The sequence below is a fragment of the Amblyraja radiata genome, chromosome 6 (genome assembly GCF_010909765.2).
Source record: "Amblyraja radiata isolate CabotCenter1 chromosome 6, sAmbRad1.1.pri, whole genome shotgun sequence".
Classification (NCBI taxonomy): domain Eukaryota; kingdom Metazoa; phylum Chordata; class Chondrichthyes; order Rajiformes; family Rajidae; genus Amblyraja; species Amblyraja radiata.
The window spans coordinates 90,521,790-90,661,323 of record NC_045961.1 but is presented as its reverse complement, the minus strand read 5'-3'; the positions used below and the strand labels follow the sequence as shown (position 1 = coordinate 90,661,323).

Here is a 139,534-nt window from a genome sequence, read left to right as displayed (position 1 = left end):
GATTAAAGTGTGCGGAATTATCAAAGGCTATATGTAGTCCTTGTTTTGTGTGTTGAGAAAGGATTAAGTGATACATCTTACTTTAAAGGGCTTTTAGGAAGGAGTGAACATGATATAATAGAATTTCACAATGTTGAAACAGTTGTACTTCAATCTGAAACTAGGGCCTTGCATCTAATGTAAAGAGTCTTTAAGGGGTACAGACAAGATGGATGAATTTTTTAAAAATGGGTGTAAAATATAATAAATTGGTCAAAAAGATAAAAAATATCAATTTTTGTACAAAAAGGATAAATCAGTACATTTATCAAATGGTGATATTCAAAGGACATAAACGTCTTTGAACAGAAATCAATGAAAGCAAAAGGTAAATTGGCCTTTATAAGAGGATTTGAGATACTATCGTATGGTCAGATTGCAGCAATCTGCAGTTCTGGTGGATTTGACAATGAAAAACTGAAGATGCTGGAAATTGGAAATAAAAACTGAAATATTATCAACACTGCAGATAGCAACAGTGGAAAGAGAAGTGGAGATTCAGGTCTCTGTCTTTGCCAGGGGATTTTTCTGGTCCAGTTCCTTTAATTTCTCCAATATTGCCTCATATATGACATTAATGATTTCAATAAGTTCTTTATTATCATTAGATTTTTGGTTACCCTCCAGTTCTGCCGAATGCCCATGTCATTTATTTTCCATTATTAAGGAATTATTGATGGGATTCACATTGACATTAAATCTACATTGTAATCCTCTGAATCCATACTATCTTATTCAACTGCCTTGCCCAGAGCTGCTCAGATACCTCAGGTGTGTTAGACCATGGCTTTGTAATAGATCAATTCTGATATTGAATTTGATTGCTTAAAGCAAATGCGGAAATAATCGACAGAACTGCTACGAATGGGCAGCACAGCGGCAGAGTTGCTGCCTTACAGCGCCAGGGACCTGGGTTCGATCCCGACTACGGGTGCTGTCTGTGGAGTTTGCATGTTCTCCCTGTGACCATGGGGTTTTCTCCAATTGCTCCGGTTTCCCCCCCACATTCCAAAGACGTGCAGGTTTGTAGGTTAATCGACTTCTGTAAATTGTCGCGAATGTGTGAGATGGAACTGGTGTATCGCTGGCCAGCGCGGACTCGGTGGTTTCCAAGCTGTATCACAAAACTAAAATAAACGAAACTGAACGAAAGAGATTTGCTGCTCAATTGCAATGCTCAAATGTTTTATTAATCCTGAGTTATGATACAATAATTTATGCACAAAAATAGATCATTGATGTATCTTTTTTCAGGAAGTATGGGAAATATGAGCATACCCATGTGGTTTAATAGCAGATAATGTCGTGCAGTTATCTATTGTTGGGGAAGACACAATGAATGTCTGTCTGCCATATATCCAAGTGAACATCCTGGGCTTTCAATTGTCCAGAGGCAATTCAAATCTCAGTCATCACTGTACAAATTGTTATGCATTCAGTATTTGGTGCTGTAAATAAAGAGGCTGAAGGATGTTCAATCAAATTCTGGGACCTAAATGAAAATTACCCACTAGTTCAATCTTTACAACTTTACATGTTGTTATTTGAGCTGCCTCTAACTTTCCTTACTCATGGTTCCTGAATTGTTGGTGACTTTTTGTTTCATTTCTGCTTTTGTAGGACACTTGTAGTCTGGTAGTCTTCATAAACCTTCCATATACAACACGGCATAATATAGCTCTGAATCATGCAGCATAATAACAGAGTATTTGGTTCTTCTACTTCTTTACGCTAATCTTACATTAACCCATTTTATCTGCCCTGCATTCTCATCAACTCCCCTCACAGCCAACCATCATCTGTCTGCCTGGGTTTCAACAACTAAGTTACAGAGATAGGTTGAATAAGTTAGGTCTTTATTCTCTGGAGCGCAGAAGGTTAAGGGGGGACTTGATAGAGGTCTTTAAAATGATGAGAGGGATAGACAGAGTTGACGTGATCAAGCTTTTCCCTTTGAGAGTAGGGAAGATTCAAACAAGAGGACATGACTTCAGAATTAAGGGACAGAAGTTTAGGGGTAACATGAGGGGGAACTTCTTTACTCAGAGAGTGGTAGCGGTGTGGAATGAGCTTCCAGTGGAAGTGGTGGCGGCAGGTTCGTTGGTATAAATTGGATAGGCATATGGATGAGAAGGGAATGGAGGGTTATGGTATGAATGCAGGCAGGTGGGACTAAGGGAAAAAAGTTGTTCGGCACGGACTTGTAGGGCCGAGATGGCCTGTTTCCGTGCTGTAATTGTTATATGGTTATATGTTATATGGTTAATGTGAGGAGACATTTTAGATAAGAGCAGTATAGTTGAATCACTTTTTGCCCTATCAAAGGTGATCATTACTGACACCAATGAATTCAGAAGCGCAGTATCATGGGACATAAATCTTCGCATCTTCATCTGAAGTGGTCTTGTCAGAAATATACCCTCACTGACCGACAATGGTAGAATCTAGGTGGAGTAGATGGGAATGTGGGAAGAATAAAATGGATGGGCATAATATTAGTATAAAATGGGTCCTTGATGGTCGGTAAGCACTCACGGGCTGAAGGGCTTGTTCCCATGCTGTATGACTATGACAAGACAGGAGGACTTAACATTTCAAAATCAAGTTGGTTTTCCCGAGCGCCTACAGTGGGATTTCTGCAAAGATTTTGTATTTGCACAGACGAGACTTCCGCAGCCTTCTCCTTATTATGCTCTGCCTTTCAGATTCACCTGCTGCCTACATTTACTTTTCCAATGTGTATTTTATATTTTAGCACTTTAAATGCCAACTGTTGTTACCACAGAAAATGCAGGAAGTGCTGTGCAAGTCAGACAGGATCTGTGCTGGTTTAGATAAAATGTCACATTAGCTCCGTCCCTCTCCGAAGATGCTGCCTGACCTGCAGAATATTTCCAGCCCCTCTCCCCATCCTCAGCCAAGAAATACAATCAAAGCCCTGAAATTCTGACACTGCAATTTCTCCTATATATGCGTCAGTGATGCACCTTGTAATCCAAGGGCTGTGTGACATAGAAACATAGAAACATAGAAATTAAGTGCAGGAGTAGGCCATTCGGCCCTTCGAGCCTGCACCGCCATTCAATATGATCATGGCTGATCATCCAACTCAGTATCCTGTACCTGCCTTCTCTCCATACCCTCTGATCCCCTTAGCCACAAGGGCCACATCTAACTCCCTCTTAAATATAGCCAATGAACTGGCCTCGACTACCCTCTGTGGCAGAGAGTTCCAGAGATTCACCACTCTCTGTGTGAAAAAAGTTATTCTCATCTCGGTTTTAAAGGATTTCCCCCTTATCCTTAAGCTGTGACCCCTTGTCCTGGACTTCCCCAACATCGGGAGCAATCTTCCTGCATCTAGCCTGTCCAACCCCTTAAGAATTTTGTAAGTTTCTATAAGATCCCCTCTCAATCTCCTAAATTCTAGAGAGTATAAACCAAGTCTATCCAGTCTTTCTTCATAAGACAGTCCTGACATCCCAGGAATCAGTCTGGTGAACCTTCTCTGCACTCCCTCTATGGCAATAATGTCCTTCCTCAGATTTGGAGACCAAAACTGTACGCAATACTCCAGGTGTGGTCTCACCAAGACCCTGTACAACTGCAGTAGAACCTCCCTGCTCCTATACTCAAATCCTTTTGCTATGAAAGCTAACATACCATTCGCTTTCTTCACTGCCTGCTGCACCTGCATGCCCACTTTCAATGACTGATGTACCATGACACCCAGGTCTCGCTGCATCTCCCCTTTTCCTAGTCGGCCACCATTTAGATAATAGTCTGCTTTCCTGTTTTTGACGTTTCAGGCCGAGACCCTTCTTCAGACTGGAGTAAGGTCTTGACCCAAAACGTGAATCTAAAGAAAGATCTCAACCCGAAACGTGTCTGAAGAAGTGTCTCGACCCGAAACCTCACCGATTCATTCTATCCAGAGATGCTGCCTAACGCGCTGAGTTCCTCCAGCAGTTTTGACTACCTTCGATTTTCCAGCATCTGCAGTTCCTTCTTAAACATCGCTCAGTTCAGCATTTTGTGTCTATCTTTGGTGTAAACCAGCATCTGCAGTTTCTCGTTAGCTTTAGTCCTTATACATGGTCTCTGTCAAATTGTTAAAGGATAGTCAGAAACTCTGGCTGAGTTCTCTTCCTTATAGCAAGATAGATCAACTGCAACAGAGGAAGAAACTTACAAAGACCCAAAATTCACAGCAACATTGGAACAAATTATTAAGGCAGTAATGGCAGCATGTTTATAAAATCACATAACAATCAAGTAGCATCATCATGGTTTTATGAAAAGTGTCATATTTGATAAATTTGCCAGAATTCTTTGAGAATGTATTAAAAGGAGTGGATAACGGGGAACCAGTGGACGGGATGTATTTGAATTTTAAGAAAGTATATGCTAAGGTTTTCACATAAAGATTACTGCACAAGGTATGAGTGCATTTAGTGAGGGTTATATATTGACATGGATAGGTGATTGTAACCATTGATAAGTGGGTAATTTTTTGACGTCTTCAGTAGGTAAATAGATTGATACTGGGTCCTCTTCCCCTTACAATCTACAGAATATCTGGGAGTCTTCCTATGTCATCACAACTTGCTTTTCCATCAATTTTTGTGTCACCTGTGACACCTTATGTACTGATCAGAATGCACAATTTTTCAAACTGCATTCATATCAATGGTGTAAACCAAGAAGGTTTAGGTATCTTCAACAGAGGATCTTGAGGGGAGATGATCACAGGGCATTGATGACTGCTAAGAATGAAACAAAAAGCTGGAGTAACTCAGCGGGGCAGGCAGCATTCCCTGGAGAGAAGGAAAGGGTGACCTTTCGGGTCAAGATCCTTCTTCAGACTGGTATGGGGTAAGGGAAATGAGAGATATAGACGGTGATGTGGAGAGATAAAGAATAATGAATGCAAGATATGCAAAAAAGTAACGATAAAGGGAACAGGCCATTGTTAGCTGTTTGTAGGGTGAAAATGAGAAGCTAGTGCGACTTGGGTGGGGGAGGGATAGAGAGAGAGGAAATGCTGGGGCTACCTGAGGTGAGAAAAATCAATATTCATACCACTGGACTGCAAGTTGCCCAAGCGAAATATGAGATGCTCTTTCTCCAATTTGCGTTTATTCTCACTTTGAAAATGGAGGAGACCGAGGACAGAAAGGTCTGTGTAGGAATGGGAAAGAGAATTAAAGTGTCCAGCAACCAGGAGATCAGGTTGGTTCACGCGGGCTGAGCGAAGGTGTTCCATGAAACGATCACCCTGTCTGCGTTTGGTCTCGCCGATGTATAAGAGTCTACATCTTGAACAACGGATACAGTAGATGAGGTTGGAGGACATGCAAGTGAACCTCTGCCTAACCTGAAAGGACTGTCGGGGTCCCTGGACAGAGTCGAGGGAGGAGGTATAGCAACAGTTGCATCTTCTGCGGTTGCTGAGGAAGGTACCTGGGGAGGGGGTGTTTTGGGTGGGAATGGAAGAGTTAACCGGGGTGTTGCGGAGGGATCGGTCTCTGCGGGAAGGTGTGGGATCCTGTTGGAGGTGTCGGAAATTTCGGAGGATTATGTGTTGTATGTGACTGCTGATGGGGTGGAAGGCAAGGATTAGGGGAACTCTGTCTGTTGCGACTGGGGGGGGGGGGGAGCAAGGGCGGAGCTGCGAGGTACCGAGAAGACAGGAATGAGGGCCTCACCTATGATGGGAGAGGGGAACCCATATTCTCTGAAGAATGAGGATATCTCGGATGCCCTAGAATGGAACACCTCATCTTGGGCGCAGATGCGGCGTAGACGGAGGAATTGGGAGTAAGGATAGAGTCTTTGCAGGAAGCAGGGTGAGAAGAAGTGTAGTCGAGATAGTTGTGGGAGTCAGTGGGTTTCTAATAGTCGTCAGCCATTAGTCTATTTCCTGTGATGGAGACTGTGAGATCAAGAAAGGGGCGGGAGGTGTGGGAGATGGTCCAGGTAAATTTGGGTGCAGGATGAAAATTGGTGGTGAAGTTGATGAAGTCCATGAGTTCTGCATGGGTGCAGTAGGTAGCGCCGATACAGTCATTAGTGTAATGGAGATAGAGTTCGGGGATAGGGTCAGTGTAAGCCTGGAACAGGGATTGTTCAACGTACCTTACAAAGAGGCAGGCATAGCTGGGGCCCATGCAGGTGCCCATAGTTGGACTTGGAGGAAGTGGGGGGGGAGTCAAAGGCGGAGTCAAAGACCATTACCCAGGTTGCCATAAGAAAAACCTTTCTTCATTTTCAATGGGATCTGAGCTTCACTGGCAAGGCCGACATTTAATTCAGATGCAAAACACAAAGTACTAGCGTAACTCAGCGGGCCAGAAGAAATGTGGAAGAAACGGATAGGCGACGTTTCGGGTAGGGACCCTCTTCAGATTTAATTCAGATCCCTAATTCTGCTGTTGAAAGTGATTGACACCACTAAAGAGAGTTTCACACTCCTTTGATTTAGCGATATATTTCTGGCCCTTCATCATTACAGGGTCTAAGTTCAAGATCTCTTTCTCCAATAGTACTGTGGGAGGACATTCAGGGCAGTCTAAAACTAGAGTACCACCTCTGGCAGCTTGTTCCATATATCCACCACCCTCTGTGTGAAAACCTGCCTCTCAGATCTCCTTTCAATATTTCCCCTTTTGTCTTCATCTTATGTCTTCTAGTTTTAGAGACTCTTTTGAAGGTGCTTCCACAGTACTTTGGGGAGAGAGATCTTGGACATGCTCTGCAAGGATGAAGGGCCAGACATGTATCTTCAAATTAAAATGATGTGCAACTCTGTTTAGTGGTGTCAACAGGTTGAGAAGGATATTGGCTGCATGCGGGCAGGTGGGACTAGTGTAGATGGGGCACGGCACGTTGGTCGGTAAGGGCAGGTTGAACCAAGGGCTGTATCATTCGTGCTGTATCATTCTATGAACTCTGAGGGAAATTCCAAACTTTATGATGAGAAAAGTGATACATGACCTTGAAACAACAAAATGAAATGATATTTGACCTTATAGAAACATAGAAAATATGTGCAGGAGTAGGCCATTCGGCCCTTTGAGCCTGCACAGCCATTCAATATGATCATGGCTGATCATCCAACTCAGTATCCTGCACCTGCCTTCTCTCCATACCCCCTGATCCCTTTAGCCACAAGGGCCACATCTAACTCCCTCTTAAATATAGCCAATGAACTGGCCTCAACTACATTCTGTGGCAGAGAATTCCTGAGATTCACCACTCTCTGTGTAAAAAATGTTTTTCTCATCTCAGTCCTAAAAGATTTCCCCTTTATCCTTAAACCCCTTGTTCTGGACTTCCCCAACATCGGGAACAATCTTCCTGCATCTAGCCTGTCCAACCCCTTAAGAATTTTGTAAGTTTCTATAAGATCCCCCCTCAATCTTCTAAATTCTAGCGAGTACAAGCCGAGTCTATCCAGTCTTTCTTCATATGAAAGTCCTGCCATCTCAGGAATCAGTCTGGTGAACCTTCTCTGTACTCCCTCTATGGCAAGAATGTCTTCCTCAGATTAGGAGACCAAAACTGTACGCAATACTCCAGGTGTGGTCTCACCAAGACCTTGTACAACTACAGTAGAACCTCCCTGCTCCTATACTCAAATCCTTTTGCCAATAGCTTAATAGTGATGCTTGTGATTACTGCTTGTGTTAATCCTGATTTTCTAGTAGATCAGATGGCACTGTATGTATCAGTTTGGAATTGAGACGGACCATTGCGAGGTGAACTAAGAGGGTATGATGCTGTTATATAAGATTTCAGTTTGACGGATTCACTGGATGCATTGCAGACCCTCTCAGCTGTGAATATTTCAAAAACTAAAGAGAACATTTCATCAAGCAATAATTTAAAGTACGTAGAGAATAAATATTTTACCTTAATGGCACTTAGTCAATTGTTTTGTTCATTTTTGGATAGCTTTCTGATAAGCTTATTTGAAATATTTATTTCACGTAAATAAGGCTGTAAAAATATATGCTATTGTATAATACTTTCATAATGTCTCAAAGTGCTCTAAAATAATTAAAGTTTTTTTTAAAAGGCAGTCATTGGTGAATTAAAAAATAATGCCATTTTCCTTTGGAATATCAGATTTTAAATTATCACAAGGAGAACAATCACAGACATGAATAAGACTCACACAGCCGTACAGCATGGAAATAGACCATTTGGTTGGTCCAACATCCACGCTGTTCACAATGCCTATCTACATCAATCCCATTTTCTTCCATTTGGCCCATATCCCTCTATTCCTTTCCTATCCATTTACTAGTCCAAATGCTTTTTTAAATGCTGTGTTTATACATGCTACTACCGCTTCTGGCAGCTTGTTACATATATCCACCCCTTTCTGTGTAAAAACTTACCTTTTAGATCTTTAAATATTCCCCCTCTTACCTTAATCTTTCTCCTCTAGTTGTAGACTCCCCTGTCCTTGGAAAAAAATACTGTGACTATCTACCCTATCTATGGCCTTCATAATTTTATAAACCTCTGTAAAGTCTCCTGTGCTCCAGTGAGAACAATTTCAGCCTTTACATCTCTCGATGTAACTAAAACCATCCATTTCAGGCAACACAATGGCGAAGGTGGACACAAAATGCTGGAGTAACTCAGCGGGACAGGCAGCATCTCAGGAGAAAAGGAATGGGGGACGTGTCAGTTCGAGACCCTTCTTCAGACTCAACAAGTCAACAGACTTCTTCAGGCACACAAATCCAAAAGTAAAGGTGAATCTCTTGTGCGCCCTTTCTCGCATTACCCCATGTTTTCTATAATCTGGTGACTTCTTTCGTGTGGCGTGCACAGCCTAAAGTTGTTGGACAACTTGTTCTATTTGATCTTCCGTTTGTGCACATCGAGTTGATTGCATTAGTCGAACGTGAAGGTTGCAATCTTCCACCCCCATCCTGTGACCAGAAGTGCACACAATGTTCCCAATATAGCCTGACCATTGACTTGTACAGCTGTTACCCCAATTCCTAATTAAAAAAGACACAACAGTGCTGGAGCAACTCCGCGCTTCAGGCAGCATCTCTGGAGAAGTTCAAGTTCAAGTGAGTTTATTGTCATGTGTCCCTGATAGGACAATGAAATTCTTGCTTTGCTTCAGCACAACAGAACATAGTAGGCATTGACTACAAAACAGATCAGTGTGTCCACAGATAGGTGATGTTTCAGGTCAGGACCTTTGCGACTGATTGTGTGTGTGTGTGGAGGGAGGGGGAAGATAATGCTCGAAGAGAGGAGGGACAGGACAAAGCCTAGTAAATGTTAGGTAGATACAGGTAAGGGGGGGGGGGGGGTGATTGTCAGATAGTTGGACAAAGGCAAGAAATGAAATAACAAAAGGTGTGAGATAAGGATAGAAGTCATATCCTCAAGAGAGACTGAGTTACTACGGCACATTGAGTCCCTCTTTGTAAACCAGCATCTGCACTTGCTTGGATCTCCTCACACTCAATCTCCTGCCGGTGAAGACAATCTAACTGAATGCCTTTTTCTTTACACCCATTGCCATTTTAAGATTAAATATAATAATTTCTACTTAATTTCTTCAGTCATTTAGAAACATAGAAACATAGAAAATAGGTGCAAGAGTAGGCCATTCGGCCCTTCGAGCCTGCACCGCCATTCAATATGATCATGGCTGATCATCCAACTCAGTATCCTGTACCTGCCTTCTCTCCATACCCCCTGATCCCTTTAGCCACAAGGGCCACATCTAACTCCCTCTTAAATATAGCCAATGAACTGGCCTCAACTACCTTCTGTGGCAGAGAATTCCACAGATTCACCACTCTCTGTGTGAAAAATGTGATGGTTTCATGAGTTCCATTTTGAGTCAAAGACTGAAACGTTTGAACTGTACTTAAAATCCTTCTCACATGGGTTCCTAGTGAAAAATCTTACTCTGTAAAATACATTTTTAAAATACTGCCCACTACAGATAATCTTTATGAAATTTTAATGCAGCATCAACTCTGGAAAGACAAATATGCCTGGTGTGTAGAGCACCTTTGGGGTTCAATGGCATGATTTTTTTATATATCTTTGAGGTATCTGGTACAATTCGTATTTCTCACTACTTGGCTCAAATATGATGTGATAATCTGTTAATTTGTGTCACTAAGGATCTGCTGTAATTGTCACCTATTTTCCATTGTTATATTTTTTTAAATGGTGCATATGCCGAGGTTTTCACTTCAGTTCAACACACAAATTCAGCCTTCATTATGTAAAGGATGGTACCTGCCGACGTTGGACTGAGTTGAAAGTCTGCACCATTAGTTCCTGCACGGAGGTGTTATCAACTGCTGCCAGGTTATTAATGGAGGTCACAGTAGGCCGCCCCTGGATGAAGGCACCATAGCTGCACCCTGGCTATCTTTAATTATCTGGCTGTGGTCACAAACTAGCTGTACTTTAGGGAAGTAAATCGTATTCCAGCTGACAGACATGTTCACTTCCTTCAAAGTAATGCAGTTGTAGATGGTGGTTGCTTGTGTGTAATCCCACAGACCTGGAATATTTGCAGCCTGGTGCATTTTCTTTTTGATAGCAAATGAGAAGAATTAGCTTTCTGCAGCAGAGAGTTTCCATTCAGTGATACGCAGTGCTCTCTGAGGCTGAGATATTCTGGAGTGTCATGACCATGGCCACCGTGGGTAAGAGGTTTCTGGCCCTGCCCTATGATAGCAGTTATAGAAACATAGAAACATAGAAAATAGGTGCAGGAGTAGGCCATTCGGACATTCAATATGATCATGGCTGATCATCTAACTCAGTATCCTGTACCTGCCTTCTCTCCATACCCCCTGATCCCTTTGGCCACAAGGGCCACATCTAACTCACTCTTAAATATAGCCAATGAACTGGCCTCAACTACATTCTGTGGAAGAGAAATCCAGAGATTCACCACTCTGTGTAAAAAATGTTTTTCGCATCTCAGCCCTAAAAGATTTCCCCTTTATCCTTAAACTGTGACCCCTTGTTCTGGACTTCCCCAACATCGGGAACAATCTTCCTGCATCTAGCCTGTCCAACCCCTTAAGAATTTTGTAAGTTTCTATAAGATCCCCCCTCAATCTTCTAAATTCTAGCGAGTACAAGCCGAGTCTATCCAGTCTTTCTTCATATGAAAGTCCTGACATCCCAGGAATCGGTCTTGGTGAGCCTTCTCTGTACTCCCTCCATGGCAAGAATGTTCTTCTTCAGATTAGGAGACCAAACCTGTACGCAATACTCCAGGTGTGGTCTCACCAAGACCTTGTACAACTACAGTAGAACCTCCCTGCTCCTATACTCAAATCTTTTTGCTATGAACAGTTGTGGCTATATTCTTCCTGAGGGTGCTCAGGAAGAATAACATCATTCAGAGACTGCTGCTGTCCTTTTATCGGTGCTCCATTGAGAGCATCCTAACATACTGTGTATGCGTATGGTACACCACCTGCACAGCGGCTCAGAGGAAAGCGCTCCAGAGAGCCATTGACAACGCCCAGAGGATTGTCGGCTGCCCTCTCCTTACCTTGGAGGACTTACACAGTTCCCGCTGCATCAAAAAATCCCAGAGTATTATAAAGGACATTTCCCACCCCGGGCACTCCCTGTTTGAACTGTTGCCGTTAGGCAGACGGTACAGATCTACAAGGACAAGGACAAACAGACTTAAAAACAGTTTTTACCCCACTGCTATAAAGGCACTAAATGTAGCCGCCAAGGAACGCAGGGGCGATACATACTAAGGGACTGTGGTACACTGTGAAATCCACAGAAGGATGTAGGGTTGGGTGTTTATGCGTGCTATTTTCATGATATTTATTTTAGTTGTTTATCTTTTTTTAATATTTTACCTTGTATGTATCGTTAGCTTTTAGAAATGTTTGAATGGTGCACTGACTGGCTGACATTTTAACATTTTGTTGTACATGGTTCATGTTACAATGACAATAAAGAAACTATTCTATTCTATATCTCGATTCACAACATGCAATAGCCAGGATTATTGATACATGGGCAGGTTCAAAGCCACTTTGCCTGTGGCAGTCAAAGTCGCAGTGCCCTATGTAGCTCAGTTTCCTGAGATGCTGCTTCTAACAAGGTGGACACACGAGAACAGGTCCCTGGATAGAGACGTGTAGGAAGGAACTGCAGATGCTGGTTTAAACCAAAGATAGACACAAAATGCTGGCGTAACTCAGCGGGAGAAAATAAATTTCGGGTCGAGAAGTCTGAAGGGTCTCGACCCAAGATGTCACCCATTCCTTCTCTCCAGAGATGCTGCCTGTCCCGCTGAGTTACTCCAGCGTTTTGTGTCTATTCATGGATAGAGCTCCTGGCTAAGAACCCTTCCCTCTTGCTCTGGCTCCCTCGCCCGTTGGGTTGGTCATCCCTGCTGGCTCCCTCATCCTCTCTGTCTGCCATCAACAACAGCAGAAATGCACGGCATCTCAATCCGCAATGGCAGGACCTGCCACATGCCTGACTCTACCATTGCTATCCAGCCAGCTGATTGACCCTGGTTCAGAGAGGACGGCAGGAGGGTGAGGCAGGAGCAACACCTGGGGTAAGCCTGGGGTAACAGCCCAGTTGTGTGCTAACCTGTAAAGGGTGGGCAGAGCTAAGCAATATTATAACTAACGATCAGATCATAGATAGACACAAAAAGCTGGAGTAACTCAGCGGGTCGGACAGCATCTCTGGAGAAAAGGAATAGGTAACGTTTCGGGTCGAGAAACGTCTTCAGACTACAGTGCTGATTTGGAAATATTTTGCCAACCCTTCTTCATTGCTGGGTTTAAATTCTGGAACTTCCTACTCCACTGTAGCGTGAGAGTATCTTCACCAGAAGGAGTGAAGTGGTACAAGGTAACGGCTCATTATGACCTTCTCAAAAGGGATGGAGAGCAAATGTCTTGTTAATGATGCTTGAATCCCAAAATTGAATATATAACTTTGTCGACATCAATGTGCCCACTGACAGAAGGCCATGGAAAAATGCTGGTCAATTGAATTAACATAGATCAGTACTTATGGTCAATATGAATATGATGGACCTTAAGGCCTGATTCTGTGCTGTACATCTACCTCCAACCTATTTTCAAAACAGATTTCAGGCTTAGTGGTGGCTCTCTGAATGATTTGTGCCCAGGGTTGATGTGTTTGATGATTCTAAAGGGCCTGTCCCACGAGCATGCGACAGCATGCGGCAAGCGTGGCCAAATTGGAAGCGGGGGCCGCGCGGAGGTCGAGTGATCCCCGTACAGGGCCTGTCCCACCAGCATGCGACTGCATGCGGCGAGCGCGACCAAACCGGAAGCGGGGGCCGCGCGGAGGTCGAGTGATCCTGTACGAGTTGACGTGAAGTTCGAGCGAAGTCCACGGGAAGTTTGCGCTAGGCGTACGCCCTCAAGACGCTGCGTACAGCGTTGAAACGCTGCGCACGCCCGTCGAGGCGGTGCGTACGGCCTCAATGCGGCTGCGGGCCGGCAGGCCATTGCCGAGCAGAATTTTTGAAGTGTCAGTTTTCCGGAGCCCTGCGCAATGTCGGGAACCGCTCCGCACAACTCCATACGGCTCAGGCGATCGAAGTGGGACCGGCCCCACGAGGCTGTATGGCTCAAGCGACCACGTTAGGTCATGCTTGCCGCATGCAGTCGCGTGCTCGTGGGACAGGCCCTTTATTCATTCACAAATTGCCTTCTACTAGACAAAGATAGCCAACTCGACCTCCGTGCCTCGTATTCCCTTGCGTCTGTTACTCCTGGAGTGAGACCCTGTCATCAATTTACAGCCTGCATGTCAAACGCTGTTAAGCGCTTGCAGCAATCTAAGCGCTCAGCATGACGTTGCTGTGGCTGATCATTCTGGGAACAGTGGGAGCCAAGCCTTCAAGTGGAACAATCAAAATACCGGGGATGGAGAGAAAGATACCCCCAACCTGTGCTAGTTAAAAGTCCACAGATACGAGATGGTTGCACTTTGACACCAGTCTGATTACAAGGAGCTGCTTGACTGGTTGGTAAATGAAAAAATAATCGTTGAAAAATGGCAAAATGGAACGTGTTTGAAGGATCTACTCCGCATAGAGGAGTTATTGCAGAGCACGAACACCTCACATGACAGGATTTTGACATTTGAAAATGATTAAATCAACTTTGCTCGGACAGCTAGCACACTGAAAAATCAACCTGTGCTGGGATATCTCTTCCTGATGCTGAAACATTTCTGGAATATTAAACCGAGCATGTTGGTTGTACAGCAGGAATCTAAAATGCTCCAGTCCACTGACCTAGTCTTTAATGCCCCTCCATTATTAAGTGTTCACTTCGATGGTCTCAATAAATCCTGACGTTCGCTCAAATCTCACTTCATTTCTTTGCCCCAACTCCCTCCATTCTTTGTTTAAGAAGGAACTGCAGATGCTGGAAGATCGAAGGTAGACAAAAGTGCTGGAGAAACTCAGCGGGTGCAGCATCTATTGAGCGAAGGAAATAGGCAACGTTTCGGCACGAAACGTTGCCTATTTCCTTCGCTCCATAGATGCTGCTGCACCCGCTGAGTTTCTCCAGCACTTTTGTCTACCCTCTCTCCATTCTTTATTCAGAAGGAGACCCCAACACCTAACATCCTTTACCCTGTCAGGTCAATGACCTCCATAGACATCAATAGCTAATATAATAACAATTTCTTCAACCTTTTGCCTTAATTCCCCCTCCAACCCACGCAGTCAATATTACCTTGTTTTGTCATGCATGAGATTGTGGGAACTCTCTGGGTTTGAGATGGAATAGCTGGCAAGTAATAAAACCTGATGGGTCTCTGGCATTTTTGGGTCATGAACTCGAGTCTTTAATGCTCCTGGATTCAGACTCCAGTTCACATGTCTACACTTAGTGTATTACTAGCCCTACCATGATCCCTGTCTTGAAAGGCCCCTCTACCAGGCCCTGTAAAAGATTCCAGGTGGATGTGACTGAGAAACACAGTTGCTGTTGGGAATTGTTCGTAAGAAAATACTAAATTCGAACATAAAACATTCATTGTGATAAAGTTCAGATAGATAATAATACTACTAAAAATAATGAATATGAAGCATAAAGTCAGGAGAAGTCAAGCTTTTGCGTCATAGTAATGCACCACGGCAACAGGTCCTTCAACCCGTTGTGTAGGAAGGAACTGCAGATGCTGGTTTATACCAGGTCTCCTAATTTGATGAAAGACATTCTGATCATTGAGGGAGTGCAGCATAGGTTCACCATGTTAATTGCCGGGATGGCAGGACTGACATATGATGAAAGAATGGGTCGACTGGGCTTTAGAAGGATGAGAGGGTATCTTATAGAAACATAAAATTCAAAGGATTGGACAGGCTAGTTGCAGGTTAAATATTCCCAATGTTGGGGGAGTCCAGAACCAGGGGTCACAGTTTAAGAATAATGGTTAGACCATTTAGGACTGAGATGAGTAAAAACTTTTTCACCCAGAGAGTTGTGAATCTGTGGAATTCTCTGCCACAGAAGGCAGTGGAGGCCAATTTACTGGATGTATTCAAGACAGAGTTAAATATAGCTCTTAGGGCTAATGGTATCAAGGGATAGGGGGGAAAACAGGAACGGGTTACTGATTCTGGATGATCAGCCATGATCACATTGAATGGTGGTGCAGGCTCGAATGGCTGAATGGCCTACTCCTGCACCTATTTTCTATGTTTCTTTAGACACAAAATGCTGATGAAAGGTTCTGACCCAAAACATGACCTATTCCTTCTCTCCAGAGATGCTGCCTGACCCGCTAAGTTACTCCAACATTTTGTGTCTACCTTCAGCCCATTGATTCCATGCATACCGTTACCCACCCATGAATCCCATTTTATTCTTGCCACGTTGTCATCAGTCCCCCTAGACACTGCCATACACCCACACACTAAATGCAATGTTCATGTTGGAGTAAACTGAAGCATCTGGAGGAAATCCACACAGGGAGAACATGCAACCTCCACACAGACAGCTCCCACACTGTAAAGGGCCTGTCCCACTTGGGCGTCATTTGCGCATCATTTACGTGACATAATTTACGCGTCACGACGCACGCACGGTGCGTGGTGACGTAGGCAGTGACGCACAGTTACGTCCGGCGCCCCAGGATTTTGGGATTCACAAAATCTTTGCACGCCACCTACGTTACGCGCAAATGATGTCCAAGTGGGACAAGCCCTTAAAGCAGCTCTTTACTCTGCTCTTCCACGCTTCCTTCCTAAATAAACTGTATATTGTCCCACATTATACTTAATTTGTCAACGTTTTTCCCACTCATGGACACTAGGTACCCACCTTGAGATTTGCTTCCCTATCAGTTTTTATGTTGTTCACATATTTCGCTATTGCACATTCGCTTGCTTCTCCCAAATCATTATTTAGCCTAAAATCAATTTTCTAATGACAGTAATGTTAGTTAATTCCTCCCCAGCATGATTCAGTATTAATGAGATGTTCATTGTAATTGTTATAAATATTTGTTTAACTACTTTCCAATTTCCTGTTCCCAGACTCATTCCCCAGACTAAAAGGCCTGTCCCACGAGCATGCGACTCCAAGCGGCAAGCGCGACCCCATACGGCCTCGCGGGGCTGGTCCCACTTCGATCGCCGGAGCCGTATGGAGTTGTGCAGAGCTGGTCCCGACATCGCGCGGGGCTCCGAAAAACTGACCGTGTTCAAAACTTCCGCACGGCAACCGCCTGCCGGCCCGCAGCCGCCTCAACGCCGTACGCACCGCCTCGACGGGCGTGCGCAGCATCTTGATGCTGTACGCAGCGTCTTGACGCCGTACGTCATGCGCGAAATACCCGCGGACTTCCCTCGAACTTCACGTCACTCACTCGACCTCCGCGCGGCCCCCGCTTCCGGTTTGGTCGCGCTTGCCGCATGCAGGTCGCATGCTCGTGGGACAGGCCCTGTACTGTATTTCCTAAGAGGCTTACATTCACTTGGATCCCCCTCTTCCTTTATATACACATAAATAAACTCTTATTGTTTATTTTTACTTTCATTGCTAGTTTAGCCTCATAGCTTTTTTTCCTTCTTTGGAATATTTTGGTTCTTTGAAAGATTTTGAATAGAAACATATAAAGTAGGTGCAGGAGCAGCCAGCACCGCCATTCAATATGATCATGGCTGATCATCCAGAATCACTATTTTCCCCATATTCCTTGATTCCGTTTGCCCTAAGAGCTATATCTAACTCTTTCTTGAATACATCCAGTGAATTGGACTCCATTGCCTTCTGTAGCAGAGAATTCCACAGATTCACTACTGTCTGGGTGAAAAATGTATCTAGAATGTATCTAGTCGTCTAGTATAATACTGACTTGTGCCTCTTTATAGTTTTTTTTTAATTCAACTTAACACCCCCTTTAACTTTGAAGACTAACTTTGAAGAAGTTAGCATCTGCAGTTCCTTCTTACCCCCTATAACTTCCTTGCTTGGTATTGGGTTGATTTAGCCCCCCCCCCCTACAGTCATTCCTCCAGGCAGGGTTCTATTTTTACTGTGTGATGTGAATCACCTCCTTAAATGCCTGTCACTGCTTGCCTGCCGTCTGTGCTGTTGATGCATTCCCTCTTGTGCAGAAAAGTCCTCCGTGTTGCCACAAACCTGTCTTTTGCTGCGTTCCCCTAATAAGTCGTCACCCCTCCACAATTGTATCCATAATGCTATTTCTTATGGAGAGGGCATAGGCTAGAGTGGATGCGTTCCTCTGCTTTGTCTGATGGTTAACCACTTCCTTCGTTGCCTGCAGTGTTACTGCCTCTCTCGGCATGCTATCCATTGCTCCACAGTGAATCCATCCTTAGCTCCAGCTCCATAGTACAGTTTCCTGGTAGCTACAGCTGAATACATGGAATATAAAACATAGAACAGTAGAAGTGGGGGAGGGAGGTCAAGTATAGAAGTTGTGAGGTCATATTGCAGTTATATAAGATATTGGTGAGGCCACACTTAAAGTATTGTGTTCAGTTTTAGGCACCAAGTCATAGGAAAGATGTTAAGCTGGAACGGTGCAGAGAAGATTTATGAGGATGTTGCCAGGACTCGAGGGCCTGAGGTATAGGGGGGAGGTTTGTACTCGCTAGAATTTAGAAGATTGAGGGGGGATCTTATAGAAACTTACAGAATTCTTAAGGGGTTGGACAGGCTAGATGCAGGAAGATTGTTCCCGATGTTGGGGAAGTCCAGAACAAGGGGTCACAATTTAAGGATAAAGGGGAAATCTTTTAGGACTGAGATGAGAAAAACATTTTTTACACAGAGAGTGGTGAATCTCTGGAATTCTCTGCCACAGAAGGTAGTTGAGGCCAGTTCATTGGCTATATTTAAGAGGGAGTTAAATGTGGCCCTTGTGGCTAAAGGGATCAGGGGGTATGGAGAGAAAGCAGGTACAGGATACTGAGTTGGATGATCAGCCATGATCATATTGAATGGCGGTGCAGGCTCAAAGGGCCGAATGGCCTACTCCTGCACCTATTTTCTATGTTTCTATGTTGAGCAGGCTAGGATTCTATTCCTTGGAGCGCAGGAGGATGAGGGGTAATCTTATAGAATGTACAAAACCATGAGAGGAATAGATTGTGTAAATGCACAGTCTCTTGCCCAGAATAGGGGAATTGAGAACTAGAGGACATAAGTTTAAGGTGAGGGGGGGAGATTTGATAGGAACCGGAGGGGTACGTTTTTTACCCAAAGGAGTATGGAACCATCTTCCAAAGGAGGTAGTCGAGGCAGGTATCATTGCAACATTTAAGCTGCATTTAGACAGAATAGGTTTAGAGGGATATGGGTCAAACAAAGACAGGTTGAACTAGTGTAGATGCAACATGTTGGTTGGTGTGGGCAAGTTGGGCCGAAGGGCCCGTTTCCACACTGTATGACTTTAATAAAGCACTAGAATAGGCCCTTCAGTCCACAATATCTTGTGTTGAACACGATGTCAAGCCGAACTCTTATCTGTCTGCACATAATCCATCTCCGCCCGTTCCCAGCATATCCATTTGCCTATCAAAAAGTCTCTTAAATGCCACTATCATACACTTGCTGCACACATGTCAGCACAGACTGGAAGTGGCTCTGACTTACCACATAGTAAAGGAGGAGCATTCCGTAGGTCTTAGCTCTCAAGGCAAGGATTAAGCTTAAATTAAGATCCTCAGTTACTCCCCTTACTTAAAGAATGCTAATTACACTAGAGGTCTTATTTCATGCCAACATGACTTACTTTAATGCTAATCCTTTCCATTTAAGTTAATAAACTGCTAAAAGCAGTAAGAATAGTTGAAATACTTACTGGCTTGTATTTACCAATTAGCAGTTCCCCCTGTGAATTGTCACTTTGTGACTGCTGATGTCAGCTCTGGAGTTCTAGCGAATGCTTTGTGGCTCAGGTTAGCTTTCAACTCGTTATGTTCTGTCAATCCCAATCCCATCAAATTACTCCATTTTGGCCTTACGTCGAGCCATCAATTTCTGGCACCTTTCTCTGTACCTATTCTGATCATCCTCTCTGTCATTTTATCATCCTTTGCTCCTGGGGAACTTCTAATTCTAATTCTAATTGTTTGTTATTCCAAATCTTACTCGCCCATCCTGTTTTGGGGGGATTTTGATTAGTTTAGAGGGGCCAATGACTCTAATTTAAAATCCTCAACATGAAAAACTTCCATCGGCCTAAAATCGCAACCTCATCTCTTCAAATTTACTTTAGTTTAGAGACACAACATGGAAACAGGCCCATTGGCTGACTAACAATCACTCCGTACACTAGTTCTATCCCACACACTGGGGACAATTTACAGAAGATAATTAACCTACAAACCTGCACATGTCTGGAATGTGGGCTGATTCCTGGGATGGCAGGACTTTCATATGAAGAAAGACTGGATAGACTTGGCTTGTACTCTTTTTAAACAGAGAGTGGTGAATCTCTGGAATTCTCTGCCACAGAAGGTAGTTGAGGCCAGTTCATTGGCTATATTTAAGAGGGAGTTAGATGTGGCCCTTGTGGCTAAAGGGATCAGGGGGTATGGAGAGAAGGCAGGTACAGGATATAGAGTTGGATGATCAGCCATGATCATATTGAATGGCGGTGCAGGCTCGAAGGGCCGAACGGCCTACTCCTGCACCTATTTTCTATGTTTCTATGTTTCTATGAAACTGGAGCACTTAGAGAAAACCCACGCAGTCACAGGGAGAACATACAAACTCTGTACAGCAGCCGTAGTCAGGATTGAACCGGGTTCTCTGGCGCTGTAAGGCAGCAACTCTAATGCTGCGCTATGTTGCTGCGTTGATGTTTTGATTATTTTGCTCTTTTTTTTTGCATCTGTCCCATCCTTGGCAGCCATGGGTCTCTCCGAACCCTCTTCACAGAACTCCATTCTAAACACCCCTGTTACAATCCTGCTTCAATCATCTTGATCAAGCTTTGGGTCACCCATGCATAGGGTGTACCTGGCTTTTTTACAGTTTGTTTCTATCTATGTATAATGCTTTTTGAAATCTTTTAATGCTTACTGGTGTTATGTAAATGCAAGTTGTAGTTTAAAAAAAATGTAGTTTAGAGATCCAGCGCGGAAACAGGTCCTTCGGCCCACCAAGTCCACGCCGACCAGCGATCCCCGGACACTAACACTATCTACACACACTGAGGACAATTTGCAATTTACAAACCTGTGAGAAGAAACCGGAGCTCCCGGAGAAAACCCACGCGGTCACGGGGAGAACGTACAAACTCCGTATAGACAAGAACCCATAGTCAGGATCAAAAATGTTTCTTTGGTGCTGTAAGCAACTCTACTGCTGCGCCACTATACCGCCCCTGTTGCAAGCTGTTGTAAAAGTAGCTCAATTAGTTTGCTTTCTATTTTGTCTTCTGTAAAACAAAAAAAAACAAACAAAAAAAAAAATATATATATATATATAAAAGGGTATGACCAGCAAAGTTAAGATTGTATGGTCTAAACCAGTGATTCCCAACCTGGGGCCATGGCAAATTTCAGGGGGGCCACAGAAGAATTTTGGGATTTAGGGGGCCACAGGTTCAATGAAGGGGGCCACAGAGCTACCACCCTGTTGCCTCCTAACTTTCAGTTCTAATAAATTTAAATCTATGTAGTTGAAATATTTTTGATGTTTGTGGAATAGAATAATAGAGAATATATGTGCAATTAATAGACACTGATATTTTTATGGAAGGTATTATAATATTGAAGTATTTTTTTTCCGCTAATAATGTCAGGGGGGGGGTGGGCACAGAAAAATTAAAAGATCCCAAGAGGGCCATGAGCTAAAAAAGGTTGGGAACCACTGGTCTAAACTGTATAACACCATGCTCACTCTGCTAAAGGTGCTCAGTGGAGAGGGGACTCCATGCTGAGTAAAGCATCAGCCTTCCTGCTTTTGTTAATATTCCTGGCAAACTAAGACTTGTTCCTTGACAGGCTTTCTGCAAACATCGATAGTGATTAGACGCAATGGGACGGAGTAACCACAGTGAATAATTTAACAATGCCCAGATAAAAGACTGTTAAAATTAAATATTTATATTACATGCCTTAAGCTGGGGTTGAAAGGCAACTCTGTCATGTTTTGTTCAAATGCCAGGAGCTTCCTTTCAACTGAGTTTTTACATTACTGTGCAGTCAAGAGTGACAATCTGCAACGTCCCAGAATGATTACTGAACTATTTTTTTATCGTTATTATTACCGGGGAGTTTTAGTGCCACTTATTAGCAATATATTTATTTACTTCTGATGAATGTTCAAAGAAAATAACTGCATTGGAAATTTGCCATTCCAGAATTCAATATGTTTTAAGCATCACAATACTGAAGATGTGGCTGCAAGAGATGATTGTTATTCCAAAAGCTTTATGTAAATACTGTTTGAGACAATCCACCATATTGAAGCACACCTCCCTTCTCTGTTTAGGAAATAGGACGATAGAGACAGAGGAAAGCTCATGAGTTGCCAAAAAAAGACTCAAAATGCTGGAGTAACTCAGCGGGTCAGGCAGTATTCCTGAAGAACATGGATAGATCACATTTAGGGTTGGGACCTGACCTGTCTGAAGTCCTGACCCAAAACGCCACCTATCGATATTTGCCTGGGATGCTGCCTGACCCGCTGAGTTACTACAGCAATTTGTGTCATTTTTTTGTAATCCAGCATCTGCAGTTCCTTGTTTCTATCTCTAGAGTTGCCACCTCATTTATTGAAATTATGGCTGATTCATTCATTCATTCATTCATTCATTCATTCATTCATTCATTCTGACGTCCTATCTCTCCAAATGTCTATAGTTACTACAAATCCATCAATCTCGGGTTCAAAATGAACAAAACTGATTCGGCAGCAACTTTCACTTGCTGAAGAGAATGTCAACTTTCTATCATTTGTTGCTTATAGAAATGTTGCCTATATTTGTTTTCTGAATGATCTGGCTCTGATATTTAAGCTCGACCCTCTAGATCCATACTCCTTCAGCTAACCAAGGTGAAGCCAGTAAAATTCATTGAAGCAAAAAACATTGATTTGGGGCTTGGGATGGTACGGTACGTGCAGGGATAATTTTTGCTCCTAGGTTTAGGTTTATTCTTGTCAAGCTTACTGAGGTACAGTTAAAAGCTATGTTTAGCATGCTATCCAAACAGTTCATATATACCATACATACAGTAAATACATTCCACCACTGCCACTCAGTGATTGCAGTGGATATCATCCACAATATGGACCGCACATTTACAGAGGTTATCTTGATCTCTGCACATAGAAGGTCAAATACCATTGCTCGGGTGCCCTCCAGGTCCCACACCACCCTCACTTGGATCGAAATCCTGGAATTCTCTACCCAACAACTCTTGAAAGGTGCAGGAAGCAACTGCAGATGCTGGTTTATACCGAAGATAGATAACAAAATGCTGGAGTAACTCAGTGGGTCAGGCAGCATTTTTGGAGAAAAGGAATAGGTGACATTTCAGGTCGGAACCCTTCTTCCTTCTCTGGAAATCCCTTCTCTGGAGTTTGCAACAGTTCAAGAAGGCAGCTCACCACCACTGTTTCAAGGGCAATTAGGGATGAACAATATATCTTGTTCCTGACAGCAATGCCCAGACCCTAAAAAAAGAATAAATAAAACATCTGTTTGGTGAGTTTAAGAAGATGCCTAACACCACAAAATATAGTCATTTTGAAATTAAGTTGGAAAACAGTGACCTCTTTGCAGCTGTTATTGATGACAATAGATTCTCGTGCTGAAAAGCTATTTTTGTTAAATACCACTTGTGTCCTGCAGATTTGTGGGAATGGGAAACTGTAGATTGGTTATTTCCTACTAGCCAATTGTCGTGCTTGTTAGTAGTGGCTTCGCCTAATATGCATTTTATATTAACAAGAGCTTGCCTGCACCATTCAGTATGAGTGGCTGCTAGGAACTGTAATGTCCTGCAGATCGATGCTGTAAGTAGATCTAATAAACATGTGTTGTATCTTGATTTGTGTTTGACTCCACTCATTACATGGTGTCAGAGAGTGAGTCTTACCTACTCCGTTCACGTTTATCGGGTTTTGTTTTTTTAATTAGTTTATGTGCCAGTTATCTCTATCATGGCAAATTCATCTCGCCGTCCTAGTCCTCTGATCTTTGACCCTGACATTGCTGAACGCTGGCATCTTTTCGAGCGTGACTACACTCACTATGTTCGCATCGTTCATCGCAACGACCCCCCCGATGTGCGTGCTTCTGTATTGCTCAACCTAGTGGGACCTGAGGTAATGAATCGTGCCGACAATGTTACATTTGAGCCTGCCGTTTTGGATGCTAATGGACAGGTCCTAGTGCCTGCAGAGACGATTGATGATCCTGCCGTTTTGCTTGCAAAGTTTGAGGGCAGTTGTGCGACCAGCCCTCGAACTACATTATTGAACGTACCAAGTTTTATGCTTATATGCAACAGATTGATGAACCGATCGAACGTTTTATTAGCGGCTTGAAACACATGGCTGCACGCTGTCAGTTTCGTAATCTGTGCGATAAATTCATCCGTGACAAGCTTGTTGGAGGTATGCTTGATAGCAAGTTAAGGAGTGAACTTCTTCGTCATACTGACCTAACCCTTAATCAAGCAGAGCATGCCTGTCGGATTGCTGAGATAACCTCTTCGCACACTGAGTCTGTGCCCTCCGGTCACCGTTCACAGTATAGTGTCAATATTACAGACACCTCCTCTCGTAACACCCATTCCCAGCCCTCTCCTGCCTGGCAGCCTGGAGAGGGTCTGTTCGATGTCAAAATTGCAACTATTTTCATGCTACGGGTCGGCAGTTCTGTGTTGCTTATGGTAAAACCACTTTGCTAGATGCTGCCGTTCCCGTGAGACTCGGCCTGCTCCAAGGACGAGCCTGCACCTGTTACAACATGAACTTGCTGATAACGAATGCTTAGAGCCTGGCTTGCCATTACCATTCCACTCTCAGAAAGTACAGATACCAGCTCTGCCATTAATTCTCTCCTCCCTTCGTCTAATGAGCAACTCGACCCTGAGGTAATCATGTTTGTGAATAACAGGCCTTTGATCGCTAAGGTTGATACGGGGGCAAAATGCGACGTCATCTCGTTACCAGAGTTTAAAAAAATTCATAATGCTGAACGTATTAAAAAGGCCTCGACCATGCTTCAGGCCTATGGGGGAGATGTTTTACACCCACTAGGGCAAACAAATTTAAAGTGCACCATAAATGAGCAACCCGATACCTTAAAGTTTTATATTGTCAAGGGGGATTCAGAGACTTTTCTCGGTATCAATGCATGCCACGATCTAGGCCTGGTATGCTTTGGCCGCGTAGTCCATCAACTCTTTCTCGCTGACTGGCCCACTCAACAAGTACTCTCTCAATACAAAGATCTGTTTAAGGACGAGCTTGGCAAGTTGCCCCTCAAATAGCACATTGTTGTCGATCCCAACGTCGCTCCTGTGGTCCGAGCAGCACATCGTGTTCCGCATGCCATGCGTGACAGAGTTCACAATTAACTCAAGCGGATGGTCTCCATGGGTGTCATTGCTGACGTTACAGACTCATCTGACTGGGTTTCCACCATGGTGGTCGCAACAAAGAAATACAAGGAGGAGATCCATATCTGCATAAACCCGAGAGATCTTAACACTGCTATCAAACGCCCGCACTACCCTATGCGAACAGTTGAGGAAGTTGCTGCTCAAATAGGCAACCCATCAGTATTCTCTGTTCTGGATGCCAAAAGCTCGTTTTGGCAGATTCCACTGGACCCAGACTCATCCAATCTTACTACGTTCAGCACCCCCTTTGGCCGATACAAATTTCTGAGAATGCCCTTTGGCTTCAACTCCGCCAGCGAAGTTTTCCAGTGCACGATGGAACAATTGTTTGCTGAGTATCCATGCGCCATCATTGTTGATGACATTCTCATCTACGGGCACGACTTGGCTGAGCACGACGCCAATCTGAAGAAAGTACTAGACCGTGCCAAAGACATTCAGCTCAAACTCAATCCTCTGAAGTGCAAGTTTCGAGTCCCAGAAGTTACTTACATCGGGCAGATTTTCACAAGTGATGGTCTCAGACCAGACCCATCAAAAACTGCAGCTATCAACGAAATGCTGGTTCCTATTGGCGTTGCGAGTCTACGAAGGTTCCTTGGAATGGTAACCACCTGGGGAAATGTATTCCCAACCTGAGCGACATATCTGCCTCCCTGCGAGAGCTGACACACAAGGACGCTGCATGGTCCTCGTATCCACAGCACCAAAGAGCTTTTGACACTCTCAAATTGCAGCTGGCTAGGGCACCTACTCTCGTCCACATTTCTTTGGAGTTACCAGTAATGCTCACTTGCGATGCGTCCCAGTACGGACTTGGTGCTGCTTGCCTGCAGACCACTACTGATGGCGACTGCAAGCTTGTTTCATATGCCTCTCGCACACTAACTGACACTGAACAACGTTATGCTCAGATCGAAAAATACTTGCTCGCAGTGGTTTTTGCCTGCACGAAATTCAAAGACTTTGTTTTTGGGAAGTCTGTGACTATAGAAAGTGGCCGTTGGTCACTATTTTGAACAAACCCATCCACGCTGCCCCAGCCCGTCTACAACGAATGATGATGCAGATGCAGCTACAGGGATTTGATTTCAACATGGTCTATAAGGAAGGCAAGGACATGCACATAGCTGACACGCTAGCAAGGGCCCCACACAAAACCAACGAACACCAACTCTCTGAACAGGACCAGTTCTCAGTAATGAAGGTATCATATGTTCCTACTGATTGCCTAAGCAGCCTGGCAGAGCATACAGCTGCTGATGAGACTTTACAATTGCTGTCCGCAGTCATCCGGCGTGGCTGGCGGGATAAACAACACAGCACCCCGCTCGCAATCCGCCCATACTTCCTGGTTCGTGACGAACTGGTGTTACAGGACGGGATTATAGTCAAGGGCCGCAAGGCAGTTGTCCCAGCTGTCCTCCGGGACAAGTACGTCGACACCGTCCGCAGGGGCCACCCCGGCGTGGAGGCAACTTTACAGCGGGCACAAAGCATGTTTTACTGACCTGGTATGATCAAATACATACGCGAAAAAAACAAAGTTTGCGCCGTCTGCAACCGCATCAGCAGAAGCAGCCTTTACTGCCGCACCTCCTCTCCCGTGGTCCACGTTATCCACTGACATTCGAATGGCATGGGAAACACTACCTGGTTCTTGTTGACTCTTACTCGGGTTGGTTCGACATCGACTTACTCCAAACCATTACTTCTGAAGCGGTTATCGAGAAGTTAACAATCGGCACGGTTCCCCTGCACGTCTTCTGTCTGACAACAGCAGACAGTTCACCAGCCAGTCTTTCAAAAACTTTGGGGACTTCCGACATATTACCAGCAGCCCTGTGTTCCCGCAGTCCAACGGACTCGCCGAACGCGCTGTCCGAAGCGCAAAACAACTAATGGAGCGGTCTTACCTGGCAAAATCGGACGTATACCTGGACCTGCTCAACTTAAGGAACATTGCAAGGGATCCCACACTGGGTTCCCCAGCCCAACGACAGATGTCACGCGTTTTGTTAACCCTCCCACTGCCGGTCCTGCTGCTTCACTATCAGCGACCGTTTCCACCACGGCGTTTGGCGCCTAGCTCGCCTATCTCACCACCTCCCCGCCCCGTCGGGCCCCCGGTCATTTCCCCCATTCTCTCCCCGGTATCTTCTCTGGTGAAGGGAGGTGAGGTGGATTCGTACCGCACACGCGCCGGACACACAGGCCACCCATTCGATACAGTGATTTTGTGTAACTATACAAACTCCCCCATATGCGTTATTAATGTTCCACCACCTATATCGCTTAGCCATGTTCCTAGGTACCGTTGCTTTCTTTTGTTTCAACAAGGAAAGATGTAGATTGGTTATTTCCTACTAGCCAATTGTAGTGCTTGTTAGTAGTAGCTCTGCCTAATATGCGATTTATATTACCAAGAGTAATTCAGTCTGAGTAGCTGTTAGGTACTGTAATGTCCTGCAGATCGATGCTGTAAGTAGATCTAATAAACATGTGTTGTATCTTGATATGTGTTTGATTCATTACAGAAACGTAATCATTTTCCAACGTTTTCCAGTCTAATAAGTATCAATGAAAATTTTAAATTAAAACAAATAAATTGGAATAAATACACAAATATACAATATAGGAGTAAGATAAGTCACTCTGTAACCTGCTCCACCAATCTGGCTACACAGAAAAGCTGGAGAAACTCAGCGGGTGCAGCAGCATCTATGGAGCGAAGGAAATAGGCCACCAATCTGGCTGATGTGTTTGTGACTTAACTCTGCATTCCCACCTACTCATGGTAACCTGTCATCTTAGAAACATAGAAACATAGAAAATAGGTGCAGGAGTAGGCCATTCGGCCCTTCGAGCCTGCACCGCCATTCAATATGATCATGGCTGATCATCCAACTCAGTATCCTCTACCTGCCTTCTCTCCATACCCCCTGATCCCTTTAGCCACAAGGGCCACATCTAACTCCCTCTTAAATATAGCCAATGAACTGGCCTCAACTACCTTCTGCGGCAGAGAATTCCAGAGATTCACCACTCTCTGTGTGAAAAAAGTTTTCCTCATCTCGGTCCTAAATGATTTCCCCCTTATCCTTAAACTGTGACCCCTTGTTCTGGACTTCCCCAACATCGGGAACAATCTTCCTGCATCTAGCCTGTCCAACCCCTTAAGAATTTTGTAAGTTTCTATAAGATCCCCCCTCAATCTTCTAAATTCTAGCGAGTACAAACCGAGTCTATCCAGTCTTTCTTCATATGAAAGTCCTGACATCCCAGGAATCAGTCTGGTGAACCTTCTCTGTACTCCCTCTATGGCAAGAATGTCTTTTCTCAGATTAGGAGACCAAAACTGTACGCAATACTCCAGGTGTGGTCTCACCAAGACCCTGTACAACTGCAGTAGAACCTCCCTGCTCCTATACTCAAATCCTTTTGCTATGAATGCTAACATACCATTCGACTTCTTCATTGCCTGCTGCACCTGCATGCCTACTTTTAATGACTGGTGTACCATGACACCCAGGTCTCGTTGCATCTCCTCCTTTCCTAATCGGCCACCATTCAGATAATAATCTACTTTCCTGTTTTTGCCACCAAAGTGGATAACCTCACATTTATCCACATTATACTGCATCTGCCATGCATTTGTCCACTCACCCAGCCTATCCAAGTCACCTTGCAGCCTCCTAGCATCCTCCTCACAGCTAATACTGCCCCCCAGCTTCGTGTCATCCGCAAACTTGGAGATGTTGCATTCAATTCCCTCGTCCAAATCATTAATATATATCGTAAATTGCTGGGGTCCCAGAACTGAGCCTTGCGGTACCCCACTAGTCACTGCCTGCTATTGTGAAAAGGACCCGTTTACTCCTACTCTTTGCTTCCTGTCTGCCAACCAGTTCTCTATCCACATCAATACTGAACCCCCAATACCGTGTGCTTTAAGTTTGTATACTAATCTCTTATGTGGGACCTTGTCGATAGCCTTCTGAAAGTCCAGATATAACACATCCACTGGTTCTCCCTTATCCACTCTACTAGTTACATCAATCTGCCTCATCTACTAGTTACACCAATCATGGCTGATCTATCTCTCCGTCCTAACCCCATTCTCCTGCCTTCTCCTCATGACCTCTTGACACCTGTACTCTCTGCCTCTCAGTCTGTTAGTTTAGAGATACAGCGCGGAAACAGGCCCTTCGGCCCACTGAGTCTGCGCCGACCAGCGATCCCCGCAAACTAACGCTATCCTACACACTAGGGACAATTTCCAATTATACTTAGCTAATTAACATACAAAGCTGAAGTGTGGAAGGAAACTGGAGCTTTCTGGAGAAACTTACACGGTCACAGGGAGAATGTACAAATTCCATACAGACAGCACCCATAGTCCACATCGAACCAGGACCTCTGGCGCTGTAATCAGCAACACCTGCTGCGCCATCATGCCGCCCTCCTTAGAAAGATTCACAGACTCCGCTTCCACCACGCTTTGCGGAAGTGCCAAAGAGCACAATCCTCTGAGATAGAAGGGTCCTAATCCTCCATTTAAATGGGCGATTCCTTGTTTTTAAACAGTGACCTCTTGAATTCTAGATTCTCTCAGAAAAAGAAGCTACTTCACATCCACCCTGTCAAGAACCCTCAGGAACGTGTATGTTTAAATTAAATCACTACTCACTGTTCTTAACTCCAGTAGATACAAGCCTAGACTGTCCAACCTTCCTCCAAACACAACTTGCTCACTCCAGTCTGGTAAATCTTTCCTTTAAATTATATGAATTTAAACCAATTCCTTTGTGTTTACATTTACAATAATTATATACGTGACATATATATATATATTGCCACTCAATCAGTGACAGTGACATCCCTTCAGGATAAGTGCATTTACAGATGTTGGGCAAGGTTGTATTTGGATATAATGTAGAAACAAAGAACTGCAGATATTGGTTTTTACCAAAGATAGGCTGCCTGACCCGCTGAGTCACTCCAGCACTGTGTGTCTATCTTTTGTGTTTGGACATAGTTGACATACTTGAAATGCTCCACCTCTCTGTGAAATTTCTTGCTGTTACTTAGTATGCACCAAAGATCTATGATCTTTGGTATGTACCATCCTGGGTCATTCATGAAAAACGATCAGCTATGTACCAGAATATTGCTGGCACTGATAGAAACATCCATCAGTAGAATCGTCTTCAGAGATTTAAATGTAGTTTGTGAACACAAGTTTGTAAGTGTCAATACAATGCAACCAGCATGCTTTTGGTTACTAGTTAATTTTAATAAATAAAAATATTTAATTTAGTTTGGTTGAAATATACAGCGTGGAAACAAGCCCTTTGGCCTACCACGTCCAGGCCAACCATCGATCACCCGATCACACTAGTTCTATGTGTTACCATTTTATTATCCACTAAGTGCACATTAGAGGTAAATTTACAGAGTCCAATTAACCTACAAACCCACACATCTTTGGATGTGTATTGAAACCGTGATGAGAAAAAAAATTTTCACACAGAGAGTGGTGAATCTCTGGAATTCTCTGCCACAGAAGGTAGTTGAGGCCAGTTCATTGGCTGTATTTAAGAGGGAGTTAGATGTGGCCCTTGTGGCTAAGGGGATCAGGGGGTATGGAGAGAAGGCAGGTACAGGATACTGAGTTGGATGATCAGCCATGATCATATTGAATGGCGGTGCAGGCTCGAAGGGCCGAATGGCCTACTCCTGCACCTATTTTTTTTACCATGTATGTGAGTTGACAGATTGGTCCCTAAATGCTTGTCCATAAATCCAAGTTACAGGCAGAAGGTAACATTCAACAGCGAGAAATGTCCAACTGAGAACTCCACAAGGAGTGTGAATAAAATTGGAGAGGAGAGCTAATCAAAATCTTCCCCATAATCTCAATTGTCATTTACCTTTGAACTGGGAGCTTGCCTGCCTCTTAGCTGAAATGTTAGGTTACAGAGAGGGAATGTAATGAGGTGAAAATGAAAAGGAAACCTTGGATTGATAATATATTTTATAAATCAGATGAAGAGATCAGTGCAGCCTTGAGCATCTGCCATTGATCATTACATTTTATGGTAATGAGAATGAGAAATTTAATTTGAGATGAACTGATATGAACCATCAGGCATGATGGCAGGCAATGGGTGGCGATGGGGCTGGAGCTGTGGATCTGGCTGTGAATATTGGCAAACCATTTATTGAAGTATTGATTGAAGACACCAAGTTTGCTCCTTCCATTATCCTTCCCACTAATTCTGTGGGTCATTCACCAATGGTAAAATTAAAAAATGCACGGGATTTATTTTTGCTGATATGATCTATATTCTAACACTTTGGCTGCACAAACATTAGTTTAGTGTAGTTTAGAGATTCAGCAGGGAAGCAGGCCCTTCGGCCCACCAGGTCCACACGGACCAACAATCACCCTGTACACCAGTTCTATCCTACACTGTAGAGACACTTTTCGGATGCCAATTAACCTACAAACCTTTACATCTTTAGTGTATGGGAGGAAACCGGAGCACCCGGAGAAAACGCACGCGATCACAGGGAGAACGTGCAAACTCCATACAGACAGCAGCCATAGTCAGGGTTGAACCTGAGTCTCTGGCGCTGTAAAGTAGCAACTAAACCGCTGCGCCACCGTGCCACCCTTGTCATCCCAAGACTTGTTGATGGTTGGTATAGACTATTTTGTTGTTGGACGAATAATTAGGTTGAGGCAGGTACAATGATCACAATACCTATGTGGAGGATTATGTGGATAATATGCAGATAAAATTTAATGGAGAAATAAATAATACATTTTGTAGAAGCTTCAATGTGGTCTGGTTGAGTCTCGTTGCCTGTACTCGTTTTCACCTGGAACACAGCTAACAATGGCCAACTTCCTTTATCATCATTACTTTAGCATATCTTTCATTCATTTGTTCTATATCTCACTATATCACCGTGTATATCTCTTGTTTCCCTTTCCCCGAACTCCCCGGTCTGAAGAAGGGTCTCGGCCCGAAACGTCACCTATTCCTTTTCTCCAGAGATGCTGCCTGACCCGCTGTGTTACTCCAGCTTATTGTGTTCAATGTATTGATCTGTGCACTGTTTGAAGAAGGGTCCCAACCCAAAATGCCGTCTATCCATGTCCTCTGGAGATGCTGTCTGACCTGTTGAGTTACTCCAGCATGTTGTGATCTGTGCAGTGTATTTAGCATCAGATGTTAAAAGATGATTGAGATTTAAAGTTATTTAACTTGACAGAGTCATGCGATCTACTGCACTTAGTTGTACTAATTATCTTCTGTGGAGGCCTGTTGAATCAGTTTGGATGCTCCTTGAAACAATAAGCAGTCTAAGGATAGAGGGGAAATCCTTTAGGACCGAGATGAGAAAAACATTTTTCACACAGAGAGTGGTGAATCTGTGGAATTCTCTGCCACAGAAGGTAGTTGAGGCCAGTTCATTGGCTATATTTAAGAGGGAGTTAAATGTGGCCCTTGTGGCTAAAGGGATCAGGGGGTATGGAGAGAAGGCAGGTACAGGATACTGAGTTGGATGATCAGCCATGATCATATTGAATGGCGGTGCAGGCTCGAAGGGCCGAATGGCCTACTCCTGCACCTATTTTCTATGTTTCTATGTTTCTATAATGTACTGAGCTCTGGAGTATGTGAGTATATTTCCTAGTTTACAAATTCCCAGGCACCTCAGTATGGAATCCATTGTCTGAAAAGGACTTCAACCATGGGGTAACAAAAAATAAACGGAAAAGTACTTGAAGAGGGACAAATAAATGCATATGCGAAGAGACTTTCTTCTGTCGACCAATAAAGCTGATGAGGATGTGGTGAGAATGTGGGTAATTGCCCAAGCAAAATTCCTCCTATTTTTTTTTTCTGAAGGTAAGACTTCTAAATAATCAGACACATGCAGGTGGAGCAGCTGTTTTTCTGGGTGCTTTAAATGTTTTGCCAGAAAAAAAACACTTAAAGCAGTTTCCATAATAACTTTTGAAAGTAAATTAATATTTCAATATTTGAGAAAGAAGGGGCTGAGGGGCATCAGAGTGGAACTAAGTGAACAGCTCTTAGTGGTTCCATGTAGGCAGAAGGAGCTGGACTGCTTCTTCCAAGCTGTACAATTATAAACAAGTTTTGTCTGTACCCTCTGCATGCCTTTGACGTCTTTACAAAGTAGGCCAACCAGGCTTCCAGCTTTTTTTTTACAGGTTCTGCATTAACTGTTACCAACTTGGGGTGTGCTATCAATGGAAGTAAATCAAATTCATCTTTGTTTTTTTTTGGAGAAAGTGCAGTGAAGAGCCAGGGTTAATAATTCAAGACAATACCAATGCTGAAAAAGTAGGGCACGAGACAAAATATAAGCAGTGGTTAGTGATATCAAGCTTTCACTTTTAAATCCCAAGAGATCTTAAGCAGTGAGCTGGTATGTTGAAGCTGGCTCTTCAATTATTAACCCTAGAACCATTAATGCATTTATATTTTGGTACTTTGACTTCACAGCTAAACTGTACAATTTAAGCAGGCGTCAGCCATTCTGAAAGAAATACATTTTATAACCATATAACCATATAAAACCATTATGGGTCCTGAAGACAATATATAAAATGACTAATTCTAAGGCATTGGGTGGTCGAAGATCCAGAATATAGAAAGTAGGATTGGAATTGAAAATGTTTTTCAGGATATCATTCATTTGAAAATGTATAGAATTTCAGAAAGGTGCAAAAGGAAGTCGGCTGGGAAATTAGTGCAGGATTACTCTGAGATGTATGAGCCAGAAGAATTTTGTTAACATGAGCCATGGAGGAATGTGATTGAGAGAGATTGACTGGTGCAACAGAGTGAATATATAAGATGGCAAACATTTCTATTCGTGGTACTGTATATTAAAAAAGGTCTTCGAGTGTAAAATTTCAGGTATGAGTGACAACGTTCTTTTTTGTATGTAGAGCTCACCTGTAACCTGTCAACAATAGTCCTTCAATTACCACAATGTACACTTTTTAAAGCAGGTCTGAAATGGTGCACATGCTTGGTTAAACATCAAAAAATATTTACTTCCCCGAATTACTTTCTGTTTTCACTTGGATGAATTATTGATTTGTTAGACAGTGAGATTAATGATGTTGTCACAGAAAAAGAACAGGATGGAACAGGATAACTCAGTCTGGATTTGCAAACATGCCACATTTTTTTAGTTTCCACTCACCCAGTTTCAAACACTTTCAATGCAGGCACAGTGCGGTCAATTGTAGAGACAATTTTATACATTGGAATAGAATGCACTGGATAATAAATCTCCAACGCACCACATAGTAATATGTGCTTAAATCTTGGAAGAACGTATTTTAATATTGCTTAAGGAATTCCTTTTCAACTCCGTGCAGTCAGTCTTCAAGGCAAGGATCCTTGCATTCTTTTTTGTTGTTGTAAGTGGGTCTGTGAGATAGAAGCACAGCATTCTAAAACATTGTGGCGTCTGAAAAAAGATCCCAACCAGAAATGTCACGTATCCATGTCTTCCAGAGCTGCAGCCTGAGCCGCTGATTTACTCCAGCACTTTGTGTTTTTTTTTTTTGGTGTCCTAGTTCTTGGTTTGGTACTTACAATAAGAAATAATGGTGTCAGCAATTTATGGATTTCAAATCAAAATGTAAAAACTGTAGACAATGTTTTCCTACTTCACCACAGGCTGCAGGTAAACTTCAAACTTTAGTGAATAGAGGAACATTTTGTTCTTCTACAAACCACTGAAATTGTTAAAAATTCCCCAAAAAGACAAGCTTTATTGCATGAAGTATCAGTGAGCATTAAATGGTTAATAACTCAGACTATTGCTTCAAAGATATTACTACCACAGAAGTAATGGTTTGTGTATGTCTGATAAAGGATCCCGACTGTTCTCCAGAGATGCTGCCTGACCCACTTAGTTATTCCAGCACTTTGTGACTTTTTAGTAAACCAGCATCTGCAATTCCTTGCTTCAACCTTATTATGGATTGTCATTTACCCGAAAAAATCTAATTTCCACACCCATTTATAGCTAGTCTTTCATTAACATTTGTTTATATACTTTTGTTTCCACTTTATTCTCTTTATTGTGCAGCATTTATTTTGCACTCTAAAATATTTTAGGTGCATTTAAAAAAAAGGTGTTTCCTCGTGACCTGTTGACTGCAGCAATGCCTCAGTATGTGGATGTGCAGTTTACCAGGGAACACAAATACCTTGGAGTGTACCTGGACAGTAAAGTGGGCTGGTCCAGGAAAGCTGAGGCCCTGTACAAGAAGGGACAGAGCCGGCTGTACATTTTGTGAAGGCTCCGCTCCTTCAACGTTTGCAGTGAGATGCTGCAGATGTTCTACCAATTGGTGGTAGCCAGTGCCATCTTCTTCACTGCCGTGTGCTGGGGTAGCAGGGCGAAGGCTGCGGACGCCAACAGGATTAACAAACACATCACGAAGTCTGGCTCCGTCCTGGGGGTGAAGTTGGATGCATGGGAGGTGGTCTTGGAGGGGAGGATGCTCCTCAAACTGCGGAGCATCCTGGACAATACAGCTCAGCCCCTCCACGACACACTGGCCAACCTGAGGAGCACCTTCAGCAACAAACTGGTTCCACCAAGATGCAGTACAGAACGGTCTGGGAGACCCTTCTTCCCTGTGGCTATCAAACTTTACATTTACACCTCAGTGATTCCCGGGTCTTTGTGGCTCAGTGTTGTTTTTAGCTCAACACTGAGCAGGTGAATCAAGTGGTCTGAGAATCAGGCAGGAAAGTTCTGGCTTAGGGTCAAGAATTTGATCGGGCATGTTCTTAGGGGGGTAGAGGGAACCCAGCCAACTTCTGGCCCTATTTACTACATGAGAACAAAAGCTATATCCAACCTACATGTCTGAGGTTGGTGCAATGCAAAATGTTGGCAAACTGAAAATAGAAAGGAAATTCGGTCAGCTCCTGAAGGACTGAAAATGCTTCAATGACCAATTTTGCGTCATGAAAATAATAATTTCACGTATGAACTTGAATTAGGTAATTCTATGGAAGCGTTTCTTAAAGTGGAAAATAAATGACAAAACTCTAAACTTTTGCTCCATCTGTCCTTTATTTAATAATAATCCCTCGTATTGTTACGTGACTCTAAGTCACGGGAGCATGGTATAAAGTAACATGGACCAACATGGGTCAGGAATTGAAAAACACTTACCCATTTTGTTGACATTAAGTTACATTTGTATTATACTAACTAAACTCAGTTAATGTAAAATCAGTGTACTTCCGCATAAACAACTGCAGCAAAAGGAACATGCTAAGTGTTTCACCTTTAGGCTAGTAATTTAAGATTACACTCATTCATTTATCATTCATGTGTGTCTGGAACAGCGCATTTGATAACTTGCTACTGGGGGAGCTTTATTAATTTTAATATGACATACTTAAACCATAAAAATCAATTCAAACAAACAGAAAATGCAGGGTAAGTGTCGGGGAGAAAGATTTTTTTTAAATATCCTGAATTATACCGAAATAATCATTTTCATTCCTACGAGTGCCTAAATATCTGCTTCCATTAATAAGCACCTGAACAAAAGCAACTGAAGGAGGGCTATTGGAACAGACTTAGATCTAAGCATTGTCGTGCTACCACTCTTGTGGCTGGAGATTTGTTTGGTCAAAGGGCTTTACAGTACGATCGATAGGACTGGATCATGGAAAATTAACTGATCGGGTTTCTGTGGTTGACTGCGAAGTAAAAATAACTAATCAATGTCATAAAAATAGTAATGAACGTATATGTACTTTCCACAGAAGATCTCACTTCACAATAACTTGTCTGGACAATCCTAATACTGAAGAGCATTAATTGATCAATGGCATTTAAGCTTTCTCCGATATACACTTTGGAAGGTAATAATGACATTGTGCTTTCATTTATATCATACCCAATTTTACCCAACATAGAAGAAGCGGAGACCACTTTCGACCATTAGGGAGACTGACGAAAACCTCCGGGAACCGCACGGAAACCTTGGGTGGGGCGCAAAGTCTCCAGAGGTTTCCGTTCAGGTTCCTCATGCCCCTGTCCCACTTAGGAAACCTGAACGGAAACCTCTGGAGACTTTGCGCACCACCCAAGGTTTCCGTGCGGTTCCCGGAAGTTCCCGGAGGTTTTTGTCAGTCTCCCTACCTGCTTCAACTACCTGCAACCTCCGGCAACCACCTGCAACCTCCAGGAAACGCACGGAAACCTTGGGTGGGGCACAAAGTCTCCAGAGGTTTCCGTTCATGTTTCCTAAGTGGGACAGGGGCATTAGTGGGACAGGGGCATTATTAGGGTAATTTTCAAGAACTTGGAAATAGATTTTAGCCAACATAAATGTTAAAGACCAGCCTAGTAACATGTGACATTGACACTAAACTGATTTCTCTAAATTCTCATTCTGCATAAATATTTCTAAAGAGATTTTCAACCATTCCCTTGTTTGTAGATCATCAAAAGAAAACAAAAAATCATCATTGTTCCATTATGGAAGGTGTCACTATCTTGTTCTGGAATAATTAGGAAATATTTTCCTTGATTTTGCCTGCAAGATTCCCAGGGCATAGGGAAGGAGAAGTTCATTCAGAACTCTGTGACCTTTCCTTAGGGCAGTATGGTGGTGCAGCGATAGAGTTGCTGCCTTACAGCGCCAGAGACCCAGGTTCAATCCTGGCTACAGGTGCTCAGCAAGTAAGAATTTCACTGTTCTATTTGGGACACATGATGATAAAACTCTCTTGACTCTTGTCTCTTGTCTGTATGGAGTCTGCACATTCTCCCCGTGACCTGCGTGGGTTTTCTCTGGGTGCTCTGTAGATCAGTGACTCATGTCATGAGCCATACTTTGTAGCTAGGCCCAGTAGTTTAACAGAAAGCCTCCCTGCCCTTTCTCTCTCACTTTTAGAGTAACGTGCTAAGATGAAGTTACCTATGCTGTAAAGTTAATAAAGTATTTGGATATTAATCATGATGTGTGACTTTGGTTATTCCAAGAGCAGAAGCTCAACAGCTCCGGTTTCCATCCACACTCCAAAGCCAGACAGGTTTGTAGGCTAGGTACACAAAATTGCTGGGAAAACTCAGCGGGTGCAGCAGCATCTATGGAGCGAAGGAAATAGGCGACGTTTCGGGCCGAAACCCTTCTTCAGACTGATGGGGGGTGGGGAAAGAAAGAAGGAAAAGGGGGGGAGGAGGAGGAGCCCGAGGGCGGGCGGATGGGAGGGTGGGAGGAGACAGCTAGAGGGTTAAGGAAGGGGAGGAGACAGAATGCTGTTCCTCCAATAGGCTAATTGGGTTGGTATTAATGTTAAATTGTCCCCAGTGTGTGTAGGATAGTGTTACTGTGCTGGGATCGCTGGTCGAAGGTTTCGGTAGGCCGAGGGGCACGTTTCCACATTGTATTTCTAAACTAAAGATGCAGAAGCATTTCAATGAACTACAAAGGAAAATCATACTTTCAAGCTTCAGGTTTTTCTGTCAATGACTTAGCACCCTTAGGAGGTGCAGCGCTAGAAATCTAGTGCCGACTGGGGCAAGATGAACTCTGGAGATTGGAGAGTGGCAATCAGCAAGCAGGCCAGAGATATTGCAGGCTTAAAACCCACCGCTCCTACAAATAGACAGGAGAATGGGGTTGAGAGGGAAAGATAGATCAGTCACGATTGAAAGGCGGAGTAGACGTGATGGGCCGAATGGCCTCATTCTTCTCCTATAACTTATGAACATAAACTAAAAGAAAGGTTGCATCGTGGCTTGGTTCGGCAACTTGAGCGCCCTGGAGAGGAAGAGATTACAAAAAGTAGTAAACACTGCCCAGTCCATCATCGGCTCTGACCTTCCTTCCATCGAGGGGATTTATCGCAGTCGCTGCCTTAAAAAGGCTGGCAGTATCATCAAGGACCCACACCATCCTGGCCACACACTCATCTCCCTGCTACCTTCAGGTAGATGCTACAGGAGCCTGAAGACTGCAACATCCAGGTTCAGGAATAGCTACTTCCCCACAGCCATCAGGCTATTAAACCTGGCTCGGACAAAACTCTGATCATTAATAACCCATTATCTGTTTTGCGCACTTTAACAGTCTATTTATTCATGTGTGTATATATTTATACAATGGTATATGGACACACTGATCTGTTTTGTAGTAAATGCCTACTATGTTCTGTGTGCTGAAGCAAAGCAAGAATTTCATTGTCCTATCAGGGACATATGGCAATAAACTCACTTGAACTTGAACTTGAACTATTGGGACAAATTCAAGTAATTCCCTACGTTTGAATGTCCAACTTGTCTTACTGGGTTTACATCTGTACTGGTGGACATCTGGTTTATGTCCAAACCGTTACGATTCAACTCTTGTGTGGAACAAGCAAAACAAAGCCTGAGTGCTGTACGTTCAAACATGGAGCTGGATGTGTTCCAACGGGAGCTCAGTAAGTAATAATGTAACTCTGGATGAGAGTCATACATTTATATCTGTGGCCACTCACAATGCTGAATTACCAAACTCAGCCATCCCAATATGGAGAATTGCTAGGCAGAGATCACACAGGCTTAGTAACAGGAACATCCAAGTGAAAATTCCCAAGCTCCTCAGTGTCAGGCTCAAATGCTGGAAGAAATCATTAAGTTTCTTGGTCAGAAGTTGGTTAGGCCACAGCCTTCACAAACTAAGAAGGTTTGAAATACATTGGTAAAACAATTTTACATAATGTGACACAAAGTATCTCAAGAAAATGACCGTATCTCAAGAAAAATGTCTTGGTTTAGGAGAAGGGGATGAAGTTGATTTTGTGTGTAGTGTAAAAAAAAGATTACCAGTCGCATGTGCTGTTCTAATCAGTAAAAATAGCGTTTTCTATTGTGGATCACAAATTTAGTTGTTACTTGACTAAGTGGGTCTGGTTGGGTCCCAGTCACAAGGGAGGCCTGGTCTCCCAACGCAACCCTTTCCACAATGTGTGAGTGTGTGTGGGCGGGGGTGTGTGTGTGTGTGTGGGCGGGGTGTGGGCAGGGGTGGCTTGTGGGATGGAGGGGTGTGTGGGTGGAGGGGTTGTGTCGGGGAGAGGGGTGTGTGGGCGGGGGGGGGGGGAATAGCTGTAGGGGGAGAGGGGTGTGTTGGGGGGGAGTGAGCTTGGAGAAAAGATGGGGGAAGAGCCATGGGGGAGAGGGGGGCATCACGGGGGAGGGGGGGGAGGAACCAGCGAGAGGGACCAGAGGGGTAGTGGCTAGAATTGGCAGTGCGATGGGGACTCACAGCAGGCGTTGGTCGTTCTCCTCCGCCGGGATCAGAGTCTTCACTTTCCATTTGGCGACATCTCCGACTCTGGGCTGGGATGGGTCTACAACTCTGGGCTGGGTTGGGTCACCGATTCAGGGCTGGGCTGGGTCTCTGACTCAGGGCTGGGCTGGGTCTCCCACGCTGGGCTGGCCTGGGTTGGGTTTCTGATGCCAGGCTGCTTGGGGCTGGATTGCTTGGGGCTGGGCTGCTTGGGGCTGGGCTGGCCTGGGTTGGGTTTCTGATGTCAGGCTGCTTGGGGCTGGGCTGCTTGGGGCTGGGCTGCTTGGGGCTGTGCTGCTTGGGGCTGTGCTGCTTGGGGCTGGGCTGCTTGGGGCCGGGCTGCTTGGGGCCGGGCCGCTTGGGGCCGGGCTGCTTGGGGCTGGGCTGGGCTGCTTCGGGTCCCTCCGAAAATTGTGGAAACCTCCGCCGGCCAACCTCAACTCCAGTAAAGACGCGATGGGGCGGACTGTCCCAGGGAGTGACAGGGGTAGAGACTATTCCGCGCGACGCTGACTGGCAGGAGAAGAGATCGATCTGTGCACGTACGGTTTTTAAGATTTTGAAACCTCGCTAACATTTATGACATTCAACCGATCGGAACAAAACTTGGTGCACTCGCAGCATAGGAGAACGGTGAGTGAACTGGTGAAAAATAATAGTGCTATCGCAAACCGTTTTTGCTCAAATAGAAAGACTGCCAAACCAGAAGATATAGTAAGATCAGAGTTTTAGTTATGTATAGAAGATAGATTTAGGTTTGAAACCAATTTGCTGCCTAATTATTTCATTTCTAATGATGCCAACAGCAGAGTGTTCGTATAACCAAAGTACTCTATGTTTATGCAGCAATGCACAGTTTCTTGCCTTGACAGTAACATTGTTTTAGAACCAGCACGGTGCCCACATGAGTGATCTCAGCAAAGAGCTTGTAACAGCCCCAACAAGCATCCCCAGTGCAATTTGTTCTCCTGTGTTGCAACTGGGTTCCTGATGGATCCACAAACGGGTTATCCTCGACCCTGAAAAAGAGGGCATGTGGTTTATAGACGTATAATTATAACATGCATACATTGCTTACAATTCGTCTCATTTAGTTCAGTTTAGAGATATAATGTAGAAACAGGTCCTTTGGCCCACCGAGTCCATGCTGACCAGCCATGATCCCTTACACTAGTTCTATCCTACACACCGGGGGCAATTTACAGAAGTTAATTGACCAACAGACTTAATGTGTGGGAAGGTACTGAAGATGCCGGTTTACTCTGAAGATAGAGACAAAGTGCTGGAGTAACTCAGCGGGACAGGCAGCATCTCTGGAGAGAAGGAATGGGTCAGGACCCTAAACGTCACCCATTCCTTCTCTCCAGAGATGCTGCCTGTCCAGCTGAGTTACTCCAGCATTTTTTGTCAACCTACAAATTTACACATCTTTGGAATATGGGAAGAAACAGGAGCACGTGCGGTCACAGGGAGAATGATCAAACACTGTACAGACAGTACCCGTAGTCAGGATCGAACCCAGTCTCTGGCGCTGTAAGGCAGCACCTTTACTGCTGCGCCACTCTGCCACCACTTGTACATCCTGATATAGTTGTTAGCCCAGAATTTCTTATAGAAATATTCATTCTGTAGGAGGTATTTGAGTATGAGGGTTTCTCCTTTTGAACTGCATGCGTCGCCTTTGCACCCCACCATTACCCAATAAATAAGACGGGCAGCATTGGATTGGCCTTTCCCGGTTAAGTAGATATCTTGTTTGAATATTAATTTCAGCATCCTTGTGTTCTCTCGTCCCAATCTGTTATTCATAATATTGTCCAGCACAGAAATGGCCCACCTAGTCCATGCCAACCACGGTGCCAATCTACAATAATCCCATTTGCCTGCATTGGAACCGTTTTCTTCTGTGCCTTTCCTATCCAAGTTTTATGGTGGCGCGAACAAGAGAAGCAAGGCAAGGCCCAACTTGCCCACATCAACCAACATGTCCCAGCTACACTAGTCCCACCTGCTTGCATTTGGTCCATATCCCTCCAAACCTGTCCTATCCATGTTCCTCTCCCTGGTGCGTACTGACGAGAAACATTTATTTAGGATCTCACACATATCCTCTGGCTTCACTCATAAATCACCCCCTCTGGGCCCTGAGGAGGCTTATACCTTCCTTAACCACTCAAGAATTGGCAGATGGTCCAATGCCTAAGCGAAATAGATATCCAAGATTGCTAAGTGATGCAAAGTATATGGAAAGTGAAGAGTCATATTTGAAATATGTGTAAACCAAATTTATCTCTTTCCCCCCCCCCCTGAATGTAAGGTTTTATAATTTTTTGTGTAAATTGTTCAATATTTTTTCCAGCACTGTTACTAGCATGAATGGATTTCTTAATGGGAATTCCTCTACCTGACAAATTTGAAGAGATCTGACTGGAGAGCAGGCAAAACATAGCTTTTCCTTGTACATTGGTACATATGACAATATCTATCTATCTGTCTATCTGTCTATCTATCTATCTATCTATCTATCTATCTATCTATCTATCTATCTATCTATCTATCTATCTATCTATCTATCTATCTATCTATCTATCTATCTACCTACCTACCTATCTATCTATCTATCTATCTATCTATCTATCTATCTATCTATCTATCCTATTACTAAAACTCGCATCTTGACCACTGCGTTGTAATTAAATGTGCACAAAAACGCTACCATATATCGCTAGGGTTTTTTCGCCACATTAATCACCGTTCTCCCCTGCTCCAAGCCACCAAGTTTTGTTCCGATCAATGAAATATGAGAAAAGTCATGAAGGTTTAAAAAAATCGTGAGATCAGCAGATTGGTCTTCTCGCCTGCCGTTCGCCATAAAGATAATGCCCATTCTGGCACCCGCTGGAGAATAAAATCCCGGAGGCGGGGCTGAGTAAACAAGCCGTGCTGATTGAGTCCGCAAGAGTGGAGTCAGCAAAGCCGCTATGTGAAGTCGGGAAAGCCGCTGTGTGGAGTCGGGAAAGCCGCTGTGTGGAGTCAGGAAAGTCGCTGCGTGGAGTCGGGAGGTGCTGTGTGGTCCCGCGGCCGGTGGCCGCTGAATGGAGTCCCCTTCCCCCCACACTTTTTTAACTTAAAAAGTTGGAACAAATACGATAAAATCGGACCAGTTGGCAGGTATGATATATACGAATTGCGTACAAAGAGCACCCGTAGTCAGGATCGAACTCGTGTCTGGCGCTGTTTGGTTGCAACTCTACCGCTGCGCCACCATGCTATCCTTGTCGAGGTTTACACTGAGCTGCTGCATAACAGAGGGTTCCCTGATCTATGGACTGTTCCCAGGGATGCATCACTGGACAAACATCAAGTGCTGCTGGAAGATCATCAACTGGGTGAAAGACACATTTTAGGCTGCCCAGAACCTGTTGATCTTCCAGTATAAAGAGATGCCTTTAGAATTTGGCAACTTGAACGCCTAAGAATGAAGAAGATTGCAAAAAGTGGCGAACACAGCCCAGACCACCACGGGTACTGATATCCCCACCATCGAAGGGAGGATCTACAGGAGTCGCTGCCTCAAAAAGGCTTTTGGACAGGTACATGGTTAGGATGGGCCAAACACAGGAAGGTTGGACAAGTGTAGCTGGGGCATCTTGGTTGGCATGTGCAAGTTGGGCCAAAGGGTCTGTTTCTGTGCTGTATGATTCTAACACCACAAGGTTTTGCATGGTCGAGGCAAAGAGCTTGATAAGATCAAGATATTAAAAATTATATCTAGTTTGAAACAAACCAATTAATTGAGCTTTGACATAAAATTATAGTCATGTTGCGTGACAGGACTTTAAATACTATACCTGGATGACCACAGTTCCTTGGACTGATGTAGACGGTGTTAAATGCATCTGGAGCAATGGTCTGGTAATGATCATCAGCAGGATCATACACGGATACCTCAGAAAACAGAACAATAGATTAAACATTATGGAAATTTACAATATTAAAGAGAGGTTTTATATTCTGTGACATATTACACCAGGCTCAAACTGATTTCCTGATGAAAACTTAGCATTGGCGCAAAGCATTTATTGATTTACTAGACCAAGGGGTCCCTCATAACTTACCTGTTTCTAGTATAAATACCAGGATTGTGAAGATTCCTGGTGCAGAGATACAAGAGATATGTTTAACTATAAGTACAGCAGAACGTGCAAGTATTTCCTGATGAAGAGTCCCAACCTGAAATATCACCCCTCCATTCCCTCCCCAGATGCTGCCAGACACGCTGAGTTCCTCCAGCTTCAGGGCCGGATTTACGTATAAACTTCACAAGCTTAAGCTGAGGGCCTCGAGATCTAGGGGGGGCCTCGGCAGGGCCAGATTTATCTATAGGCTTCATAGGCTGATTGGGAGGGGCCTTGCATTGGGGATTGTGAGGGGCCTAACAAGTGGAATAGCCTAGGGCCTCTACTCATCTAAATCCGGCCCTGTCCAGCATTGTGTGTTTTGCTTATGTATGTTCTCCATCTCTTGGAACACTAACGTAGATTCTGTTGACCCACGGTTTCCCTCTCTAAAAATGTGTTTTAGGGGGGAAAATAGTAAAATTTTGAATATTTTTTATCCTTTAGTTTATCCTTTATTGTTTCGAGGTACAGTGAAAAACTTTATGTTGCGTGCTAACCATTCAGTGGAAATTCTATACTTGATTACAATCAAACTGTTCACAGTTTACAGATACAGGATAAAGGGAATAACGTTTAGTGCAAGATAAAGTCAATTAAAGTCAAATTAAAGCCGGTACTTATGATTGATTATACTTCTACCAATCTTACAGTCACTTCATTTAAGGTTGTACTCTGCCTCATTCTTCCTCTAGATTTCTTGTATTATAAAAAGCCTCAGCTTGACAGAGAATATTCCTAGCTTCCATAGAAACATAGAAACATAGAAAATAGGTGCAGGAGTAGGCCATTCGGCCCTTCGAGCCTGCACCGCCATTCAATATGATCATGGCTGATCATCCAACTCAGTATCCCGTACCTGCCTTCTCACCATACCCTCTGATCCCCTTAGCCACAAGGGCCACATCTAACTCCCTCTTAAATATAGCCAATGAACTGGCCTCGACTACCCTCTGTGGCAGGGAGTTCCAGAGATTCACCACTCTCTGTGTGAAAAAAGTCCTTCTCATCTCGGTTTTAAAGGATTTCCCCCTTATCCTTAAGCTGTGACCCCTTGTCCTGGACTTCCCCAACATCGGGAGCAATCTTCCTGCATCTAGCCTGTCCAACCCCTTAAGAATTTTGTAAGTTTCTATAAGTTTCCCCCCTGTTTCAATAGAAATCTTTCAGACGTTGCTATTTCAGTGGATCTTCTCTGTGCTCAGTCTATGGGCACCATTCTTCCTGCACTGTGGTGCTTAGAAATGGCCTCAATGCTGCAGCTCAAATCCTGATGGATAGGCATGCTGTAAAAACGAGTGTTTTAAAACAGCTGTTGCAGTCACTGGCTCCTATGTTAATGTACTATATCACCTGGATTAACAATGGGTTGTGGTCGGTGAGAAAAGTTTCAGAAAGTAAACCAAGATGTGGATAAATGTGAGGTTATCCACTTTGGTGGCAAAAACAGGAAGGCAGACTATTATCTAAATGGTGGACGATTAAGAAAAGGGGAGATGCAACAAGACCTGGGTGTCATTGAAAGTAGGCATGCAGGTACAGCAGGCAGTGAAGAAAGCGAATGGTATGTTAGCATTCATAGCAAAAGGATTTGAGTATAGGAGCAGGGAGGTTCTACTGCAGCTGTACAGGGTCTTGGTGAGACCACACCTGGAGTATTGCGTACAGTTTTGGTCTCCAAATCTGAGGAAGGACATTATTGCCATAGAGGGAGTGCAGAGAAGGTTCACCAGACTGATTCCTGGGATGTCAGGACTTTCATATGAAGAAAGACTGGATAGACTCGGCTTGTACTCGCTAGAATTTAGGAGATTGAGGGGGGATCTTATAGAAACTTACAACATTCTTAAGGGGTTGGACAGGCTAGATGCAGGAAGATTGCTCCCGATGTTGGGGAAGTCCAGGACAAGGGGTCACAGCTTAAGGATAGAGGGGAAATCCTTTAGGACCGAGATGAGAAAAACATTTTTCACACAGAGTGGTGAATCTCTGGAATTCTCTGCCACAGAAGGTAGTTGAGGCCAGTTCATTGGCTATATTTAAGAGGGAGTTAGATGTGGCCCTTGTGGCTAAAGGGATCAGGGGGTATGGAGAGAAGGCAGGTACAGGATACTGAGTTGGATGATCAGCCATGATCATATTGAATGGCGGTGCAGGCTCGAAAGGCCGAATGGCCTACTCCTGCACCTATTTTCTATGTTTCTATGTTTCTATGTCTTGGGTAGCCTGCATGTCCTGGGATTTTAGACTGTGCATGGGGATGTTTCAGCCCTGATGGTCTAATTTAGAGTTTTAGCTTCCAGGCAACCACTTCAGTGCAGGCTTGTCCAATCCACATGTTCAAGGGATAAGAAGGAGCTGCAGGTCTCAAATTTGTGGTGATTCCATTCTCCAACCCTAATTCAATCACGAGAGGGGATCCCGTCCATCATTCTGTAGCTAGCAGAGTGTGGATTGCTGGAACAGTTTGGTGCAGTGTGAAGCTCTCTTAAGCGGCCTTTTCACGGGGCGACTTGACGCAAGAGTTAACCAGAGTTTAACATCGTGGGAACCTCGTGCGATAACAGTACGGCATTCGTGGACCACCGTGGACCACCGTAGCGCTAACGGCAGGTAATCGTGTATCTTGGTCACTCGGGAGAAAATTCAAGAAAGTTTGAATTTCTCCAAGATTGACTTGTACACTTGTGGTTGGGCATTGCAACATTATATGGACGTAGTGGCCAGTGCGATATCCGTAATAACTCTTGCGGGTACCGTGGGAACTCCTGCGAACGGTGAACCCGGAAGCTGGACAGAGGGGACAGAAGGTGAGTAAAAATTGTCTTCTGTGGGATTGAATTTAAAAAATAAATAAAAATAAAGATTTGCATCCGCATATGGACATCAACTTATTCATGAGTTATATTAATGAGATTCAAGAAAATAACTATAATCTTTAAAAGGGACTTTAAAAGGGACTTTACTGAAAGGTTACGCATTTCTATGGTCCGTGAGAAATTTTTCACATGTACTTCTTTGAGAGATACAGGTCGGAGTCCTCGCCGACTAGCGATCGATGCCTTTCCGAAGCAGGGTCCGGAACGCTACCAATCAATGTTGTACAGAGACCCGTGTAAGGAGTGAACTGCACATGCTGGTTTAAACTGAAGACAGACACAAAAAGCTGGAGTAACTCAGCGAGTCAAGCAGCATCTCTGGAGAAAAATAGCTGATGTTTCGGGACGAGACACATCTTCAGACTCAATTCCGATTAGGCTGTCTGAAGAAAAGTTCCGATTCGAATCGCCACCTATTCTTTTTCTCCAGAGATGCTGCCTGACCCGCTGACTTACTCCAGCTTTTTATGTTTTTCTTCCCAGATCTGACTTACCTGCTGAGTTACACCAACATTTTGTGTCCTTCTGTGCGTATTAACCAGCATTAACCAGCGTCTGCAGTTCCTTTAGACATTACCTAACTTCAGATTTTAGAGATATAGCGCGTGGGAACTCCTGCGAACGGTAAACCCGGAAGCTGGACAGAGGGGACAGAAGGTGAGTAAAAAAGGTGGTCTCAATATCGACAAGGGAACATGTGTCCTTCGAGGACGTCCCACCTAATTGTCATTGTTGGATAATCTTTTTAACAGGAACACTTGCAGAGATGGCTCCCAGAAAATCTCAAAGAAAGGCGGTAAAGCGTGTCAGAGATGTTTTTGCCATGTTGCTCTATTCAGTTTCTATATTGTTTCAGTTTCTATATCTATATTGTTGCTCTATTCAGTTTCCCAGGGGGTCGGGACGGGACTGGAGTTGGGAGGGAAAGGTGGGGGAGTCGAGGGAGAGGAGGGGGAGACAGATGGGGGTGTCTTCATTTACTGGCGGCGGGTGTCTGTCACTGAAACAGGCAGGTGAGATTTCACATCCACCTTGTGTGTGCCTCTCTCTCTCTCTCCCTCCCTCTTACACAGGCTGAGAGACTCTGCCTCTGTGAGTGTACGTCTCTTTCTCCCCCTCTCCCACACACAGTAAGACCGAGGTACTGTGCTCAGTCCATCTGTGTCTCCCACATACACAGTAAAACATGTCTCCAAATGAGCCAATTCAACCAAGGGAGGATATTTATAGTGTGTGAAAAAAAAAGTTACATCATTTGTGTCACGTGTAGTTCACGACGTTCATTCAAGATTTAACGCGAAAGCTCGGGAGACGGACAAGTCACTCGCACAAATAACAGAAATGCCGAGTACCGTGCGAACTCTTTATCTACCCCCCATTATATCGTGCGAGACTCGTGCTGGACCACGACCACTTCACTCTGGAGACATCTTGCGTCAACTCGCCCCGTGAAAAAGCCCCATTATTCTGCTGGGTTAGACAAGGTGCTCTACCTTCTTCCTGAAGATGAAGCTGTCCTACTTTAGTCCCCAGATTCCAGAGGCCAAGTGTTACCTCATCATTTGCAGTAACACTTACACGTTAAATCATACATCTCATTATTCTGACACATTTCTTTCATGTGGGTGAGCTGTGCCAACCCACCCATAACAGCGCCCAACTCTTGTCCCCACCTCCATATAATTGGGAGGTCAATAAGATGCACCTGGCTTCATGAAACACTAAGCATCCCCCCCACCCCCATTTAACACTTTCATCTCCACTATTTTCCATCTGCTTCTGGTCCCATATACTGACAAATGTTAAAATTCCCCCATGATTGTGGCTACAAAGCCAGTATTCATATACTTTGTGTTGCTGTTTCTCCCACTGATGTTTCCACTAGTAGGAGACGCCAGGACCAGAGGCCATAGCCTCAGAGTAAAAGGATGTATCTTTAGAAAGGAGATAAGGAAGACTTTCTTTAGTCAGAGGGTTGTGAATCTGTGGAGGTCGTCAATTAATATTCTTTAGGGGGAGATTGACAGATTCTTGATTAATACGGGTGTCAGGGGTTATGTGGCGAAGTGAGGAGAATGGGGTTGAGAGGGAAAGATAGATCAGCCATAATTGAGAGGCAGCGTAGACTTGATGGGCCGAATGGCCTAATTCTACTTATGAACGTATGAACATAATTTATTACCTGCTTGCTCATTTTGGCAGACACCTTCAAAGACACATGCATGTGAAGTCTAGTACTCCCTTTAAGGCTGCAGTGTTTTGAGAAGGGAAGCTGCTTTCATTTAGTGAAGAGGCCTATTATGCGATTGCCTCTCACTAATATGGTCCATTGTCAAGCATCTACTGGCTAACAAGGCCATGCTCAGCAGTGTGGAACTGGTGTGTTCACGACCAAATCAAGGAGAGAGAGGCATGAGCTATAAATAGCCTCATAGACAGCATACCCACAGAATTTTTATAGTTAATTTTCTTAAAAAATGAATTATTTTCCCATTATGTTAAGGTAAAGAAATTAATTTGGCGTTTTTACACCTAGCCTGTGCACACATGTACACAGTGCAAATAATGCAGCCAGCGCGGGCAGATCGTCTGAAAGGCCGGTTACCATGGTGATAGCTGCATGCTGCTTTTGGGCAGTGTGCCAAATTAGTGCAGAGAGAGAGCTGCTAAATTAAATTGAGTATGATATTATTCCAAATTTGGAAATGTCTTGGATATTGCAATAAATGAAACTTGCATCAGTTATCATGAACCTGTCTTTCCTATTCAAGTGTTACGCAGTGGTGTCAAGATTACAGACAAGAGACACCCACGCATAAAGGCTGAGTCTCCAAGGAAAATCTCTCTGAAATGCATTGTTTTCCCCAAGCTTGGGTACAATGCAGGTGTTTGCATCAAAACACCTTTCTTGTGCCTCAATATAAAGTCATTGCACTGCACCGACAACTACTTATTGTGACAGACAGGAGATTCAGCCCGTCATAAATTCATAGGTCATAGGAGCAGGATTAGGTCATTCGGCCCATCCGGTCTACGCTGCCATTCAATCATGGCTGATCTATCTTACCCTCTCAAGCCTATTCTCCTTCCTGCCTTCTCCCTGAAATCTTTTATACATTTACTATTCAAGAAGACGTCAATCTCTGCTTTAGAAATAGTCTTGGCCTCTACAGCCGTTTGTGGCAATGAATTCCACAGATTCACCACCCTCTGGCTACAGGAATTCCTCCTCATCTCCTTTCAAAAGACACATCATTTTATTCTGAGGCTGTGCCCTCCTGTCCTGGACTCTCCCACTACTGGAAACATTCTCCCCACATCCATTCTACCCAGGCCTTCAGTCCTTGCCAGCCCCAGCAGAGCTACCTCATAGAAACATAGAAACATAGAAACATAGAAATTAGGTGCAGGAGTAGGCCATTCGGCCCTTCGAGCCTGCACCGCCATTCAATATGATCATGGCTGATCATCCAACTCAGTATCCCGTACCTGCCTTCTCTCCATACCCTCTGATCCCCTTAGCCACAAGGGCCTCATCTAACTCCCTCTTAAATATAGCCAATGAACTGGCCTCGACTACCCTCTGTGGCAGAGAGTTCCAGAGATTCACCACTCTCTGTGTGAAGAAAGTTCTCCTCATCTCGGTTTTAAAGGATTTCCCCCTTATCCTTAAGCTGTGACCCCTTGTCCTGGACTTCCCCAACATCGGGAGCAATCTTCCTGCATCTAGCCTGTCCAACCCCTTAAGAATTTTGTAAGTTTCTATAAGATCCCCTCTCAATCTCCTAAATTCTAGAGAGTATAAACCAAGTCTATCCAGTCTTTCTTCATAAGACAGTCCTGACATCCCAGGAATCAGTCTGGTGAATCTTCTCTGCACTCCCTCTATGGCAATAATGTCCTTCCTCAGATTTGGAGACCAAAACTGTACGCAATACTCCAGGTGTGGTCTCACCAAGACCCTGTACAACTGCAGTAGAACCTCCCTGCTCCTATACTCAAATCCTTTTGCTATGAAAGCTAACATACCATTCGCTTTCTTCACTGCCTGCTGCACCTGCATGCCTACTTTCAATGACTGGTGTACCATGACACCCAGGTCTCGCTGCATCTCCCCTTTTCCTAGTCGGCCACCATTTAGATAATAGTCTGCTTTCCTGTTTTTGCCACCAAAATGGATAACCTCACATTTATCCACATTATACTGCATCTGCCAAACATTTGCCCACTCACCCAGCCTATCCAAGTCACCTTGCAGTCTCCTAGCATCCTCCTCACAGCTAACACTGCCCCCCAGCTTAGTGTCATCCGCAAACTTGGAGATATTGCCTTCAATTCCCTCATCCAGATCATTAATATATATTGTAAATAGCTGGGGTCCCAGCACTGAGCCTTGCGGTACCCCACTAGTCACTGCCTGCCATTGTGAAAAGGACCCGTTTACTCCTACTCTTTGCTTCCTGTTTGCCAGCCAGTTCTCTATCCACATCAATACTGAACCCCCAATGCCGTGTGCTTTACGTTTGTATACTAATCTCAATCCATCTCCCCTGTGGCCCTGCAGCCTATAAGGTGTTGGCTCGAAGGGCTGAATGGCCTACTCCTGCACCTATTGTCTATTGTCATAAGTGATAGGAGCAGAATTAGGCCATTTGGCCCATTAAGTCTACTCCACTATTCAATCATGGCTGATCTATCTCCCCCTCCTAACCGGATTCTCCTGACTGGTCCCCATAACTTCTGACACTCGTACTAATCAAGAATCTATCGCTCTCTGCCTTAAAAATATCCACTGACGGCCTCCACAGCCTTCTGTGGCAAAGGATTCCACAGATTCACCACCCTCTGACTAAAGAAATTCCTCCCCATCTCCTTCCTTAAAGGTCCTTTAATTCTGAGGCTGACCTCTAGTCCTAGACTCTCCCATTAGTGGAAACATCCTCTCCACATCCACTCTATCCAAGCCTTTCACTCTTCTGTATGTTTCAATGATGTTCCCCCCACCTCATTCTTCCAAACTCCAGTGAGTACAGGCCCAGTACTGGCAAACGCTCTATTCTCTCTTGCATGCCCACCAGCTTCTCCTTTTGATTATTTTATCAATCAGCTATGCTTGAGGCAATTTGCAGTGGTCAAGAGAAGCAGCCAGACTTTATAAATGCTTGATCATCAAGCACAGTTTAACAGCTTAACAGTCTACCCATTCATTTATCGTGGATTATTGTTGTGACAGGCTGATATTTGCATATGCTCACTGGCAGTGACTGGGGAGGGATTATTTTTGGTATCTCATTTTTCTTTTATTGTTGTTGTCTTGTTATATGTTAGCATAAGTTGTTTTTTATTTATTCTTTTCGTACACTCTGTCTGTAACAAATAGACAACTTTGCACTTTGTTATGTCCTGAAAACTAAATAAAAAAGATTTTGATTTAAAAAAAGTGAAGAAGCTTTGGAAAATGGGAGGAAACTATTGCACCCAGTCACAAGAAGAACTTGTAAACTCCTCGCAGATTTTTCAGGAGGACATAATTAAGCTTGGGTCTCTGGAACTGTGAGACAGTTGTGATAACCTCTGCACTTCCATAGTTAATGTCCCCTGAAAGAATAAATTAAAACATTTAAAAATACACATATGGTAGGAAAGTTACTAGAAAGCACAGTGAGCAGTAGGCCCTGGAGAGAGCTGTGGAGCAGAGGGATCTCGGAATACAAGGAAAATAATTCCCAAATGGCTTCACAGAGAGATAGGGCAGTGAAAGGGTCTTATGGCATGCTGGCTTTTATCAGTCAGGGGATGGAGTAGAGAAGCAGGGACATGATGTTACAGTTGTACAAGACACGTTGAGGCTATATTTGGAGTATTGTGTTCAGTTTTGGTCACCCTGCTATAGGAAAGATGTCATTAAGCTGCAGAAAGTGCAGAAGAGATTTATGAGGATGTTGCCAGGACTCGAGAGCCTGGCTTTGGATGGTTGATAGGATGCCAAAAAGCTGGATGGTTTGTCAAGTTTCTTGTAAGCTGTGGGCAGTTCATTCATCTGGGAAAGTGATGAGCAATCCAACACCTGCTTTAACTGCATGGTCATTTACATCTAGAAAGATGCACAGATCTATCTCCGAATAACACCAGGTAATAGTTTCACATCATTGAAATAACATTCTGCTTTTATAGCCGTCCTACCAAAATATACTCCATCTTTGAGATCTCTTTGCAGAATCTTAATCTCTTCCTCCCAACCTACCTGTACATCATCAGCAAACTTTACAAAATATAATCATTCCATTACAATCTTGGTTATATTTATTAGATTAACAGGCCCTTCGCCCCATCGAGTTCGCACTGACCAGCGTTTCCCGTACACTTACACTATCCTACACACATTAGGGACAATTTACAAATATACCACGCCAGGTAGCCGACAAACCTGTACGTCTTTGGGTGAGGGAGGAAACTGGAGATCCTGGAGAAAACCCACGCTGGTCACAGAGAGAATGTACAAACTCCCTGTAGGCAGCACCAGTAGCCGGGATCGAACCCGGGTCTCTGGTACTGTAAGGCAGCAACTCTACCGCTGTGCCACCGTGCCACCCTATGTATAGTATTATCTGATCTGTGGAAACAAGGAACTCCAGATTCTGGTTTACAAAAGAAGACAGAGTGGTGGAGTAGCTCAGCAGGTCGGGCAGCATCTCAGCAGTCTGAAGAAGAGTCCCGACCCTAACAGTTGTTTATCATGTTCTCCTGAGATGCTGCCTGGCCTGCTGATCAACTCCAGCACTCTGTGTCTTCTATTATCTGATCTGATTCGGCAGCATGCAAAACAATGCTTTTGCACTGTACCTCAATACACACGACAATAATAAACCTAAACCTAAACCCAACACTTCATCTGAATTATTGGGGTCAAGGAAAGAGCGTTCGCGTCGCGGCCTTGCTTCCACCAATCTTTCCACCACCACGCACAAGAAGCACAAGAAGCGCAAAACAGACACCATTGTGCAGATGCCGAGCAGTGTGTTCAGCTCTGGTGGAACAACTTCTAATCTTGTGTGTGGACTCGATAAGAAGAAGATCTAAATGATTGATGTGGATTATTAACAGCAGAGATCCAACACCCATCCCTGAGGCATTCCACTAGTTGCAGCCTGCCACGATGAAAATATCCCGTTCATAGGCATGTGACAACTGGGCGTTCCTAATGCTGGATTTTAAGGGGAATCGGAAAGGAGAAAGCTGGAGGAAGGGAAATCTATGGAGGCAATTCTAGAGCTGAGGGCATGGAAGGTGAAGGGATTGTCAATGGTGTACCAATAGGGAGTACCAAACAGGCCACATTTGGAAGAGCAGACACTTCACTGGATTAATGGGCAGGAGGAGTTGATAGAATTGGGGAGAGCTGCGACTATAGTGAGAATTAAAAACATGGAAGAGAATTTGGAACAAGGAACTGCAGATGCTAGTTCACAAAACAAATATACAAACTGCTAGAGTAACTCTGTGGGTCAGGCAGCATCTCTGAGAACATGGATAGGTGACGTTTCGAATCAGGACCCTTCTTCAGGTTGAAGAGGGGTCCTGACCTGAAATATCACATGTCCATGTTTTCCAGTGATTATGCCAGACCTGCTGAGTTAATCAAGCACTTTGTGTCAAATTTTAAAGGCAAGCTGTTTTTTTAAAACTAGAAGTCAATTCAGTAAGCACAAAGTTAATGGATAGATAAAGGCCATTTTAAAACTGTAGGCCTTTATTTTCAATTTAATTTCTAAAAGGCTGCTTCTCTTTCCTTGTTCATTGTGGAATAATTACTATTTTAATTTATTTGTGCCTCATAATGTTCACTCATCAATGCTAGTTGATTAGTTTAGTTCAGTTTTAGTTTAGAGATACAGCGCGGAATACAGGCCCTTTGGCCCACCGAGTCCGCACCGACCAGCGATCCCAGCACATTAACACTGCCCTACACACACTGGGGACAATTTACAATTATACCAAGCCAATTAACCTGCAAACCTGTACGTCTTTGGAGTGTGGGAGGAAACCAAAGATCTCGGGGAAAGTTACTACGGGGAAAGCACCTAAGTTACAGAGAAAGGTTCAACAAGTTAGGTCTTTATTCTTTGGAGCGCAGAAGGTTAAGGGGGGACTTGATAGAGGTCTTTAAAATGATGAGAGGGATAGACAGCGTTGACGTGGATAAGCTTTTTCCATTGAGAGTAGGGAAGATTCAAACAAGAGGACATGATTTGAGAATGAAGGGACAAATGTTTAGGGGTAACATGAGGGGGAACTTCTTTACTCAGCGAGTGGTAGCTGTGTGGAATGAGCTTCCAGTGGAAGTGGTGGAGGCAGGTTCGATTTTATCATTTAAAAATAAATTGGATAGGTATATGGACGGGAAAGGAATGGAGGGCTATGGTCTGAGTGCAGGTAGATGGGACTAGGTGAGAGTAGGTGTTCGGCACGGACTAGAAGGGCCGAAATGGCCTGTTTCCGTGCTGTAATTGTTATATGATTATATGGTTATATGTTAAAGCCCACGTGGTCACGGGGAGACCACTCTGTACAGACAGACCCATAGTCGGAATCGAACCCAGGTCTCCAGCGCTGCAAGCGTTGCAACTCTACTGCTGCACCATTGTGCCGCCTTTGTGTGGTTTCCAGAACTTTGATTTTGCATGGTTTTGCACGCTGGATGCTAGCTCCTTGGATTGAACTGGGGATTGTGCAATGGGGTTTGTTTTGGATCAAAGCATGCTGACACAATCCAGTTGATTCTCTTCTTATTATAATTTTATTATAAATTCCCTTGTCCACATTTGTACATCTCTTCATGTGCTGGGGACATAATTACATGTGACACGTTTGAATCTGCTGTATCATTAATTGAATGCAGACATTCTCCGTGAAAGAAGTCGACAGGACGTCTACACTGACACAAGATTTTTTAATGAATCATATTCTTTATGATGGAACCTTGTTCACTGCATTAGACTCCACTATTTCAGCATGGCTATAATCACGATTTAATGTGGCTGACTACTGAAAATAATTCTTACAAAATTATTATGTGAACTGTCAGGGTTCAGCAATTTGAATGGCAAGTTCATGTCAGATAATGTTTAAATTATGTAGAGATGGGGGAGAAATCAATAAAATGATCATCAATATTGAAGCTGTGAGAAAATGAACGATTCATATTTCTTTATTACCTTACGGAATCATAGAACAGCAAAAGCATGGATTTATAAATTATTCATTCGCATGATTTAATTACAGACCCTGCTGGAGTCAAATAAGATGGGTAAATTACAACTTCCATGACTCTTTTATAGAACTTTGCTTATTATTACCATGACCAACTGAATTCATTTTTCGTCGGAATCTTAAAAAAATCGGAATAAGCGCAAAAATAATCGTAAAAATGCTCCTTTGTTCAAGAAGAGTTTGAAAATGTTTCCAGAACTTTGATGATAAATGAATTGGGTTGATCATAAATGCCTAATCATGCATTTCTAGAAAGTAAAAGCTCCTGGGTTTGGAGGTAGCATGTTGGTGCTACAGGAGTGTAGGCATAAACGGATCTTTTTCACGGTTGACTGTGGTGGGGGTTCAGCTTTTCACTATTTATATTTATGACTAGGGTGAAGGTACTTGAGGTTTAGTGACTATATTTGCTGATGAAGCAAAGATAGGTGCTTATTGCTAACATCAGGCAGGAGGTATAATAACATTTCATAACATACGATGAGCGTGTGACGGCATTGGGCTTCTACTCGCAGGAGTTTAATAATAATAATAATACATTTTATTTATGGGCGCCTTTCAAAAGTCTCAAGGACACCTTACAGAATTTAACAACAACATATAATCAGAGTAAAATAGATAATAAAGACATCACCAATACGCAAATTAAAGACAGAATTCGATCCAAAGACAAAAAAAATCAAAAACACAATGTGAAGAGAGAGCAGCGGCAGCTAAACCGCGCCAGCGTACACTCTCCCTTCCGACAGAGTTTGGAAGAATGAGGGGGGACCTCTGAAACTTACCGAATAGTGAAAGACCTGGATAGAGTGGATGTGGGGAGGATGTTTGCACTGGTGGGGGGGTCTAGGACTAGAGGTCATAGCCTCAGAATGTATGGACATTCCTTTTGGAAGATGAGGAGTAATTTCTTTAGTCATTCATTGGAATTCATTGCCACAGAAGGCTGTGGAGGCCAAGTCAATGGATATTTTTAAGGCAGAGATAGATATATTCTTGATTAGTAAGGGCGTTAGGGATTATGGGGAGAAGGCAGGAGAATGGGGTTAAGAGGGAAAGATGGATCAGCCATGATTGAATGGCGGAGTAAGCATGATGGGCTAAATGGCCTAATTCTGCTCTTATCACTTATGAGCTTATGAAGCTACAGATGTCTGAAGTTTCACATCACTGGGTTCTGAAAGCTATTTTAGTACAACCATCACTTTCTTGAATCAACCTGTACAACCCAAATCCTATCTCAGCTCCATGGAGCACCTCTTACACTACCACGGGCTAGTTTTCTAACTGTCATCTGCATTAATGTCTTGTTTTTGCACAGTCTTTTTCTTTTCACTATCTTGTGGAATTTATATGGAATTTATGTATACTTTGTTTGTGTGTGTCGCCTGATCCTATGAGCCTGAGATGCAGCTGCAAGCAAGATTTTCACTGCATCTATACTTCATCATACGTGCGTATGGCAATAAACTTGTGACTTGACTTGATTTTAAATATTTTGTGAAGAGGGCATACGAGGGCAGCACGGTGGCGCAGCGGTAGCGTTGTTGCCTTACAGCGCCAGAGACCTGTGTTCAATCATGACTATGGGTGCTGTCTGTACGTTCTCCCCATAACAATGTGGGTTTTCCCCGGATGCTCTAGGTTCCTCCCACACTCCAAAGACATACAGATTTGTAGGTTTATTTGGCTTAGGTAAAAATAGTAAAAAGTCCCTAGTGTGCAGGATAGTGCTAGTGTGCGGGAATCGCTGGTTGGCATGGGCTAAAGGGCCTGTTTCCGTGCTGTATCTCTAGATTAGATTAGATTAGATTCCTTTATTGTCATTCAGACCTTTCGGTCTGAACGAAATCTCTAAACTAAACAAAAAATAAGGAAACTACAGGAGGACAGGTTAAGTGAGTGGGCAAAGATTTGGCAAATGAAGTTTGATGTAAGAATTTGTGAAGGTGTCCACTTTAGCAAGAAAAATGAAAAAAAGAAGCATGTAATCTGAATGGTGAGTGAATGCAGAGCTGTGGGATCCCTGGTGACCTAGTACATGAATCACAAGAGACAATAATGCATGTAGAGCAAGTAATTAAATAAGCTAACAAAATGTTCTCATTTATTACTTGGGGATTAAGTACAATAATAGGGAGGTTATGCTTTAATTGCAAGGGATATTGATGAGATCACACCCAGAGAATTTTATTGGTTTCCTTATTTAAAAAATGACAACAATGGACCATTGTGGGCTCCACCTTTCCTTGGTCATTGGTGCCAGCTCTGATTTGTTCGAAACCTTTTCATACCTCTAGTTTCCCTCTCCTCTGGCTCTCAGTCTGAGGAAGGGTTTCGACCCGAAATGTCACCTATTCCTTTTCTCCCAAGATGCTGCCCGACCTGCTGAGTTACTAAAGCATTTTGTGTCTAACTTCAGTGTAAACCAGCATCTGCTGTTCCTTCCAACTCAATACATTGGAAACTGTTCAAAAAAGGTTCTCTAGGCTGATGCCTGGAATGGGCATGTTGACCTCTGATGGGAAAGTTGGACAGGCCAGGCTTGTATTCATTGGCATTTAGAAGGGTGAGTGTTGACAAGATTAAAACATATCAGGATGCGAGGAGTCTTGATAATATGGATCAGGAGAGGATGTTTCCATTTGTGTGAGAATCAAGATCTGGAGGGGGTCACTATATTTAAAAAAAGGGGTTGTAATTAAGAGAGAGATTCGTTTTTTTTTCTCAGAATATAATGAGTTTAAAATCCTTTCGGCCTCAAAGGGCAGTGAAGGCAGGGTCTTCGAATATTTTGAAGGCAGAGAGAGTTCAACTCCTAGGTAAAGAGAGTAATGCCCCTGCCCCACTTAGGAAACCTGAACAGAAACCTCTGGAGACTTTGCGCCCCACCCAAGGGTTCCGTGCGGTTCCCGGAGGTTGCAGGTAGTTGCCGGAGGTTGCAGGTGGTTGCCGGAGGTTGCAGGTAGTGGAAGCAGGTAGGGAACCTCCGGGAACCGCACGGAAACCTTGGGTGGGGCACAAAGTCTCCAGAGGTTTCCGTTCGGGTTTCCTAAGTGGGACAGGGGCATAACAAGTCAACATTATCTCAGATGACCTTTCATTGGTAACTGCATTGTGAACACTGGAGAATTCAGTACTCTGCCCATATTTGTTGCCACATTTCTACAATGAAAATGGAAATGTTCAGATCCAGGTTGTTCCAAGGCTTTGCTGCAAATATCGTTGCTCTTTATGAAAATGGCCATAATAGGATCTGGCTGGGTCTGAAGAAGGGTCTCGACCCGAAACATCGCCAATTACTTCTCTCCGTAGATGCTGCCCCCCGAGCCCAGGCCAAGCAGAGTATATCAAGTTGCCAGGAAGGGAAGGAGGAGGGGGACTGTCAGCAGGATACCATATTTACACACAGACTGTCTGTTCGGGGTCGGTTTGTGGAAATGTTGTAGTGCCTTGGAAACGTCTTGGCACATTGGTGCCCAGAGCCATAAGTATGAGCTGCAAGCTGGGTTTCAGCTCCCTCAGACTTTAACCTTGTGTCTTAGACTTTGGACTTTACAGATACAGCACAGAAATAGGCTCTTCGGCCCACCGAGTCCACGCCGATCAGCGATCACCCCGTAAACCAGCACTACCCTACACACTAGGGCCAATTTACAATTTATACCCAAGCCAATTAACCTACAAACCTGTACGTCTTCTGAATATGGGAGGAAACCCCTTAAGGGGTTGGACAGGCTAGATGCAGGAAGTTTGTTCCCGATGTTGGGGAAGTCCATGACAAGGGGTCACAGTTTAAGGATAAAGGGGAAATCCTTTAGGACCGAGATAAGAAAAACATTTTTCACACAGAGAGTGGTGAATCTCTGGAACTCTCTGCCACAGAATGTAGTTGAGGCCAGTTCATTGGCTATATTTAAGAGGGAGTTAGATGTGGCCCTTGTGGCTAAAGGGATCAGGGGGTATGGAGAGAAGGCAGGTACAGGATACTGAGTTGGATGATCAGCCATGATCATATTGAATGGCGGTGCAGGCTCGAAGGGCCGAATGGCCTACTCCTGCACCTATTTTCTATATTTCTATGTTTCTATGTTTCTATGAAACTGGAGTACCCGGAGCAAACCCACGCGGTCACAGGGAGAACGTACACACTCCATACAAGCAACACCCATGGTCAGGATCTTACCCGGGTGTCTGGCGCTGTAAGGCAGCAACTCAACCACTGCACCACTTAGTGCTGTCCACTGTACGATAAAGGAAGCAAGGACATTGACTACTTGACTCTAGGTTGTGGTTATTTCCAGAGCTGAGATAGATACCTGTTCCCCGAAGGGAAGGATAAGCTCAACAACTATTTTCTAAAGTTTAGGTTAGGATTTAGGTTCATTATTATTGTCACATGTACCGAGGTGCAGTGAAAAGCTTTGTTTTGCAAACTATCCGAACAGATCAGATGTACCACATGCAGACACACGCTCGCTCCAATCTCCATGACCCGGAAGTGACGGCGCTGTTGAACAGCTGCGGCTCGCCTGCAGTCCGTCTGTTTTTACTTTTTGTTGTTGTTTTTTTTGTCTTGTTTTAGTTAAATTTTAGTTTATTAGGTTGTGTTATGGGGGGGGGGGGGGGGTGAAACATGTTTTTTTGTCTCTTCCTTTGGGAGAATACGACTTTCTTGTCGTATACCCCTTCTCTGCCTCCGTCTGCGTTGAGGCCTAATGGCGGAGCTGGCGGTCTCCAACCTGCGACCGATCTCGAGGCTCCGGAGGCAGAGCCAGCCACGACTTACAACGCGAGGCTGGCCGTCTTCGGGGCCGAGGAAGCGGCGGCCCGACTCGCCGATGCGGCGTTCCAGCTTTCGGCAGCGGCCCGGAGCTGAGGCTGCGGGACTCGGAGCGAATGCAGCGGGACTCGGAGCTGATGCAGCGGCCCGGAGCTGAGGCAGCGGGACTCGGAGCTGATGCAACGGTGGCCCGACTCGCTGAGGCAGCGGGACTCGGAGCTGAGAGGCTGTGGCGGGCCGACTCGGAGCGGAGACGGCGTTCCGGCTTTCGGCAGCGGTGACATCACCACAGAGGTCCGCTGGACTGGAGGGCGGCATCTTCGGCCTGGGTCGCCTCAGCGCAGAGGGAGAACAAGGGGGGAAGAGACAGAGACTAAGACTTTTGCCTCCATCACAGTGAGGAGGTGACTGGTGAACTCACTGTGGTGGATGTTAATTTGTGTTTATTGCATGTGTTGTTATTTATTATTATTGTGTATGACTGCAGGCAACGTAATTTCGTTCAGACCGAAAGGTCTGAATGACAATAAAGGAATCAAATCAAATCAAATCAAATGAACGCAAGCTCTATGGCAGAGTTTCCAATGTTCCCTTCTCCTGTGATATCGCCTATCAAACTCTGCTTTCAAGTCTTCTGCAGCAGAGAAGACTACAGTCTGCAGTCACACTCTTTGGACGACTACTGCAGTGCACATACTCGATGTACAAACCATGATACTCTCTACACAATCCTTGAGGTTACACTCACTGGCTAAAGCTGACGTGACAGTGCAGTCATCTGGTGATTTGCGTGCATCTTCATCTGGCTCCCTCCCATCTTCCTGGCAAGTTGACTACCTGGTGTTTGTAGGGATTCTCAGACGTCATTGGGTTTTAGGGAATCCCAGATAAGTGGAAGTATCTGCTTGGACCATCAGCAAATTTGCATTCTAAAGGCACTGTAAGATTGTGGAGAGGTGGGACAGGGAAATGATATACAAATACTCCCAGTTTCAGTAGATACAGCCCTGTCAGTAACCATGGACTCAGTCATGACCCTGGTACAATCTCTCCAATGGGGATTAGATTATGGAGATGCATTTTTCAATCTTCCGTTGGTTCCTGTGTGGAAAGGAACTGCAGATGCTGGTTTATACTGAATATACTCAGCAGGTCAGGCAGCATCTCTGGAGAAAAAGGATGGGTGACGTTTTGGGTCAGGATGTCTGAACGTCACCCATTCTTTTTTTTCACCAGTTAGTCCCTGTTGCCTTGGTTTGAGTGTGATGTTTTCCTGCAAGTTATGCCACTAGTTGTTGTGCAATGAGTTTGGCTGATGCGCCTGTTAGATGAACAGTTGCCACGCTGCAGGTTGCTAGCTGTGAGTTTGATGCTGGCTGCAGTTCTAAGTGGGGAGGATTATATGTGAAACATATGAATGAGTGCTGATAGATTGAGCTCGTTGGCAAGTGAGGGATGGATATGTGGGGAATTGTGCAGCATCTGAATCAGGAGAAAAAACGTTGAAGATTTCTTTATTCACTTTGACCACTCATGTGCGACTATTGGGCTTCATCCTCAATTCCATTCAAGTCATAAAGGGATAAAGCATGGAAACAGGCCCTTCGGCCCAACTTGTCCACACTGACCAACGTCCCATCTGCACTAGTCACACCTGCTTGCGTTTGGCCCACATCCCTCCAAACCTGACCTATCCATGTACCTGTCCAATTGTTTTTTTAAACGTTGCAATAGTCCCTGTCTCAACTACCTCCTCTGGCACCCATACACCCATAACCCTTTGTGTGAAAAAGTTAAGGGCCTGTCCCACGAGCATGCGACCTGCATGCGGCAAGCGCGACCAAACCGGAAGCGGGGGCCGCGCGGGGGTTGCGCGGAGGTCGAGTGATCCCTGTACAGGGCCGGTCCCACCAGCATGCACCTGCATGCAGCGAGCGCGACCAAACCGGAAGCAGGGGCCGCGTGGAGGTCGATTGAGTAACGTGAAGTTTGAGCGAAGTCCGCGGAAAGTTCGCGCGTGATGTACGGTGTCAAGACGCTGCGTACGGCGTCGAGGCGGCTGCGGGCCGGCAGGCCGTTGCCACGCGGAAATTTTGAAGACGGTCAGTTTTTCGGAGCCCAGCTTTTCAGGACCAGCTCCGCACAACTCCATACGGCTCCGGCGATCGAAGTGGGACCGGCCCCGCGAGGCTGTACAGCTCAAGCGACCACGTTAGGTCGCGCTTGCCGCATGGAGTCGCATGCTCGTGGGACAGGCCCTTTACCCCTCAGATTCCAATTAAATCTTTTCCCCTCCACTATGTCCTCTGGTTCTCGATTCGCCAACTCTGGGCAAGAGACCCTGTGCGTCTACCCAATCTATTCCTTCTCATGATTTTATACAAGTCCTTAGAGAATACTGCTTGCATTGATTGCTCCAACTATCTATTCCCTCCTGCCGCCACATCAGTCTTACAGAGCAACAATCCTCTTTTGCACATCCTTCACAGACTTCCAGTGCAGTCTCCCAAATCTGGGATCCACTCTCTGCCCTGTTCAACCATTAAATCCCTTTTCCAGGTCGAATACTGTAATGCCCCTGTCCCACTTAGGAAACCTGAACGGAAACCTCTGGAGACTTTGCGCCCCACCCAAGGTTTCCGTGCGGTTCCCGGAGGTTTTTGTCAGTCTCCCTACCTCCTTCCACTACCTGCAACCTTCGGCAACCACCTGCAACCTCCGGGAACCGCACGGAAACCTTGGGTGGGGCGCAAAGTCTCCAGAGGTTTTCGTTCAGGTTTCCTAGGTGGGACAGGGGCATTACAGAACAATCTGAACATGCCTCTGCTCACAATGTACCTTCCAAGGAAAATGTGCAGGCTGGCTGTAAGTAGTGCAAATAACCATCAATGTAATGGCAACTTCTAAACTTTCCAATGACCAACTTTTAATTGCCATTACTACTCGTGGATGTAGAAGAGATATAGCTTACGCACGCGCTTAACGAATCTTCCAGTCGTTGTTTCTTGATTAATTGGTCTTTTATTGAAGTAGTACAAACAAATAAATAATTCATACAACTTTTCGTTCTTACTAACTGTTTCACCCGCGTCGTGTCGAGCCTGTGTCGTCGTGTGTCTTGTGTGAGAGTGGTAAAAAAACTGTTGTCTCCACCATCCCTCGAGGCTAAACTGAATCCCAATCTCCGTGACTGCGCCAGCCTCTTAGATGTAGACACGCCCTACTACGTAACAAATCCCACCCACAGGCAGACCAAAAAAGATAAAACTAGAAATATCTAGACATGGCTATAATAGAAACATAGAAACATAGAAAATAGGTGCAGGAGTTAGCCATTCAGCCCTTCGAGCCTGCACCGCCATTCAATATGATCATGGCTGATCATCCACTCAGTATCCTGTACCTGCCTTCTCTCCATACCCCCTGATCCCTTTAGCCACAAGGGCCACATCTACCTCCCTCTTAAATACTGTATAGCCAATGAACTGGCCTCAACTACCTTCTGTGGCAGAGAATTCCAGAGATTCACCACTCTCTGTGTGAAAAATGTTTTTCTCATCTCGATCCTAAAAGATTTCCCTCTTATCCTTAAACTGTGACCCCTTGTTCTGGACTTCCCCAACATCGGGAACAATCTTCCTGCATCTAGCCTGTCCAACCCCTTAAGAATGTTGTAAGTTTCTATAAGATCCCCCCTCAATCTTCTAAATTCGAGCGAGTACAAGCCGAGTCTATCCAGTCTTTCTTCATATGCAAGTCCTACAAACAATGTTGAACCACTCTTATTATTCACGCTGCCAAAGAATAGTGCGAGAACTATCGGCTGCTCTAAAAAAAATCATAATAATCAGAAAGCAGCATAAAATTGGCATGTTGCCCAAATTCCACCCAACAGATGAATTGTACATCATAATCCCTGTGTGTGCCTTGAGGGCTAACCATCTTATAGCTTATCATCTCATAAAGGAATTTGCCTGCTCTAATTATACTTAACATTGACGGAAGCAGAAGGATTGGTGTCACCATGCATACTTTGTGGTCAGCATCTTAGATCCCCCTATTTGTAACGAGCTGCAACTGCAGTGTGGGAGCATTAACTCGACTGGCGTGACAAAGCATTCACCTGTTCATACCTCGGTTCATGCATCTGGATAAAAGCAGCTGGCTATATTAATGGAGATTTGCATATCCACCACACTTGCAGGTGGATGATGAAATATTGTGACATCGGAACAGACAAAATGTATTTATATTTACCTATTTTTCCAGGGGAAAACACCGTGTGGCTTTATGGAATATAACCTGCAGTGGTTTTAGAAGGCAGCTCACAACTACCTTCCTGTGGGTGGTAAATGGCCTTGATAGCGATGTCTACATCCCCAAAATGTAATCAATATAAACAGAATACACAGAGCACATAGCCTGAGGTACAGTGTGATGGCTCTGTCCCACTGTACGAGTTCATTCAAGAGTTCTCCAGAGTTTGCCCTGATTCGAACTTAGAGATTTACGGTAATGGCCGCTCGTCGGTACTCGGGGCTCTCGTGGACATTTTTCAACATGTTGAAAAATCTTCCCGAGTCTTCCCGAGCTTTCCGCGTTTCCCGAGTACCTGCCGTTAGCGTTACCTCCAACGTACACGCTACATACATTCTACGTGCTTCCACGAGTTTAATATTTTTTTAAACTCGGGAGAGCTCTTGAATGAGCTTGTATAGTGGGACTGCCCCATCTAGGTGATCAGACGAGGACTTTATATCTTGGAGCGCAGGATGATGAGGAGTGCTCTTAGAGAGGCGTATAAGATCGCGAGGGGAATAGATAGGGTAAATGCACACTTTTACCCAGAGTAGCGGAATCAACAACCAGGTGACACTGGTTTTAGGTGTGAGGGGAGGATTAAAAAGGTATCTCAGGGGAAGATTCTTTACAAAAAGGGTGGTGGGTTTGTGGAACGAGCTGCCAGAAGAGGTAGTTAAGGCAGGTACTATCACAACATTTAAAATACATTTGGACAAGTACAAGGTTTAGAAGGAAGATACAAAAAGAAGATACTCAATGAGTCAGACAGCAACTCTGGAGAAGAGGAATAGGTGACGCTTCAGGTTGAGACCCTTCCTCAGACTTCTTAGAAGGATATGGGCCAAACACAGGCGGATGGAACTACTGTAGATGATGTAACTTAGTCGGTGTGGGCATGTTGGGCCGAGGGTCCAGTTTCCATGCTGTATGATTCAATTACTATATTTACAACACTCCTTCATTAAACACAAGCTTCTGTATTTTCTCTATTCACCTGATGAGGCCCTGGCCCACTAACAGCATGCACAGATTTACTGGCAGTAGACTTAACTTCACATTTATCCTGATAAATTCAAATCTCCTAACATTTCAGATATTACCACCCTCAATGGGCTTGCCCCCTCCTACATTAAAAGTCTTCTCACCCACCACTCCACCTCCAGGTCCCTCAGATCGGCCGACTTGGGGCTGCTGAATATCCCGCGGTCTAGGCATAAGCTTAGGGGCGACCGCGCCTTTGCGGTTGCAGCTCCTAGACTATGGAGCAGCATCCCCCTTCCCATCAGAACTGCCCCCTCCATCGACTCCTTTAATTCAAGACAAAAATCTTATCTATACTCCCAAGCCTTTCCTGACGTCCACTGAGCGAGGGCTATATGTATATAGCTGGTTTGTTTATACTATTCCTATAACAAATGTAAAGCACTTTGGCCAACGAGAGTTGTTTTTTAAATGTGCTATTTAAATAAATGTGACTTGACTTGACTTGATGGTGGAGAATAGCTTGTTTTGTGATGGAGAAATATTGTTGACAATCTGAACAAGGCCAGACTACCACTGTTGTTTACAATTTGTTTTAACCATGCACAGAGGTGACTATCAGTCCAAGAAGGTGACTGACCACAAATTTCTCATGGGCAATAAATGTTGGCCTTTCCAGCAATGCCTACATTCGGTATATTAATAAATAAATAACAAAATTATGCCTTTGCCTAAAGTGGCTGAAAGAATTATATTAAAACTTATCTTGATAAGTCGGGGGGGGGGGGGGTCCTTCCGCCATGGGTACCATGTAATCCCATGCTGCTTGCTCCATGGTCAGATAGTCGGCGACTAAACTGTCTCCCCCACCTGGTTTGCCAGGTGAGGAGGGGGCTGTGGACCCCCAGCAGGACCAAGCTTCTAGCGAGCCAATGGCCATCTACACCTCAGTAGATGTTGCGATCACTGTCGTACATAGCAATGTAAGGAATGATGATAAAGCACACACACCAAAATCCTAAAATTCCAGCAGCGGAAATCCACAGGAACTGGAGGACAGAGATGTGTGGTGCGTCCGTCACCGTTCCCGTGGGAAACCAGCACCACTGTGTCGCTAATGTTTTCAACAATTATGAATGAATGAATTGATTAAACCATGTATAGAATACCGTGCAAACCTCTCAACAGCAAATTATAAAGTGGATGGGAGATGCAAGAGGGAGAATAAACAAGGTGGGTCCTAGAATAGATGGCTGTTCCGAAGAGGAAGGAAGTTAAATGTTGGGTTGCTTTGGAAAAGAAAAGAAGGGTGATGGGAAGCCTTTAAAACTACAAAAGGATTTGAAATATAGACATAGGGAGCATTTACATTTGTGGCAAAGGGCAGAGCTGGAGGCTACCAAGAGACTATAAGATATTCACCCCAGAAGACCATATTGAGGTGTACAAAAACATGAGGGGAATAGATTGGGTAGATGCACAGATTCTCTTGCCTAAAGTAGGGGAATTGAAGACCAGAGGACAGGGGTCAGAGGTGAGGGGGGAAAGATTTCTAGGAACCTGAGGGGATAACATTTTGACACAAAGGGTGGTGGGTGTATGGAACGAGATGCTGGAGGAGGTAGTTGAGACAAGTACCATCGCAAAGTTTGAGAGATATTTAGACAGGTACATGGATTGTGTGTTGGAAGGAACTGCAGGTGCTTGTTTAAACTGAAGATAGACACAAAAAGCTGGAGTAACTCAGCGAGTCAGGATCTCTGGAGAAAGGGAATACGTAACGTTTTGTGATGAGACCCTTCTGCAGCCAGTCTGGGGAAAAGAAAACAAGAGATATCGAGGGTGATATGGAACAAATAGGACAGGTTAAGAGGGGTATGGTGGGACTAGTGTAAATGGGACATGTTGACTGGTGTGAGCAAGTTGGGCTGAAGGGCGGTAGAGTTGCTGCCCTATAGCGCCAGAGACCAGGGTTCGATCCTGACTACGGATGCTGTCTGTGTGGAGTTTGCATGTTCTCCCTGTGGTGTTCCTTCGAGTGCTCCGGTTTCATCCCACATTCAGAAGACGTGCAGGTTTGTAGGTTAATTGGCTTCTGTAAAATGTCCCCCGTGTGTAGGATAGAACTAGTGTACGGGATGATTGTTGGTCAGTGCGGACTCGGTGAGCCGAAGGGCCTGTTTCCATGCTGTATCTCGAATCTAAACTAAACTAAACTAAATTAAACTAAACTAAACTAGTAGGCCAATTACTGGAGAAAACCCTTGCGGTCACAGGGAGAATGTGTAAACTCCACACCACTTGAGTTCCGGATCAAACCTGGGTCTCCAGCATTGGGAGGCAGCAGCACTACCAGCTGCGTTACTGTGCCACCTTAAGCCTCTCTTAATGAGAACAGCACGCCACGAGGAACATTAAATATTCCCAACAGCACCTCTCAGATATGGAAGAAACTCCTTTTCAAAGCAATCACCAGTTCTTTGCTGATTGATTGGCATATTGAAATTGCTCATCATTTCATCAACGTTCATATTGGAGATTTAATTTGATTTCCATTTGATAAGTTAGAAAGGGTGTCCATTAAACAGGAAAAAGTGAGATCGTTCGAAGTCATCTCATTCTGTTATCTATGAGCTATGATTTAGGACATTATCTCTTCTAATTTATCACTGCCATTAAAGTTTAGCCATGCAGATATTTCAATTGACTGAAAATGTAGGTCTAGAGATTTATTAGAAAATACAGGAAAAGGATAAGAATCTGAAAAAGACACTTACAATGCGATTTATATGCAGGATTAATTACATGTCTCTACCAAGAGTAAAATGGTTTTAATATGATGCACGTGACAACTAATTTATATTGCATAAGACTGGAAAATTTACATTGTTACCTATCACTGAGATTTTTTGTCAAACCTATGTTTTTTTAATAACAACATTTTAAAAATGCTCAAATCTTCTGAGTTCATAACACAGTGGAGAATAATTAGTTTTTTTAGAATAATCCGGCAGCCTTTGTGATCATTGTTATAATTTCAATCCACTAATGACAAGATTTATCAAGTTGCTGTGATTACTGATTTCTAATTTAGCACTTTCTCTGGCTCATTATGGCCATCCATTTCAGTCTGTGTACTAATGCTGTACTGTTAGCTGTATTAATCAATGATTAACACATTCATATGATGTTGCACTGCTAAGTTTTTATAACAATAACTTACTAATTTTTTTTATTTCACTGTCTAAATTCGTATAGGTCAAAGATAGAACAAGAGGTTTGTTTTGTCTGTGAGTGTGTGAGTGTGTGTGCGTGTGTGTGAACGTGTGTGCGTGTGTGTGTGTGCAGGCGCACACATTGCAGGAGGGCACACTTTCATTAAAAGGATGTTCAAATAACAAATTTATTGTCAGCAGAACAACATCAAATATTTTTGCACCAATGAATACCAATCCTGTCCCTTTATTCAAAAGGACACAAAGTGCTGTAGTACCTCAGTGGGTCAGGCAGCATCGCTGGAGAACATGGATAGCTGATGTTTCGGGTTAGGACTTTTCTTCAGACAGATTGCAGTGAAAGATGAAAGCTGGAAAAGGGAAGAGGCAGGACAATGCGTGGCAGGTAATCGGGTGGAGTTGGGGGGGGGGAGGGGGGGGTGGTGTTCTGGTAGGCTGATGGATGGAGCAAAGGCCAGAAATAAAGGGATAAAGATGTGAGACATGTTTGAAGATTTGTGGATTGAGAAATCAGAGGAAGGAAAGTAGCGGATGGAGAAATATGTGGGAGTCCAAGTGAGGCAAAGGGGAGGGAAGGGAGAGAAGAAATAGAGGTGTGGGGGAGAGGGGGTGGGGGGGGGTGGGGGGTTGTTAGCTAGAGGTTACCTCAAATTGGAGAATCCAATGTTCATACCATACCTGGGTAAGCTACCCAGGCATAATATGATTTGTTTAAGAAGGAACTGCAGATGCTGGAAAACGAAGGTAGACAAAAATGCTGGAGCAACTCAGCGGGCGAGGCAACATGGAGCAAAGGAAATAGGCAATGTTTCGGGTCGAGACCCTTCTTCAGACCAGGCATAATATGAGGTGCTATTCCTCCAGTTTCAGATTCAGATTCCAGCTGCTCCACTGTCTCTTTATTTCTCGCTGTCCATCCTTCGATTAGTGGTAGACAGCTAAATGAGGTGGAGACTGGAGACACAAAGAACAGCAAATGCTGGAGTACATCAGGTCGTGCAAAAGAGAGAGTGCAGAGTATAGTGTTTCAACTACAGAGAAAATGCAGTTTAAAAAAGTGCAAGGGTAGATTGGAAGATTGGGAATCCATCTCTGGTATGTGAAAAGTCTATTCAAGAGTTTGATAATAGCAGGGAAAGAACAGTTCTTGAATCTAATGGTAAGTGCTTTCAAGTTTTTGACTGGTGGGTGTGAAGAGAAGAGAGAATGACTGGAGTGTGACTGGTCCTTGGTTATGCCGGTTACTTTCCCGAGGCAGCGTGAAATATAGATAGAGTCGATGGGTGGTAGAGGTGGTCGTATATGGACCAAACGCAGGTAGGTGGGACTAGCGTAGATGGGCAAGTTGAACCGATGGGCCTGTTTCCACGCTGTAATAGACTCTATGACTATATTTATGAGCATGCTCAGGAAAACATGAGAGAAAATGGGATTTTTTTGGTATGAAATGCCTCAGGTGAATGTGAATGTTGGTCCCTCTGATAACACTGCAAATACTTAGTGTTTTATTGAAGGTGAGTTAAGATTAGATTTTCCGAATTATACGAATACATTGTTCGATAAAATTATATATGTGCGAAGAAAATAAATTAAATCTTAACACAGGCCATTTCACTATTGGCAAAATATTACAGCCAGATATTATAACATCAGTAATTTTATCTTCTAATTATCACCATGTATTAGGGAGTCCTTTATGTGTTCTTAATGCCACTTCACAGAATTGGACATGGGTTTAATACAGCAGTAAATGATTAAAATAGTTAAAAGACTGATTTCCTCACATATTCATTGGTAGGTTCAATTAATACGTAGTTCTTAATGTCCTTTTTTTTTAAAAGATGTGCTACAATTGATACAATAACAATTAGGTTGTTATGGGACTGGTTTTCCCGAGGGCCACACTACTGATCTCGGGACCTGAGATCAAATCCCACCAGGGCACTTGGGGAATTTAAATTAAACTTTAAAGAATTGGAATTTAAATTATTGCATTAGTAATGACAAAATAGCTGGATTATCAAAAAATAAATGCATCTGGTGCACTAGGGAAATAAATCTGTTTAATGTGACTCCATAACACCGACATAATTTAGTAAGTCACTCAGCTGTATCAAAAACACAATGAACAAAAAAAGGATTAAAATGAATGAAGACCAAGAGTTGGAATCGACCTGGGGACAGTGTTCAAACATTTGACTCGACAAAGATTTCCTCTTTAATGTCTGAGCACTTGCGCCTAAATTTAAGAAAAAAAGTCCCTACAAATTGGGCGGCCACGGTGGCGCATGGGTAGAGGTGCTGCCTTATAGCGCTTGCAGCGCCGGAGACCCGGGTTTGATCCATACTACGGGTACTGTCTGTACGGAGTTTGTACGTTCTCCCCGTGACCGTGTGGGCTTTCTCCGAGATCGTCGGTTTCCTCCCACACTCCAAAGACGTACAAGCATGTAGGTTAATTGACTTGGTGTATGTGTAAAATTGTCCCAAGTATGTGTAGGATAGTGTTAATGTGCGGGGATCGCTGGTCGGTGCGGACTCGGTGGGCAGAAGTGCCTGTTTCCGCACTGCATCTCTAAACTAAACTAAATTGATTAGCCAACACCATCAGGTAGTTATACTTACAGAAACATGCACTTCAGTTAATGTCTCAGACCTCCTCAGCTATCCTCCCAGCCCAGACCCATCTGTGATAATTGCATGGTTGTAGGGAGTTTCACTGGGAATCCACAAAATTCATCCATTAAGTGGATCTCATTAAGTCTAGACAAGAACATCACCAGGAGATTGTCAGCTGGTGAATTAGGACTCCTCGTTGTTAGTTGAAGACAATGATGCCAAACAGCGGATGTATCATGAAAATTTAGAAGATTGAGGGGGGATCTTATAGAAACTTACAACATTCTTAAAGGGTTGGACAGGCTTGATGCAGGAAGACTGTTCCCGATGTTGGGGAAGTCCAGAACAAGGGGTCAAAGTTTAAGGATAAGGGGGAAATCTTTTAGGACTGAGATGAGAAAAACATTTTTCACACAGAGAGTGGTGAGTCTGAGGAATTCTCTGCCACAGAAGGTAGTTGAGGCCAGTTCATTGGCTATATTTAAGAGGGAGTTAGATGTGTCCCTTGTGCCTAAGGGGATCAGGGGGTATGGCGAGAAGGCAGGTACAGGATACTGAGTTGGATGATCAGCCATGATCATATTGAATGGCGGTGCAGGCTCGAAGGGCCGAATTGCCTACTCCTGCACCTATTTTCTATGTTTCTATGAAAACAACACAACTTGTTGATCTCACGTTGATAACACCATCAACGCTCTGGTCTAGCTACGTTAGGCCAGGAATATCATGGACAATAATACAACTAACAGAAGGAACCTCCATAAACATCCTCATTCACGCTGAGATATAGAGAGCAGCAGGTGGGTGCTTGGAACAAAAGCATTTACCATCCTCCGTAGCCTAAATGGATCTTGAGATCGTTCATTATCACAGAAGCCAATCCATATAATATCATGGAATGTTTGAACCACACAATACGGCAACGTTTGTTGGCCCTGACAATTTTCTTCCCAGGAAGCTGAAAACGAGGCCACTGTTACCCAAAGACATTGAAAGTACCAGTGAATTTATTGTTCATGGCTTTAACCGCCCAAGGCTGGGAAATACCTGGGGTCAGCGTAACTATTGTCACTAGAGCTAAATCATGACGCTCCAACCTTACATACAGCACCATCGAAGTATCATCACTACAAGAACGACAGCTGTTTAAGATGGTGGTTCGCCACCTCCTGCTCAAAGTCAATAAGAATGGACCATAGATTCTATCCTTGAGGATGAAATCAGTGTCCCAGGAATCATTAGTGGGATGCCATAATACTGGGGAGTGATGTCCCTTAAAATTACCAGCAACCTTTCTATTCTTTAGAGAGGTTTAACTTAGTTTAGTTTAGTTTAGAGATACAGCACGTTCACACTGGCCAAGATGCCTGCATGTTAATACTATCCTGCACACACTAGGCACAATTTACACTTATACCAAGCCAATTAACTTATGCCCCTGTCCCACTTAGGAAACCTGAACGGAAACCTCTGGAGACTTTGCGCCCCACCCAAGGTTTCCGTGCGGTTCCCGGAGGTTTTTTTTATCAGTCTCCCTACCTGCTTCCACTACCTGCAACCTCCGGCAACCAGCTGCAGCCTCCGGCAACCATCTGCAACCTCCGGGAACCGCACGGAAACCTTGGGTGGGGCGCAAAGTCTCCAGAGGTTTCCGTTCAGGTTTCCTAAGTGGGACAGGGGCATAACAAACCTGTATGGCTTTGGAGTGTGGGAGAAAATCGAAGATCTCGGCGTAAACCCACGGGGTCATGTGGAGAATTTACAAAATCCATATAGACAGCACCCTCAGTCGGGATTGAACCTGGGTCTGTGGCGCTGTAAACGCTCGCTGCAGGGCTGCAACTGTACCGCTACGCCACCATGCCGTCCTCCTTTCAGGCGTGGAATAGTAGTGCATATAGGCACTCAGGAATACAGCAGCAAGCAGTACGCGACCCTCACAAGCATGGAATGAACAATTTGGTTTTATCACACGAATCATGTATTTGGATTTACATGATTATCGGGCAGATATTTATTGAGAAGTATTAACCATTGAGATGCATTAACCATTAAGATGCATTAAACATTGTGCTGCATTAAGCTGACTGCTGAGCCAGGTTTCTGAAAGCCACTGCTTTGCTTGAGACTCACCAGGTCACAGCTTTTATCTGATTTTGAGTTTGCTACCAGATTGTTCTACAAATCAGTGGTATTGCTGAAGAAACCAAACCTATTTACTTGCAGAAAGCAACATATTTATTGCTGCTGAAAGCAGTCACACACCATCACAGCCCATTTCTGAGTTTCCAGGGAACTGACTATATATAGTGAACCATAGGAGGTAATTGTGGGATCTGTCCACCAGATGGATTTTTACTGGTGTTTGTGTAGAAATTGGGCTGATGACCAACTGCTAAACAGTAATTTTACAGAACACAGAACAGTACATTACTTGGCCGACAATGTCCGTGCTGAACATAATGTCAAGTTAAATTAATCCCTTCTGCCTGCTCCTGAGTCCATATCCCTCCATTCTCTGCATATTCATATATCTATCTAAAAGCTTCTTAAACACCACCATTGTATCTGCTTCCACTTCCAACCCTGGCACCGTGTTCCAGGCACCTACCCTGGTGTAAAATACTTATGTCGCACATCTCCTCAAAATCTTTCCTCCTCTCGCCAATGCCCTCTAGTGTTAGGCGTTTCAGCCTGGGGAAAATGTTCTGACTGTCTGCCCTATCTATGCCTCTCATAATTTTATATACCAGGTCGCCCCCTCCGCATAAATGATTCAGAGAATAACAATCCACGTTTACCAGAAAGCTGCCTGGATCAGAAGGTATTTGCTGTAAGCAGCGGTTGGACAAATTTGGATTGCTTTCTTGGAAGTATGGTCATATGGACATGTACATGGGTAGGAAAGATTTAGAGGGATAAGGGCCAAACGTGGGCAGGGGAAACTAGTGTAGATGGGGCATTTTGCTTGGCATAAGCAAGTGAGGCCTGTTTCCATGCTGTTTGACTCTATGACTCTAACTTGGCTAATCTGTACTGTGCAGATTGGCAAATTGCTCGTTTTCCATATTAAACCCTGGAATGTACTGGAGAACAGAACAGAACAGAAATTGGTGTAGCTGACATCCGGCCCCAAAGTTTGACTCAGCGTTTAATCCAGGAACAGAGTTCAGGCATGTTGGGCCAAGCATGCAGATGTTCCTTGCTTTCTGCACCTCTGGATGGGTCTATTCATTTGAATGGAATCACTGACAAAGTATGTATATATTTCCTCTATCTTAATTTAGCTAATTGCTTATAATTAGTTTCAACAACTAACTTGTCGTTAAGTAATTTGTCAGTTTGCATTATACACTTAGACCATTATAATTATTATTGTGGATAAGCATGCTGAAAAGGGAGAGGTTATTTGTCAACATCTAAATTCTATGTACTAGTCAAAGGCGGCATTACACATTACAGTGTTTTCAATCATAGATCAAACATGTTATGATACAAGGAACTGCAGATGATGGTTTACTGAAAAAGACGCAAAATGCTGGAGTAACTTAGCAGGTCAGGCAGCATCTCTGGAGAACACGGATATGTACTGTTTAGGGTTGGGACCCTTCTTTAAACTGAATTTGGCTCTTTTCATGGTCTTCGGCAGCTGATCCAAATATGTTGACGTCGCAGAGTTACAGTGGGCTGGGGTCAGCCACTGTCTTGGCAAGTTTCAAATATATAGACCTCTGAATTTCAGTATCAGAAACAACTTCCTCTCCTTATCCCTGCCATGTGAATTATTTTTATTGAGTAAAATTATTTATGAATTAAAAAATAGCTGGAGAAGACTGATTTTATGCTTCTTATTACTGTGATATATCTAGATGCGAGACGATATGCTAACATATGATAAGTAGGTGGGAAACATGACACTCTAGTGTGGAGACAGTAAGTTCAAGACAGGGAATTCCCTGTTGACATAAAGGGAATAACAGGGGCCCAAGTTTTTCTCTTCTTCCTTAACAAGTTCTAGTAACTATTCATAGTTCACCAGTAAAAACTTGACAATGGATTTCCCATTCACATAAATTCCAGAGGGGAAGAACAGCGACTAAAAGTGAGTTGGTTAATGGTGTGAATATTGATTTCTCTAACTTCAAGATATAAGGTCCTAACTTGCCCAAACTTTCACTATAACTCAGGCCCTCAAGTACTGACAACACTGTTGTGAATCTTCTCTGCACTCTCTGCAGCTTAATGACAACATTTCTATAACAGGTTGACCAAAACTGAACACAATACTCCAAAGGCATCCTCACCAATGTTTTGTCTAACTGTAACATACCATCCTAACTTCTATACTCAATACCCTGACTGATGCCCCTAAAGTCACTTCTGCTGTGACCAACTCCCACTTATTGTAAGCATCATATTTGAGTCCTTAGAGTCATAGAGTGATACAATGTAGAAACAGGTCCTTCGGCCCAACTTGCCCACAACATGTCCCAGCTACACCTGCCAGCATTTGGCCTATATCTCTTCAAACCTGTCCTATCCATGTACCTGTCTAACTGCTTCTTAAGTGTTGGGATATTCCCTGCCTCACCTACCTCTTCTGGCAGCTTGTTCCGTACATCCACCGCCCTTTGTGTGAAAAGGTTACCCATCAGATTCCTATTAAACCTTTCCCCCCCCACCTTAAACTGAGAGACAATCATACTGTAGGTAATTCAGCAAGAGTTGTAATCTACAATGGACAATACTGAATCTACATTGGCTGCTTTAATAAAGACAAATAAACATTTCATGATTGTGTAATGGTTAGAAAATGGTCACAATTAATGTCTGAGACCTGTGAGGCCATAAAAGGCTCAGAACCAGCAGGAAGGATGCATGAGTGAAAAACCTGGGAGTAGGGGTTTTCCTGCAGGGTTTGACAAGGTTTAACAGTAGCATATGTTTCGAATAATCAACAGGTTACCTGTCATGTAGGCTGACAATTAAAGCTCCCCCTTCCCTCTCTCCCCACCCTGTCTACCTCTGAGAATTACTGTCTTACCCACAACATCCCAACGTGGGAAACAACAAAGAATGACATGAATCCTAACATTGTATCTATGCCAAAAACAGAATGGGTTTAATGGAAAGCTTTGCTTTACTGCAGCGAGAATCCTTCCTGCTGTGGTAAAACGGTGTTTGATCACAAATCAGCAGTGTTACAGCAGAGGAGGCCTGGCCAGGACAGTGATTGGGCTTTCCGAATACATATAACCAGGAGGTTAGTTCTCTTTGAAGTTTGTGGCACTAAAGCAAAGAGAATAATTCCTCCTATTTAATACTTAAGATCTAATGTACCAGAAACCCAATGTTCTTTGAAGGCCAAACTTTATACAGGTAGAACTGAACAGCTCAGGCGGTGAGTTTTAACTTTTTTTGCATTTGGAGAGTAATAATTGTTGATATTTCAGCCAAGGTACACAAAAAAGCTGGAGAAACTCAGCGAAGGAAATAGGCAACGTTTCGGGCCGAAACCCTTCTTCAGACTGATCGGGGTGGGGGGGGCGGGGAGAAGAAAGGAAAAAGGAGGAGGAGCCCGAATGCTGGGGGATGGGAGGAGACAGCAGGAGGGCTGAGGAAGGGGAGGAGATAGCAAGGACTAACAAAATTGGGAGAATTCAATGTTCATGCCCCCAGGATGCAGACTCCCCAAGCGGAATATTTCAGCCATTTGTTTTTATCCACTCAGTTGCAGAAATTGGGCAATCCCTAAACCAAACTAAAATTATCATCACCTTTTCAGTTCAAGCTGACTCATAGAAGCAAATACAATCAAAAGACATTCACATTCTGAAATTGTAGAGTGATTTAATTTCGTCTCTCTCTCTCGCCACATCCCTCCGACAATGAATTATAATTGTCCTGAAACATCAGCTCTGTGTGGGTTTAAGAAGGAACTGCAGATGCTGGAAAATCGAAGGTACACAAAAATGCTGGAGAAACTCAGCGGGTGCAGCAGCATCTATGGAGCGAAGGAAATAGGCAACGTTTCGGGTTGAAACCCTTCTTCAGACCTCTGTGTGGGTGCTGCCTAACTTGAGACAGCCCACTGAGTACTTTCCAAGGACTTACTTTTAAGGATACGCAATGGAAACAGGCCTTTCCGGCCCACCTAGTCCGTGCTGACCAGCGATCATCACTGTACACTAGCACTATCTTACACACTGGGGACAATTTACAACTTTTACCGAATCCAATTAACCTACACACCTGTATGTCTTTGGAGAGTGGTAGGAAACCGGAGCACCCGGAGGAAACCCACGCAGTCACAGGGGGTGACGTACAAACTCCATGCAGACAGGATGGAATCCGGGTCTCTGGCACTGTAAGGCGGCAAATCTACCGCTGCGCCACTGTGCTGTTCCTGTTTTATTTTATAATTCAAGTCTTCAGCATCTGCAATACATTGCTTTTTATTGTATGTGGCCATTGCCAGCAGGCCAGCATTTATTACCCAACCATAATCCCCCAGCAAAGGTACTGGAGACCTTCTTGACGTATTGTGTCTGTGTGGGGAATGTTTTATCCCCATTAAACAAATTGCGCTCATCTTGACCATTATCTATGACATGTGCACATGTGCATATCCACAAATATGCATTTGACACAAAAGTGGACAGTTCAACCCTCATTCCAGTCCACCACTCCAGGACACACGGTGTCAGAATTCACAGTCAGAATAATAGATGCACTTTGAATCTTAGAACAAAGCAATGAGATTAGCAACTGTAGAACAAAGCAGGGAGCACATAATCAGGTTTTATGTTCATTTTATTTATAACTTCAATTCATATTAATGAGATCTTTTTTGCAATATCTCCGGGTCAACAGCCATGTTAACAAAGCATTAATCCAAGCCAAAGTCTCACCATGTTATGCAGCTGGAATTCATGAAATTTTAATCTACTCAAGTTTGGATTTATTTAAACATTGTACATTTTCATTCATGTCTAATTGGCTATTAAATATTGCTTGGAAAAATCTCGAAAAACAACTTTGTTATAAATTTGAAACTGTTTCAAAAAGTGCTCTTACCATGTTAGATTTTGTTTCCAGGAAAGCCAGTTTCCAGGCCCTGCCACAAACAATAACAAATACATTTTTAGAAAATGGTTTCACTGATTTGGATTTATAAAAATGTTTCTGTACTATGTCAACAAGGTGCACAGAAACCTATACTAACTGCCTTCTGATTCAAGAATAAGCTACATTTCCAAAATGCAGGATATTTGAGATTGTTAGATTGCATAAATGATAGTCCTGTTAATGTATCCAAATGATAGTCCTGTTAATTCCCAGCCAAATTTCAGGCGATAAAGTTGAATTGTGCCTATGCTGGAGAGAAAAGGTGATTTTTAAAAAGGGGCATCACAGTGGTGCAGCAGTAGAGTTGCTGCCTTACAGCACCAGGGACCTGGGTTTGATCCTGAATATTGGGCGGGGTTTGCACGTTCCGCTCTCTGTGCGGGGTTTGCACGTTCTGGTCGGGGTGGCAGAGGAACAACTCCAGGAGTCTGTAAACTGGGCAATGTTCAGGGACTCGGCAACGGACCTGAATGTATACGCCACAGTCGTTACAGAAATGTGTAGAGGACTGCATCCCAACAAAAACCTTCCATGTGCTTCCCAATCAGAAGCCTTGGATGAACTATGAGATCCGCACTCTTCTGAAGTCCAGAAGGCATTCATGTCTGAAGATACCGTGGACTACAAGAAGTCCAGATACGACCATCAAAAAGGCCAAAAGGGACTTCTGCTCCAAGCTGGAGGATGAGACAGATGTTCGGCAGCTGTGGCGGGGCCTGAATGCAATCACCTCCTACTAGGCAAAATCATGAGGCAGCTCACATGTCAGCGAAACATCACTCCCTGATGAACTCAATGCGTTTTACGCACACTTTGATAGGGAGAATACTGATGTGCCTTCTCGAGCCCCCATTCGCTGCGATGGTATTTCTGTCACGGTCACAGAGGTCGACGTCAGGAAATCCTTCAGAGGGGTGAACCCTCGGAAAGGGTACCCCCCGGTCGTGTTGACTCATATATCTCAGCCAGTACATCAGCAATTTCGTCTCTAGCTTCCCAGTGTCCTTGGATATATCTGATCAGGCCCGGGAGATTTCTCTGCCTTCAAAGGCGTTAGGAACTTCAGCACCTCCCCAACCGTGAAGCCACCTACATTGACTGTCTAAGTTCCCTTGTCCTCATGTATAGTTTAGTTTAGTTTAGTTTAGAGATACAGTGTGGAAACAGGCCCTTCGGCCCACCATTTCCGCGCTGACCGGCGATCCCCGAATACTAACACTCTCCTACACACACTCGGGACAATTTACAGTTTTTACCAAGCCAATTAACCTACAAACTTGTATGTCTTTGGAGTGTGGGAGGAAACTGGAGTACCCGGAGAAAACCCATGCAGGGAGAACTTACAAACCTTGTGCAGACAACACCTGTAGTCAGGGATGAACCTGGGTCTCTGGCGTTGTAAGGCAGCAACTCTACTGCTGTGCTGCCGGGCCGCCCATGTCTTTCATCATGTCTTTCTCCACGGTAAAAACAGAGGAGAAATACTCATTGAGGACCTTACCCATCTCCTTTGGCTCCACACAGAGACAACTTCTTTAGCCTGCTTCTCAATTCCCCTATTCCTCCAGGGAAACACTTAATCCCAGCTACCTATTCCTATAAGTTTATTTCTTGTTCTTGACCAGAGCCTCAATTTCTCTTGACACCCAAGCTTCCTTGCGCCCACCTGCCTTGCCATTCACTCCAACAGGATCATGCATGCCCTGAACTCTTGTCAGCACACTTTTAAAAAGGTGTTTTGAATTTTCTAATCTTCCAGCTCACTGAACATTGTCATCAAATTGCCCGTAGATTTCTCGGCAAATAACATGCTGTAGCATTTTGATGAATGACTGCAATAATTATCTTCTAACTTGAGAGCATCAGAGATATTTGCTCCTGGGCCCAGAGAGTTAGATAAGCTGCCCAGCTTTTATCCTCATAGGCCATGCCTTTGGCTCAACATCAATAAGACAAGCGCCCCCTCCCCCCCCTGCCAGACGAGGAAGATAATTTACTGGAAGCTTGCCAAATAATAATGGAGCGATTTACGGAATGTGGACGGCACGGTGGCGCAGCGGTAGAGTTGTTGTCTTACCGCACCAGGGACCCGGGTTCAATCCTTACTAAGGATGCTGGCTTTACAGAGTTTATATTTTATCCCTGTGACCCCGTGGGTTTTCTCCAGGTGCTCCGGTTTGAATGAATGAATGAATGAATACGTTTATTGTCATTGCACAATATTGTGCAACGAAATTCCATTACATCTCCTCCGGTTAAAAAAAAATACAAACACGACAACCATTAACACATATGTACACTTATTAGTAAAAAATAAATAGGTATTTTAAAAGAATTTAAAAGAATTTAAAAGAATTTAAAAGAATTTGGCGGCATTTCTTGGAATTACATTTTGCTTCCCCAGTGTTCTCTGTTGGAATTTAGCTCTTTTATCGCACATGGGTAGAAACTATTTTTAAGTCTACCGGTGCGAGCCTTCAGAGTCCTGAATCGCCTCCCAGAGGGTAGCAGAGTAAAAAGGTGGTTGGCAGGGTGGGATGTGTCCTGCTTGATATTTGTGGCCCGGCGCAAGCATCGGGCCCTATATATGTCATCCAGGGAGGGCAGTTGGGCGTTTGTAATGTTCTGCGCAGTTTTTATAATTCCCTGCAACGCCCTCCTCTCAGCCACAGTACAGCTAGCAAACCACACCAGGATTCCATAGGAGAGGATACTCTCCACGGCGCATCGGTAGAAGGACAACAGCAGCGGCTGTGAGACGTTTGTTCTCCGCAGAGACCTCAGGAAATACAGCCAAAGATTCCAAAATACATTCCAAATATGTGCAGATTTGTAGGTTAATTTGCCTCTATAAAAAATGTCCCTAATATGTAGGATAGAACTGGTGTGAATGGGTAGGAAGGAACTGCAGATGCTGGTTTAAACCGAGGATAGACACAAAAAAACTGGAGTAACTCAGCAGGACAGGCAACATCTCTGGAGAGAAGGAATGGGTGATGTTTCAGGTCAGGTCTGACTCGGTGGTCCAAGGCACCGGACTGTATCACAGTATCACTCAACTCAACTCAACTCAACTCAACTCAACTCAACTCAACTCAACTCTGATACCCAAATTTAAACAGTACTGGGTACAGACACTGTGGAACAATCACAGTAATTACAGTCTGATCAATGTTTAAACTTGTGAAGATGTAGTTGAATAGCTTTTGGTCTTCTTATGCTTGAGTGGGAATGGTGGATGCATGACATGACTCACAACCCTGGTCTCTTGCAAGGTTAGACAGAAATTCCCAGTTGGAGTCGAGATGGAGCAAGTGAATTGCTGCTGGTGGGGGGTGGCAAAATGGAATAAACACATTTTGAGTCGAGTTATATTGTAAAGCAGGGATTGGTAGGTTCTTGATTTGTTATATGTCCTGAAAACAAAACCATTTCTTGCCGGGCTGCTTCTCGGAATTCGTACTCCACGGGCCCTTCTGTATAAATTGGGAATGACAGTGAAATAACAAATGCAGAACGGTGATGTGCAGGGGTCTCCCCCAGGACCCTTCCTCTATGAATCTGAATCGTGGACATTCTATTGTGAAGCAACTGCAGAAAGTTAGAGATTGTAATCCAGTTTTGTGAATGAGGTGAACTTTAAGAGATTCAGAAATTCCTGCAAGCTATTCCTGTGGTACTGACACGACTTTGAATCAATGTCACTGCGTGGCAGGATGGGAGAGTTGTGCAGCAGGTAGTGCAGCTTCAGTGGTAGGAGTTCGATCCTGACCCATGGAGCTGTCCCTGTGAAGTTTGCATGTTCTCCCTTTGACAACATGGATTTACCCCGGATGCTCCTGTTGCCTGCCACATCCTTAAGATGCATCAGTTGGCAGGTAAATTGCCCCCTGTAAATTAACCCCTGTGCATGTGGGTGACAGGAGAATTGGGGGAGTTCAGTTCAGTTTAGTTTAGGTAAAAACAGGCCGATTGTCCCTCTGAGTCTGCACAAGGACAATTTACACAGGCCAATTAACCTACAAACCTGCACATGTTTGGAATGTGGAAAGAAACCGGACCACCTGGAGATAACACGTGCAGTCACAGTGAGAACGTACAAACTCCACACAGAGCATACGCACACTCACACACGCGCGCGAGGCTTCCGAGGCTCAATCCAGCGCTAAAAGCGGAGATTTTAAAATCGGGATTACAAAAACTTGGGGGGATGTCCCCCACCTCTCAAAACATGGGGGGGGGGGACGTGTCCCCTCTGCCCCCCCCCCCCCGGGTTTTCCGCCCCTGCACACAGACAGCACCTGTAGTCAGGATCAAACCGGGTCTCCGACACTTTACCGCTGCACCACTGTGCTGCCCCAAATTAATGAAAATGTATTCAAGAAAATGGGTCACAAGGAAATAAGTGGAGAAAGTGACTGTTGCAAATGCTCTGAGAACTACAGGGATTGAATGGGCAGAAAGGCCTCCTTCTATATCTTAGAAAATATGCGATGAGAATATGGGAATACAATTAATGAATTTCAGAATATCTGAATCCTTTCCGCTTATTTCGTTTTTCTCTATAACAAAGGCGGGCTTTTGCCTATCAGCTCACAATGTAATCCCATCAATCTTATCCCCCCATTTTATGATTTGAGGTGTTACAAACAACCACCACTCCACATTTGATAATACTTGAAGCAAAGCCAGTAACTGCATTAACAAAATGCTACAGCCAGCACACACAGTGGAACACGCATCTCCCACAAGGTAACGACAAGCTAATTACAGGAATACAAAACAGTTCTCCAATCTCCAATGGGCGGTTACGGAGGCGCAGCGATAGAGTTGCTGCCTTACAGCGAATGCAGCGCCGGATACCCGGGTTCGATCCTAACTGTGGAGTTTGTACGTTCTCCCCGTGACCTGCATGGGTTTTCTCTGAGATCTTCGGTTTCCTCCCACACTCCAAAGACGTACAGGTTTGTAGGTTAATTGGCTTGGTAAATGTCAAAATTGTTCCTAGTGGGTGTAGGATTGTGCCTGTTTCAGCGCTGTATCTCTAAACTAAACTAAACTAAACTAAAAAACAACTAATAGAAAATAAATAGAAAAGGGAGGAAACCCACCATGTCCCTTTTCACTTGAAGATTTTAGAAGAAATATTTTATTCTTGCATGAAGGCTATTTAATTTGGTTGAGCAAAATTTCAGTCAGCACAGAAACAGGGCCTTCTGCACAACCTGTCAATACTGGGCAAGTTCCATTTGCCTGCGTTTGGCCCAGAGCCCTCTAAACATAACCTTTCCATACATATGTCCAAAGGACTTTTAAAATGCATAATTGTATCCTCTTTTTTAGCTTCCTCTGGCGGCTCATTCAGATACAGATTACCCTTCAAGGAAAGTGAAAGAAAATGAAAGAATCCTCTCTCACATGCTTATACCCTCAAGTTTAAGAACCCTCTACTCTGGGAAAAAGATTGTGAGCGTTCACTTTTTCCATGATCTCAGTACATCTCAGTAAGATCATCATTTACCCTGCTATACGTCAAACAAAATAGTCCCAGTCTATTCAACCTCTCCATATAACTCAAGTCCACAAGCCTAGATAACATCCTGGTGAATCACTTCTGCACCTTCTCCAACTTAATGACATACTTCCTCTAGCTGGGTGACCAGAACTGCTTAAAGCCCTGTCCTACGGTACGAGTTCATTCCAAGAGCTCTCCCGAGTTTGCCCTGATTCGAACTCGGAGAATTACGGTAATGGCCACTCGTCGGTACTTGGGGCTCTCGTGGACATTTTTCAACATGTTGAAAAATCTTCACGAGTCTTCCCGTGCTTACCTGCCATTAGCGAGTCTTCCCAAGTACCTGCCGTTAGAGTTATGAGCAGCAAAGAGACGTCCCCGAGCTCCGACGTACTCGCTACGTTCATTCTCTGTGCTTACCACGAGTTTGAATTTTTTTTTTAACTCGGGAGGGCTCTTGGAATGAACTTGTACCATGGGACAGGGGTATTATAGTTCTCCAAGTGTGGTCTCACCAACAACTTATACAGCTGGCTCTTGATGTCCCAGTTTTTGTATTAATTACCTTCTGCAACGAAGGCCGGCGTGCCAAATACCTTCTTCACTTCCTCGTCCACCTAACTCACTACATTTAGGGAACCATGCATCAGTTTTCCCAGATCTCTCCATTCTGTACCACTCGCCAGCGCGCTGCCTTTAAGAAACATAGAAACTTAGAAAATAGGTGCAGGAGTAGGCCATTCGGCCCTTCAATATGATCATGGCTGATCATCCAACTCAGTATCCTGTACCTGCCTTCTCTCCATACCCCCTGATCCCTTTAGCCACAAGGGCCACATCTAACTCCCTCTTAAATATAGCCAATGAACTGGCCTCAACTACCTTCTGTGGCAGAGAATTCCAGAGATTCACCACTCTCTGTGTGAAAAATGTTACCCTCATCTCGGTCCTAAAAGATTTCCCCCTTATCCTTAAACTGTGACCCCTTGTTCTGGACTTCCCCAACATCGGGAACAATCTTCCTGCATCTACCCTGTCCAACCCCTTAAGAATTTTGTAAGTTTCTATAAGATCCCCCCTCAATCTTCTAAATTCTAGCGAGTACAAGCCGAGTCTATCCAGTCTTTCTTCATATGAAAGTCCTGACATCCCAGCAATCAGTCTGGTGAACCTTCTCTGTACTCCCTCTATGGCAAGAATGTCTTTACTGTGTAAGTCCTGTCCTGGATTGACACACCAAGTGCAACACCTCACACTTGTCAGAGTTGGCTTCCATTTGTCATTTCTTGGTCTACCTTTCCGACTCAGAGTTTAGAGATACAACATGGGAACAGGCCCTTCGGCCCACTCAGTCCACACCGGCCACCAATCACATGTTCACCAGTTCAGTGTCATCCCACATTTTGCATCCTAAACATCAGGGACAATTAAAAAAAACAAACCTGCATGCCCAATGATTGCGAAATAGAGCACTCAAAGAAAACCCTCGCGGTCACAGGGAGTACGTACAAACTCCACACAGACAGTACCTGCAGTCAGGATTGATCCCTAGTCTCTGGCGGTGAGGCAGCAGCTCTACACCTGAGCCACTGTGCTGTCCACTGATATAGATCCTGTTGTAAACTTAGATATGCTTCTTCACCATCCACTATACCACCAATGTTGGTGTCATCTGCAAATTTACTAACAATGTGAACTACATTGTCATCCAAATCATTAATGTAGATAACAAACAACAGCAGACCCAGCACTGATCTGCATGGCACTCCACTGGTCACAGGCCTCCAATCAGGAAAACATTCCCCCACAACTACCTTTCGATTCCTTCCTCCAAGCAAATTTTGAATCCATTTAGTTTAGTTTAGTTTAGAGATACAGCACGGAAACAGGCCCTTCGGCCCACCCAGTCCTCGCCGACCACACATTAACACTATCCTACACACACTAGGGACAATTTACACATACACCAAGCCAATTAACCTACATACCTGTACGTCTTTGGAGTGTGGGTGGAGACCGAAGATCTCGGAGAAAACCCACGTGGTCACGGGGAGAACGTACAAACTCTGTACAGACAGCACCCGTAGTCGGGATTGAACCCGGGTCTCTGGCGCTGCGAGCGCTGTAAGGCAGCAACACTACCCCTGGGCCACCGTGCAGCCCATTTGGCTCACCTTGGATTCCATGCGATTTAACTTCCAGACTAGTCTACCATTAAGAACCTTGTCAATGGCTTTGTTAAAGTCCATATCGGCAACGCCAAACTGCCCTGCCCTCATCAATCCTCTTGGAGACCTCTGCAATAAACTCTATCAGATTTGTGAGATATGATTTTCCAAGCACAAAGCCATGCTGATGATGCCTAATTAGTTCCATGTGTATCCAAATGCTGTTAGTTCCTGTCCTTATCTCCTCTAACTCCAACTGCTTACCCACCAATAATGTGTGGGAAGGAACTGCAGATGCTAGTTTACATTGAAAATAGACACAAAATGCCGGATTAACTCAGCGGATCAGGCAGCATCTCTCAAGAAAAGGAATAGGTGACGTTTCAGGTCGAGACCCTCTTTCAAACACCATAGAGAGACTAACCTGATAAAGTCTGAAGAAGGGTCTCGACCCAAAACGTCACCTATTCCTTTTCTCCCGAGATGCTTGTCCCGCTGAGTTACTCCAGCTTTTTGTGGCCACCCACCATTGTCAGGATCACCAGCCTTTAGTTTTCTGTCTTATTCCTGCTACCCTTCCTAAATAACAGCACAGCATTAGTCTCCCTCCAGTGCTACCTAACTTTACCTGTAGCTAAAGATGATGCAAATATCTCTACAAAGGCTACCATGATTTCTTCCCCACCTTCCCACGAGGTCCTGGGATGCACTCAGTCAGGTCCTGGTGATTTATCCATCTTCTGGAGCTTTAAAACCACAAATACTGCCTCTTTAGTAATTCATGTATGAAGTAGGGCATGGTATTTTCTATGCCAAAATTCAATAGCTTCCTCGATCTGCTCAGTACGATCTCTGAGCATTTTCCTTTACCTCGCCTGCCTAATCCATTTTATGCCCTCTTTTTGCCTTCCTACTTGCTTTCTTGTGTACCTCTACATTTTTATACTCACGGAGGGATTCATTTGATCCCGACCACCTAAATCTGACGTATGTCTTTTTCCTGACCAGGGCCTTAACACCTCTCAATAACCGGAGTTCCGTAAACCTGCCACTACTACCATTCACCCTAAGAGGAATAGTAAGTGGAATCCATCATTCTGTAGAAGGGTCTCGACCCGAAACGTCACCCATTCCTTCACTAGGATTATGGTCACTGGTTGCAAAAGGCTCCCTCACTGACATTTCAGTCACTTGCCCTACCTCGTTCCCTCAGAGGAAGTCCAATAGAAACATAGAAAATAGGTGCAGGAGTAGGCCATTCGGCCCTTCGAGCCTGCACCGCCATTCAATATGATCATGGCTGATCATCCAACTCAGTATCCTGTACCTGCCTTCTCTCCATACCCCCTGATCCCTTTAGCCACAAGGCCCACATCTAACTCCCTCTTAAATATGCGTGGCGTATTGAATGGCGGTGCAGGATCGAAGGGCCGAATAGCCTACTCCTGCACCTATTTTCTATGTTTCTATACCCTGAAACATTGAGCTGTCATTCCTGCCCTTCCCTTCTCTCAGCCATGGTTCTGCTATGGTTCTAATATCCCAGTCACCTAAGTCAATGCATGTCTCGAGTTGATCCACCTCACCTGTTAAGCCTCCAGCATTGAAATAAATACAGTTTAAACTATCGGACTTTTCTCTTTCTTCACCGTGCATCTACCTTAGCTGACTGCTAATCTTTCTCTTTGACAAAAGTGTTTGCCCCAACCTTCTCATCTGCCTCCCTCCCTTCTGCTCTTGGCCCCTTCCCCTTGACAGTGGTCTGTTCATTTATTTTACTAACTCCACTGTATTCTGTTCGTTGTTCAAGATGTGGAGGCGAGATCAAACGTAGACTGGGTGATCGTTTTGCTGAACACCTTCGCTCAGTCTGCCTGAACCTACCTGATCTCCCGGTTGCTAAACACTTTAATTCCCCTTCCCAATCCCGCACTGACCTTTCTGTCCTAAGTCTCCTCCATTGTCAGAGCGAGGCTAAACGCAAATTGGAGGAACAGCATCTCATATTTCGCTTGGGCAGCATCTACTACTATCCAGTGGTATGAATAGTGTTTTCTTTAACTTCAAGTAACCCCGGCATTCCCTCTCTCTCTATCCCTCCCCCACCCAAATCTCACCAGCTTCTCATTTTCACCTAACAAACAGCTAACAATGGCCTGTTTCCTTCATTATCATTACCTTTTTGCATATCTTTCATTCATTGTTCTTTATCTCTCAACATCATCGTCTATATCTCTCCCTTTTCTGTGTCTATCCTGAACCATACTTAATCATTAAGCTGCGGGCAATTCAACAGAGAATTGTCACTTCCACAAGCTGGTAGCATTTAAAAATACTGCAGTAATAATAGGTTACAATTTTCACAAGGTGAGTTCCCAGGTACGTTGAAAGTCAATATCAAAGCTTTCAGTTTTAACATATGTCTGGAAACAAGAATCAGGTCTTTCTAGTGTCATTTATGGAAAAGGTATCTATTGCTGTAATATTATAAAAGGAATACTTCAATGTGGAATAAAATATTAGGAGACAGATTCCTTTGTGTAAATGAAGCCAATGTACTCTTTAAAGACACAAAGATGCAGCAGTATTGCAGACTGGTTATATGGATATGAATGACTGGTAAGTAACCAGACATTAACCAGGTATTCAATAATCTTTAAAAAAAAGACACAATATGGAGTAACTCAGGGGGTCAGGCAGCATCTCTGGAGAACATGGATATGTGATGTATTGGGTCGGGACCATTCTTCAGACAGATTGTGGTTTTGGGAGAGGGGTGGGTGGGGAAGGGAGAAAGCTGGAAAATGTCCTAAAATGGAAAGCCTCACCTTGAGAGTAGATGCAATGGAGACGGAGAAATTGAAATTGACGGAAACTAGGTCTCTGTTCAAGGAAGAACCGAAGGGCCTTGAGACCTTCCTTGAGGGGTATGGAGATGTAAAGGGATTGAACATTCATGGTAAAGATGAGGCAACGGGAGCCGAGAAATTAAAAGTTATTAAAGAGTTGAATGCCATGCGAGGTGCCTCAGATGTAGGTGGGAAGGGACTGGACAAGGAGGGATAGGATGGAATCAAGGTATTTAGTTTAAGATACAGCGTGGAAGCAGGCCCTTTGGCCAACTGAGTCCACACCAACCAGCGATCTCCGCACATTAACACTGTCCTACACACTAGGGACAATTTACACATATATCAATTTACACTTACACTTACACAAGCACTGTAAGGCAACAACTCTACCGCTACGCCACCTTGCTAGAATTTAGGAGATTGAGGGGAGATCTTATAGAAACTTACAAAATTCTTAAGGGGTTGGACAGGCTAGATGCAGGAAGATTGTTCCCGATGTTGGGGAAGTCTGTTATTTGCACTTTACCAGTTTATTTATTCATGTGTGTATATATTTATATCATGGTATATGGACACATTTATCTGTTTTATAGTAAATGCCTACTATTTTCTGTGTGCTTAAGCAAAGCAAGAATTTCATTGTCCTATACAGGGACACATGGCAATAAACTCACTTGAACTTGAACTTGAACTTGAAGTCCAGGACAATGGATCACAGTTTAAGGATAAAAGGGAAATCCTTTAGGACTGAGATGAGAAAAACATTTTTCACACAGAGAGTGGTGAATCTCTGGAACTCTCTGCCTCAGAAGGTAGTTGAGGCCAGTTCATTGGCTATATTTAAGAGGGAGTTAGATGTGGCCCTTGTGGCTAAAGGGATCAGGGGTATGGAGAGAAGGCAGGTACAGGATACTGAGTTGGATGATCAGCCATGATCATATTGAATGGCGGTGCAGGCTCGAAGGGCCGAATGGCCTACTCCTGCACCTATTTTCCATGTTTCTATGTTTCTATGTTTGCCGCCATATTTGGATTTGCCGCCATATATGCCGGGCAATCCTGTTTGTGGAGTTTGGGATGGAGATTCAAGCGGGCAGTGCGGGGTGGGGAGGTATAAGGTTGGAGGCGGTGGAAGAGGGATTGCCAGAGGTGAGGAGATCAGTAACAGTCTGGGAGATGATGGCCTGGTGTCCATCTGTGTGGTCATGGTCAATGGTAGGGATGAGGAGATATCCGAGAGGTGGCGCCTGGCCTCAGCATGGTAGAGGTCAGCCTGCCAGGCTACAACAGCACGTCTCTTGTCAGCGGGTTAATAACAATTTTGGAATTGTTTTTTAGTGAGCAGAGGGCTGTGCATTCAGAGGAGGTAAGATTGGAGTGGGTAAGAGGAGCAGATAAGTCAAGATGGTTGATGTTAAGCCGGCAATTGGAACTATTCTACTTGGGTAGCTTACAACCTAAAGGGCATGTCCCACGAGCATGCAACCTGCATGCGGCAAGCGCGACCAAACCGGAAGTGGGGGCCGCGCGGAGGTCGAGTGATCCCTGTACAGGGCCTGTCCCACCAGCATGCGCCTGCATGCGGTGAGCGCCACCAAACCAGAAGCGGGGGCCGCACGGAGGTCGAGTGAGTGACGTGAAGTTCGAGCGAAGTCCGCGGGAAGTTCGCGTGTGACGTACGGCGTCAAGACGCTGCAAACTGCGTCGAGGCGGCTGCAAGCCGGCAGACCGTTGCCGCGCGGAATTCTTGAACAGTTTTTCGCGCGATGTCGGGACCAGCTCCGCACAACTCCATACGGTTCCGGCGATCGAAGTGGGACCGGCCCCGCGAGGCCGTACGGCTCAAGCGACCACGTTAGGTCGCGCTTGCCGCATGGAGTCGCATGCTCGTGGGACAGGCCCTTAACTGTATGAACATTGAATACTCCAATTTTAAATAACTAACCTACAAACTCTCCCCCAACTCCCCCTCCTCCCCACTCTTCCCTGTGCCCCACCTGGACGCATACCCTTCTCCTTCCCACCCTCCTATATTCCATCCTCTTGCTTCATAATCTGCACCTATCCTTATATCACACCTTTTGTCTTTTCATTTCTGGCCTATATCCAACCATTCACCTATCAAAACCCTCCTCAACAGTATCTGCCTATGACTCGCTGGGGTCTGTCCTGCCCCTCCTCTCATCCTGCTTTCTCCCCCCACCACAATGATTTGAAGAAAACACCCGACCCGAAACATCACCTATCCATGTTCTCCATGGATGCTGCCTGACCTCCTGAGTTACTCCAGCACTTTGTGTCTTTTTTGGTAAACCCAGCATCTGCAGTTCCTTATTTCTCCGTTCAATAATCTTGTTAGGAATGTAAATAAATTCAGTGAAATTGCTGAAGCCGTGACGTTTTATTAATCCTTTCACCGCACAGAAGATTATCTTTCAATTAAGATAATATCAGTTGATTTACACCATCCATTGCAATTATACTCAGTTCTCTTAGATTTTTCTGAAGCATGCAGTTTTCAACCTGTCGAGAGATTGCACTGGGACAAAGACTGCCGAAATGTCAAACAGCCCTTGTTTAAACAGACTATTATACTGATTTCCTAATAGCACAATGACATTTAAATGTGAACATTGCAAATGCATACTAGAGCTCAAATCTTCTGAAGCTCTTGTTGTTTGTTGGGCTTATTATTGAGTGAAGCCCTCTGAACATAAAAGAAAGTTAGCATTCTCATTGTAAATTTGATTTGAATAGTTAAATTGCGAGGTAGTTACATTTGCGGTGTAGGCAGTAAGTAACATGATAGATTTAATGAATTTGGATTCCTGGTGCAGTGCATTCTCGGCTGACAGTGTGTATCGGGAATTAATCTGTGCAAATCGACACAGAACCCCACAAGATTCTGTGCCTTTTTTTCCCATTGTTCTTGGGATGTAGGCGACAGTGATACTGCAGCATACTGTATAACCTTGTGCTTTGAAAGTGATTTGGTGCGAGCATCAATGGAGGGGGACTGGAATTGTTGAATCGGGCACCAGCAACTTTCAAAGGGCTGTTGGCTGCCCTTGGGATTGAAATATATTTTTTTAAAAGAGAGAAAAATGCTTCAGGCCAGGAGAGCCTCGTTGATCAGTTAGCCTCTGGCAGTCAAGTGAAAGGTTGTATCGCAATGAAGGGCAGGACTTTTACAATGGGGGCATCAACTGAATGGGGTGTAGGGGTGGGGAGGCAAAGGAGGAATGGGCAAGTGGGGGGGTTGGGGGAAAAAAAAATATTTTTTACAACCTCACTCGAAGCATTCACTTGAACAGGCATTGAGTGATTGAGGCAATTTTCAGATAATCCAACTACATTAATCAAGAGCTCCGATATGAACAAAATTTGTAACCTTGATAAGCCTTGAACAGCGAGTGTCTAGGCTCAACGTTTTTAAAGCCTTTACAAATCTGGAACCATAACACCCAAATGCTGCTGAACTAACATCGCTAAAATATTCAGTTGCTACTGATGTGATCTTAATTTTTGCTCTTTATTTCCTAACAAAAGGTTCAGAAAATAAAACAATAGGGGCTCTGATGTCTCAGCAATTTAAACTAGTGAGTCCTTGCTTGATGGGTTAACTGAACTCGAATCCGTAGGGAGCCGGCAGGTAACATCAGTGCCTAACGGGTAAGGAATAGAACATTAGGCATGGCGCTACAGCAGAAATCTAAACGACGACTCCTGTTGGAAATGTGCATCGACATGTTTCAGCAATGTATAGAATTAGGCCATGACGATGACCTCGCATTTGACATTTATAATCATTCAGGAAAGGTATATGGTCTGAATGACAAATAAAGGATTCAATTCAATAAAGGATTCAATTCAATTCAATTCGTATAGGACTTTACGCCAATAAAGGAAAATAAATAAATACATTTCCAGCATTTTTAAAAAAAAAGCTTTTTTATAAACCAAACAAAAATCTCCATTTGTGTAGGAAGGGACTGTAGATGATGATTTATACCGAAGATAGACATCAAGTGCTGGAGTAACTGAGCAGGTCAGGCAGCATCTCAGGAGAAAAGGAATATGTGACGCTTTGAGTTGGAACCCTTCTTCAGACTGAAAGTAGAGGGGGGACTGGAGGAAGGAAAATGGCAGAACAAATCAGGGTCGGCACCAGATAACCAAGGAAGGATGGAGCCCATATTGGCCCGTAGTCTCTTTGTTTTTTCTTATTTGTTTGATCTCCATTTGTTTATTTTCCTTATAGAAACATAGAAACATAGAAAATAGGTGCAGGAGTAGGCCATTCGGCCCTTCGAGCCTGCACCGCCATTCAATATGATCATGGCTGATCATCCAACTCAGTATCCTGTACCTGCCTTCTCTCCATACCCCCTGATCCCCTTAGCCACAAGGGCCACATCTAACTCCCTCTTAAATATAGCCAATTAACTGGCCTCAACTACCTTCTGTGGCAGAGAATTCCAGAGATTCGCCACTCTCTGTGTGAAAAATATTTTTCTCATCTCGGTCCTAAAAGACTTCCCCCTTATCCTTAAACCGTGATCCCTTGTTCTGGATTTCCCCAACATCGGGAACAATCTTCCTGCATCTAGCCTGTCCAACCCCTTAAGAATTTTGTACGTTTCTATAAGATCCCACCTCAACATTCTATATTCTAGCGAGTACAAGCCGTGTCTATCCAGTCTTTCTTCATATGAAAGTCCTGACATCCCAGGAATCTTTAATTAAAGACTGAACCACTGTTCATCAGTACCTACAAATGACTTGTCCAAGTGCCCAATCTTCATGCATGAACATAGATTATAATAGGCTATTAGCTGTGTTAAGTATTCCAACCAAGTTCAATATAGCATTCACATAACATCTACACAGGAGCAATCTCTAATGAGGAAAAAAAACATGAATGTGCACAGAGGCACAAAGAACTGGAATTCTGTGTTGATCACAAACTGCTTGATCTTATAGAGGTGTATAAAATCATGAATAGCTTGAGTAGATGCACAGTGTCTCTTGCCCAGTGCAGGTGAATGGAGGACCAGAGGACATAGCATTCGTAATAAGGTGGATGAATTGAATGCGCAGTTAGTAGTTAAGGGATATGATATAGTTGGAATTACGGAGACATGGCTCCAGGGTGACCAAGGCTGGAAGCTAAATATGCAGACGTATTCAATATTCAGGAAGGATAGACAGAAAGGAAGAGGAGGTGGGGTGGCATTGCTGGTTAAAACAAGGAGAGACCTTAGCTTGGATGCTGTAGAATCGGTATGAGTAGAACTGGAAATGGCCAAGGGCAGAAAACACTTGTTGGAGTTATATACAGACCACCAAAGAGCAGTAGGGAGGTTGGGGATAGCATCAAGCAGGAAATTAGGGATGCGTGTAGCAAAGGTACAGCAGTTATCATGGGTGACTTTAATCTACATATAGATTGGGCCAACCAAATTGGTAGCAACGCTGAGGAGGAGGATTTCCTGGAATATATACGGGACATTTTTTTTAAACCATTATGTAGATGAACCAACTAGAGGGCAGGCCATCCTGGACTGGGTATTGTGTAATGAGGAAGGATTACTTAGCGATCTTGTTGTGCAAAGCCCTTTGGGCAACAGTGACCATAATATGGTGGAATTCTGTGTTAGGATGGAGAGTGACCCAGTTAATTCAGAGATTAGGGTCCTGAACGTAAAGAAAGGAGACTTTGAAGGTATGTGACAGGAATTGGATAGACTGACAAATTAAACTTAAAGGGTTGACAGTGGAGATATAATGGCAAAGATTTAAAGACCGCATGGCTGAACTCCAAAAATTGTTCATCCCTGTCTGGCGAAAAATAAAACGGGAAAGGCAGCTCAACTGTGGCTGATGTGGGAAATCAAGGATAGTGTTAAATACAAGGAAGAGGCATATAAATTGGCCAGAGGAGGCAGCAAACCGGAGCACTGGGAGAAATCTAGAACTCAACAGAGGAGGATAAAGGGCTTAATTAAGAGGGGAGAAAAAGAGCATGAAAGAAAGCTTACGCGGAATATAAGAACTGACTGTAAAAGTTTCTTTAGATATGTAAAAAGCAAAAGATTAATAAAGACAAAGGTAGGTCCCTTACAATCAGAGACAGGTGAATTTATAATGGGAAACAAGGAAATGACAGAACTGTTAAACGAGTACTTTGGTTCTGTCTTCACTAAGGAAGACACAAACAATCTCCCAGAAATACTAGGGGACCAAGGATCTAGTGGGAGGGACTCCACATCCAGAACCAGTTTAAGAATAAGGTGTAGGCCATTTAGGACTGAGATGTGGAAAAAAAGTTTCACGCAGAGAGGTGTGAATCTGTGGAATTCTCTGCCACAGAAGGCAGTGGAGGCCAATTCACTGGATGTTTCCAAGAGAGAGTTAGATTTAGCTCTTAGGACTAAAGGAATCAAAGGATATGGTTATATGGTTATATGGTTATATGGTTATATGGTTATATGGGGAAAAGGCAGGTACGGGGTACTGATTTTAGATGATCAGCCATTATCATGTTGAATGGTGGTGCTGGCTCAAAGGGCCGAATGTCCTACTCCTGCTGCTATTTTTCTATGTTTCTGTTTTAACGCGGGCAGGTGGGACTAGTGTAGCTGGGACGTGTGGGCAAGTTGGGCCAAAGGGCATGTTTCCACACTGTATGACTATGACTCCATAACTCAATGGCATCAATGGAGGGCATGGATAGACGATGTTTCGGTTCGGGTCCCTTCACAACAGCCGATTATCTAAAAAAATAATCTAATCTGGGGTAGATTGGGATTTTCTAACCTGGTATCGTGAAGATTATTTTTACTTTCAGCAGAGATTAGCTCCTCAGCACACGAGGCAAGAGATGAATGTTTTATTGCTATACGTACTGAAACAGAAATTCTTACTTGCGGCAGCAGAACAGGTTTATAAACATAGTACTCAATTGATAAAATAATATCAGTTCTAGGCACCACAATTTAGGAAGTATGTGATTTTACCAGAGGGAATATGGAAGAGAATCCCAGGACATTGGCTGGGATAAAGTATTTCAGATAGAGGAGAGACTATACCGACTAAGTTTTCAAGAAGGAACTGCAGATGCTGGAAGATCGAAGGTACACAAAAATGCTGGAGAAACTCAGCGGGTGCAGCAGCATCTATGGAGCAAAGGAAATAGGCGACGTTTCGGGCCGAAACCCTTCTTCAGAAGTTTCACTTCTTTTCTATGCAGTGAAAGGCGAGGGAACCAGAATGAGGTGTACAAAGCTATGCAGAGATAATGAGAAACTTTGCTTGTTGGTAAAGGTGGTATAATCAATGGGCAAAGGTTGAAGGTGAGGATAAATTATTTCAGAAGTGGGTTTGGGTATAAAATTCTTTCACCAAATGGTGGACAATATCTGGAATGCACTCCCTCCACCAACCTCTCCATCAGTGGGAGTGGATCAGATTTACTTAAAACATCAAAAGCATAAAAAGCTACAAGGAAATTGCCAGGAAATTAGTACAGGGTATACATAGGTTTGTGATGGATGGTATGCACGTGATGGGTCAAAGGGCATGCTTGAGCACTATATGACTACTGTATATCCTGGCAGCACAGTGGTGCACCGGTAGAGCTGCTGCCTTACAGAGCCTGAGACCCAGGTTCGATCCTGGCTATGGATGCTGTCTGTACGGTGTTCAGAGCAGGAGGAGCTGTGGTGGCGCGCTGCTGCGGCCCGACCCCGGAGATTCGGAGGCTCCAGCCGCAGGACTGGTGGACGGTGACACCGGGAGCCCGCGGGTCCCTGGTGCGAGACCGCTTTTCGGGGCTTCCGCAACGGCGACTTCTCCCGCCCGAGTTGCGGGGTTGAGGATGACCTGGAGCGGGGCCTTACATCGCCCGGCGCGGCTTTAAATGGCCGCGGGACATGCTAGCGCCCGCCGGGGCTCCAACATCAAGACCCGGAGCACGGCCTTGCATCGCCCGGCGCGGCCTTAATGGCCGCGGGACACTTACCATCGCCCGCCGGGGGCTTTGACTCTGACATTGGGAGGGGAATGGGGAGTGCAGGGGAGAGATAAGACTTTGCCTTCCATCACAGTGAGGAGGAGATTCGCTGTGATGGATGTTTGTGTAAATTGTGTTGTGTCTTGGTTCTTCTACTTGTTTGTATGACTGCAGAAACCAAATTTCGTTTGAACCTCAATGAGGTTCAAATGACAACAAATAAATTGTATCATTGTACCTTCTCCCCGTGACCTGCGTGGGTTTTCTCCTGGAGATTCGGTTTCCTCCCAGACTCCAAGGACGTACAGGTTTGTTAGCTAATTTGCTTGGTAAAAGTGTGAATTGTCCTTAGAGTATAGGATAGTGTGAGTGTGTGGGGATCCCTGGTCGGCGCGGACTCGGTGGGCTGAAGGCCCTGTTTCCGTGCTTTATCTCTAAAAACTAAAACAAATGTCTAATCTGTGCAGGTATAAATCAACATTCTTTCCTCAGTTGCCCTGCAGTCTCTGCTCAATAGATTGGCTACTTGTTTATAGCACTCTGCACAACACATGGAAACATAGACACATAGAAAATAGGTGCATAGGAAGGCCATTCGATGCTTCGAGCCAGCACCGCCATTCAATATGATCATGGCTGATCATCCAAAATCAGTTCCACGTTCCTGCTTTACACTCACTGGTAAATTATTTTATTAGATAAGATACAAGATAAAGGGAACAAGACCGATAGACTTACAATGCATCATCAGCGCTGTCTGCACTAAGTGTCAGTTTTGACCCATCCTTCAGGTGAAGCAGCAGCATACATTCCCTGCCGGTTTCTTCTGGTGGCAATCCACCTGCAGCAGTAAAAAAAAGGTTAAATTAATTTAGAAAAAAATATATAGGTTAAAGAGAGAGATTCTGTCGGTCTTCAGGTGTTTCCATAGAGAACTGTATGTAAAAATAGGCATTTTGTTTTGGTTTTCAGTTTAGAGATTGTGATGGTACACAAAAATCCTGGAGAAACTCAGCGGGTGCAGCAACATCTATGGAGCGAAGGAAATAGGCAACGTTTCGGGCCGAAACCCTTCTTCAGACTCTTTAAACACTGAGAGATTGAGATGTTTGGTGGACTGTGTGGGGTGGGAGGACCCGTTGCTCCTCCCGTGCAGCAGGTGGTGCTGCACAGGACAAAGGGAGATGTTTTGTATATAGTTTATCCTGTCGGCAGACAGTATGCGGGCAGCCATTGAGACTAGTCTTGCTGCCAGCATTGAGTTTTAAAATCACACGCTTTTGCCTTGGTGCGATGTTCGGCAATAAATTCGGTAATCGGTTGCCATTCATGTTGCACCGTCCGGTAGAAATCAAGTTTTGTCCAGACCTAGAAAACGAACACGAAGGAGATGCAGCATGGAAACAGGCCCTTTGGCCCATCGGATCCACGCCGCCCATCGATCACCCATTCGTGGAAGATAGACACAAAATGCTGGAGTAACAGCGGGACAGGCAGCATCTCTGGAGAGAAAGAATGTGTGACGCTTGGGGTCGAGACCTTTCTTCACCCACTAGTTCTATGTTATCCCACTTTCCCATCCACTCCCCACACATTACAAACAATTTACAGTGGCCGATTAACCTATACATTTGCACCTCGATGAGATGTGGGAGGAAACCAGAGCGCCCAGAGGACACCCACGCGGTCACAGGGAGAAGGTGTAAACTCCACACAGACAGCAGCCGAGGTCTGGATCGAACCTGGGTCTGTGACACCGTGAGGCAGCAGCCACTGTGCCGCCCTAATATTTCAAAATATTATTCAGATCTTGCATTATTTCAATGTTGTGGTGACAATTATCCTGTTTTAAACTCTTTCTATGTTCCATGTGCACCTTGCTTAACATGAGATTGGATATACATTAACATGTTGGCATAGTGCAACTGATGCAGTTAACCTCCAGGCAACATACCCAATGCTTAGTGGACATTTCACCACTGAGGTGCTGCCCTCCTGCTTGAGCTGTAGTGAAACAGAGGTAACATCTGAGGGAAAGAAAAGTCTCTAGATTTGAACGTGTTTCTAGAGAAAAATTATTTTAAAAAAACTTTGAAAACTGTACCTATAATCGATATCTCACAATTTCACAATTTCACAATTATAATTATTCATATTCTCCATGAAATCACACAGGTAAAATGGAAGTGCTAAAATTAAAAGCTCAAGGGCATTAAGCTTTTATTAGTGCTACACATTGAATTGGTTCCAAATGGGCACAATCTGAAATACTTGCTGAGTTAGTCATCATTTAGAAAGGCCCAAGTTTGGTGATACTAACTCTGGGAGTTATGTAGAACAGGCTAAACATTACGTCAGTCAGCATTCAACAGGGAGTTCCACTCTAGCCATTGCTCTTCATTAAGCTTGTACAGCTGAAGAAGCATCCAGAACCAGCAATGACCTCTGACTCCCACTCCCACCTTTCAAAACTGATTAAGGGGAATGTCGGGGAATGGACAAGTGAGGGGTGGAGAAGATTGGTATCAACATGGATTCTCAGCCACCCATGGTCATCAGAAAGTGAACCATGGGGAGAAAGATTACGTGAAGCCTCGGTGGAAACTTCTTTTCTGAAGCACTCTATCTGCTGCAACCTCATAAAATGACATGCATGGTTTTGCCAGTGAATTTTGCCCACTAATCTCCTATGTGGGACCTTATCAAATGCTTTCTGAAAGTCCGGGTACACTACGACCACTGGCTCTCCCTTGTCCATTTTCCTAGTTACATCTTCAAAAAATTCCAGAAGATTAGTCAAGCATGGTTTCCCTTTTGTAAATCCATGCTGACTCAGACCGATCCCGTTACTGCTATCCAAATGTTCGCCTATCTCATCTATTATAATTGACTCCAGCAACTTCACCACCACCGATGTCAGGCTAACTGGTCTATAATTCCCTGTTTTCTCTCTCCTGCCTTACATATTCTTCACCAAAAAGGACTAAACATTCTGGAGTAACTTAATGGTTCAGGCAGCAGCTCTGGAGACCATGTATAGATTCTGAAGAAGGATCCTGACCTGAAACGTCACCTATCCATGTTCTGCAGAGATGCTGCCTGACTGGCTGAGTTACTCCAGCACTTCATGTCTTTTTTCTAAACCAACATCTGCACATCAGCGCTTCTACTTCGTTAGAAGGCTTTGGACGTTTGGCATGTCCCCTACAACTATCACCAACTTCTTTAGATGCACCATAGAAAGCATTTTATCAGGAAGCATCAGAGCTTGGTTTGGGAACAGCTCCAACCAGGACTGTAAGAAATAGCAACGAATTGTCGACGCAGCCCAGTCCATCACACAAACCAACCTCCCTTCTTTTGATTCCATTAAAACCTCACGCTGCCTTGGCAAAGCCAGCAGCATAATCAAGGATGAGTCACACCCTGGCCACTCCCTCTTCTTCCCTCTCCCATAAGGCAATAGGTATTGAAGTGTGAAAACGCACACCACCAGATTCAGGGATAGCTTTTTCCCCATATCAAGCAACTGAATCATCCCACCACTTAGAATAAAGGGGAGGTCATTTAAGACTGAGGTGAGAAAAAACTTTTTCACCCAGAGAGTTGTGAATTTATGGAATTCTCTGCCACAGAGGGCAGTGGAGGCCAAGTCACTGGATGGATTTAAGAGAGAGTTAGATAGAGCTCTAGGGGCTAGTGGAGTCAAGGGATATGGGGAGAAGGCAGGCACGGGTTATTGATAGGGGACGATCAGCCATGATCACAATGAATGGCGGTGCTGGCTCGAATGGCCGAATGGCCTCCTCCAGCACCTAGTATCTATGTTTACCACAACCAGAGACCAATGCTGAACTGCTGACTACCTCTTTGATGTCCCTCAGACTATCCTTGATTGGTCTTTACTGGCTTTACCTTGCACTAAATGTTATTCCCTTATCATGTATCTCTCTATACACTGTAAATAGATCATGTATTTCCTTTCTGCTGACTGGTTAGCATGCAAGAAAAGCTTTTCACTGTACCTCAGTGCACGTGGCAATAAACTAAACTGAACTGAACTGGAGTTCCTTGTTTCTAATCTTTTTGTATTCGCCACTCTTTCAATAGAGAACTAATTTCTGAATTCTCTGTTTGACTTTCTTGGTGACAGCCTGACAAAGAAGGCCTCTGATTATGCTCTTCATCAAGTAGTAGCATTCTCTTTCTATCCACTCTGTCAAAACATTTAATTTTTTTTAAATCCTCTATAAGGTCATAGCAACCTTCCTTTTCTCAAGAGAAAGAATAGCCAGTTGTTCGCCAAAACAAAATATTGTTAAACTTACAAAGTGACAGAAAATATTTACCTGTACATTCATATCCTGCTTTAACGCTTAAGCAATTTATTTTTAGATGGATTCTGTCTTCCAGTTGATTGCGATTGTCATCATGATAATAATATAGGCTACCGTCCAGCCATAAATCAAACCAGTTCCTCTTCCATCGCCGAAGAACTGAGCCTGCAATGCACAACATTACTCATGTTCATAGACTACCCGTGGTAACATACAATTAAAGAAGTTACCAAAGACTTTAATATTGTTAAAAACAATTTTTAATCAATAGACAAATAAAGGGATTCCTGCCCTTTAAACATCAAAGAGCTTCACATCATATAGTATTTTCCTCAGAATGTAATAACAAAATTAATTGAAAAAAAAATTTGATATAGATTCGTGATGGCATTTTTTTAAGGTGTCCCTTTCATAAACGCAGTGATGAAATAAAAACACTGACTTTGTCTCCACAGCCAGCCACTCTTCGCCAGAGCCATGAAGGAACAAATATCTTCGGGCACCAGGGGCGGGGCGTCCAGTCAAGTGGGATCCAGGACAGTTCCTCAGGCTCTCGCCTGGTTCAGGCCAAGCTTGTCTTCCTTCCCGCACTTACAGTGAAGCAATTTACCTTCGACGCATCAGCGGCCCCTTCTCTTAATCCTGTTCCTAATGACCGGATTAGGATTTATCGTCACCGGTTGATCCAGCTACTGAAGGCAAGAATCTTCTAGAAAGCAGGTCGAGGATGTTTTTTTACCTCGCAGATTCACACACACAATACTATTCAGAAAACAGTTCTGGTTTGTTTCTGGCGCCCTTACCAAAACAAAAGCAAGTTTGCATTTTGTATTTTTCCTTGGCAGGTTCTTCAGAGGAACTAATGCCCACATTGCCTCAAATATAAACAATTAATTATTAATTTATGCATTGTAAATTATTATGTCATTTAATTTAGGAAACATAGAAACATAGAAAATAAGTGCAGGAGTAGGCCATTCGGCCCTTCGAGCCTGCACCGCCATTCAATATGATCATGGCTGATCATCCAACTCAGTATCCTGTACCTGCCTTCTCTCCATACCCCCTGATCCCTTTAGCCACAAGGGCCACATCTAACTCCCTCTTAAATATAGCCAATGAACTGGCCTCAACTACCTTCTGCGGCAGAGAATTCCAGAGATTCACCACTCTGTGTGTGAAAAGGAATGAGGTTGGAATGGGCTTTTAATTTCAAAAGGCTCTCCTTTTGCAACCTGGCGCTTTCTAATAAGTCCCAACTCTTATATGTAAGAAATGTGGGCAGCTTAAAAGATTTATTGATGTTGTTTAAAGGAAAAGTGCTGTAGTAACTCAGTGGCTCAGGCCGCATCTCTGGAGGATGTGTATTGGTGACGCTTTGGGTCGGGCCCTTCTTCCAGAGATGCTGCCTGACCTGCTATGTTACTCCAGCATTTTGTGTCTTTTTTTTTGTAAATAGTTCCTGATATCTTGAATTTTTTAATTGCAACTTCAGTTATGATTGCATGTTAACTCCAAAATATCCCACAATAATCAAAGTGCGATTGTAATCACTACAGAGTAAAATGGAGTGGTAGAACATTTTAATCTTCATTAGGTGGGTTACATTTCTGAAACCTAAAGAAGCTGATAAGTTTGACAGAGAGGGTCTGGACTCCACATACTTCCTTTGCTGGATACATGTTGAAAGTGCTCTTAATTTTACTTATTAGATGCATGGCAGGAGTTCATAAGTTCATAAGTTCAGGAGTTCATAAGTTCATAAATTCTAGGAGCAGATTAAGGCCATTCAGCCCATCCAGTCTATTCCGCTATTCAATCATGGCTGATCCATCTTTCCCTTTCAACCCCATTCTTCTGCCTTTACCCCACAAAACCCTTACTAATCAAAAATCTGTCATTCTCCTCATTAGAAATATCCATTGACAGCCTACAAAGCTGTCTGTGGCATTGAATTCCACAGATTCACCACCATCCTTCTCTTCTTTATGAAGGTACATACTTTTATTCTGAGGCTAAGGCCTCTGAACCTAGACTCTCCCACATGCGGAAACATTCTCTTCACATTCACTCTAACCACTATTTTGCTATTCGGTAAGTTTCAATGAATCCTTCTAAACTCCAGTGAGTATGGGCCCAGTGCTTTCAAAGGCTCATCATATGTAGTTCTCTTGAATGATCACACATTAGCATAGGCATGAAACTACAACTCTCAGCGAGGGGGCCTTACTGATGTGGGCTGCACCAGATAGTGAGTGGAAAGAAAATCTAAATTTGTTAAACGAATTCCAAATGGAAACCATAGGTTGACGATTTCTCCGAGCTTGATAACCGCATCACCTATTGATCTGATGCATTGAATGTTGGCATCTTATTGACTATTGATATTATTAATCTCGATAACAGTGCAGTTGGGAGAGGGAGGTGGAGTTTGTGCCAGCGGATGGCGGTGATGCTTATGGAAAAATGAAGCTTATCCGAGTGTAGTCAAATAAATATGGAGGGCAAATATTAAGAAGTAGAAACAAGAAACTGCAGATGTAGGTTTACCAAGGAAAGTAGCTCAGCTGGTCAGGCAGCATGAATCAGAACATGGATAGATGATGTTGTGGGTTGGGACCCTTCTTCAGACTGAGGAAGAGTCATGACCCAAACCTTCACCGATCCAAGTTCTCCAGGGATGCTGCCTGACCTGCTGAGTCACTCCACCATTTTGTGTCTTTCCAAGACTACTATTGGTTAGATAAGATGATACTTGTAAACAAGCACCAGACACAGTATATGATTCAGACACATCTTTAATCAGCACTGAAACTTAACAGCATTAAGGACGGTTGGTTGTCAGTACATCCTAGCTGCTCAGACTGGCAGTGTCAGAAACAAGTGTTAGTATAAGTGTTATAGTGGGGTGGAGTTAGTGATGCTGGCTTATGTGTGATTGGTTAACATGCATCATCAATCTACAATACTGGTAGTTCTGAACCTCATGTATTAAAATTATTTTATCAGATGTGTGGATGAGAAGCAGAAGGTGGCCAAAGGTAAATCTTTGGGAGACATCAGGGGCGTGGAGGCAGAAAACGAGCCTTTTATAAGAGTGCCAACAGCTCTCCAGATAAAGGTGGGACCATGCAAGGGGAGTGACGCTCAGCTGCAGAAGAAAGGTTTTTTAACAGGGATATGGTGTGAGGAAGAGTATAATAAGGACGGAGGAAGGGGAGAGTGCACCAAAGATCAGTGTTTCTTTTTTATTTGGGATTTCAACAAACATTATGACAAGAACATATGAGAAATGTTTAAGTGTTGATGCGAAAGTCAGCAAGATTGCTTTCAGGATAGGACATGGACAATGAATTTAGGTCAGGTGGAATTTAGTATGTGGCGAAGCTTGGAAGCATTGAGCTGTCTTGCACATTTAGATAAACACGTAATTAATTTCCGCTGCATTATTAATGTGCTTACATCCAAACCTCAAGACATAAGTAGGTCTGTAACAGCTAACAACTTAGTTGTCGCTAAAATGGTAACTGATTCATCTATCAGTAGCTCCATTACTGGGTATGAGCGGGCGATGACAAAAGCATCGGAACTTGCAAGCAATAATAAACAACTGAAATATGTACAACTGCCAAAGGCTCCCTGTGTGAAAGACGAAAGAAAGTGGAACAGTAAGATAAACTATTTATGGTGATCTGTCAGACAAGCAAATCTTTTGAAAGCTGTTACAATTGTACAGTTGGCTCCAAAATTTAACTTTGATTATTAGCATCACCTACAAAAAAGAATGGATTGCAGAATATTACATGCATTAAGGACATTGGCCTAGACATTACAATCTGTGAGATGGCCTTCACAGAAAGTTGTCCGTAAGGATCTAATGATCTCTGTGGCATGGATTTCCCATTTCCGATGTCAGATCATGTCAGGCATCCATTCCCTGAAGCAGTGGGAATTAAGCTAAGTGAACATAAGAATTTTGATGAAAGTCATCGATTTGAACAGCTAACTCAGTTTCTCCCTCTGTACTTGCGACCTATTTGGCTGGACTTTTCCAGCATATTTTTAAACTTTGATTTTGCATATTATTTTCTTAGTTTAGTTTAGTCTAGTTTCGTTTAGTTTAGCTTAGAGATACAGTGTGGAAACAGGCCCTTCAGCCCACTGAGTCCGCACCGACCAGCGATCCCCGCACATCAATACAAGCCTACACGTGCTAAGGACAATTTACACTTATACCACAAATCCAATTGACCTACAAACCTGCAGAAACATAGAAACATAGAAAATAGGTGCAGAAGTAGGCCACTCGGCCCTTCGAGCCTGCACCGCCATTCAATATGATCATGGCTGATCATCCAACTCAGTATCCTGTACCTGCCTTCTCTCCATACCCCCTTAATACCTTTAGCCACAAGTGCCACATCTAACTCCCTCTTAAATATAGCCAATGAACTGGCCTCAACTACCTTCTGTGGCAGAGAATTCCAGAGATTCACCACTCTCTGTGTGAAAAATGTTTTTCTCATCTCGGTCCTAAAAGATTTCCCCCTTATCCTTAAACTGTGACCGCTTGTTCTGGACTTCTTTGTACGTCTTTGGAGTGTGGGAGGAAACTGAAGATCTCGGAGAAAATCCACGCGGTCCCAGGGAGAACGTACAAACTCCGTACAAATGATTTCTGTTTTATCTCCTACAATCATGTTTTATAAAGTGCATTTTTAAAGACATAAGCATTTCTCCATTTAGTCCATTCCCAGTCCTTTCAGGTACATCATATGTTTTTCCAGAAAGCTTTTCACACCAGTCAGTAGTTCTTAGCTCCAAGCCTCTTGCTCAAGGTACCTTTCCTGAAGGTACACTTTCCAGCACACTGTTTTTTTGTTGTAAAGAGCATCATCCGTTTCAAATGGTTGTTAGTACAGGAGAGCTGAGAAAGAAAATGCTACGAGAATGTTTCCCAAATGACTTTGCCAGAATGTGGTCTCTGAATTTCTATTTCAAGGTGACATTGTCAGCCATACTGAGAGAGGTGTTAAACAAAACAGTAAAAATTACATTGATGTTGTTACCTATGCTACACTAATCCGTGTCTTCTTCTTGCAGCACATTGTTAATAGAGCGTAAATTAAAATATGATTCTTTTAAATAGCATTAGCAGTATGATCAAAGCACTGATTGTATTAAGGCTCTGGTATCTTAGCAACATGAACATTGAATGCACAAGTTTCACTGAAAAATTCCAGGGAAAACTCGGCACTATTGTCAATGCTTTGATTGATGATACGTGTCCCAAATTTCCCAGTGGCTTCGAGGACTCAGTCTCCTTGAAACTTTAAAGCATAGATTTCAATAAAGGGTTTTTCTAGTACAGCAAACTAGATGTAACCCTGCCATATATCACCAGTGGAGAGAGATTTTGGAAATATTATGGTGGCTGGAATAGACACTGCTGGAAAACCGCAAGTGTGTTACACGATGAGCAAGCGTTCATTTAACCGGGAACGCACGTAACTTTCATGTTCATTTCTCCTTATTCTGATCAGTGTAGTTTGCTGGTGCAAGCTATTGTTTGTTGCCTTGTGCAAATATTCACAATATCCCATCTCATCTGTGGCTATCACCATTTGAAGGTGGTTTGCACAGGTTCCACCTCTCCAAGGGTGATTCTCATTGCTTCCAGCCGATGGGAGAAGACATTGCACTCGGTGGAAACTTGGCAGAATACTAGAAATAGTGGGCACCCTGGCCTTCAGATGCACATAGACATAGAACATAAAACAGTGCAGCACAAGAACAAGGCTCTTCAGCCCACAGTGTCTGTGACCAACATGATGCCAAGTTAAACTAAGCTCTTTCGCCTGCACATGATCCTTGATTTCCTGTACATCTGTGTGCCTATCTAAAAGCCTCATAAATGACACTATCGTACATGCCTTCACCACCAACCCTGCCAGCATGTTCCAGGCACCCACCACTCTGTGTAAAGAAAAACTCGCTTAGCATATCGCCTTTAAACTTCGTCCCACTCACCTTAAAGCTATGCCCTCTAGTCTTTGTGTTGAAGAAAGAACTGCAGATGCTGGAAAATCGAAGGTACACAAAAATGCTGGAGAAACTCAGCGGGTGCAGCAGCATCTATGGAGCAAAGGGTCCTGGGTCTCCTCCATTGCCAGAGTGAGCAACACCGGAAATTGGAGGAACAGCACCTCATATTTGGATAGTTATATGGACGGGAAAGGAATGGAGGGTTATGGTCTGAGCGCAGGTATATGGGACTAGGGGAGAATACGTGTTCGGCACAGACTAGAATGGTCGAGATGGCCTGTTTCCGTGCTGTAATTGTTATATGGTTATATGGTTATATTTCGCTTGGGGAGTCTGCATCCTGCGGGCATGAACATTGAATTCTCCCAATTTTGTTAGCCCTTGCTGTCTCCTTCCCTTTCTCAGCCCTCGGGTTGTCTCCTCCCATCCCCCAGCCCTCGGGCTCCTCCTCCTCCCTTTTCCTTCCTTCTCCCCGCCACCCCCTATCAGTCTGAAGAAGGGTTTTGGCCCGAAACTTTACCTATTTCCTTCGCTCCATAGAGGCTGCTGCACCCGCTGAGTTTTTGTGTACCCTCTAGTCTTTGTCATTTCCACTCGGGGGGGGGAAAGGATTTCAATTATTCTACCATTTCTATGCCTCTCATAATATTATATACTTTCACCAGATCGACTAGGTCTCTCCCTCAGCCTCCGATGGTCCAGAGAAAACAGTCCAAGTTTGTCTAATCTTTCCTTGTAACTAATACCCCCTAGTACATGCAGCATTCTGGTAAACCTTTTATGCATACTCTCCAAAGCCACTGCATCCTTCATGAGCGGGGCAACCAGAACTGCACAGAATACTCCAAATGTGGCCGAACCAAAGTCCTATAAAGCTGCAACATGACTCCCTGACTCTCATACTCAATGCCTGAACTGATAAAGGCAAGTATATCATACTCCTAAAAGGCCACAAAGTGCTGGAGTAACTCAGTGGGTCAGGCAGCATCTCCGGAGAATAGGGATAGGTGACGTTTTAGGCTGGGAACCTTCTTCACATCCTACCTTCTTTATCACCCTATCTAGCTGTGTTGCACCTATCAGTGAGCAATGGGTTTAGACACCAAGATCCCTCTGTATTTCAAGGGATCATATTTAGGGTCTTGTAATTAACTGTATACTTTCTTCTTACATTTAACCTCCCAAAGTACAACACCTCTAGGATCTAGGAGTGCAGGTACGTAGTTTCTTGAAGCTGGAGTCGCAGGTAGATAGGGTGGTCAAAAAGGCTTTTGGCACTGGCCTTCACCAGTCAGAGTATTGAGTAGAGAAGTTGGGAGGTCATGTTGCAGTTATATAAGACATTGGTGAGGCCGCATTTAGAGTATTGTGTTCAGTTCTGCGCTCCATGTTATAGGAGCGATGTTGCGATACTGGAAAGGGTTCAGAGAAGATTTACGAGGATGTTGCCAGGACAACATGTTGCCAGGATCAGAGTAAGGGAATCGAGGACCAGAGGACATAGGTTTGGGGTGAAGGGGAAAACATTTAATAGGAATGTGAGAGGTAACTTTTTCTCACAGAAGGGGGTGGGTGTATGGAACGAGCTGCTGGAGGAAGTAGTTGAGGCAGGGACTATCACAACATTAAAAAAAACATTTAAACATGTACAGTACATCGATAGGATAGGTTTAGAAGGATATGGGCAAAATGCTGGTGAGACTAGTGCAGATGGGGCATGCGGGTCGGTGTGGGCAAGTTGGGCCGAACGGCCTGTCTCCATAATGTATGACTCTATGACTCTATGAACCTTCAACTCTCCTCCTTCTCCAAGTGCGATGAACACATGGTGTCAACCAGATCATTGTAACCCAAGTTCACAGGCCTGCTGTTGAATTATTGCTGCACAAGGATTGCCAACAGCAGCTGTTTAGTCAGCAGTTCTTCTGTTATTCATGCAGTACACAAGTGGAACCGTGCTACCCACTTTGCCAAGCAATTGAAACTGGACACAAACGTCTGTCTGCAATGCACAAACAAAAATTGGAAACCAGATGTCACCATTGGCACCAAACAGTCAATGTTCCCAGTTAATAACTTTTAAATTAAGTTTAAAATTCTAATGCACAAATGGACAGTGATGAAAATGAATCCACGAGTTGTACAAGTACTATTCCCTAGTCGACACAAATGCATTCAAAAGTGGTTTCAATTTCAAAGCTACACTAAAGACATTATGAATCGACTGATATGTAATGTTTATCCTATTCTGCATGAAATGATAAGATCATTGCTTACGATATTAAGAGCAAGATAGAAAGGGAATTGGTAGCAATGCAAAATTGAATGCCAAAATGCTAAAATATTTTTCCAATATTCTGAAAGGAGCATTGTAATCAAGAAAAGTGCTAAGTTGAAATGAACATTTGAAATATGCAAGAGATAGTCCGTGGGCCAAAGGGGTTTACCATGCACCCCCCCCCCTCCCCCCCTCCCCCCACTATGATCCTACTTCTTGGGTGTCATTTTGTTCATTGGTATCTCTTCTGTCGGAAAAATTATGTTCCCAAGAAAAAAACTCACTTGGAGTAGGTTTTTTAACCCCTTATTTCAGTCTATGTCAAAATTGTGTTTTTTCACACTTTGCCCTCTTTCTGGTGGCCCTCTTCCATCACCCTATGTCGACCGGAAAGCAAATCCAGATTTTCGTGTGCAGCGCTGGCTGATGGGGATGAAGCATTCACACAGTGTACAAGAAAAGATCTGGCATGGATGCTTTCCCAGAAAGCGAGTAGTGAGGAAGGTCAAGAGCTTCCACTTGGGCTGGATTTGTCTCAGCAATAGGTGAAGTGCCTTCAAATGTGACAGCAATTGACTACTATCCTGTGAACAATCATCCCATCACCCGGTGGCACTGTTACTGGCTGCCTCCGCCTTCAGTCCGGTATTTTTTGTTATGTTTGAAGTATGTTTTTTTTTTGTTTTGTTTTTTTACGTGGGGGAAGTGGGTACGGTAAGGGGGAAACCGTCCTTCAGTCGCTTCCTGGAGAGGATGCAACTATTATTCGAGTCGCGTCCTCGCCCCCCCCCCCCCCCCCCGCCTACCTACTGGATTGGCGCGGCCTTTCCTGCAGGGACTGACCAGAGCTCCAGCAGCGGCGGCGCAGCGGTGGATACATCGCGGAGCGGGTGATGCCTCACCTGGGATCGCCGTTTGGAGCTCCGGAGTGTTGGGCCTGCTGCATCGACATCGCGGAGCTGTGGTTCGCGGAGCTCCCAACGCGGGCGGCGCTGACCAACATCGCGGAGTCCTGGGACCCTTTGTCGGCGGTCGCCAGCGTGAATCTCCGCCCAGCTCGGCCTGTGGACTTCGGGAGCAGCGGACTCCGGTGGGAGGTGGCCGATTTAGAGGTCCGGGCCGCTAAGGACGTTCTCCCGTTCGACGTCAGGGTCCCATCATTCCCGGCGAGAGGGCCTGAACATCAGGCCGCCCGTAGCGGCGACTATGGGGTGCTCGGGAGGCCCCGACCACGGGTGAACATCTGGGAAGATCAGCGAGGAGGTTCCTTCCCTCACAGTCGGGATCTTTGGTGCCGATGTGGGGATGTTGTGTTGTGGACTTCTGTGTTTTGTGCTTTTTTTAATTTATTTGTATGACTGTAAGGAAAATAGCATTTCGTTGTCACTTAATTGAGACAATAACAATAAATTGAATCCAATCCAATCCAAATCCAATCATGGAATTTAGTACAGTTAAAGAGTGTTTATGAGCTTCTGAAGAAGCAAGTCGTGAGGTTGGCCAAGAATATGTCATTACAACATTCGAGTTGGGAGTTTGCATGAAGGCATATCCTCTCGTGTGGAGTCATCCTGCAAAGTACATAAAACACATTGTGTTGATTGGCATATTTCATGTCATTTGCGCATACCTCAAAATGCTTGGAAAGAAAATGGAAGGATCCGGACTTCAAGATGTCCTCATGGAATCGGGACTCATGTCTACTGGTTCTATGAAATGTGTAATGACAGGAAAGAACTACGACAGAAGTCTGCACTGCCACAAGAAGACGGTGGAGTGCTTGGAGAGGCTCCTTCTTGATGAATTCCTGTCTATGGCTGGAAAAGATGCAGTGCTGTCCGGTATTAGATAGATTAGATTAGATAGCCTTTTATTGTCATCCAGACCGAAGTCTGAATGAAATTGAAGCAGTCATACATACAATACAATACAATAAAAAAAACAACAATAAACACATATTAACATCCACCACAGTGAGTCCACCCAACATCTCCTCACTGTGATGGAGGCAAAAGTCTTAGGGCTGCAGTCTCTTCCCTCCTCTTCTCCAGAGGAATCAAAGGGCATCTTTCGAGAGCTAATCTGATCGTCAACAAAGCAGGCACTTGCTGAAGTCATGGCCAATGCAGATCTCAACACATTGACGGAATCGTATGAGAGTTTCAAAGCTGATGTTCGAAAGGGATCTCTCGGGAAGACTGCACAATTTTGGTTGTCGTACATGGATTCTGTGTGGATTGCTCTCTCATTGATTAGGTCTGTGAAAGAGAGTAACTTTCCGTTGTACTTGCACTGTCTGTGTCTTATGCCCGATCTCTTCTTCACCTTTGGTGGTCACAATTACTCCCGCTATCTGACCCACCTTGCTGTGTTCTTGGCAAACATCGAAGAATCACATCCCGGTGCCCTGGCTTTCCTCGAAAGAGGTGCCATCAGTGTCGCTAGGTCGATCATACAAGGAAACCGATGTGCTGTTGATAAAACGATTGAGGAGACGATCATGAAGGATTGCAAATCTCAAGGTGGTGGTAGTGGTGTTGTCCCCTCTGGCATGGCCCCTGCGCAAGGATGACACGCAAAATTCGTTAAGTGGTAAAGAAAGCTTTTGGTGTGCTGGCCTTTATAAATCAGAGCATTGAGTATAGAAGTTGGGATGTAATGTTAAAATTGTACAAGGCATTGGTGAGGCCAATTCTGGAGTATGGTGTACAATTTTGGTCGCCTAATTATAGGAAGGATGTCAACAAAATAGAGAGAGTACAGAGGAGATTTACTAGAATGTTGCCTGGGTTTCAGCAACTAAGTTACAGAGAAAGGTTGAACAAGTTAGGGCTTTATTCTTTGGAGCGCAGAAGGTTAAGGGGGGACTTGATAGAGGTTTTTTAAATGATGAGAGGGATAGACAGAGTTGACGTGGAAAAGCTTTTCCCACTGAGAGTAGGGAAGATTCAAACAAGGGGACATGACTTGAGAATGAAGGGACTGAAGTTTAGGGGTAACATGAGGGGAAACTTCTTTACTCAGAGAGTGGTAGCTGTGTGGAATGAGCTTCCAGTGAAGGTGGTGGAGGCAGGTTCGTTTTTATCATTTAAAAATAAATTGGATAGTTATATGGATGGGAAAGGAATGGAGGGTTATGGTCTGAGCGCAGGTATATGGGACTAGGGGAGATTATGTGTTCGGCACGGACTAGAAGGGTCGAGATGGCCTGTTTCCGTGCTGTAATTGTTATATGGTTATATCTTGGAGAATCACAGTGCTTATCAGAGATGGGTTTGAACTTCAGCAGAAAGGGCACACTTTCTCTCGGCAACTCTCAGCCTCGCAGACATGACTACTGGTACCAATCGCAGAAGCAAACACAGAGATCAACAACCAACTGAGATAAGGAAAAGTGAGGCATGTGTAAAGAAAGCCATTGATCCTGTAAAGAGCTTCCTGAATCCGTTTGACGTAGATGACAAGACTGGGTTGTATGTACTCTCTTCTGGTGCACGTGTCCCGGCTGAAGATGTCATAAAGGTACTTACCACAGGGAAAGAACAGAAAGAGAAGTTCATCAGAGCGCGACTTGAGAAAAAGACAGCATTCTCCGAACCCATCAAGAATCTGAAGCTCAAAACCATGGCAGAAACAAAGAAAAGAGTGAAGCTGAAAACATCTGAATGAAACATTATAGAGTACAAGCAACAAGTAGATATCGCTTTTCAATTGATGGTCAAAGCACAAAGTTCTGGCAGTCAACTCAATCTACGGGAGATTATGAAGTACTCTCTGACCCCTGTACCCTACTCCATTGGTACATCAGACAACTTCTTTCCAAAGACTGATAAATCCAAGGGCTTACACTACCTATTGAAAGATGTAGACAACTCACAACCTCCTGCCAGTAACAAGACATTGATAGTGCTGCATTCTACTATCTCAAAGAGATTCCTGCAAACTTCAAAGAGGTTGGCATCAAAATCTTCAATGCATTGTCATCTAATGATGTAGTCTTCAGTACCGATGTGTACAAACCAGATTCAGTGAAGTTAAGTGACCGGACACAGTGTGGGTGTGTGTGCGGAGAAGAGAATAATCAAAGGAGGAAAGACCAAAAAAACCAAGAGATTGGAAGCAGTTCTTGACCAATGATGAGAACAAGAAACAGCTCATTGAACTTCTTCTTGATGTGTGGAGTGAGCATGGCATGGCAAAGAGGCTACATGGAAGGAAGGTGATCTTCATTAAGGAAGGCGAGGCCAAACTTCTTACTTCTCAGAATGGAAAAGGGACACTGCAGTCTGAGATTCAATCCTTAAAGTCAAACCAAGAAGAGAGAGACTCGCGAGTCATCTTATAACTATGGCAAACATCAAAGATATGACCACGTACAAGTCAAAAGCCCAGACAGCGATATCTTTTTCATATTGCTTCATTATGCAAACAGCATTCAAGACTCCACAGTGTTCTTTGACACAGGGAGAGGCAAGAGGCAAAGGCTAATAGATGTCGCCCATTTTGCAAAGCAGTCCTCCTCAGAATTCTGCTCAGCATTACTTGGACTGCATGCATTCTCAGGCTGTGACTCAACAAGTGCCTTCAAAGGAATCGGCAAAGTCAAGCCAATCAAACTGATGCAACAGAGTAACTAATTCGCAAAACCTCTCGCAGAGCTTGGTGATTTTCATAGAGTTGATGATGATATGGTCCTAATTTAGTGGATTTTTAATGTATAGATACTAAGAAACAGACTCAATTGCAAGTACCGAATTCACAGACTCCAAGAAAGAGGGCAAAGTGTGAAAAACACAATTTTGACATATATAGAAATTAGGGTTAAAAAAAACATAGTCCAAATGAGTTTTTTGCTTGGGAACATAATTTTCCCGACAGAAGAGATACCAATGAACAAAATGATACCCAAGAAGTAGGATCAAGGGGGGGGGGGGCACGGTGGCCCACGGACTGAGATATTTGCTAACTTTTTGCTGCATCAAGGCTTACAGCAATTGAGTACCTGCAGATATAAGATTGTGAATATCCTGGTGAGTTTGATGGTTAGATATCATATAATTATATCAACTTTATCCTGTGCCAATGTTTCATTGCAGACCTTAAATAGGATACCGGAATGAGAAAACATCCAGAGGAGCAGGCTAACTCAGATAGGAATTTCCTGGTTTCCATATTTAAAGTTTCAAGATAAGTAATAGCTTTTAAACGTACTGAATATAACACAATGTGCTTTCAGCCAGTGTGGATTCAGATAAGCTCACTGAGTGAAAGTCCAGCCATAATTTAGGAGAAATATATTGTCATCATAACAATTTTACAAGCTGTACATTTTCCACCTGGTGCTGTTTCTCCATTTATGCTTAAGATTCCTGTTTGTTCATCTGTGTATATTTCTAGTATAGGTATAAATGCATTTATTCCAAACAGGAGGATAGAGGATCTTAGTTAGCGTGCTTTAAACTAGAGGGCTTTAGGGCGGCACAGTGGCACCGCAGTAGAGTTGCTGCCTCACAGCGCATGCAGCTCCGGAGACCCGGGTTCGATCCTAACTACGGGTGCTGTCTGTACGGAGTTTGTATGTTCTCCCCGTGACTGCGTGGGTTTTCTCCGAGATCTTCGGTTTCCTCCCACACGCCTAAGACATGCAGGTATGTAGGTTAATTGGCTTGGTGTATGTGTAAATTGTCCCTAGTGTGTATAGGATAGTGTTACTGTGCGGGGATCACTGGTCGGCGCAGACTCGGTGGGTAAAGGCGCCTGTTTCCGCGCTGTATATCTAACCTAACCTAACCTAAACGTTGCAATTAGAATGGTGTCAACTGGAGAATACCATGCCAAGTTGTTGAAGGGGGCTGCTGGTTTGAAACAAGACTTTGATGCTGTTGCTTCAACCCCCCCTCCCCGTGCCCATAATTTCCGAGATTTGGATCTCTCTTTCTGCCTGTCAACATAGAAAAAGTGATACTTTTATTTAATCTTCCAATGCTGGCTGAAAAATGTGATGATGATGATTGTATTCCTTATTTTCATTTAATAGAGGAGTATTTTCCTGTCTGACACAAAACGTCACCCATTCCTTCTATCCAGAGATGCTGCCTGTCCTGCTGAGTTACTCCAGGATTTTGTGTCTTTCGTTAGTATTTTGCCAAAATCAGATCCTTTGAAAGGTGTGAGTGGAGTTGAGGGAAGAGGGGTTCGTAACCTTACGGAAATGTTGCTGCTTTCAAATGATAAATTAGGTCCAATAACGAAACAGATAAAATCATGTCCAACTTTGCTTTTGAAGTTTACTACTGCATATTGGAGATTACGGCTGGACAGGATCCTTCACGTTTCCCAGATTCCATTTGGCTGGTTGTAGATTGGTTATTCTCAGTTAACTGGGAATTAATTAGTCATCAAAAGGTTAATGCTGCAAGGATTGATCAACTGCAGAAAAAATATGTGGCAGCAAAAAATGGAATTGGATGAGATAACTTACCTTTGCTGGAAAACTAATTTTAGCGTTCCTTTTGTCAATTTCTACTCTGGGGGTTATATCAGATAAAGATAATTGTATTCATTCATCCCACTGCAGGAGCTGGAGATAGATCCCAGATAGTAAATGGTATTGCACTTTTCACTTTCAGGGATAATCACTACCACAGAAATAAATAAGGCAAATCAGAATCCAGACCCGTGTTCTTAAAGGAACATAAGGTCTTAAGAACTAGATGTAAGGCATAAGAGTTAGAAGTCACAGCAGACCATTTTGTTTCTTGAGCTTGCTCGTCTATTAGTGAAAATGCGGGTGATCTATTTACATCTTTTACGTCACCCGTATTTTCACTAATAGACCAGCAAGCTCAAGAAACAAAATGGTCTGCTGTGACTTCTAACTCCTGGGAATTCATACCCCAGCTTTTAATATTTATTCAAAATCTGCATCTTTACAGCCCCCTGAGATAGGGGATTTCAAAGATGTATAATGCTTTTCATTTAGTATTTTTTCCTCCTCTTAATCCTGGATGGTTGACTCCTTGTCGAGAGACTCTGCACTTCAGGCTGTCTCCTGTAACTGTGGTTGGAGGAGACATTTGCTTTTTAAATGCTAGTGCAACAGGCTTAACGATCAGAGACAAATCACTCAACGAAACAGTATGAATACTTGGCAAATAGGCTGCCCTCCTTTGGGGTTATTCTTGTCAGAATGTCATAAGGAATAGGAGTAGAATTAGGCCATTTGGCCCCTCAAGTCTATTCCGTTCAATCATGGCTGATCTGTCTCTCCCTCCTAACCCCATTCTCCTGCCTTCTCCCCATAACCTCTGACACTTGTACTTATCAATAGTTGAGGCCATGTCTTTACAAAGCATGGTTAGAATATGAAAGTCATTGCATGGCAGGGTGGGTGAAAGCAAATTTCAACCATGGCCCTCCAAAGGAAATTGGATCAAGATGTGCAAGGAGAAAAAAGCATTACAGCATCAAATGGTAACAGCATGAAAATGGAGTCTGTTGCATTTGTCTTGCAGTGAGATAGCACAGACTCTCAGATTGAAGGTGTTCTTTGTCATTCTGTGATGCAAAATAAAACATTGCAGATGCGGTGAAATCCTGGATGGATTGGCATCAACGGTTATGGGGAGAAGGCAGTAGAATGGGGTTGAGAGGGGAAAAATAGATCAGCCATGATCAATAGGCCGAACAGCCCAATTCTGCCCCTTGGTCATGGTCTAAACCCGAAATAATGACATGAAATGGTGGAAATATTCAATAGGTCGGCAGCACCGGAGCAGAAAGAAATCATACTCTGATTCTGTGATTCACTTTCCACTAAAGGAATATTTCAACTGTCAATGTTATTGTCCTCAAAGTAATTTCTTTTGATTCCTTCTAATCCCCTCCAGGCTTTTATTAAACTTCCTAAATTTGGTGGAGAAAGAATATTAATCCAGTGATGAATTAGAGTGTAGTAGTTGTGGTTTATGTTATTCTTGAGTTATGCCTGAGTTAAGTTTTAACGATGCACTAAAATTGGTTGCATGGAGAAGATCTGACTGAAGTTAGTGCGTGGATCCCATCAGACTGGTCTCCTAAGCACTTACTCTATTTTGAGCTCTGTCATGGGAAGAACAATCAGGTGGACAGAGCAAAAGATTCAAATGTTTCAAAGTCACCTGAAGGAAATGCAACGTGCTCACATGTTCTTGGGAATCTCTGACCCATGACCACACAAGTGGAGCAGGAAGAGTAAAGGGCCTGTCCCACGAGCATGTGACTGTATGTGGCAAGCGCGACCTAACGTGGCCGCTTGAGCCGTACGGCCTCGCGGGGCCGGTCCCACTTCGATCGCCGGAGCCGTATGGAGTTGTGCGGAGCTGGTCCCGACATCGCACGGGGCTCCGAAAAACTGACACTGTCCAAAAATTCCGCGCGGAACAGCCTGCCGGCCCGCAGCCGCATTGAGGCCTTACACACCGCCTCGACGCCGTACGCAGCGTTTTGACGCCGTGCGCCTAGCCCGAACTTCCCGCGGACTTTGCTTGAACTTCACGTCAACTCGTACGGGATCACTCGACCTCCGCGCGGCCCCCGCTTCCGGTTTGGTAGTGCTCGCCGCATGCAGACGCATGCTGGTTGGACAGGCCCTGTACGGGGATCACTCGACCTCCGCGCGGCCCCCGCTTCTGGTTTGGTCGCGCTTGCCGCATGCAGTCGCATGCTCGTGGGACAGGCCCTTTAGGGTGGCATTGAGAACCTTGACTCCACACATGAGGAACACATGGAAGTCTTGAGTAAGAAGTAGAAGAAGCAGACCTCCGCCAAAACTATCCACACACTCACCCCATCAGCGACCTCCTACCCATCTAAGGAAGAGTCTGTGCTTCCCATGTTGGCTTCATCAGTAACTTCAAAAACAGAGCAGAGGTAAGTCATCCTTGATCTCGAGGGACTAAGAAGACCAAACATATGTATGGAAATGATAGATCAATAATGGAGAAATTAGTTTGGATAGAATTGTATCTTCTGGTTTATAGACAGCACCCAACCCAGAAGAATCTTTGTGTGCTAGTCACATAAGTGGATCTTCAATCGCGCAATTACAATCGCTCCAACCTTTTAAATCTCTACTCTGACAGCAATATTTCTTCACAAAACCTTATTCACGTTATTCCCTTTATCATGCATCTGTACATTGTGGATGGCTCGATTGTAATCATGTATTGTCTTTCTGCTGACTGGTTAGCACGCAACAAAAGCTCATCACTGTACCTCGGTACACTTAACAATAAATTAAACTCAAACTCAATCTCAAAATATGATGAAGTAATGTATAAAAGAAGTAATGCTGACTTAAATGGAACAGAATTTCAGAATTAATGTTCAGTGTGAATGTATCAGCAACACCACCAGGAGTGGAATAACCCCGGCCATGGCGGAGGGACAGGCCTTAACACTGAGCACTCAGGAGGTACAGTGCGCTCTGCGTAGGATCAATCCACGCAAGGCTGCAGGCCCGGATGGTGTACAGGGAAGAGTATTAAAGGACTGTGCTGTACAGCTGGCGGAGGTATTCACGAGTATGTTCAATCTGTCTCTATCTCTGGCAACAGTCCCCAAGTGCCTGAAAACAGCCACCATAGTGCCGGTGCGGAAAAAGTCTAAAGTCACCAACCTGAACGATTACCGCCCGGTTGCCCTAACTCCAATCCCAATGAAGTGCTTCGAAAGGCTGGTCCTCTCCCACATCAAATCCAGCATCCCTGCCTCACTGGACTCTCATCAATTTGCATACAGGGCAAATAGATCAACAGAGGATGCCATCTCTCTGACTCTTCACACTGTCCTGACTCACCTGGACAGACAGGGCACGTACGTGAGGATGCTCTTCATTGACTATAGCTCTGCATTCAATACGGTCATCCCCACCAAGCTCACCACCAAACTCCACCAGCTAGGCCTCAGCTCGCCTATATGCGATTGGATCCTGAACTTTCTGACAGAGCGACCGCAGGTAGTGAGACTGGGCCCGCACCTGTCCTCCACTATCACCCTGAGCACCGGCACACCACAGGGCTGTGTACTAAGCCCCATGCTCTACTCCCTCTTCACTCACGACTGTGTTCCTGCATTCGACACCAACACCATCGTGAAGTTTGCAGACGACACAACAGTGATTGGGCTGATCACCAACGGTGATGAAACAAAATACAGAGCGGAGGTGCAGAACCTGGCGGACTGGTGCGCACGTAACAACTTGGCACTAAACACCTCCAAGACCAAGGAGCTGATTATTGACTTCAGGAGGTCCCATAATGGAGAATACGCCCCAATCTCCATTTATGGGGAAAGTGTGGAGAGAGTGTCCAGCTTTAAGTTTCTGGGCACTCACATTTCAGAGGACCTCAAATGGTCCACCAACACCGCTGCGCTGGTCAAGAAGGCACAGCAACGACTGTTCTTCCTGAGGACATTAAAAAAGACTGGTCTGCCCCAACAGCTGCTGACAACATTCTACCGCTGCACCACAGAGAGCATATTAACGTATGGCATCTCTGTGTGGTATCTCAGCTGCACGGAGGCGGAGAGGAGAGCTCTTCAGCGCGTCGTCCACAGAGCGCAGAGGATCATTGTGACACAGCTACCAGCCTTGGAGGGCATCTACCACACACGGTGCCTCAGGAAGGTCGTCAGCATCCATAAAGACTCCTCACACCCTTGTAATGGACTGTTTGAACTACTTCCCTCCGGCAGACGTTACAAGGCCTTCTACGCCCGAACCTCCAGACTCAGAAACAGCTTCATTCCCAGAGCTATAGCTGCTCTGAACCGGCCCTGCTGAGTGCCCCCACCCCTCCTGGACTGTCTCCCTCAGATGGTCACATCACACAGCTTATTTATTTATTTAACTTTTCTTTTACATCGGTTGGGAGCTGCATACTAAATCTCGTTGCACTGACGTGCAATGACAATAAAAGATATTATTATTATTATTATTATTATTATTATTATTATTATTATCAGTACATGGTGCATTTAGCACTCAGGTTTGTACCCATCTTTGAAATCTACTCCAGAATTGCTTATGACAATCTAATAGAATAAAAAAATCTTGGAAACACTCAGCAGGTCGTGCGGCATCCATGGAAAGAGAAACAGAGGTAATGTTTCAGGTCAAAGAACCTTGAGACAGTTTCCACTGCCTGCCCTGCTGAGTGTTTTCAGTGTTCCTGCTTTATTTCAGATTGCCAACATCTACACCTCTTGGATTTTAATCTAATCAAAAACAGTAATCAATTATTTGCCAGATGTCAGATGAGAAACTGAATTAAGACCATTTTTGTTGAGTTGATTTAAATCAGCTGTCCACTAAAAATTTCTTGCAATTTTCACTTCCCTTCAATTGCATCCGTCACCAAACAATCATGAAACTACACTGTAGTGCCTCGCTTTCTCATTCCAAGCACACGATCTTCAAAATGGCAGCGGCACGGGCACATCGCGACGCCCCGTGTCTCCCAAGAATGGGAAATATAGCGACAATTCCCCTACCTGTTTCAAGGCTGCTCACTCGGAGCAGTCTTGGAATCATATTCTATGTCGCTCTTCCAGGGAGATACTAACTGCATTTCGTTGTCTCTGTATTGTACACTGACAATGACAATTAAAGTTGAATCTGAATCTGAATCTGAATCTGAATCTGGCAATTCCATCACGCCACACACCAGCATTCTCCTTGCATGTATCTCTATCTGATTTTAACCTTCTTGACCCAGGGCTGCTGAGAACAATTGTCGAGACTGACTCTCTCTGTGGTACAAACTAGTTAATTCAGCACGAAACTGAAATGAAACATTGGACCTCCTTGGATGTGTGACTCTGTCACTAATCTGTGAGAGTTTTAGTTAATGTTAAATGTTGACTAATTAGACTGAATGGCATTTATGAAAAAATAATATTTTCTCTCGGACCCTAATCAAGGATCAAACTAATGATAGAGATGATTTTGGATATTTAAGAAGCACTTTTGTAAGTGAAAAGAGATACTAAACTTTCACATGACAATTAAAACAAGGGACAGTAAATTATAAAATTGATTTTTAATTTTGCACAACGTTTAGCGAAATTCTGAAGAGGTTTTCGAAGCCATCATGGAGACATAATGTTTGGCACAGTCATTGTTGGCCGAATGGCCTGTTCTCGTGCTGTACTGTTCTATGTTCTACTTTATCTCAATGCTAAGTGTCAAGCCGCGGAATTTCCTCCCGGACCTTTAGATATAGTCCACAAGTGGTTGCTCAGATGATATTTAAACATATTCATGCAAGAGATATGGGGTGAATTTGACAAAATTACTTAAGGTCCATTTGACTAGAGTTCAGACTGGAGATCCAAAAGATACTGGGATGAACTTGCATTTTTATAAATGTGACGATATATTATCTTTCACAACCTGGCAGGAATGTTGCAAACAGCAATGCTTCACAACTGCAATGTGGTCATCAGTTTCAAGCTGCAAGATAAATGGCATCAAATGCACAGTGTGAGTTCTATCATTCCTCAAAATGGCTCTCTGTATTTGTCTGCATCTACCATAGAGAAGGGTAGATTTAACATTGCATTCAAAGATGGGACCTTTGACACAGCATGTCTCTCGGTACTGCATGATGTGTCAGCCCCAATTCTGGGTACCGAGTTCTGACATCACTGTTGATTTTCCAAGCAATAGCTTTAACTCTCGGAGAATTAGAAATGCCTCATGCCAAGCACGCTGACTTGCACACCAATATTATTCTTTGATCCAGGCTCTGTTTGAGGAAGTTTCTGTGCCAGGCACATAGCCGCATTAAATTTGCTCTTTATTTCAAAACAATAAAGCTTCTGTGACTGTATTGCACAAGAAGAAGAAAAAGCATGTGGGAGGCATTGCCACTGACTTAATGTGCAAACATTTTGGGTGATATAAATGTGCTCCACAGAGACTTCCAACTTAGATTTTAAATCTGCTCTGTGGGTGCACAGACGATCAGCTGTTCTGCCCTTTCTGAGAACGTTAAGGAATCCATGACTGTGATCAATATTAGTCAACTTAAGTTAGTCAAAATAATCTTTGCTGCTATGCCTCACTGGCTTTTTCATTGCGTGCTACATGAAAGAGAACTACTGCTTTGTCATTGCTGCAACTTTCCTGTTGTTGTATTTTATATGTGACAGTATTGTTTGGTGTTTCACTGAGATTTGTATTCATATCAATGATGTATTGTGTTTATGAATGATTTATCAGTTGCTGTAATAGTGTGGTCATTAGTCCTCGGTGGTTGTTCTGCCTGTTGAGCAGATCTCTGCAATTTGACAGGACACCTCTAATGGTCATTTTTAGGCATCTTCAGCATTTTCATCCCATCCCCAGTCGAAGTAATTGGAAAGATGTTGCGTTTTTTCAGCGTCATATTTTCTCCGTTCTTACTCCTCTCTCTTTTGCCACGTTCACTGTGCGTGGTTCTTGTTGATGAATTGAAATCCTGTTTACATTTGTCACCCAGTTCGATACATCATTCACAGTGACTAATATTGTATTACTTGGATGTGAATGGGCATAATAAGGAAGTAGAACCTCATGATCCAAATTCAAACAAAACGTGCAGCAGGACCATAGACAACTTTGGGAGACAATACATAAAAACATGCTCAATCATAGTTAACAGGGAGTGCAGAGCGAGCCGTGAAAGGAGTTAAAGATGGAAAATATTGATTAAACTCACAGTCATCAAGTCCTTGAACTAACATCCAACCACAATGTTTACCTTCTGTTGCAACAGGTCTTTTCAGAAACCTAGGGTGCAAATCATGTCATTAAAGTTGTTGCTTTTATTTATTCACTGTATACATTTCTTGTAGATACAATCAAAGCACCAAATTTAACACTAAAAACTTTGTTAGCGTACACCATCTGCAACCATTCACCTCTCATGCCACTGCGGTGATTGCTGTAACAGAAAAGACGTTTCTACTCTGCCTCCATTTTTGGGAAAGCTCTTATTCAAAGAACACATCTAATGGGCCGAATGGCCAAATTCTACTCCTATCACTTATGACCTTATGAATCTCTTTTGCCCATAAAAAAGCTATACCATAATCAATGAAGCCACTTACAAGAAACGATGTTGTCGAGGTTTCACTTTCTGCACACTTCAGTTCAGCTCAGATTAGTTTAATGCCACGTATACCCCGACCTACTTGATGACAGTGAAAAGTTTTTTTTGCGTGCTAACCAGCCAGTGGGAAGAATATATGATTACAATCGAGCCATTTATAGTGTACAGATACATGATAAGGGAATAACGTTTAGTGCAAGGTGAAGTCAGTAAAGTCCGATCAAAAATGGTCCAAGGATCATCAATGAGGTAGACAGTAGTTCAGGACTGCTCTCTAGTTGTGGTTGGATGATTCAGCTGCCTGATAGCAGCTGAAAAGAAACTGTTCCTGAATCTGGAGGTGTGCGTTTGCACACTTCTATACTTTTTGCCCGATGGGAGAGGGGAGATGAGGGTGTGGCCAGGGTGTGACTTGTCCTTGATTATGCTTCTGGCCTTGCTGAGGCAGCGTGAGGGATAGCTGGAGTCAATGGAAGGGAGTTTGGTTTGCGTGATGGTCTGGGCTGCGTACACAATTCGGTGCAATTTCCTGTGGTCTTGGATGGAGCTGTTCCTAAGCAAAACTGTGACGTATCCCGATAAAATGCTTTCAATGGCTCATCTGTAGAAGTTACTGAGAGTTGTTGGGGACATGACGAACCTCCTAAGCCTTCTATAGAAGTAGAAGCATTTGTGTGCTCTCCGGGTCATTGCCACCCTTTACTGGACCTCATGTCCAATTCTTTCCAGATCAGGTAAATTTGTTTTAATAATTAGATCATTAAACATAATTAAATGAGTATTAGTTTAAGAAAAAAATGGTGAGCAATCTTCTTTCGTGTCCATCTTCCATGTTTCAAATGTTGTCATCTCTGTCATCGTCCGTCCTGGAAAGGACGCAAGCTTCCAGCAACAATCAGTGGGAGCCATCACTTGTTGCAATAGATGATGGTGGTAGCAGAATTAGCTTGGGATACATCCAGTTTCCTGCCCCCGTGACGTGGACGCTTCTGCTATGGGGCCTGGTGAGCAATGTTGACATTACAGCAGTTCTCAGTTTGCTAAGAAATTATGACTAACATGTCTAGCTTTTCCAGTCTGGCATATGAACAAGTGAGAGTTAGCTGGTACATCCTCTTGGCACTAACTTCGCATGTATTTCAGTGTATTTAAAAAATATATATATATTAAAAGCAAATACCAAAAATGGAAAATGGCTGTGACTGAGAACTGATCTGATGGAAAAAAATCAGGTGCAGTATTTATATTCCCGATAAGAGCGATTTGTAACTTTGGAAAACAGCAAGTTTCCTTGAGAAATAAATCATTGCAAGCAGCGCATGAGAGATGTCCACTGATTCCATTGGAACAGTAAGTCAGGGAAGGGAGATCTCACTTTGACAATGATTGCTGCAGGTTTTTCCTGGTGCCATTTGCTCTGATCACTGACTGGAGGGTATTTTAAAATGAGCCACCAATGGAATGGATGCAGGATGACCACATTTCAGGCTGGTGAGTAGCTCAAAAATAAAATGGTCATTTGATTTACCAAAAATCTGCAAAATATGGCAAAATGTATTTATCTGGGAGAAAGAAAACTCACTGGCTATAGTATAACACAACATGGTGTGAGAAATGCAAAAAGATGAATTGCCTATCACCTCGTGCAAAGGCAGCAAGATCGGAGGAAGGATGTGCTGGCGCTGGAGAGGGTCCAGAAGAGGTCTACGAGAATGGTCCCAGGAATGAGTAGGTTAGTCAGGTTCAGGATCTATATTCTCGATAAAGGGTGGCATGATGGCGCAGCGGTAGAGTTGTCGCCTTACAATGAATGCAGCGCCGGAGACCCGGGTTCGATCCTGACTACAGGTGCTGTCTGTACGGAGTTTGTACGTTCTCCCCGTTACCTGCGTGGGTTTTCTCCGAGATCTTCGGTTTCCTCCCACACTCCAAAGACGTACAGGTTTGTAGGTTAATTGGCTTGGTAAATGTAAAAAAACATTGTCCCTAGTGGGTATAGGGATAGTGTTAATGTGCGGGGATCGCTGGTCGGCGTGGACCCGGTAGGCCAAAAGGGCCTGTTTCCATGCTGTATCTCTAAACTCTAAACTAAACTAAACATATGATGAGCATTTGAACACTGGGCCTGTACTTGCTGGAGTTTAGAAGGATGAAAGGAAGCCTCATTGAAACTTACCGAATAGTGAAGGGCCTAAATAGAGTGAAGGTGGAGAGGATGTGTCGACTAGTGGGAGAGTCTAGGACCAGAGGTCATAGCCTCAGAATTAAAGGACGTTCCTTTAGGAAGGAGATGAGGAGGAATTTCTTTAGTCAAAGGGTGGTGAATCTGTGGAATTAATTGCCACAGAAAGCTGTGAAGGCCAAGTCAATGGATATTTTAAGGCAGATATAGATAGATTCTTGATTAATACGGGTGTCAGTGGTTTCATGGAGAAGGCAGGGGAATGGGGTTAAGAGATCATAGATCAGAAATGATTGAATTAGACTTGATGGACCGAATGGCCTAATTCTGCTCCTATAAATTATAAACATGAGAAGGCAGAATAGGATTGGTTAAGCGATTTAGGATTCAAGAGTGTTTATTTCTCATATGCACCTGACATGAACCTGAACAAAGTCATTCTTACTTGCATAGTCAAGGAACTGCCGATGCTGGTTTACAAAATAAAAACACAAATTACAGCAGGTTCTGGAGTAGAATATATATATAGTGTAGAATAACTTTTAATAACTCTGGCACTGGCCACTTAAATCAGCTGCCCTGGACGTTTTATGACTGTTTTTACTGTATTTTAATGTTGCTGTTTTACCTGCACTTTTTAACTATTTGTACTGTTTTATCAGGGGCTGGATTGTTTTTATAGTTTTTATTATGTGTGAATTTTTAAGTTTTATGTGCGATGCTCCAGTATTCCCTGGGAAACGTTTTCTCATTTTGCACTCTACAATTGTGCCTTGCAAGATGATAATAAAGGTTGATTGACTGATTGAAAGGATCTGCAGATGCTGGTTTACCCCCAAAATAAACACATAGTGCTGGAATAACTCATCAGGTCAAGCATCATTTCTGGAGAAAATGGGTGGATGTGGTTTCAGATCGGAGAACTGAGAAAATATATATGTTAGATTGATTTTCCTTTCCTGTAAACACTGCTTTTTATGTTAAGAATTTTAAATTGGACACTAATACATTTCCATTTACTGAGTTTATTAGGACACATGGATCATGGATTATTGGCTGTAATGGCTGTTGAAATCAGACCACTCATAAACAAATGTGAAAGGAAGGTTAGAAGAGCTGTTTAGGAAGGAAATGCAGATGCTGGTTTAAACCGAAGATAGACACAAAATGCGGGAGAAGCTCAGGATCCCTGGAGAGAAGGAATGGGAGAAGAAATTCAGACAAAGAATTACTCTGAAGGAGGGTCTCGACCCAAAACGTCACCCATTGAGTCTGAAGAAGGGTCTCGACCTGAAACGTTCCTGCAGTTCTGCAGTTCCTTCCCCACAGATAAGTCAGATGACTGGTGGTGGATTGTTAATTTATGACTGGTGGTGGATTGTTAAATTAATGATAGGGCAATCAAGCTTCTGAGCATTCCTAACTCAAGTATAGACAAGCCTGACAAGACTGAAGCAATTCACCCAGAGGAGCAGAATGAATGATCCAAGTTGACTTCTTCCTGAGATCCCCAATGTTATAGAATTAGAATCTAGTCTTTAGCCAATTCAATTCACTAAAGGTATGGAGGAATTGCAGATTGCACTGTGCACTGCAGATGTATGGGCTCTGCCAACAGAGAGATCTGTGTGACAGAACTAGTCCATGTCCAGCCAAGTTATTCCTATATACATACTGTACTACTGCTTAGGAATCTATGCAACAAGAACAGAAAACTGCATGTTTTTTTTGCTTCCATGGCAAGAGCGGGGAAAAATCCAACTCAGCCAATTGATAGCATATTAGTCTCTCAATCAACATCAACGTAAGAAAGAAATCACTGGTGCTGTCAAGGTAATTTATTGTTCTTTTACATATACTGAGACCATGAATTTAAGGTTTGCACATGAACTAAAACTCCGGAATATAGAAAACAATGAAGAGGGTAGATACAAGTTTGGGATGACATCAAGAGAAGGTTGAAATAGACAAATGCATGCTAAATTAAATTTAATGTGCAGAGGTATGACATAGTTCAGGTTGCAAGGAAGAATGCAATTTAAATTAAGCAACACCATTTTTGAAGATAGTACAGGTTAGTGTAGTTCGGGAGCATTTGCCAGTGGCTTGGAGACTTTTAAATGTATCAGGCCAACTTAAGTAAGTTTGGTGTAGTATAGAGATACAGCATGGAAACAGGCCCTTTTGACCCAGTGAGTCCACACCGACCATTGATGATCCATTCACACCAGTTCCATGTTATCCCACTTTCGCATTCACTCCCTGCACACGAGGAGCAATTTACAGAGACCAATGAATCTACAAACCCGCACGTTGTTGGGATGTAGGAGTAAACCGGAGCACCCGGGGGGAATCCAGGCAGTCACAGGGAGAATGTGCAAACTCCACACAGTCAGCACCCGAGGTCAGGATCAAACCAGTGAGGCAGTGGCTCTACTGGCTGCACCACCATGCTGCCGAAGGTCCCTAATAGTAAAAAGAATACTATGCTTTGTAAAAGTATTGAAACAAGAGAGTTATGCTAAAGCTGTATTTAGAAAAAAACTATTTGGCACCCAACCAGAATATTATCAGTTCTGAAATTCAGATTTTAAGAAAGATTGTAAGAAAGATTAATGTTCTAAAAAAGGCGTGGCAAGGTGGCGCAGGGGTAGATTTGCTGCTGTACAGCATCAGAAACTAGGCTTCGATCCTGGCTACAGGTGCTGTCTTTACCATATAACCATATAACCATATAACAATTACAGCACGGAAACAGGCCATCTCGACCCCTCTAGTCCGTGCCGAACACATAATCTCCCCTAGTCCCATATACCTGCGCTCAGACCATAACCCTCCATTCCTTTCCCATCCATATAACTATCCAATTTATTTTTAAATGATAAAAACGAACTTGCCTCCACCACCTTCACTGGAAGCTCATTCCACACAGCTACCACTCTCTGAGTAAATAAGTTCCCCCTCATGTTACCCCTAAACTTCAGTCCCTTAATTCTCAAGTCATGTCCCCTTGTTTGAATCTTCCCTACTCTCAGTGGGAAAAGCTTTTCCACGTCAACTCTGTCTATCCCTCTCATCATTTAAAAAACCTCTATCAAGTCCCCCCTTAACCTTCTGCGCTCCAAAGAATAAAGCCCTAACTTGTTCAACCTTTCTTTGTAACTTAGTTGCTGAAACCCAGGCAACATTCTAGTAAATCTCCTCTGTACTCTCTCTATTTTGTTGACATCCTTCCTATAATTAGGCGACCAAAATTGTACACCATACTCCAGAATTGGCCTCACCAATGCCTTGTACAATTTTAACATTACATCCCAACTTCTATACTCAATGCTCTGATTTATAAAGGCCAGCACACCAAAAGCTTTCTTTACCACCCTATCTACATGAGATTCCACTTTCAGGGAACTGTGCACAGTTATTCCCAGATCCCTCTGTTCACCTACATTCTTCAATTCCCTACCATTTACCATGTACGTCCTATTTTGATTTGTCCTGCCAAGATGTAGCACCTCACACTTATCAGCATTAAACTCCATCTGCCATCTTTCAGCCCACTCTTCCAACTGGCATAAATCTCTCTGTAGACTTTGAAACTCTACTTCATTACCCGCAACCCCACCTACCTTAGTATCATCTGCATACTTACTAATCCAATTTACCACACCATCGTCCAGATCATTGATGTACATGACAAACAACAGTGGACCCAACACAGATCCCTGTGGCACCCCACTAGTCACTGGCCTCCAACCTGACAAACAACCATCCACCATTACTCTCTGGCATCTCCCATTCAGCCACTGTTGAATCCATCTTGCTACTCCACCATTAATACCCAACCATTGAACCTTCTTAACCAACCTTCCATGAGGAACCTTGTCAAAGGCCTTACTGAAGTCCATATACACAACATCCACTGCTTTACCCTCATCAATTTCCCGAGTAACATCTTCAAAAAATTCAAGAAGATTAGTTAAACATGACCTTCCAGGCACAAATCCATGTTGACTGTTCCTAATTAGACCCTGTTTATCCAGATGCTTATATATATTATCTCTAAGTATTCTTTCCATTAATTTGCCCACCACTGACGTCAAACTAACAGGTCTATAATTGCTAGGTTTACTCTTAGACCCCTTTTTAAACAATGGAACAACATGCGCAGTACGCCAATCCTCCGGCACTATTCCCGTTTCTAATGACATTTGAAATATTTCTGCCATAGCCCCTGCTATTTCTACACTAACTGCCCTCAATGTCCTAGGGAATATCCTGTCCGGACCTGGAGACTTATCCACTTTTATATTTCTCAAAAGTGTCAGTACTTCCTCTTCTTTGATCCTCATAGTTTCCATAGCTACTCTACTTGTTTCCCTTACCTCACATAATTCAATATCCTTCTCCTTGGTGAATACCGAAGAAAAGAAACTGTTCAATATCTCCCCCATCTCTTTTGGCTCTGCAGATAGTTGGCCACTCTGACTCTCTAATGGACCAATTTTATCCCTCGTTATCCTTTTGCTATTAATATAGCGGTAGAAACCCTTCGGATTTACTTTTACCTTACTTGCCAAAGCAACCTCATATCTTCTTTTAGCTTTTCTAATTTCTTTCTTAAGATTCTTTTTACATTCTTTATACTCCTCAAGCACCTCATTTACTCCATGCTGCCTATAACTATTGTAGATCTCCCTCTTTTTCCGAACCAAGTGTCCAATTTCCCTTGAAAACCATGGCTCTTTACAATTTTTACGATTTCCTTTCAACCGAACAGGGACATAAAGATTCTGTACTCTTAAAATGTCACCTTTAAATGTACTCCATTTCTCTTCCACATCTTTCCCATAAAACAAACTGTCCCAATTTACTCCTTTTAAATCCTTTCGCATCTCCTCAAAGTTAGCCTTTCTCCAATCAAAAATCTCAACCCTAGGTCCAGTTTTGTTCCTCTCCATAATTATATTGAAACTAATGGTATTGTGATCACTGGACCCGAACTGTTCCCCAACGCATACCTCTGCCACCTGACCCATCTCATTTCCTAACAGGAGGTCCAGTACCGCCCCTTCTCTAGTAGGTACTTCTATGTATTGTTGCAAAAAAACTATCCTGCACACATTTTACAAACTCCAACCCATCCAGCCCATTTACAGAATGTGTTTCCCAGTCTATGTGTGGAAAATTGAAATCTCCCACAATCACTACCTTGTGCTTACTACTAATATCTGCAATCTCCTTACATATTTGCTCTTCCAATTCTCGCTCCCCATTTGGCGTTCTATAATACGTGTTGCTACCCCTTTCCCATTTCTCAGTTCCACCCAAATAGCCTCCCTAGACGAGCCCTCTAATCTATCCTGCCAAAGCACTGCTGTAATATCTTCCCTGATAAGCAATGCAACACCTCCACCTCTTGCCCCTCCAATTCTATCACACCTGAAGCAACGAAATCCTGGAATATTTAGTTTCCAATCACAGCCCTCCTGCAACCATGTTTCACTGATCGCCACAACATCATACTTCCAGGTGTCAATCCAGGCTCTAAGTTCATCCACTTTTCTTACAATGCTCCTAGCATTAACATATACGCATTTAAGAAACCCACCCTCTCTTATTCTCTGATTATTTTCTTTTTCTTCCCTCTCCCCTACATTTTGGGTCAGAGTGCTACCATTCTCTGCCCCCTGCTTCACACACTGACTGCTAGCTTTCCCAATTTGAGTCCCTCCCCCCAACCATACTAGTTTAAAGTCTCCCCAGTAGCCTTTGCAAATCTCCCCGCCAGGATATTGGTCCCCCTTGAGTTCAAGTGCAACCCGTCCTTTCTGTACAGGTCGCACCTTCCCCAAAAGAGGTCCCAATGATCCAGAAACTTGAATCCATACCCACTGCACCAGTCCCTCATCCACGCATTTATCCTCCACCTCGCTCCATTCCTACTCCATTCAATTTACCTTTAGTGAATTGAATTGGCTAAAGACTAGATTCTAATTCTATAACATTGGGGATCTCCCCGTGACCTGCGTGAGTTTTCTCTGGGCGCTCCGGTTTCTTCAAAGACGTACAGGTTTGTAGGCTAATTGGATTGGTAAAACTGTAAATTGTCCCTAGTGTGTGTAGGATAGTGTTAGTGTGCAGGGATCACTGGTCGGCGCGGACTCGGTGCACCGAAGGGCCTGTTTGCGCGCTGTAACTCTAAACTAAACTAAACTAAACTAAATATCAGAACATTAAGAGAGGTGGAAAGGCCTTTTTGCAAAATGGTATCAGGGATCACTTGCATTATGCAGTAAGGCCAGGGAAATTGGACTGTTCTCTTCAGAGCAGAGAAGGTGAAGGAGGTACACAAAAAAGCTGGAGAAACTCAGCGGGTGCAGCAGCATCTATGGAGCGAAGGAAATAGGCAACGTTTCGGCTCGAAACGTTGCCTATTTCCTTCGCTCCATAGATGCTGCTGCACCCGCTGAGTTTCTCCAGCTTTTTTGTGTACCTTCGATTTTCCAGCATCTGCAGTTCCTTCTTCAACACAAGGTGAAGGAGGCATTTGACAGAACAGAGCGGTTCAAAATCATGGAATGTTTTGATAAAATAATAAAGGGAAACCTCATCCCACAGGAGAAGAGTTGGATTACAGAAAGAATCGATTCAAAAGTCTATCTGCGAAACAACTAACTGAGCAAAGGAAATTACAATAATGGTCTGAAATGATTTGCCTGAAAGAGCAATGGAAGCAGATTCAGAACTAGCCTGTGAAAGAGAATGGATAAATAATTGAAAGGGAAATCTTTAAAGAGCTACAGGGACAAGTATTGGATTAATTGCATAATTCCTTCAAAGAGCTGGCGCATATCTAGTGGAGTGAACGGTTGCTTTTCTGATTCATTGTTAGGGATAATTAGAATCAATGCCTTTTCTATTTAGTAAGGTTTACCTTTCAATTAACGGGTGTTATGATTTTTTAAAATTCATATCGGAAAATGCTCTAGGTGCAGATAATGCCTGGAGTGCAAATTTGCACCTGGATGCACTGATATTCCCACTTCTCTCTGGGTCACATCATATTTATAATCTCTCTCTGATTTCTGATCTTCAAACTTCAAGAAGATATCTCCGAGTCTCTTCATTTATATTGATACACATTTCTGCAAGCCTTCAGAATTCAGAGAGAATCGTTGAAGCATTGTAAAAAGCATTGAATACTAATATAGTCATGAAATGGAATGGAACTGATTATAAATCCATGATGAGATTTTACTGTATCTCCTAGATTTGGACTGTGCAGTATAAATGTGAAGCTCTTTTTGAAGTCTGTAGCTTCATAAAGACAGCGGAGGTCCAGGAGAAGAAATGTCTGCCAATCCTCACGTTAGCAACTTCTAATTTACATTTTAATTTCATTTCTTAAGCTTTTTAATCATCTGCATACCACGCACAACTATTCCCTAACCAAGGGAGCCGGAGGCCACCCAGTGTTGGTGTCACTAAATGGCCATTCAAAGGTGAATAATAGCAGTATGGGTTACCTATTCCTCTCATATTTTGCTCTCTTTGATGGTAATAGCTCTCTTCCACTCAGCATTTAATGCACCTCGAATACTTTTCTTGGTTAGCTTGCAGAGAGATGAAGAAGTTATTTGGATTGTAGAAATGCTAATGCAGGGTATACAGGATATCAAAGTAGGTACTGAGGTGAGTCTGAAAAATCTTGGATGGAAGGAAGGTGGGTAAGGATGACCTTAAGGAAATGTCCAAGGAATTGATTAGTGTGAGAAGAGGTAAATCATATAATATGGGGGTGCTAAGGAACATAAGAAGATAGGAGCAGGAATAAGCCATTTGGCCCTTTGAGCTGCTCTATCAATCAATATGAATATGGCTAATCCTTCATCTCGATACCATACCCCTTGTGTCTACAGATATAACTTTTGTTTTTACCTTGTTTGGGATGTGTTTACCTTGTGTGGGACTAAAGATGGAAATTAGCTACTGGCTACAATCTTGCGTATTACATGCAAATGTTTATTAATATGCACTGTCCCTAATAAAATCAATTCAATTCAACTTTATCTATCTCCTCCTTCAATGTATTTAGTGACTTGGTCTCCACAACCCTCTATTGTAGTGAGTTCCATAAGTCCACATCGCTCTGAGTGAAGAAATTTCTCCTCATCTCGATCATAAATCTCTTGCACTGCGACCTAAGACTGCAATCCCTCATTCTAGACACCCCAGCCAGTGGATACACACAGCCTTATAAAGCCCTGCATGAACTATGTGAGTTTCAAATTGATTATTCTTCCAAACTCTCCTGAAAAACAAACCCTGACACAACTTAACCTCTAAGAGAAGCAGAAGCTATGCTGAAATTGAGGAAGAGGCACACGCAGGAGATTATCTTTGAATTGAAAAGGTTTCATCAGTTTCCACTGTGCTGACAACTGACAAGCCTTTTATTAGATTAGATTAGTTTCTCGCCATATACACCAGGGTGCAATAAAATTCCTTGTTCACATGAAGTTCATAGAGTATACAATATACATAGTGTAATGATAAAAAACAACATTAAATATAACGAGTGCAGAACTGTAGAATGGTGCAAGATCATGGTGCAAAATCCAAATAGCGCAAAAGAATATTAAAGAAATGATGAATTAGGTAGATTTAAAAATTAGAGTATATGGCAGAACCTCCTGGAAGGAGATATGAAAGAGGTGGTTGGTTCGTGAGTCTGATAGCAATGGGGAAGGAACAGTTCTTACATTTGGATTGGGAGCTTTCAGGACCTGTATATTCTCCCAAAAGATAAAATGAAAAGGGGGAATGGACAGAGTGAGATGCATCCATGACGTTACTTCCTGCCTTGCTGATGCAACACAGTGTGAAGATGAACTGGGATGGAAGAAAGTGGTGATTCTGTGATGGATTGGGCTGTGTTCACCACTCTGCAGGTTAAAGTGGTCATGCGCAGTAATACAGCATGGAAACAGGCCCTTCAGCTCAACATGCCCACACAGCCAACATGTCTCAGCTACACTAGTCCCACCTGCCTGCGTTTGGTCCATATCCCTCCAAACCTGTCCTATCCATGAACCTGACTAACTGTTTCTTAAATGTTGTGATAGCCCCTGCCTCAACTACCTCCTCTGGCAGCTTGTTCCATTCACACACCATCCTTTATGTGCAAAAGTTATGCCCCTGTCCCACTTAGGAAACCTGAACGGAAACCTCTGGGGACTTTGCGCCCCACCCAAGGTTTCCGTGCGGTTCCCGGAGGTTTTTGTCAGTCTCCCTACCTGCTTCCACTACCTGCAACCTCCGGCCACCACCTGCAACCTCCGGGAACCGCACGGAAACCTTGGGTGGGGCCCAAAGTCTCCAGAGGTTTCCGTTCAGGTTTCCTAAGTGGGACAGGGGCATTACTCGTCAGATTCCTATTAAATCTTGTCCCCTTCACCTTAAACCTTTATCCTCTGGTCCTCGATTTTCCCTACTCTGGGCAAGAGACTCTGTGCATCTACCCGAACTGCTCCTGTCATGATTTTATACACCTCTGTAAAGATCATCCCTCATCCTCCTGCCATTCCAGGTCAGGATGCATCCCATCTGAATACTTTCTGAAGCTCAACTTTAGACGGCTGAGAGAATCTTCGTGGACTTGCGGAATTTTGTCAGACATCTAAGAAAGTAAATATTTTTTCACAGTAATTTTTAGTTTGGTTGGCAATATTGACATAGGCACTGAAAATTCAAGGGCAGAGTCAACACTAATGAATTAACAGTCAATTCAGGATTGATGTGAGGAATTTCTTCTTACATAAGTAACTCAGTGGTGCAGCCTCTGCTACCTCACAACTCCAGAGACCTGGGTTCCATCCTGACCTCGGCTATTTGTGCGGAGTTTATGTTCCTCCTGTGACCGTCTTGATTTTTTCTGAGTGCTTCTGATTCCACCCACATCCTAAAGACGTGTGGGTTTGTAGGTTAAATGGCCTCTCTGTAAGTTCCCGCAACTGGGTAAGGGGTGGATGCAAAAGTTGGATAGCATAGAATCTGTGTGAACAGGCGATAGAAGGTTGGCAGGGACTCAGTGGGCAGAAGGGCCTGTATCTTTCAATCAATCAATCAATCAATCAACCAATCAATAACATGAGATATAATAGCAGAAACTATTATAGGAGCAGTGGGAAACATAGAAACATAGAAACATAGAAATTAGGTGCAGGAGTAGGCCATTCGGCCCTTCGAGCCTGCACCGCCATTCAATATGATCATGGCTGATCATCCAACTCAGTATCCCGTACCTGCCTTCTCTCCATACCCTCTGATCCCCTTAGCCACAAGGGCCACATCTAACTCCCTCTTAAATATAGCCAATGAACTGGCCTCGACTACCCTCTGTGGCAGGGAGTTCCAGAGATTCACCACTCTCTGTGTGAAAAAAGTTCTTCTCATCTCGGTTTTAAAGGATTTCCCCCTTATCCTTAAGCTGTGACCCCTTGTCCTGGACTTCCCCAACATCGGGAGCAATCTTCCTGCAGTGGGAAGTGGAGGCCATTAAGTTTTGCTATTGATGGATGAACTGGAAGGTGGTGAACACCCTTTGTCAGCTCCCCCTACAAAAGCTAACATATACGAACCAAGTAATAACTGATGCTGTCCTATACAGACCTTTGCTGACTGTGATTGTATAGGAAAACATTCAAGGACAATAATGAGTCTGTAAGGAGCTAAATGTTTCCATCAAAAATCTCTCAGAGATTTCAGTTAACAATTTAGGGATTTAAAGTAACTTCCTAATGGTATTTTTATAACAAGAGTTAAACATCTGTTCTGGGTGTTTGTTTTGAAAGGTTATAATTATCAATGCCAAGCTGGATGTGTGTGGAAAATGCAAGCTGTTGTGTGTTTTCAATAATGATCGAGGGCCTTTGAATCACTTTGATTGCAGAAGGGTATAGAGAAACGTTCCCTATTCACTAGCTGGTTCACCTAAAAACAAAGCCATAGCAAGGTATGAGAGTTTTGAAACCTAGGGGATACAGGCTGCCTAGGGCCTGCGTAATCCAATTTTCAAGCACATAAGTGTTGTTGTAATATGTATCAGTCATGATCTGATTGAAAGCTGGATCAGGAGCGAGCAGCTGAATGACCATTTTCTGTTCCGATAATCCCACCTCCTGTCAGTCAGAAAGCTGCCTTTTTGAGTAATGGCAGCTAACTTAACCAATGAAGTAAAGGTGTAAAATGAAGATGATTCTGGCCTCCTATTGATGCAAGGTGGTTGATTAAAATTTCTCAAAATGCTCCCTGTGGATAATGAGGAAGATTGGCAAAATATTTAGCACAATATTGGCCTGTTAGAAATATGGGCAGAGAAACGGTGGATGGAGTTTAATCAGAACAAGAGTGAAATGGCTGGAGCCTTCGTGTGCAGAGGGATCTTGGCGTGAAAGTCCATGGCTCTCTGAAAGTGGATGAGATGTTAAAGAAGGCATACAGTATATTTTCCTTTATTGGTTGTGGCACTGAATATGAGTCAGGAAGTCATTTTACAGCTGTATAAAGCTTAAAGGGCCTGTCCCACTTTCACGACCTAATTCACGACCTTTTTAACTCGTGGACATTTTTCATCAGGCTAGAAAAAACGCCCCGACCTACTTGATGCCACAAGTACCTACGACTAGCATCACGGCCTGCTACGACCTACCTACGACCTTGTGACGACCATGCTGCGAGTATGAGTCAAGGGCAAACTCGGCAGAGGTCGTGAAAGTGGGACAGGCCCTTTAGTTAGGCTACATTTGGAGTAGTTTAGGAATGAACTGCAGATGCTGGTTTAAACCGAAGATAGACACAAAATGCTGGAGTTACTCAGAGGGACAAGCAGCATCTCTGGATAGAAAGAATGGGTGACGTTTTGGTTCAAAACCCTTCATAATGGAGTAGTTTAGTTCAGTTTGGTTTATTTTATTGTCACGTGTACTGAGGTACAGTGAAAAGCTTTTGTTGCGTGTTAACTAGTCAGCAGAAAAACAAAACATGATTCTGC

General features: G+C 43.8%; 1 protein-coding gene and 1 long non-coding RNA gene across 2 annotated transcripts; one reads left to right on the top strand and one right to left on the bottom strand.

The window, feature by feature from the left end:
- Window positions 1-18,584: 18,584 nt before the first annotated feature.
- Window positions 18,585-23,982, top strand: LOC116974021. The gene is made up of 3 exons (XR_004412260.1): window positions 18,585-18,621; window positions 18,767-18,772; window positions 23,528-23,982. It is a non-coding gene; the product is annotated as an uncharacterized LOC116974021 (long non-coding RNA).
- A 17,404-nt stretch (window positions 23,983-41,386) lies between these two features.
- On the bottom strand, window positions 41,387-103,318 carry plekhb1 (pleckstrin homology domain containing B1). The gene is made up of 6 exons (XM_033023178.1): window positions 103,282-103,318; window positions 102,858-103,004; window positions 99,241-99,343; window positions 79,903-79,942; window positions 44,429-44,525; window positions 41,387-41,596 (listed from the first exon to the last, which is right to left on the bottom strand). Exons 1-6 carry the CDS (start codon window positions 103,316-103,318, stop codon window positions 41,460-41,462), a joined length of 561 nt encoding a protein of 186 aa, XP_032879069.1. The 3' UTR covers window positions 41,387-41,459.
- Between the last annotated feature and the right edge of the window lie 36,216 nt (window positions 103,319-139,534).

Bases quoted from the DNA above. Each gene is read 5' to 3' on its own strand.
- plekhb1 (XM_033023178.1), bottom strand. From the start codon at position 103,318: ATGGCTCTGGCGAAGAGTGGCTGGCTGTGGAGACAAA. The intron at 99,344-102,857 runs GTACAGGTAAAT...TTACTGCTGCAG, and splicing joins CGTTAAAGCAGGATATGAAT to GTGGATTGCCACCAGAAGAA. The intron at 79,943-99,240 runs GTAAGTCTATCG...TGTTTGTGGCAG, and splicing joins GACAGCGCTGATGATGCATT to GGCCTGGAAACTGGCTTTCC.